The 144,179-nt window shown below is 45.2% G+C and overlaps 1 long non-coding RNA gene across 2 annotated transcripts; it reads right to left on the bottom strand.

Annotated features, from left to right (window-relative positions):
* Nucleotides 1-39,421: 39,421 nt before the first annotated feature.
* On the bottom strand, nucleotides 39,422-124,546 carry LOC129332809 (uncharacterized). Of its 2 annotated transcripts, XR_008597339.1 has the most exons (5): nucleotides 124,434-124,546; nucleotides 107,379-107,488; nucleotides 52,898-53,106; nucleotides 40,652-40,789; nucleotides 39,422-39,516 (listed from the first exon to the last, which is right to left on the bottom strand). It is a non-coding gene; the product is annotated as an uncharacterized LOC129332809 (long non-coding RNA). The 2 variants fall into 2 exon arrangements; XR_008597340.1 differs by lacking the exon at nucleotides 52,898-53,106.
* Nucleotides 124,547-144,179: the final 19,633 nt, after the last annotated feature.

Here is a 144,179-nt window from a genome sequence, read left to right as displayed (position 1 = left end):
CTTTGGGGGGCCATGTTATGGCCCCCCAAAGCAGGTCCCCCCATCCTCCCATAAAGGAGCATCTTCTTCATTATTTCCTATGGGGAAAAAATGAAGAAGCAGGCTTCCTTTGCCAGGGGTGGCATTTTGCATGCAAAATGCCCCCTTACCCTCAGGGGCCCTTCTCCCACCCCTCCTCCCACCCCCCACCAAGGCTCAGCCTGCTCCCACTTGGGGGGGCCATTTCATGGCCTCCCCAAGTAGGTGCTCTAATCTCTACCACTGACAGCTGGGGGAGGCTTGTGTTGCCAGGGGTGGCATTTTGCATGCAAAATGCCCCCCAACCCTCTGGGGCCCTTCTCCCACCCCTCCTCCCACCCCCCACCAAGGCTCAGCCTGCTCCCACTTGGGGGGGCCATTTCATGGCCTCCCCAAGTAGGTCCTCTCAGCCCCTAAAGTCCACCCCTTACAGCCCCACACAAACCCAATTCCCCCCCAGCTGCCGCACACAGACCCAAATCCCCACATTAGCCCCTCACAGACCCAAATCCACCCCCACCTGCCCCACACCCATAACCCCAGGAACAGGCTGGCAAAGGCCAGCCCTCTCCCTTTGTTCCCTATGCTGGGAACTTCTAAACTCTCTTTCCCTGGGCAATTCTGCACAGCCCAGGGGTGCCACAATGGTGGGCACACTTCTGAGTGCCAGCTGGTCCCTGTGAAAGAACACCTGAACCACAGACACCCTCCCTCAAATTCCCCCACCACCTACAGAGATAGCTGGCCAGCCAGCCCCATTGTTCCCTATGATGGGAACCAACTGCACAACAAAGAATAAAACAAGAACAACACAAAATAAAGTTTTTAAAAAATTATTTTCTCCCTTCCAAAGTACAAGTAGGCAAAGCATTATGACACATTACACCAGCAGTCCCCCACACAGAAAAATAACACAACTCACTTAACATCAGAGAATCACAAAGCACGATTCCTGTCAAAAACACTTTATTTCTTGAACAGCTTTAGGTTACACAGCAGGGGGGAACACCAAAGGGCTTGGCAGCAGTATCTTACACAAAAATAACACAACTCACTTAACATCAGAGAATCACAAAAGCACAATTCCTGTCAAAAACACTTTATTTCTTGAACAGCTTTAGGCTACACAGCAGGGGGGGGACACCAAAGGGCATGGAAGCAGTATCTTACACAAAAATAACACAACTCACTTCACATTAAAGAATCACCCCAAAAAATTGCTGTCAAAAGCACTTTATTTCTGTAACTGCTTTAGGTTACACAGTAGGAAGGCACCACAGAGCAGGAAAGCAGTGTACTACACAAAAATAACACAACTCACTTCACATCAGAGAATCACACAAACACAATTGCTGTCAAAAATGGTGAAGTGGGTTGTATTATTTTTTGTAGTACATTGCTATCATGCCCTTTTGTGCCCTCCTACTGTGTAACCTAAAGCTGTTCAAGAAATAAAGTGTTTTTGCCAGGAATTGTGTTTTTGTGATTCTCTGATGTTAAGTGAGTTGTGTTATTTTTGTGTAAGATACTGCTTCCATGCCCTTTGGTGTTCCCCCCCTGCTGTGTAGCCTAAAGCTGTTCAAGAAATAAAGTGTTTTTGCCAGGAATTGTGTTTTTGTGATTCTCTGATGTTAAGTGAGTTGTGTTATTTTTGTGTAAGATACTGCTTCCATGCCCTTTGGTGTTCCCCCCCTGCTGTGTAGCCTAAAGCTGTTCAAGAAATAAAGTGTTTTTGACAGGAATTGTGCTTTTGTGATTCTCTGATGTTAAGTGAGTTGTGTTATTTTTGTGTAAGATACTGCTGCCATGCCCTTTGGTGTTCCCCCCCCCTGCTGTGTAGCCTAAAGCTGTTCAAGAAATAAAGTGTTTTTGACAGGAATCGTGCTTTGTGATTCTCTGATGTTAAGTGAGTTGTGTTATTTTTCTGTGTGGGGGACTGCTGGTGTTATGTGTCATAATGCTTTGCCTACTTGTACTTTGGAAGGGAGAAAATAATTTTTAAAAAACTTTATTTTGTGTTGTTCTTGTTTTATTCTTTGTTGTGCAGTTGGTTCCCATCATAGGGAACAATGGGGCTGGCTGGCCAGCCATCTCTGTAGGTGGTGGGGGAATTTGAGGGAGGGTGTCTGTGGTTCAGGTGCTCTTTCACAGGGACCAGCTGGCACTCAGAAGTGTGCCCACCATTGTGGCACCCCTGGGCTGTGCAGAATTGCCCAGGGAAAGAGAGTTTAGAAGTTCTCAGCATAGGGAACAAAGGGAGAGGGCTGGCCTTTGCCAGCCTGTTCCTGGGGTTATGGGTGTGGGGCAGGTGGGGGTGGATTTGGGTCTGTGAGGGGCTAATGTGGGGATTTGGGTCTGTGTGTGGCAGCTGGGGGGAATTGGGTTTGTGTGGAGCTGTAAGGGGTGGAATTTAGGGGCTGAGAGGACCTACTTGGGGAGGCCATGAAATGGCCCCCCCAAGTGGGAGCAGGCTGAGCCTTGGTGGGGGGTGGGAGGAGGGGTGGGAGAAGGGCCCCAGAGGGTTGGGGGGCATTTTGCATGCAAAATGCCACCCCTGGCAACACAAGCCTCCCCCAGCTGTCAGTGGTAGAGATTAGAGCACCTACTTGGGGAGGCCATGAAATGGCCCCCCCAAGTGGGAGCAGGCTGAGCCTTGGTGGGGGGTGGGAGGAGGGGTGGGAGAAGGGCCCCTGAGGGTAAGGGGGCATTTTGCATGCAAAATGCCACCCCTGGCAAAGGAAGCCTGCTTCTTCATTTTTTTCCCATAGGAAATAATGAAGAAGATGCTCCTTTATGGGAGGATGGGGGGACCTGCTTTGGGGGGCCATAACATGGCCCCCCAAAGTCCAATCTGTCTGAAACTTGGGTGGTTGTTAGAGAAGGGTTAGAGGAAGGTCCCCACCAATTTTGGGCTTATTCGGTGGGAAGATGCCTCCCCCAGACGTCCGGGAAGACGGAGGCATTTTCCCATTGAAAAGCCGAATGAAAGACGAAAGAATCCCGAAACGTTTCGGCTTTTTTCTTTCGGCTACCCGAAACGTTTCGGGATTCCCCGAAACGTTTCGGCATTCCCTGAAAGAAGCCGAAACACTTTTGTTTCGGCATTCTTTCGGCATTCTGAATGCCGAAACGCACATCCCTGATCCCCACAACAAAACACCCTGTGAGGTGGGTGGGGCTGAGAGAGCTCCAGAGAGCCATGACTAGCCCTAGGTCACCCAGCTGGCTTCAAGTGGAGGAGTGGGGAATCCAACCCGGCTCTCCAGATTAGAGTCCCGTGCTCTTAACCACTACATCAAACTACCACATACACTAACATAAAATAGAAGGCCAGTTCCTTAATTAATTCCATGTGAGTGGAAACAATAAAACAGGAGTCTTCAAAGTCCAGAGCAATGTCTTGTGTTACAATACTGTATTAGAATAGCGATCAGAGCATCCCATTCTTGACTAATGTTTACCAGCAAAGTTGTGTAATTGTCACCCATCCTCCTTTGAAAGTTGCAACCTAAATTAACAACAACTGCACTTATATACTGCTCTTCTAGACAGATTAGTGCCTCGCCCAGAGCGGTGAAAAAGTTAGTATTATCCTCACACTACAGCTGGGGAGCTGGGGCTAAGAGGAGTGGCTAACCCAAGGCCACCTTCTGAGCTCATGGCAGTAGTGGGATTCAAACCAGCAGAGAGCTGATTCGCAACCCAACCACTTAACCACTGTGCTACAGCAGCTCTCTGCTGTATTAACAAACTAACAAAAACAGTTTACATTGATCAAGTATATTTGATGTTATAAATACTACTACTATGGCAATATTCTTCTAAGCTCCACTGCAAAATGAGCAGAAACCCAAGATAATTGTCCAAACACTGCTGAAAGCAGTAGACATTTTTGATGTTCAGTTTCTGCTCTTTAAATGTTTAAGTGCCAGTTCTTGCCACCTGAGGGCGTCCTCAAACATAGCATACGCCAGGTGCAACCAACATGGTACAATCACCTTTGTCACATCATAAAGTAACATGAGAATTAAGTCTTGGTTGCCTGCCTTTCTTTTACATGATAAGAAGGATTAATCCATCTCAATGTCTGCAAACAGCTGTTTTCCTGTTCTGTTCCTGTATTTTCCAGTTCCTCTGCTGTGCTTAAACCATTGCATTGTTATGAACCATGTAATTGTTGTACACAATAAAAACACTAAATTTATTTGTTTGTTTGTTTGTTTGTTTATATTCGATTTACATTATATACATTATAAAAAGACTTTGACATTTCAACATTAAAACCAATAGACAATAATATATAATTTAAAATCTAGAATACAAAGTACCAAAAGCAGCAGCACAGAAACAATTCATATCATCCATCATCCAACTGTTCCTAAAAAAGATATCACAAAAGGGTTGGATGGTGGCTATTTCCTGATAGGGAGGGATGGTCCCCTCTATTCAACCAATGGGGGGACCTGGCCAGCGTCAACCATATGCTTGGTGGAACAGCTCCATCTTACAGGCCCAGCGGAAGGATTGCAAGTCCTGCCGGGACCTGGTCGCATTAGACAGAGCGTTCCACCAGGTTGGAGCCAGAACCGAAAAGGCCCTAGCTCTGGTCGCTGCTAGGTGGGCCTTTCTGGAGCCAGGGGCCACTAATAGCTGTTTTTCACTAGAATGAAGCATCCTCCGGGGCTCATAAGGAGAGAGGCGGTCCCGCAGATACGCTGGTCCCAGTCCACATAGGGGTTTGCCTGTGGGAAAGCAATCTAGACTATAATCCAAGATAGTCTACTCTGGAAATTACCTGAGGAGCCTTATTTATTTATTTATTTATTTATTTATTTATTTATTTATTTATTTATTTAATCGTATTTATATTCCGCCCTCCCCGCAAGCAGGCTCAGGGCGGATAACATTAAAACATTTAAAACATTCCATTAAACATTAAACATAAAACATTAAAAACATTGTATAAAGATTAAAAATAGCAGCACTCTTTTCTTGGTGGCGGCAATATCGTTGAGTACAGAAAGTGCAACAGTGCAATTGAACATGGCAGCAGCTTCAGAACAGTGGTGGGCAGCTCTCATAGGGAGGGGAGTAGATGTTATATCCTCCAGCCAGTGGAGGCCCAGCCTCAGCCATAAGCCTGGCGGAACAATTCTGTCTTACAGGCCTGGCGGAAAGATAGTAGATCCTGCCAGGCCCTGGTCTTGGTAGACAGAGTATTCCACCAGGTAGGAGCCAGGACTGAGGAAGCTCTTGCTCCAGTCAAGGCCAGGCGGGCCTCCTTGGAGCCAGGGACTGATAGCAATTTCTTTTCTCCTGATCGGAGAGTCCTCTGGGGAATATACGGGGAGAGACGGTCCCTCAGGTACGCTGGCCCCAGTCCGCACAGGGCCTTATAGGTCAATACCAAAACCTTGAACCTGATCCGATACTCCACTGGCAACCAATGCAGCTCGCGCAATACTGGTGTAATATGCACCCTATTTGGTGCTTTCATAATGATGTGCACTGCTGCATTTTGCACCAGCTGTAATCTTCAGGTCATGCACAAGGGTAGGCCCGCATAGAGCGAGTTACAGTAATCCATCCTAGAGATGACCGTTGCCTGGATCACTGTAGTTAAGTCACAGGTAGACAGGTAAGGGACAAGTTGTCTGGTCTGCCGCAGGTGGAAAAAAGAAGACCTGACAACGGCTGTGACCTGTGCCTCCATTTTCAGGGAGGCATCTAGGATCACCCCCAGGCTCTTAACCCTTGGAACAGGCACAAACTGTGCCCCATCGAGGGTCGGGAGCCGGAGTCCCGAATCCAGTCCCCCATGGCTCAAGTATAGGACCTCCGTCTTTGTTGGGTTCAGTTTCAGTCGGCTCTGTTTCAACCAATCAGTCACGGCTGCAAATGCATGTTCCAGGACATCTGGGGCTGAGCTGGGCTGGCCATCCATCATCAGATACAGTTGGGTGTCATCTGCATATTGATGGCACCCAAGCCCAAAACTTCGCACCAGCTGGGCAAGGGGGCACATATAGATGTTAAACAGTAAAGGGGAGAGTATTGCCCCCTGTGGGACCCCACACACCAATGGGTGACGGGTGACAATTTCTCCCCAAGCGCCACCCTCTGTCCCCGACTGTGGAGAAAAGAGACAAGCCACTGTAAGGCAGTCCCTCGTATCCCCACATCGGCGAGAGATCTTCATACATGCTCTATTCCAGGGGTGGCCAAACTAGCTTAATGTAAGAGCCACATAGAATAAATGTCAGATGTTTGAGGGCCATAAGACATGATGCATTGAAGTGACTTCAGATGAAGAGGTGGGTTTGGGGGAGTGTCCTGAAAGTGACATCACAGGAAGGGTTTTGGTACAGTATGCTGGAAATGACATCATTGGAAGGGGTGGGGCTTGGGAAGAGCCATCACCTGACCTTTGACTTGGAAGTGACATCACAAAAGTGATGTCACATCCTTGCTAGGCTTCACCCCCAAAGTCCCCAGATATTTTCTGAGTCAGAACTGGCGACCCCAACATTTTTATTGAAAATATGAAAGACATGGAAAGAAAGAAGGAAGTAAGGAAAACGGAGGAAAAGATATGGAAAGAAAGAAGGAAAGGAACAGAGGGAAAGGCATGGAAAGAAAGGAGGAAAGGGAGGGAGGGAAATAAACTAAACTAAAATGTACAGCCACGGCGATACTTGGAGACCTCCAGGAGCTGCACAATATGTCTAGAAGAGCCACATGTGGCTCCCGAGCCACAGTTTGGCCACCACTTCTCTATTCTTTTCATGTCCATAGTGAGTAGAGCTAAGACCTTTTTCTGCATATGGGCTCTATCACTCTCAACTGCAGATGGAGGATTATATGACTGAGTGCCCATCCATACAACCCCCATCTGCACATAGAAAACTACATCAGCCTCTCATACTCGCATATATCAAGTGCACCCATATGGAAAAGAAAGCAAAGCACCTCAGCACACCCAATCTGCAAGTTAATTACACCCCCCCCCCCAAAAACTTCTGGGGATTCATCACCTGATGTCAAAAACAAAGGGTACAAAGAGGAAATCTTAGAACAACAAGAAAAAACATTCAGTCCAGCGAGCAAAATCTGTAGCCAATGTTAGTGTGGTATTACGCCTGGGTCAGGGCTGTACCACTTCTGATGGCACATAGAGAATCATATTTTTGAACACTCCTCCAGATATAACACCCGTTGCTACACATAAAACTGGATGTTAAGGAGAAGAATTTTATCCTAGGCCTTCTCACTGACATGGCAGTTTTCTAAGTGCAGGAGTTATTCTTTTGTACAGAAGAGCATCCATTTTGAAACGGGGCAGGCTTTGCCACCAGCGAAAAGTTGTTCTTGGGGAACCAGCAGACAACATTGCTGGAATCTGGCTTCTATTGAATCTGCAAAAGAGTCAAGAGACGCTCCTTATGAAACCTCTTTCTCCATGATGGAGTAGTCAGGTTGTATCTGGAGTCCTCCTTGGAGAGCAAGTGAATGGCAAGTGAACAGGGAGGAATACACGTGAGTCTGTTCACTTGCCAGGCAAGTGTCATTCGTCACGTGTAGCTTGGCCCTAAGAGGCTGTCATCCCACAACTGGCTGTTCAAATTCGTCGTATTGATTAATCTTCATACATTTGTAAGTGGCTTTCAGTATTGTTTTTTTATTTGAAAAGCAACTTAAAAGTGCTTCAAAATAAAACACCATATTGCTTCAATGGCTGCTTCAGTCCATAATAAGGTTCAAGAAGTTGACGGGGTGAAAGGAAAAAGTTTTTTTTAACACATTATTTTAAATCTTTTCATAATGTCCTCCGCGACAGATCAACTCAAGATCATTTATATCTTTCAGTGGCAATATTAGATATTACAATATAGCGAGAAGAGAAGAATTTCAACTGGTATATCAAATATTGGAAAAATGAACTAATATATGACATACCAGATGGGCACCCAAAAGGGCTCCATTCCCCTGCAAGTCCATGTTCACTCCCTCCTGTCCCAATCTGGCTCTGCTTCGTCTGTCCTGCACTGGCTCCACTACCACCCCAGTCCTGCTTCCCCCGTACTAGCTCTGGCTCTCTTTCTCCTCCTTTCCTCCTCCTGCTGTGTCTGGATCTACTTCCTCCATCTCTTGTTCTTCCTTCAACCACCATTTTGGATTGTGACAGCAATCCAAAATGTTGCTCAAACTTTTTTTAAAAAATGAAATTGTCTGCATGTACAAATTTTTAACATTTCAAAACTCAGATTTTTTTTAAAAAAAATTTCAAACCTGAGGTGCTTCCCCCCTCCCCAAGTTTGCAGAATCCTAAATTGCAGCTGTTGCTGGTCCCATTGTACAGATTTTTGATCAGCAATAGGATCAGTCTAGGGATCCCAGATCCCCAGTAGAAACGGGGTTCTGGACCTAAGTCCTCGAATGTGGCCTCCCTCCAAGCTCCCTGTATTAGACATGGCTTTAAATAAGGAAGTGGTGAAAATATAAGCCCTCTGAAACCCCAAATAACCTTTGGATCACTCCAAATCACACACCCCTGAACTCCAGAGACTGTCCCCTACAAGAGGACATGTGCTGGTGCTGATCCAGTCTCTGGTTCTGGACCTAAGTCCTCGAATGTGGCCTGTCTCTAAGCACCCTGTATTAGACATGGCTTTGAATAAGCAAGTGGTGAAAATATAAGCCCTCTGAAACCCAAAACAATCTTTGGATGACCCCAAATCACACACCTCTGAACTGCAGAGACTGGGGGGCACGTGCGGCGGGGCGGGGGGCCTCGGGGGGAGCGGCGCAGCCCCAAATAACCTTTGGATCACTCCAAATCACACACCCCTGAACTCCAGAGACTGTCCCCTACAAGAGGACATGTGCTGGTGCTGATCCAGTCTCTGGTTCAGGACCTAAGTCCTCGAATGTGGCCTGTCTCTAAGCACCCTGTATTAGACATGGCTTTGAATAAGCAAGTGGTGAAAATATAAGCCCTCTGAAACCCAAAACAATCTTTGGATGACCCCAAATCACACACCTCTGAACTGCAGAGACTGGGGGGCACGTGCGGCGGGGCGGGGGGCCTCGGGGGGGAGCGGCGCAGCCGCGACCCCCGGGGGCCCCCGGCCCGCCGCAGGCGGGGCGGGGGGCCTCGGGGGGAGCGGCGCAGGCGGGGCGGGGGGCCTCGGGGGGAGCGGCGCAGCCGCGACCCCCGGGGGCCCCCGGCCCGCCGCAGGCGGGGCGGGGGGCCTCGGGGGGAGCGGCGCAGCCGCGACCCCCGGGGGCCCCCGGCCCGCCGCAGGCGGGGCGGGGGGCCTCGGGGGGAGCGGCGCAGCCGCGACCCCCGGGGGCCCCCGGCCCGCCGCAGGCGGGGCGGGGGGCCTCGGGGGGAGCGGCGCAGCCGCGACCCCCGGGGGCCCCCGGCCCGCCGCAGGCGGGGCGGGGGGCCTCGGGGGGAGCGGCGCAGCCGCGACCCCCGGGGGCCCCCGGCCCGCCGCAGGCGGGGCGGGGGGCCTCGGGGGGAGCGGCGCAGCCGCGACCCCCGGGGGCCCCCGGCCCGCCGCAGGCGGGGCGGGGGGCCTCGGGGGGAGCGGCGCAGCCGCGACCCCCGGGGGCCCCCGGCCCGCCGCAGGCGGGGCGGGGGGCCTCGGGGGGAGCGGCGCAGCCGCGACCCCCGGGGGCCCCCGGCCCGCCGCAGGCGGGGCGGGGGGCCTCGGGGGGGAGCGGCGCAGCCGCGACCCCCGGGGGCCCCCGGCCCGCCGCAGGCGGGGCGGGGGGCCTCGGGGGGAGCGGCGCAGCCGCGACCCCCGGGGGCCCCCGGCCCGCCGCAGGCGGGGCGGGGGGCCTCGGGGGGAGCGGCGCAGCCGCGACCCCCGGGGGCCCCCGGCCCGCCGCAGGCGGGGCGGGGGGCCTCGGGGGGAGCGGCGCAGCCGCGACCCCCGGGGGCCCCCGGCCCGCCGCAGGCGGGGCGGGGGGCCTCGGGGGGAGCGGCGCAGCCGCGACCCCCGGGGGCCCCCGGCCCGCCGCAGGCGGGGCGGGGGGCCTCGGGGGGAGCGGCGCAGCCGCGACCCCCGGGGGCCCCCGGCCCGCCGCAGGCGGGGCGGGGGGCCTCGGGGGGAGCGGCGCAGCCGCGACCCCCGGGGGCCCCCGGCCCGCCGCAGGCGGGGCGGGGGGCCTCGGGGGGAGCGGCGCAGCCGCGACCCCCGGGGGCCCCCGGCCCGCCGCAGGCGGGGCGGGGGGCCTCGGGGGGAGCGGCGCAGCCGCGACCCCCGGGGGCCCCCGGCCCGCCGCAGGCGGGGCGGGGGGCCTCGGGGGGAGCGGCGCAGCCGCGACCCCCGGGGGCCCCCGGCCCGCCGCAGGCGGGGCGGGGGGCCTCGGGGGGAGCGGCGCAGCCGCGACCCCCGGGGGCCCCCGGCCCGCCGCAGGCGGGGCGGGGGGCCTCGGGGGGAGCGGCGCAGCCGCGACCCCCGGGGGCCCGGCTGTCTTTGTCTTTGTCTTTGTCTTTGTCTTTGTCTTTGTCTTTGTCTTTGTCTTTGTCTTTGTCTTTGTCTTTGTCTTTGTCTTTGTCTTTGTCTTTGTCTTTGTCTTTGTCTTTGTCTTTGTCTTTGTCTTTGTCTTTGTCTTTGTCTTTGTCTTTGTCTTTGTCTTTGTCTTTGTCTTTGTCTTTGTCTTTGTCTTTGTCTTTGTCTTTGTCTTTGTCTTTGTCTTTGTCTTTGTCTTTGTCTTTGTCTTTGTCTTTGTCTTTGTCTTTGTCTTTGTCTTTGTCTTTGTCTTTGTCTTTGTCTTTGTCTTTGTCTTTGTCTTTGTCTTTGTCTTTGTCTTTGTCTTTGTCTTTGTCTTTGTCTTTGTCTTTGTCTTTGTCTTTGTCTTTGTCTTTGTCTTTGTCTTTGTCTTTGTCTTTGTCTTTGTCTTTGTCTTTGTCTTTGTCTTTGTCTTTGTCTTTGTCTTTGTCTTTGTCTTTGTCTTTGTCTTTGTCTTTGTCTTTGTCTTTGTCTTCGTCTTCGTCTTCGTCTTCGTCTTCGTCTTCGTCTTCGTCTTCGTCTTCGTCTTCGTCTTCGTCTTCGTCTTCGTCTTCGTCTTCGTCTTCGTCTTCGTCTTCGTCTTCGTCTTCGTCTTCGTCTTCGTCTTCGTCTTCGTCTTCGTCTTCGTCTTCGTCTTCGTCTTCGTCTTCGTCTTCGTCTTCGTCTTCGTCTTCGTCTTCGTCTTCGTCTTCGTCTTCGTCTTCGTCTTCGTCTTCGTCTTCGTCTTCGTCTTCGTCTTCGTCTTCGTCTTCGTCTTCGTCTTCGTCTTCGTCTTCGTCTTCGTCTTCGTCTTCGTCTTCGTCTTCGTCTTCGTCTTCGTCTTCGTCTTCGTCTTCGTCTTCGTCTTCGTCTTCGTCTTCGTCTTCGTCTTCGTCTTCGTCTTCGTCTTCGTCTTCGTCTTCGTCTTCGTCTTCGTCTTCGTCTTCGTCTTCGTCTTCGTCTTCGTCTTCGTCTTCGTCTTCGTCTTCGTCTTCGTCTTCGTCTTCGTCTTCGTCTTCGTCTTCGTCTTCGTGCCCCTCGCCCCTCGCCCCTCGCCCCTCGCCCCTCGCCCCTCGCCCCTCGCCCCTCGCCCCTCGCCCCTCGCCCCTCGCCCCTCGCCCCTCGCCCCTCGCCCCTCGCCCCTCGCCCCTCGCCCCTCGCCCCTCGCCCCTCGCCCCTCGCCCCTCGCCCCTCGCCCCTCGCCAGTGGGATGGGGAATTTTATTTTTGGCAACCTCTTTTACAAGCAAAACTTTTGTGGTACAATGTTGTAATGTTATAAAATGGTAAAAACTTCATAAAATTGTAAATTTACTAACAATCCATCTCAAATAAGTATATAGATAATTCAAACAGTATTGCTTCTATAATCATATTAGGCATAAATATTAAACATAACTTTTAAACATTAAGTAAAAAGTATTAAATACTCAGTAGAGATGGGTTGAAGGTTTTATCTTAAATCCTGAACAGCTTGAAACCTTCAAGTGAGAACTGAAAACATGTTTCTCTGTTTTAGAGAAACTGTTTTTCAGTACAAAATATATGGGATGTATGTTTTTGTTGCACTCTCCCAACCAGGAGACAGACTGCTCCTAAGACTTTAATGGCTTCTTTCATTAACAAACACTAGTTGTTTTCATTAAGTGAGGTATCAAAATATAAATGTTCATTTAAATGAAACAGAAAAATAGAACAGATGAACACAACAAGAATTAAGTTTCCTAACATTCCTTAATGAAATCTAACTCAGTCAGATTAACGATGAAATGCATTCAAGTTACCGTAGCACATATTACAAGGGTAAGTTTCCTGCCTAGATCTTCATGAGATTTCTTTTGGCCAAAACCCTGATCTGCTATTTGGATTACCATTTTTATATATTATCTTATGCAGATATCTAACATCTTTTCATATGATAACATAGATAAATATCAAAACACTATTTACTATTTCCAATCATGTGACATTCTACCTAGCCAAAAGTATCACTATGCCCAGCTGCAAGATAAGAGATATGGATAGTAAAAATGACAGGAAAAGTTACATGACCAGATCATCCTTGGTCTCTGCTAACAATTAAAGAACATGTATTTGATACTGTTCACTATTTTTAATTGGCTGTCAAAGATAAAGAAGCACCAGTTATACACTATACTAGAAAAAGAACTACAGTGAAGTTCACACAGCATTATTTAGAATGCATATGTTTCACTAAGTATGTGTTCTAAACCATAACCAGCAATCTACTGGTTTGAATTCCACTACTGACGTGAGCTCAGTAGGTGGCCTTGGGTCAGCCACTCCTCTCAGCCCCAGCTCCATTGTGGGGATAAGAATAACACTAACTTGTTCACTGCTCTGGATGAGGCGCTAATATGTGTAAAAGAGTGGTATATAAGCACAGTTATTATTATTATTTATATTTCCATGACACCATCCCTTGACCTGTGAAATTAAGTATTTTGATAAATATGAAAGTGATACAAAATATAAATGCATTGCATAATGTGTGAGTGTACATATACAAACTTTAAAAATTGTATTGGATAATACCGCAGAGCATGATTACTGAGAAAGCTGCTTTCACTGCTTTCAGTGTGGAGAGCTGCTTGTAGATCAAAACAACCTGGCGAGCTGTCTTCATGTAGAGTGCACTTGATTCTCTTGGCTTTCAATTCTGCTTTCGTTCAGCATGGGTAAATCAATGTGTCAGCAGTAAACATTTGTATCACTCCTCTCTGAATGACCTTTTAAATTTTACTGCCTATCGTGTCAAAGCAATTAAAATTAACAATACAGTTACTAAGCTGCTAAGATCAATTAATGGCTCTTAGGCTTTATTTATTGATCTAGTGACATCTGCAAAACCCACTGGTAACAGACTATACATACTTCTCTTCTATCCACAATATATACACAAGGATTGATTACATATTCTTATCTTCTAAATTACATATTTAAATGACATATTCTTATCTCCTAAATTAATTAGTCAAACTCTTACATCAAGGATTGGTGACAAGTTGTGGACAGACTATGCTTGGACAGAATGTACACTGAGAATAAATGACATCAAACAAATTGGAAACTAAATAAATCACTTTTATTTAACAAATAAATTTCTTCTGAAGTCTCTTTAGAAATTAAACAATAGAAACAAACTATGTGGCATTCCTCAAATCCATGTGTAGGATGCTATGGAAGTGGTACTTAGAGGGAAATTAATCTCCGTTGCCTCCTGTCATGAAGAGCAAAAAGAAAACATTAGAAATGAAATGATATCTAGAATAAGAAAACTAGAATATGAACACAAAAAAGGCCACCCAATCTATAAACTTACTTGCATAAAATTAGAGGGAAAAACCTCCTCACATTCTATACAAGCTATTAAAGGCACCCAGGAAAAACCCAAACTAATTCTGTAAAATTAGCCGATGTATTTGCTGAATACTACCAAACCATTTGTACATCAGACAATCCTGACACTAATTATATTTTAATTTTTTTATCATCACAGGAAATTTGGAAAAAAACTCACAAGAACATAAACAATATCTGGACCAGCCAGTCACAACAGAAGATGTTACAGTCACTATCAAATCCTTGAAAAAAATAACAAAGCTTCAGACAGGGATGGATTCCCTGGCAAATTTTTACAAAAAAATACATTCACCTACTTTCAACTCCACTAACTGCCACGTGCAGCTCTGTTATGATAGGAGGTAGCATCCCTCTATCTTGGTCAGAGGCTGAAATAGTAGTTACTCCAAAAAAGGACAACGATATTACAAATACTAAATCTTCTCAACCAATACCCTTACTGAATCAAGACCAAAAGATCTTTACAAGCATATTTGCCAAAACATTGTCTAAATTTAAATAACCAACTACATTCACCTTGACCAGACTGGCTTTATGCCAATAAGGAATCTTTTTGACAATACACGTAACACTTTAACTATAATTAATTTCTGTGTAGCATACAAAACCCCTGCATTACTTCTGACCTTTGATATAGAGAAGGCATTTGATTAAGTGGAAATACCATATCTAAAACTTTTACTTCAAAAAATGGGTTTTGGCGACCAATTCTAAAATGCCATTAATGCTCTTTATCTTTCTCCAAAAGCTACAGTTAGGACTAACAATGTACATTCGATAGATATCCATATAGCAAGGGGAACTAGACAAGGCTGTCCCCTTTCCCCATTTCTGTTTGCCATAACTATAGACAGGGCCGGTGCTATCATTAGACCAACTAGGCAGCCGCCTTAGGCACAGACCTCAAGAGGGGCATAGTTTTATACAGATTACTTTCTTGAAAAAAATGCAACTGAGAAAACCTATTGAGCACCCCCTAAATGGTCCTGTCCACAGACATCAAGCAGCTCAAACGCTCACCGTAACTTTATTTATTTATTTATTTATTTGATGTATACCCTGCCCTCCCCACAGATGGGCTAAGGGTTGCTAACAACATTAAAAAATACATTAAAGTCACAGAAACATAAAATCAATAATATTTTTTTAAAATGATTAAAATAGCCCAGGAGCAGGCTATTTAAACAAATATTGGGAGTCTGTATACAGGCATGGCAGATGGCTGAGGGCAGCTCCGGAAGAAATGGTGGTCTTAGATGGAAGAAGGAGGACACTCGCTGGCACTCAGCCAAAGGCCCAGCAGAACATCTCCGTTTTACAAGCCCTGCAAAACTGTAACAGGTCCCACAGGGCCCAGATCTCCAGCGGGAGAGCATTCCACCAGGCCAGGGCCAGGGCAGAAAAAGCACTCACCTTGGTTGAGGCCAGATGGATGTCCTTTGGGCCAGGGACCACCAGGAGTTGCTTGTCTGCAGAGCACAACACCCTGCAGGGGACATAGTGGAAGAGGTGGTCCCGCAGGTATGGAGGTCCCAGTCCATGAAGGGCTTTAAATACCAAGGTTAACACCTTGAACCAGATCTGGAACTCCACTGGAAGCCAGTGCAGCTGGCACAGCACATGATGAATGTGCGCTTGGATGGGCGTTCCGGTAAGGATGCGTGCCGCTGCATTCTGGATCAGCTGTAACTTCCAGGTCAGGCCCAAGGGCAGTCCAGGATAGAGTGAGTTGCAGTAGTCTAGCCTGGAGGTGACCGTTGCATGGATTACTGTGGCCAGGTCCTGTGGTGAAAGATAGGGCGCCAGTTGCCTGCCCTGTCGAAGATGGAAAAAGGCAGACCTGGCAACAGTCATGACCTGGGCCTCCATTGAAAGTGTAGCATCCAAGGTCACACCCAGACTCCTCACCATCAGGGAAGGTTTCAATTGTACCCCATCAATGGCTGGGAGCCGGTTCCTAGCTCGATTGCCCCATGATCCAGACACAAAACCTCTGTCTTCAGGGGATTCAATTTCAGGCGACTCTGATGTAACCATACCGTCACAGCCTCAAGACCCTTGACCAAGGAATCCAAAGCAAGATCGGACTGGCCATCTCTAATGATTCCAAGTAAATGTGTGCATGTATCTTTAAATGCTTGATGAGATAGGTGAAGAGTGGGGGGGGGTGAAGGAGATGGATGAGTGAGTGATATGTGTCAGGCTATGGCATTCCAGACTTGATAGTCTGTTTCACTCCCTTCTGCAAGAAGACGAGGTCTTTTGATTTCGAAAGGTTTATTGTGAAAGACAGCATTCAAGGCCAGATGTGCATATTCCAGGATTAGAGATCCTGGCCGAGCAAAGCGTTGCTAGGAATGAATCATAGAGTAAAGGTTGTTACATTTCACACTCCCGGAGCCCAGCCTCCCCCCCCCCCCCCGAGTTCATACAGCAAAACTTCTCAGAGGTGCGCTGAGCTGGCCAAGGTCGAAACAGCAGATAAGACAGGATCCTTTCCCATGGAATTGGCTCCTTGCAGGTATTGCCTGGAACAGCAGATAAGACAGGATCCTTTCCCATGGAATCGGCTCCTTGCAGGTGTTGCCTGGAGGGAAAGAAGTCTAAACACTACACAATTAAATATGGCGTTACTTAGGTTAAAACAGTTTCTGACAATATGATTGGTTAAGGACTGAGAGGGTGGGTGGAGTGAATGCAGTTTGAGACTGAGAGTAGAGAGAAAAATTTTAGTCAGAAGAAAGCAGGCTAGCTGTGTGCTGCCTGAATATGTTGAAGTGTTTATGAGAGAAATATAACCTGTGTGGAACCTGAACTGAGCATGTTTGTGAAAGGACACTCAGTCAGGGAAAGAGAGGCCAGCTGTGTGAATGAGAGTAAATGAAGTAACTTTAAGAACCGAGAACTACGATGGTTGTTGTGGGTTTTCCGGGCTGTATTGCAGTGGTCTTGGCATTGTAGTTCCTGACGTTTCGCCAGCAGCTGTGGCTGGCATCTTCAGAGGTGTAGCACCAAAAGACTTTTGGTGCTACACCTCTGAAGATGCCAGCCACAGCTGCTGGTGAAACGTCAGGAACTACAATGCCAAGACCACGGCAATACAGCCCGGAAAACCCACAACAACCATCGTTCTCCGGCCGTGAAAGCCTTCGACAATACATCGAACAACCGAGAACTACGTTTATGAAACCGATACGCTTCTCGACTAAATAAAAGTTTATTTTTGTTTTGCTATATCCCAGTGTAGCTGTCATTGCTATATCCCATTCCTATCTTCAGGGCCACATAGAACCACGAAGGAGCCTGACGCTTAGGAACGTTACCAAAGGGAAAATTTAAATAAAATATCTTGGAATAAAATATTCTTGGTGGCAGCAGACTACCCAGAGAGTTAAGGGATAGATTAAAAGAAAAATCTACCCTAAAGAAAGTAAAGGTCATAACACCATCCATCAGCAGATAGAGCTGAGTGTCATCCGCATACTGGTGACAACCTTGCCCAAAGCTGCGGGCTAACCGGGCAAGGGGGCACATATAGATGTTAAATAGCATTGGAGAAAGAATCGCCCCCTGAGGGATGCCACATGCACAATGGTAAGCAGACATCTGTTCCTCGAGTGCCATCCTCTGTCCTAGACTGTGAAGGAAGGAGTTCAGCCATTGCAGGGCTGTTCCACGAATCCCCACATCGGCAAGGCAGTGGGTCAGAAGATTATGACTGACCATATCAAATGCTGCTGTAAGATCTAAAAGTATCAGCAGTGCCGAACCATTCCGGTCCAGGTGTCGCCGCAGATCATCTGTGAGGGCAACCAGAACCGTCTCTGTACCATGGCCAGGCCTGAAGCTGGACTGGAATGGATCCAGGATAGAGGCATCACCCAGGTATACCTGCAGCTGTTCCGCTACCGCCCTCTCAATTACCTTACCCAGGAACGGAATATTCGAAACTGGGTGATAATTGGCTGGATCAGCAGGATCCAGTGATGGTTTCTTTAATAAGGACTGCACCACTGCCTCTTTCAGTGAGTCTGGAAAAAACCCGGAACTCAGAGAAAGATTAATGATGTCAGCTAATGGTGCCCAAATCCCATCACCACCACTTTTCACCAGCCATGATGGGCACGGGTCCAGTGGGCACGTGGTAGGTTTCACAGCATGCAGGACCCTGCCCACCTCCTCCTGGGAGAGTGGCCTGAATTGATCTAATGTCAACCCTGAGGACGACCAAGGGGCCTCCAGTACACATACTGCATCAACTGTGGTGGACAGATCCTGGCGGAGTGACAAGATATTATCCGCAAAATAGTCTCCAAAAGCCTCACAGCTTATTACTGAATTTACATTTTTATTTGTCCCATGTGTGAGGGACGTTAAAGACCAAATCACTCTGGAAAGTTGTGCTGGGCGAGAACTAGTGGACGCAGTGGAAGCTGCATAGTAGTCTCTGCAGCTTTCAGTGCCATCTCATAGGCCTTCATAAACGTCCTATAAGATGTTCTTGTCATTTCATCATGGAGTCGCCGCCACACTCGCTCTAGCCGTCTCAGCTTCCATTTGATTTGTCGTAGCTCATCAGTATACCAAGGAGCTACTCTAGTTCGGGGGCGGAGAGAGCAATCTCATCAATAGCTTCAGAGAAACGGGCATTCCAGTCCTCTATCAGCTCATCCAATGAGCCACCAGGGGGCATCGGATCCTGCAGAGCGTTCTGCAATTCAATTGGATCCATTTGACTCCACGGGTGAGCATAAATCAGCTCGTTGCTCAAGCAGGAGGGGGTCATGGTGCCCAGACAAGCCCTCAGGATGAGATGGTCTGACCATGGCACTGCTATAGCTTCATCCAGATCCACCTGTATCCTGAACCCAAAGATCAAATCCAGTGTGTGGCCTGCTCGATGTGTGGGCATTGATACAAACTGGGAGAGTCCTAATGCTGCCATGGAGGCTATCATGTCCATGGCCTGTGAGAAGTTAGCATCATCAGCATAGACACTGATGTCCCCTAAGACCAGAAGCCTGGGGTACTCCAAGGCCCAGCCAGCCACCGCCTCTAACAGGCCTGGCACAGCATCTGCTGGTGCGCTGGGCGATCGGTACGCCAGACAGATGGCTATACTCTCCTCGGCATCCCACACCAGGCCCACACAATCAATGCCAGCAATCTTTGGCAAGGGGAGCAGCCTGATGAAGAAAGACTCTCGAATGAGCACCTCTACCCCAACAAGACATTTCCCAATATGTAAAACAAATATGAGAAACCTGTACCATAAATGTGTTGGAATATATGTGTGTTGCAAGGTCTGAGATTCAGTCATTATGGGGTTAATGTGTTTACCTACCATGCTATCGTTTAGATTGACCTGGAAGGGGAACCTGGCTCAAAGCCAATAATCTGCAAGCCCGGAAAACTTGAGAGTGTTTGTAAACTGTTATTGGTCAACAGGTCAGGTGATTTTCTTTCAGGGTCAAGAAGACAGAGGAATAAGAAGATTCTCCATTCAGTTATCCCAGCTCTTTGTTTGTAACCAGTAGTGAGAATGTAGCTCCAGGCATTTGTTATTTTGTAGGCAATCCTGTTAACCTTTTTCCTTTAGAAGTAAATGATTTTAAAAGCTAAACTCGTGTGCTGACTCTCTATTGATTCAAGATCCATTGCACCTCTGAAGAAAAGCTATTTTTTAACCTTTCCCCCCAACAAAGTGGACCAGTTGAAGTAATTATTAAGGTGAAAAAGATGCTAGCGATTCATGTATATTGTTCTTTGAATAACAGCAGTATGGTATGGCTTTGGATAGGCAATATGAGATCATTAACTCTCGAAAAAGGCAAACCTTATGAGTTATATCATCCCGCTTTCAGACAATACTGCCAGTCATTGCTGCATCTCAAAATAGTCTAGGAGACTCAAAGTTATCTCAGAAGTCTCAGTCAACTTGAGAGGAACAATCCTTACTGAAACTACTCCTTTTTAGCTCTCCAGAGAGCCAGCTAAAAAGAAGAAAGCAAACAAACTAACTGCAGACAAAAGTATCTCCTTTTCAAGTACAACATAATTCTCTCTCTCATTGTCTCACAGCAAACATGAGAAGGGGGTGGGAGTAGAAAACACTCTGTTGTGCCAGCCAGGAAAAAGGTGGGGAAATAGCTTCCAATGCTACAAAAAGAAACTTTTCAGCAACTTGAGGAAGCCAAGCAAGAAGTGAGAAGGAAAACAAAAGGGAAAAGGTGAGAAACTGCCTCCAGAGCGAAGGAAAAAACCCACTTCATAGAGCAAACTGTATCCCAGCAACACCAAGAGAAGAGGCAGAGTGGAAAACACTAAAATCTTCACAGCTATTCTGCTGTGTCTAGAAAGAAATGGGCAGAAAGTCAGCTTCATGACTGCAATAAAAGGGAGGAAAGTAGGGAAATTCTGCTGTAGCAATGCACAGAGCATACTTGCTGCAGAGGAACAAGTGCAGGGAAAAATACCTCTGCACTAGAACCTACAACTATATAGCCAAGCTTTTACGGTTTCCTCAAAATCTGAAAATCCTTTAAAGAGTTATGATGACCTCGTCCAATCCTTAAGGCCACTTTTGGTAGGTGCTCAAGAGGGAAAACTGGTCAAGACCAATTTGTCATCTAAACCTTGGTTTGATCAAAGCTGTATTTGTGCTAAAAATGCTTTAATCTATGCCTATAAGTTAACACTGAGAGCTGATGAAAAGACCAGACAGGATGCATATCGTTCTCTTTCATTTTTAAAAAAGAAATATAAATCACTGGTTGCCCGCTGTTAGAAAGAACATACCAGAAAACTGTGGGTCAATATAATTGAAGCAGCTACGATCAAAAACTCAGTGGTGTTCTGGAAACTAGTGTCAAAACGCGCCTCCACAGCCGCCGCCTCCTTGGCTTCCTGTATCCCCCCAGATAAATGGACTTTTTTTACAAAAAATGTATGATGATCTTATTCAACCCCCTCCTGCCCCAACAATAGAAAATCTGGCCAAATGCCCCCCAGTTCATGCCGAAGAGGTAAAAGCTTATATTAGCCAGTTAAAGAATGCAAAAGCCCCTGGGCTTGATGGAATATCTCCAGAATTACTAAAAACAAATAAGGACTGGTGGGCAACTTTCCTAGCCTCCCTATTTACTTATATTGATGAAACCGGCTACATCCCCAATAATTGGGGAATGGCTATAGTAGTCCCCTTCCATAAGAAGGGAAAGAAGGAGGATCCATCCAATTATAGACCAATCAGCTTACTAAGCAGTGTAAGCAAGTTGTCTACAAAACATCTGCTGGAGAAATTTTTAGACTGGCTAGAACAGGAGGATATAATTGCTGATGAGCAAACTGGGTTTAGAGCCGGCAGGTCAACAATAGATCACTGCCTAGTAATGCAACACCTTGTAGAGAAATACGCTACAGGAGACCAAGCATCATTTTACCGGGCATTTGTTGATTTAAAAGCAGCTTTTGACACAGTCTCTAGAAATAGACTTTGGAGGAAACTGCAGGCCTCCTCTACTGATAGGCGACTGCTGTTCCTTTTGGGGGCTATGCACAAGCAAACTGCCCTGAGTAAGGTGCAGCCGAATTGGGCATTTGACTGACCCCATTCAAACTTACAGGCAGGTGTGCCTTCTAGCCCCCTTTCTGTTTATCTTCTACATCAACAATTTGGTAAACCTTTTGAATGACCCTGGATTGCACCCTCCCAAATTAGCAAATAGGCACATTCATGTACTGCTCTATGCAGATGATGCTGTATTACTTTCTAGGACCCCCATAGGGCTGAAACGAGCTCTAAAAAAATTCTCCCAATTCTGTGATACTGAACACCTTCTAAGTAATTACCAAAAAAACTAAGATCCTGGCTTTCGGTAAAAATCCAAAGATCAGATGATGGGAGCTTCAGGGGCATCAGTTAGAACAACTTACCAGCTTCAAATATTTGGGTGTAGTTTTGCAAGCCTCAGGTACCAAAACAACACATAGCAGCTTCATTGCTGATGTGGGAGAAAAAACAGCACACGGTATACTGAAATTCTATCAATCACAAGGGGGGCAGTATGTACTGGCTGCACGCAGATTGTTTAAAGCCAAACCATTAGCCCAATTAGTATACGGATCATTCTTAGGGCTGCCATCCTCCTCTTTCTCTCAACTTGAGAGAGTGCAGTCCAAATTCCTTAGAGCCCTATTACAAGTGCCCAAATGCATGCCTAACTCATGGGTTAGACTGGAAACAGGAATGTTAAGGGTAGAGGCCAGAATCACCATCCTTTCAATTTTCAAAAGGCTGTCAGGACGTCTAAACCCGCAACGTCTGCTCCCTCTGTTATTCCACGACAAATTTCAATCTAATTAGCAAAAGGCGACTCTGAAATCCCTGGGAAAATTGGGTCTTTCCCCTCAAAGTTTGCGAGTCATGGGGTTAGACTGAGCAAAATCACTCATTAAGCAGAGAGTGACAGACATTGAAAGACAAACATTTTCTTAGAGCACCAGGTTTTATTTCTTCAGATACTACTAAATATATTGCCGCTCCTGCAGCCTATTTTTACTTTCTTGAATCCAGTAACTCCAGAAGGGCATTTGCTTTAGCTAGAAGTTCAACTCTACCCTCTGCCGTCCTGGAAGGAAAGTTTAAAGCTGTCCATTACTCTCTTAGGCTTTGCTCCTATCCCCTAAGAGAAATTGACTCAATGGAGCACATCTTCTTCAACTGCCCAAGTCATAGTAAAGTTAGAGCGGAAACCATTAGTCCATTAGTAGAAAGATTCCTTGGAAGTTCAAATAAAATCAAACTTGATTATCTTTTGTCTGATCGGAATTGCCAGACACCACATCAAGTAGCAAGATTCTGTGCCCAGGTCTACAAGCAACATAAATCGCATAAGGCAGCTTAAACTACTAATTTATGATGATCTTATTTTTTTAGTCTTATATTTATTCATCGTTCTTCCCCAGTATCCAGTCTCGACTGTTTTTAAACTGATTTGCAAATGGTTTTATATGTACTGGTCGCAGACTGTAATAATAAACTTGACTTGACTACCTCTGCACTAAGAACAGCAGAAATACCTGAACCTATTTCATGGGGTGAATTATCCTAGCTACCACCAGAAGAAGCTGAGAAATGGAGAAAAGCAGAGGGTGTGGTGTCGGTGTTGAAGAGAATGATAGCACTTTGAAAGAGCTCTGTCTCTCCCATGCCTGAAATTTAAAATTTATGTTGGAAGGGTAAAGTAAAAATATTTACCCTTCCAACGTAAAGATAACACTAAGAGATCCGAAAGGCAGATTCATATTTATTAAAGGCACTATAGAAAACCAAACTTACACATTTGGCTCAATTTATGCCCCAAACCAAGACAGCCTAATGAAATTCTAAAACAAAGTTCATTAGAATACACATGTATCACTTAGTATAATGTGCTCTAAACCATATTTTCATGACAAACCCACAGAAACAGCAGCAACATAATCTAAGAGTATAATGGAGAGCAACACAGAAATAGAAGGATTAAAAGTATCCTGCTTACTAGGTTGGAGGCAAGTTCTGACGACAACAGGGCCAACAACAAAGATTCTCAGGTCAAACTCCATGGTCAAGTAACAGATTCCCAAATCAAAGACTGTGACCCACCAAGGCTCAGGCAGCCAGAACCACAGAGCTCACCAACAGCCAAGACCAGAATACCACAATTGTGACTAGCTAATCCCATGCTAGCTGCGGCCTTATAAAGGGAGTTTCTCCTACAGGTGAGGCTGGGTTCATTAAGCTTCTTGCTCCAAGCTGGCTCATCTCTGCTACTCAGGAGGAGTAGATCAGATCCTCTACTGGCTCTCCTGACATTTCATCAGCAGGGGGAAGGCCGTGGGCTGCCAGGCATGCGCTCCTGTGCTTGGTCCATGCCTCTGCCCTTACCCTCAGCCTTTGCTGCTCCTGGGGTTCTTTGGGAGACAGTAGCAGTTCTGGTGGCAGGCAGGTCCATGCTAAGGCTGCCTGGCTTGATGACACTGTGGTTGCCAACCCTCCTGGAGATCCCCACAAATTACAACTGATCTCCAAATGACAGGTTTTAACATTCTCCAAGACATGTTGGCTTCTTAGGCTGGCCTATGTGGAATTATACCCCACATAGGTACTACCTGACAATTGATGCCAACCCACCTAGAGAACTCCGAGAGTTACAAATTATACCCCACTGAGGACCCTCCATATTATGATTACCGTACCTGGAGATCTCCTTCCATTTCAGCTGAACTCCATATGTCCTATTTTACCTAAATTGGAGACAATGGTGGTATTGGGTATTGGCAACGGAGTGTCTGAAGCACCTCCTTACAGTAGTTGCCAACTTGGGGTTTCAGGGGGCTTATATTTTCCCCACTTCCTTATTCAAAGCCAAGTCTAATACAGAGTGCTTGGAGGGAGGCCACATTCGAGGCCTTAGGTCCAGAACGACAGACTGGATCAGCACCAGCACATGTCCTCTTGTAGGGGACAGTCTCTGGAGTTCAGGGGTGTGTGATTTGGGGTGATCCAAAGATTGTTTTGGGTTTCAGAGAGCTTATATTTTCACCACTTCCTTATTCAAAGCCATGTCTAATACAGGGTGCTTGGAGGGAGGCCACATTCGAGGTCTTACATCCATAACCAGAGACTGGATCAGCACCAGCACATGTCCTCTTGTAGGGGACAGTCTCTGGAGTTCAGGGGTGTGTGATTTGGAGTGATCCAAAGATTGTTTTGTGTTTCAGAGGGCTTATATTTTCACCACTTCCGTATTCAAAGCCATGTCTAATACAGGGTGCTTGGAGGGAGGCCACATTCGAGGCCTTAGGTCCAGAACCAGAGACTGGATCAGCACCAGCACATGCCCTCTTGTTACGTGCAAAATTTTGCACCTTTGTGGTTCGTTCTCCCTTTTCTGACCAACCATAATAAAAATTAAAATAAAATCCAGGAGTCCTTCTTGAATTGAAGCAAAACAGATGGTTTTTATTTACCCAGTGGATGAGCCCTTTTTCTTACACAGAAGTAGACAGTCTCCTTGTGTGTAAAGGTTCAACCCCTTACAATAGAAGCGTAGAGCAATTAATACTTTCAGATAATCATAACAATATTACAATATTCTAATATTTGTTATATTATTGGCTCATAAAGTATCTAGGGTTAGTTCTGATTTGAAGATGCAATTCTGGGTTGGCTTTTCTACTTGGGGGAATTCCAAATCCTGCAACCCCTTATCTTGTCCTCAGTTTAGAAGGACACCCTCTAACCTCTTACCTAGTTTCTTCTGGGCATAATACTTTCAATAGCGCCAATGCGTCTCAATCTAGCAACCTTGATACCCTCTGATAACTGAAGTCTGTTGGTAAGGGATGTTTTTTTTTTCTCTGTGCCCTTTCCCCCAGTTCCTTCTCAGCCTTAAGGAAGATAGGCCACAGGTGGCCAAAACCAGCTTGCTGCATCAAATCAGTTTTCTACAAAAGGCTCTCTGGTACTGATTCCTATTGGAATCTTATAGAATAATATAACATATGCATAATATTTTATAAGTACAGCTCTACAAGCAGTATATTATTAGTTCTCACTTCTTGCAGAGTTTCAGCATACTTCTCTTGGTCTTCTTGTTTCAAGTGTCATATTCTTACAGGTTGCATTACAAGTACTACATTGGCTCCTGAGCGTAGGAAGAAAGTGCAAGGCATATAAGTGATATATAAAAGTAATATATAAAATACTTTTTCTTCAAATCTATATCCATCACTCTTGTAGGGGACAGTCTCTGGAGTTCAGGGGTGTGTGATTTGGGGTGATCCCAAGATTATTTGGGGTTTCAGAGGGCTTATATTTTCACCACTTCCTTATTCAAAGCCATGTCTAATACAGGGTGCTTGGAGGGAGGCCACATTCGAGGACTTAGGTCCAGAACCAGAGACTGGATCAGCACCAGCACATGTCCTCTTGTAGGGGACAGTCTCTGGAGTTCAGGGGTGTGTGATTTGGGGTGATCCAAAGATTGTTTTGTGTTTCAGAGGGCTTATATTTTCACCACTTCCTTATTCAAAGCCATGTCTAATACTGGGTGCTTGGAGACAGGCCACATAGGAGGGCTTAGGTCCAGAACCAGAGACTGGGTCAGCACCAGCACATGTCCTCTTGTAGGGGACAGTCTCTGGAGTTCAGATCTGTGTGATTTGGGGTGATCAAAAGTTTTTTTCTGCTGCAGCTGCCGCCCCTTTCTTCTTATTGAATTGTTCTGGGGGCATCCGATTTTGAAGCTGTTTACTTAAGATCTGGGTTTTGTAGGTCCACTTAGAGTGCTGAGTCTTCTGAATTGGAGGTATATAATATGTGCCCCTGCAAACTTTTTTTTGGAGTTTAGAGCTTTTCAGTTTTCCCACAATATTTTTCTTTGGCTTTGCCGCTTTGCGAATAATGAATAAGGAACAAGGAACTGTGAATAAGGAACTGGGAACTGGGAACCAACTTCAGCTTCATCAGAGTTTCTGGGTATGAAAAAGGAGGCTCTGATTCAGAAGTGCAAAGAGTTAAATTTACCTCATAAGGGGAATAGTGTCGAAGAACTGAGAGTTATACTGATACAAAGCAATGTGGAGCCTAATAGAACGGCAGAGGAGAGAGACCCTGAGGGACTGCACAACCGTAGTCCAGAATATTTAGAGTTTCTGAGGGAAAAGTTGAACGTTGAAACAGAACAAAAACAGTTTGAGAGGGAAAAGTGGAATGAACAAAAGCAGATTGAAAAGGAAAAGTTGAACACTCAAGCAGAACTTAGAACACGAGAAATAGAACAAAAAGAGTTTGAGATGGAAAAGTGGAAAGCTGAAATGGAACGTAGAGTTCAAGAGATGGAAAGACAAACTAGTTTGAAAGCAGAAAGATTACAATTAGAAAGGGAGAGACTTAAGAATGGGGACAAAAAGGAGGGAAACTCTGAACCCAGAGCTGATTTACCTCGAGTTACCCCAAAAGATTTTATGGTGTACGTGTCAGGAGAAGATCCACAAATTTTCCTATCCACTTTTGAAAGTTCTGCTCAGAACTGAGGAATACCAGAGACTCAATAGATGAAGTATTTAGCCAGTTTAATTAGAGGGGAGTTGGCTGAGATCTACAACACATTTCCCTCAGATAAACCTGTTTTTTATGCTGAATACAAAGAGGCAGTATATGACAGATTTAGGCTAGGTGCTGATTACTTCAGAAAGAAGTTTAGAAGTCTAGTGCCTCAGAAAGAGAAGTCATTTAAGTTTTTTAGTGCCAAACTGACAGACTATTTTGATAAGTGGATTTCATCTGCCAAAGCTAACTCTAAAGAGGGAATAAGGGATCTAATGATTTTGGATCAGTTTTTATTTCAACTTCCTTCAGAGACCAGACTTCTGGTTAAAGATAAACTTCTAGAGAATGTCAACCAAGCATCAGAATGAGCAGATAAATTAACACTTAATAGAGGAGGTTGGGATCGCCATGAAAAGAAAGACTATTGTTATAAAGCAGAGTTTAAATCAAGTAAAGGACAAGAGGGAGAAAGGAAAGGAACACATGAGAGTTCTGAGATTATAAAAGTCAGGATAAAAATACAGAAAGAAACCAAGATGGATACTGGAATTATAGAAGATGTTTTGTATGTGATCTGAAAGGGCATTTAGCTTACAAATGTCTAAAGAACCAATCCAGGCCAACAACATTTGAGCATGTATGGAGGGTCACTAGAACTGACTCAGATGATCAGAGTAAAGAACCTAGAGACTCCAAAAGCTCAACAAACACAAATAAAACATCTAGTAAGAACACTGCCTTACCCATAAACACTGAAGAAACAGTTTATTTGTGTGGGGTAAAGATAGATAAGGTTGCACAGGATACTGAACTGAGAGAGGTGGTACAAATAAATGGGTGAGATGTTTTAGCCATTCTAGACACAGGAGCCTCAGTAACATTGGTCAGGGAGGATTTGGTTGATAAGAAAAACCTGATTCCAGATAAGCAAATATCCTTGCAAGGTGTGTGGGGAAATTCTAAAAGAGTGCCACTAGTCCAGCTAGAAATTAACTGGAAAGGAAAGGAAGGATATTTTCCTGTAGCAGTTATTAAAGAACAGAAAATACAAGTAATATTGGGAAGAGATGTAATGGGAGCAAAAGCAAGAATTCAAATAAGCACTGACTCCGATGATTTTCTAAAAGTTGAAGCCAGGGGAGCAAAAGACAAGCCCCTAGGTATCTTAGCAACAGACACAATTGATACATTGCAGGAGGGAAAAAGAGAGAGACAAACTCTTGTCAGTAGTATTACTGCTGAAATGTCCCAAGAAACAAATATGAAACAAATATGAGTAGGGGGTTTCGCCATCAGAGTAATGGGAGATGTAAACTAAGGCGAAGTTTTAGGCGAAGACTGGAAAGGTGTAACTCCCAAGTACCTCAGCCAATGGGGAAAGGGAGAGGGAAATTGCGGACGAGGATAGGATGCTTGAAATCTGTCAATTATCAGTGATGATTTACAGTCTATAAAAATCCTTGTTCAGGAAGCCTCTGGGTTCCTCTTTGGCACCTACAGGCCTGTATAATTCTATTGCTTCAATAAAACGGCTTGTTCCTCTCAGAGCCTCGATCTCTCTCTTCTTGTGGTTTGAAGCGGGAAGGGTCTAGTCATCTGGCCCAGCTGCCTTCAGGCAACAGCTTTCTGGTGCCGATGCCCGGGAAACTCTCTTCCTGGGGACCTCACGGCTCTCCCACTCTGAGGCCATCAGCCACCCTCCCAACTCTTGACCTACAGTGAGACCCATGGACGACTCGCCAGCCGGCACACGACCCCTTGCTTCATGGGCGCCTCAACCGCTCGTCTGTTGAACCGGACCCTGAGGCAGAGAGACTGGCAGACTGAGAGGGACAACTCACTATCCTAGTGCCTGGGGAACTGCTTCTCCCGAGGCCACTGCTGCATCTTTGGTAAATATCTTGTGTGACTGAGTTGTTGTGTGGCCGGTTGAAACTGACACGTGTGTTTCCCTCTAATTATCCCGGGGGTGCCCAGGGCCTCTGCTGTCAGTGCAAACGAAGGGGCAACATGACACCTATACGAGCCCCGTCGGGCGATAACTGTAGGGTCAGGCGAGCTTTGCTCCTGACACGTCGAATTCAGCAGCGTTTCACTGGCAAAACCCCCACCTCACAGCGAGAGTCTCTGTGTGTGTTGATGTGAAGCCGGCATTGAAAGAAAACAGGGGGCCCCGTTCCACAGCTAGATATCAGTAAGAAAAGCTCACTCCCATCTAAGTACTCGGTGACGACCGACAAAAACCTCTTGAGTGAGGGATGAGAAGCTCCAGTTCCAAGATCCCTGGTAGAGAAACCCCTTTAGAGTGTGTCCTTAAGTATTGGGATCTGGTAGCCGACAGGGACATGAGAAAGAAAAAGATGATCAGATACTGTACAGAAATCTGGCCACAATATAAGTTAGATGACTATGATCAGTGGGATGCCAATGGATCTTTCCGTCTTACCCTGATCAACCCATGGTTTGTCTGGATGCTTAATGTAGGGAAATTTGAAGGGGCTAGATATATGGAAATCTTTCCATCAGGTGGTGAGGGATGTTATGCTTTCCTGCCCTGCGCCCCCTCACCACAGACTCGAGGTCAGGCCCTGGCACTAGTCAAGTCCACTCCTCCGGGGCCACCCCCAGTATATCCTGGACTTTCACAGATAGATAGCTCTGGTCCAGATAAAGGGGGACCCCCACCTCCAAATTCGCAGGCAGCAGCATCAAGTACACCTTCAGCTTCAATGTACCCACTACATATGAATCCGCAAGTTGTTGTTCCCCAGGGGGGCCAACCCACCAGTGTCTCTGTGAAACCACCATCCCTGGAGTCCAATGGACTTTGCCAAATTTAAGAAGATGTCTGGAGGCTTCTCCAAGAAACCCCAAAAGGTTATAAACTTTCTCTAGTCACTGTTTCAGATGGCCACTAGACATGACTGCCAAAGGATGGCCCCCTTGTCTCAGGATAGTGGCAGCAGCAGCACTTCTGGTCTCAGAAGCTATCAAGCTCACCTTGGGGGGCACATTGGAAGTAGTGTCCCCACACACTATCCAGACCCTACTAGATGCCAGAGGATCCATCTAGATAACTGCTGGCTGGCTTCTCAAGATTCAAGCCCTTCTGTTTCAAAGCCCTTAGGTTTCTGTGGTTCGTTCAGAGCGATGGAACCCAGCCACTCTGTTGCCTCCAACTGAGGACCCACACGAGGTCTGGCTGTTACATGACTGTTTAGATGTAGTAGACACCCAGACCAAAGCCCGACCAAACCTCCAAGATGAGCCCTTGGTAGATCTGCAGAATGTCTGATTCTCTGATGGTTCCAGTTTTGTCTCTGAGGGAGTTCGTCACACGGGCTGGGCAGTGGTTACTTTAGCTGGGGAAACAGTCAAGGCTGGGGCCCTGCCCCGAAGCTTCTCCGCCCAGTGGGCTGAACTCAGAGCAGGAATCCAAGCCCTTGAGCTCTCTTCAGGACAGTCACTCACTCTGTATAGAGACAGCAAATATCTCTGGAGTATTGCCCATGCCCATGGGAAGTTGTGGCAAGAAAGGGGCCTCCTCACGGCATCTGGGTCCCCAGTGAAGCATGGGCCTGATATCGGGTGTTTGTTGAGTGCCATATATTTGCCCAGTGCCCTAGCTATTATACACTGTCGTGGACACCAGAGGGGAGGTTCAGAAGTTGCCACTGGAAACCGTGCGGCAGATGCCACCACCCGCCAGGTGGCTCTCTTACTCATTCCAGAAGCAGAGGTGTGCCTAGCTAGCATTGAACTTCCAAGCCATCCCAAATACTCCGCTACTGAATCCCAGTATGCCATTGACTTAGCATGCACCTTTGATACTGAGGGATGGGCTATCCTACCGGACATGCAAAGCCAGATCCTGATCCCCAAAGCACTGGTCCACCCTCTGCTCCAGCGCATCCACTCGAAGAACCATTTAGGAGAGGAATCCCTCCTCACTCTGTGGAAGCAATACTTCCACACTGTAGAACCAGTGCATGCATTCTTTGCCTCAGAGGTCTGGTCCTGCACCATTTGCCAAGCCAACAACCCCTCAAACCGACCAGAAGGACCAGGACCCCCAAAGCATCTGCACAACCCTTCAGTGTACCCAGGACAATTTTGGCAAGTGGACTTTGCTGAGTTGCCAAAAACAAAAGGGTACCGATATCTTCTCGTGTTCATTTGTAAATTCTCTGGTTGGCCAGAAGCTTTTGCAACCCAAACAGCCAAAACACGTGAAGTCACCAAGTGGCTGCTCCAAAACCTTGAGCCAAAATGGGGGGTCCCCGAAGGGGATAGATAGTAATCAAGGAGCCCCATTTCACTTCTAAAGTCTTAGCTCAAGTTAGTCAGGCTCTGGGGATCCAGTGAAAATTTCATTCCCCATATCATCTGCAAGCCAATGGTCGAAAGGCTAAATGGCTGTCTGAAGGGACTGCTAGCCAAAATAGTATAGGAAACAGGTCTAAAATGGCCACACGCACTCCCACATGCACTTAGCGTCCTCTGTTCAGCCCCCAGGGGTAAACTCAAGCTGTCTCCTTTTGAAAGGGCTTTTGGGCACCCCTGGCCCCTTGTTATAGGCCAAAGGGGGGAAGTCCACATCGGGAATAGAGTTTTACTAGCGCATGTCCAGTCGTTGTCTCGCACCCTGTCTGTTCTTTGTTCTGCAGCACTGCTTAAGCCTTGATGGGCCCATACGTGACCTTTCCGCTGATGTCTGGGTCGCAGTCAAAATCTGGGACACCAAGCCCCTCCAGGCCTGGTAGACGGCACCCGCTTGAGTCCTGCTAACCACTAACACAGCCGCCAAGGTCGAGGAATTCAAGTCCTGGATCCACCACTTGTGATTCAAAAAGGTCCCTGCACACGAAAAATGGACAGTGCGCCAAGTTGACGGAGATCCTACTGATGGACTCAAACTGTTCTTCCAAAAGGATCCTGATCCCAGCGCCTAAGAACTGCATTTAATGCTGTTGTTTATCTTCTATCTCTGTGTAGAATTGTTCATTGAGATTATTTGTCTACTGTTTATTGCCTGGTTGTGCAACTATGGCCACACTTATGATAGTCCTTGCATGCCTCAGCATCCTCATGCCTTCTTTTTTTAATTGTGATTCCTGTTCCCACTGTTATGGCTTCCGTTGAAATCTCCGAGTATTCCAGACAGTTGCCTCTGTTAATGACCGGTGTTACCAAAAAAACCCAGCTCTTTGTCAGCACACCGGTAAGCAATACATCATAGTGTGACCACAACAGGTTCTAAGGCTGGAATAACCTGTCCCGGTCCCAGGAAGAAATCTCTTTCTAACGTTAGCAAAACAGATTGCTGCCTCCCTAAATGTTTCCAATTGCTGGGTGTGTGAGAAACCCCTTATGAGTGAACAATGGCCATAGGTAGCATCAGAAGTAACCCCTAAATCATTAGCCCTAGCTGGAATCATTCTGCTCCCATGCTGTATCCCTTGCATAACTCGATTGATACAAAGTACTGTCTCAAACATGACTATGGTTGCAACTCCGGCACAGCCACTTCAAAAAGGGAGCTCCATTCCCTTTGCAGCTCTAATGACTATAAATGCATTTCTGCCCAAACAAGTTCAGCTGCTGAACCTCTTAAAAGAGGCAGGAAGGTACACAGAGAGGCCTGATCCAGAAGGAGAGCAAAGGGGGGGGGGAACCTGTAAGCCAGCACCAAAAAGAGAAAATCCATAATTGCCCCCTCCTGTCTCAGGCCCTCACCCTGCCTGCAAACCCTAGCTATATCTCAGACCCCTGCCCTGCTCACAGGTTCAGCTACAACTCAGGCTATATTATATATATGCAAGGGGTTAGATAAAGTAACCATTTGCTTGCTCACTATGACCTTTTTCTTACCTATAGATTATAAAGAAGTTCATACATAGCTGTTTTCTGTCTCATTGAAACAGGAAAGGTGTGTGGGTTTTTGCAAGATAAATATAGCTGTGTTCAGCCATGGAAAATAGGAAGTAAGTAGCAGATACTTGCGCTCAGCTATATAAAATAGGAAGTAAGGTAGCAGACGCACCAAGGGCTATGACTTTTGTGGTTAGACTTGCAGACATGTCTGTGTGCGCTAATGTGTGACAAACTATGTATGGTATAAAACAAATATGAGTAGGGGGTTTTGCCATCAGAGTAATGGGAGGTGTAAACTAAGGCCGATTCCACACTACCTTAGCTCCCACTTTTCTTGTGCAATGATTGCTCCATCTGTTATTGCGCGTTCTTCGCTCGTTTGTCCACATCACCCTTTGAATAGCGCTTCTCCTGCACAATCCGTTGATCACATCCCCTTTCAAAAAGACGGGTAAAAGGGCGGGAAAAACCCGAACGGCCCCACTTTTTTTGTTTTTTTTTAAAAAAGGACAAATTGACGCTATATCGACGTGTAATCATCTTGAATCAACGAAGCCGCGTTCCCTCCGTTGCCTGTCATTGGTTAATTTTCGGACCAGCCTCTGAAATGGTCAGTTATTGGATCCCCGTGGAGGCAGCAAAATTTGAACAGCTTTAAAATTGTACTGATGGTACTGATGAACGCGAGGAACTTCACAGCCTGCTTGCTGGGTGAAATCAGCATGGGATGGGTGATCGGTCACGATGACCTGCAGCAGCATCCCAGGGCAGAGCTTCATTTTGTCTTTGGAAACTTGACAGCTATGCCTAGCTCGGCAGCACAGTCCGTGTCGTCCGTCTCAAGAGCCATGATTGCAGTGTCACGAGGATTACTAAACATTACTGAATTTAATAAACATATTAAACTGTTCCTCTGATATTTGAGGTCTGTCCACTAGATTGAAATGAAAGTAATATGATGAGATGTCGACATTTCGACATGGTACTTTTTAATTTTTTAAAAAAGGGGTGGGAACAAAGGCAGGGCAGGGAATTGCTCCTTAATTTGGAGGTGGGTCAAGAGAGGCTAGGAAATTAACAGAGGGCGGTTATTCGTCACAAGATAACCTGCAACAAAAGTTCGATGGGCTGTGGCGACACCATGCCGATTTAATGACGGCTTCGGAGACGACACGTGTGAACAGATTAAGGAATGGTGCTGTGGAAGCGAAAAACTGCCGCGAGAACGAAGGTAGTGTGAATTTGGCCTATGGCGGAGTTTTAGGCGAAGACCGGAAAGGTGTAACTCCCAAGTACCTCAGCCAATGGGGAAAGGGAGAGGGAAATTGCAGACGAGGATAGGATGCTTGAAATCTGTCAATTATCAGTGATGATTTACAGTCTATAAAAATCCTTGTTCAGGAAGCCTCTGGGTTCCTCTTTGGCACCCACAGGCCTGTGTAATTCTATTGCTTCAATAAAACGGCTTGTTCCTCTCAGAGCCTCGATCTCTCTCTTCGTGTGGTTTGAAGCGGGAAGGGTCTAGTAGTCTGGCCCAGCTGCCTTCGGGCGACAGTCCAAGAACCTTGTATTAGACATTGCTTTGAATAAGGAAGTCGAGAAAATATAAGCCCCCTGCACCCCAAAATAATCTTTGGATCACCCCAAATCACACACCCCTGAACTCCAGAGACTGTCCCCTACAAAAGGACATGTGCTGGTTCTGATCCAGTCTCTGGTTCCAGAGTTGAGGCCTACTATTTCACCTTTCTATCAGAACCTTGTACTTTACATTGCTGTGAATAAGGATCTCAGAAATATAAGAGCCCTCTGCACCCCCAAATAATCTTTGGATCACCACAAATCAAACAGACCTGAGTTCCAGAGACTGTCCCTCACAACAGGACATGTGCTGGTGCTGATCCAATCTCTGTTTCCGGAGTTGAGGCCTCCTATTTGGCCTGCCTCCCAGAACCTTCTATCAGACATTGCTGTGAATAAGGAACTGGGGAAAATAAAAGCCCTCTATGCATCAATACAATCTTTGGATCACCTCAACTCACACAGACCTGAACTTCAGAGACTGCCCTCTGCAAGAGGACATGTGCTGTTTCTGATCCAGTCTCTACTTCTGGAGCTGAGGCCTACTATTTCACCTATCTCCGAGAACCTTGTATAAGACATTGCTGTGAATAAGGAACTGGGAAACATAAGAGCCCTCTGCACCCCCAAATAATCTTTGGATCACCCCAAATCTCACAGCTCTGAACTCCAGAGACTGTCCCCTACAAGAGGACATGTGCTGGTTCTGATCCAGTCTCTGGTTCTGGAGTAAGGCCTCCTATGTGGCCTGCCTGCAAGAACCTTGTATTAGACATTGCTGTGCATAAGGAAGTGGGGAAAATATAAATCCTCTGAACCCCGAAACAATCGCTGTGAATAAGGAAGTGGGGAAGTATAAGCCCTCTGAAACCCAAAACAGCACTGAACTCTAGAGACTGTCCCCTACAAGAGGACATGTGCTGGTTCTGATCCAGTCTCTAGTTCTGGACTTAAGACCTTGTATTAGACATTGTTGTGAATACAGAACTGGGGAAAATATGAGCTCTCTGCACCGCAGAACAATCTTTGGATCACTCCAAATTACACATGTGCTCCAGAGACTGTCCCCTACAAGAGGACATCTGCTGGTTCTGATCCAGTTTCTGGTACTGGAGCTAAGGCATCCTATTTGGCTTGCATCCAAGAACCTTGTATTAGACATTGTTTTGAATAAGGAAGTGGGGAAAATATAAGCCCTCTGCACCCCAAAATAATCTTTGGATCACCCTAACTCTCACACCCCTAAACTCCAGAGACTGTCCCCTACAAAAGGACATGTGCTGGTTTTACAGTATATCTGACTGAGAATAATAGGAAAGGGGGTAAAAATTAACATTCTAGTCCTGGCTCCAAATCTGAGCAGACCCGAGACCAGGGCTGCTTTGAGAGAGAAATTGTTCCCAATACAAGCTTTTTGGAGGCAGCTGAAAAAGGAGGTCACAGCTCCAGAACCACTTCGTGGGGCAGAGGGCTTATATTTCCCCCACTTTCTTATTCAAAGCAGTGTCTAATACAAGGTTCTTGCAGGCAGGCAACATGGGGGCCTTAGGTCCAGAACTAGAGACTGGATCAGCACCAGCACATGTCCTCTTGTAGGGGACAGTCTCTGGAGTTCAGGGGTGTGTGATTTGGGGTGATCCAAAGATTATTTCTGGTTGCAGGGGGCTTATATTTTCACCACTTCCTTATTCAAAGCCATGTCTAATACAGGGTGCTTGGGGGGAGGCCATATTCGAGGACTTAGGTCCAGAACCAGAGACTGGATCAGCACCAGCACATGTCCTCTTGTAGGGGACTGTCTCTGGAGTTCAGGGGTGTGTGATTTGGGGTGATCCAAAGATTATTTGGGGTTTCAGAGGGCTTATATTTTCACCACTTCCTTATTCAAAGCCATGTCTAATACGGGGTGCTTACAGACAGTCCACATTCGAGGACTTAGGTCCAGAACCAGAGACTGGATCAGAACCAGCACATGTCCTCTTGTAGGGGACAGTCTCTGGAGTTCAGGGGTGTGTGATTTGGGGTGATCCAAAGATTGTTTTGGGTTTCAGAGGGCTTATATTTTCACCACTTCCTTATTCAAAGCCATGTCTAATACTGGGTGCTTGGAGACAGGCCACATAGGAGGGCTTAGGTCCAGAACCAGAGACTGGATCAGCACTAGCACATGTCCTCTTGTAGGGGACAGTCTCTGGAGTTCAGGGGTGTGTGATTTGGGGTGATCCAAAGTTTTTTTCTGCTGCAGCTGCCGCCCCTTTCTTCTTATTGAATTGTTCTGGGGGCATCCGATTTTGAAGCTGTTTACTCAAGATCTGGGTTTTGTAGGATGACCCAGTATAGGTCCACTTAGAGCGCCCCTGCAAACTTCATGTTGGGGTTCAGAGCTTTTCAATTTCCCCCCAAGATTTTTCTTTGGCTTTGCGAATAAGGAACTAGGAACTACGAATAAGGAACTGGGAACTGGGAACCACCTTCAGCTTCGTAGATTATTTACATCATAAAGCTGTTTATGTATGTACTTGAAAAAAGTTTGACACCTTGAAAAAAGTTCAAAAACCCCTCTCCCATAATACCATACAATTTAAAATTGATTTTCATATGTTTCCCCCTCTCCCGCACAAAAGATAATATATCCTCGGTTCTGAAACCCTTTTTTAAAAAAAAGAATAACCCCCCAGCAGGCCTATTTCGTGCCTGAAGCAAGACTCCTTCTCCCCACCTCTCCATTCTTTATTACCTGTAGCATGAATCAAGACTGGAGCTAGAACTACCATAGCAGGGGGGGCACAACTGCCCTGCGAATGTTACCCGGAACACAAACTTAAGTTGCGGGACCAACAAGGCCACAAAATCCAGCTCTGTTTTTAAAATATGCTTTTGTCTCTTGCACACACGACTAACGTAATGTTTGGCTCCTCGGGTTCCTTCTCCACCTCCCCCACCCCCCTTCATAACCTTTTATAGAGCCTTGCAAATTAAATTTTATAATTGAAATGGACAAGTTTCTTTAGCACAAATTATAGCCTGTCTCAGAATGCCTGATCTGTTTCACAGCCATTACTGTGACTAAGTGGGCCGTGTGGCAAGAGACTAGGGACTAAGGCTTCATAAATCATCGCCCTCTTGGCCAGTTTTCGGCAGGAAAGAACAAAAGCATAATATAATTTCTGGTTCAAGTAAAGGATTATCCAGAAAGATTTGTGAGTTGTGTGTAGGCCCCCTAACCTTCTGGGAAAGCCGGGAATCTAAGACTCACTTATCTTCCCATGAATAAATAATACACTCGGGCCAATTAAGGGATTCTTTATTGATAACTTGCAGATTTATTTGGGGTGCAGCAGGCAGCCCGCAGATCTCTCTGAGCAAAGTTTTTGTTCAACTGCACAAATCTCCCAGAGGGACATCAACAGTTTCTAAAATGCCCTTTTCTACCTCAAAATTTGCTGATTTGTAAATGTGGCCCTATTTCACAAGCATGGTTAAACCCAATTAACATTTGTCAAAGGATTGTTTAAAGGCCTATGAAAGAAACAGTTAGAGGTCTAATGAATTGGCCGGGGGTGGGGGGAGAGAGCTTAACCATATCAATATAAATTGGACTTTTGTAAGGATGTTACCTTTTAGTGCTCCAAATTATGAGCCAGGAAGGCACAGTGTGGTGTAGTGGTTAGAATACTGATCTAGGTCTGGGGAGACGCATGAAACTCACTCGGTGATCTGGGGTCTGTCACGTTCTCTTAGCCCAACCAACCATACAAGGTTGTTGTGAAAATAAAATGGAGAAGGGGAAACCGCATATCATTGCCCTGAGATCCTTAGAGGAAAGGCAGGATGATAATGTATTAAAAAAATCCATGCAACCAGCTATAAATGGCATTTAGAGCTCTTCACACATTATCAGTGCAATCCTGAGGCCTTCTGCGCTGCCAGCGTCTGCATGCCAGCGGACCTGCTCTTCCACTTCCTAAGGACTTCTGTGGGAAAGCCACACTGGTGGCTGAGCCTGGCAAGCAAGACCACTACTGACAGCGCCCACTCCGCCATTCCCCCGACAACCCCGCCAGCATCACCGAATGGCCATGTCACCCTCATGACAGGCACAGGAGTGGCAAGGAATGGTGCAGCAAATGCATGGGCCATGATCCCCGCTGCCTGTCAACACCTCCATTCCCTCTCCACCAGGGAGCAGGCAGCTGGGGACCATGTGCCCTCACAGTCACAGCACCTACATCAGTGGCTGCCTGGCCGAGTGGCAGGTGGGGCACGTGGTCACCCTTGAAGGGGTGGCCTGTGGTGTGGGGGCTCGTGGGAATCGCTGCAGGGGACGCACCCTTGGGGGAGCCACTTGGGGCAGCTCTGGAGCCTGCCATGGTAGTGGCCTGTAGGCCCAACCCCCTCCCAGTAGATGAGAAGGGGGCCATTCCCACTAGGGAGTGATCTTTGCTCCTTGGCTGGAAGGCTACCTGGCCACATCCACAGGGGCAAACCCACAGTGTCCCCCAAGCCACTCCTGCGGGCAGTGGGATGGGAGGAGGGCTGGTGGAGGACATAAGCCACAGCCACAAACTGCCCAAGCAGCCCCTCAATGTCTGTCTGGTCCTCTCGTGTGACAGCCAGCAGATCCCTGAGCCCTGCTGCCACATATGCATAAAATAGCTCCTTGTGGAGCAGACAAAACAGGAACTCCACCCCCCCCCCCCACACATGCTCTTTTTGCATGGGGAAAAAAGCTTGGGGAAAAGGCAGGAGCTCTCCCTCCCCTGGCCGCAGCTTTCCAAGCTCCTGTGGTCTCTCCTTTTTTAATGCAAGCCATTCCCTTGAGCTGCTGTGTGTCTGCGTGAGCCTGGGTTGGCTCTGTGACCAACTCATGAAGGAAGTAACATTTAGAGTGACCCCAAGTGTGAAAATGTTACATGACTGGACCGCTGACATAGAGTAGTAATTAACATTTGACATTATCCCATATATGACTTGCAGAAAAGTTTTTATTAATCCGTCAAAGGTGGTGGTCTTTGATATCAGTTTGGTGCGTTTTGAAATGTTGGGTTCAGTGGAACAGGAGCTGAAAGAAAATTTCAGAAAATTAAAAAATGCATCAAACTGACATCAAAATCCTCCAGTTTTACCTCGGCCATTTCCACATGCCCTTAAAGGGATGGCCCACTCACCGAACACTGGCAGCTTTCCCCCTTCACACCTTTCTGTTTTCAAAAGGGTTGCAGGCTGTTTGGCTTCCATTTTTTCGGCGCTTTTTCTAGGAATGCCCTTTCCCCACATCCCTGAAAAGGCATCGAAAAAACAGAAGCCAAATGGCTTCAAACCCTTTTGAAAATGGAGAAATGTGGAGTGAAGGGGGAAAGCTGCCAGCATTTGGTGAGTAGGCTGTCACTATTAGGACGTGTAGAAATGGCCCTGGTTGATAGAAACTTCTCTACATTTCAATGCATCTGCAACTTGCAGAGGATCAGGCTGCAAACTTCCTTAAAGTCCCTGATAAATCCAACTGTTAAACATCTCCCCCTTCATCTGCATAGACTTGCCTTGTCTCTGATTTTTCATCACACTTGGGTATGATCAGGGCTTTTTTTCTGGGAAAAGAGGTGGTGGAACTCAGTGGGTTGCCCTCGGAGAAAATAGTCACATGGCTGGTGGCCCCACCTCCTGATCTCCAGACAGAGGGGAGTTTAGATTGCTCTCTGCGCCACTGAGCGGCGCGGAGGGCAATCTAAACTCCCCTCTGTCTGGAGATCAGGGGGCGGGGCCACCAGCCATGTGACCATTTTCAAGAGGTTCCGGAACTCCGTTCCACCACGTTCCTGCTGAAAAAAAAGCCCTGGGTATGATGCTAGAAAGTGACAAGTGTATCATTCATATATGTATTAATGCTGCTATGACTATGCTGATGCCTGGATAAAACAAAGAGTTTTGGAATAATGAAAAACATAATCACCACCAACCAATTTCAGTTAACCATAAGGAGAAAACTCCTATTGGCAATTTCTGCCACAGTCGCTTAGAGGATTTTTCATGGAATGGTTTCCAGGAATACCATTCAGGTGAAAAAGCTGGAAGACATGTGTTTTCTGACTGTCATTTGACCTGTGTTCAGGCATGTAAATCTTCCTTTATTCTCATCCTGTATAATCCTGGGATAAAACTGAAGGCATCAAACGGAAACAACAGCCAAAACTACGTACCACTGACAGTGTGCAGAGCTCAGGCTTCCTTTCCTGGCTTTCATTGTACTTTGTGTGGAGCGAGGAGTGAAATAAAACAGCCGCAAAGGAGTGTGTGAATCTTCAAGTACAACAGAATGATGTGTGCCGGCTAAGAACCTGGGGAAAGATGAAACAGGAGAGAGATTAGCATTGAAGTCCGTTTGGTCTGAGACAACCCAGTCTTTGCACTCTTTCCTCCTGCCAAGCAGTCCATGAGCTGCACAGAGCTGAAATGTTCCTGGTTTCCTCCTTACGCTTGCCTGTAGAGACCAGGATAGCCACAAGGCTATTAGATTACCGAGATTTTTTTTTAATGGCACAGCAATATATGATGTGACAAGAAACAGATCTCCCAAGAAACAAGAGTGAAAAACAGCCTATGCTTTCTTTCCGATTTAAGGAAAAAATAGAGCTTAAAAAAATGTTCCTAATAATTTAATCCAGTCTTCCCCTATCAAGCTCCCCATATCTATCGACTGGAAAATTAAACACATGCAAATGTTTGCTTAGCAGCTTCCTTGGACAGCAATGCATCTTAAGAGAACAAATCATATCCTAAATTGGGGCACATCCATTGTCCTCTGTCTTATTTTCCATCTCAGAGAAGTTCAACATTCTGCTGCCTCAATAGTCCCTCTTTGGCTGATTCCGCACATGTTGGATAATGCACTTCCAATCCTCTTTATAGATCATTTGGAATGGATTTTTTCATGTGCGGAACAAAAAATGCACCTCAAAAGTGCATTGAAAGTGCATTATCCAACATGTGCGGAATCAGCCTTTGTATAATTATGGCTCTTCTGCTATGGCCACGCTTGCGAATACAAATGAGAGCAATAAGTAGTTCTGCGCTCTTGATACCAAACTCTTGTTCAGTCTGCAACCTGCTTTCTGCTCTGCAGGCATCCACACGTCAACTTCCAACCCTGTCCCATCAAACCACTGCCCTGCTGAAACCAAATGGGATTTCAAATCTTGATAGTCACAGCCGATGAGTAGTAACATGTTACGGCATTAGCCTTTTGTATGGGCTTCTCCTGAACCCAGATTATCTTTTCATTCTTTATATCATACCAGGTGACCTGATCCCATTGTCTCATTCCCATTGTTGCAGTTTGTTAGACCCATTCCTTAAACTCTTCTCTTCCAGGACTGTTTGCAAGCATGCAACAGAGACACTCATTGTAAAAACATTGCCTGCTAAAAGTGATGTGTAAATAATAATAATATATCCTGCCATGAATGTCCACCAGAATACTTGAGATCATGCCCAGATCCATTTCAAACCCCCATTCCCTGCTGTGTCTTACACCCTCCTCTGGAGGAACTTGCAAATGAGGGCCAAACTGCACATGACGCCTGACACTAGTTGGACTTGTCAGCTTCCCTCAAGTTTTGATGGGAAATGTAGGCGTCCTGGTCTTGCAGCTTGGCTCTCCGACTGCTGTCCAATGGACTTCTCAACTGTCACTTGTCCAACATTCTGCCAAGCTGCCTACATTTCCCATCAAAACTTGAGGGAAGCTGACAAGTGTCCAACTAGTGTCAGGAGTCACTTGTAGTTTGGCCCTCAGTGGCAGAACACATGCTTGCCTAGGGAAGGTCTGGGCCCAATCCCTGCACCTACATTTTAAAAGAATTGGGGTAGCAGTGCAATGCCACATCTGTGACTGCATCTGAGATTGTTGCTGACAGTGCTGGCATCAGAGCACACCATGCTTGTCTAGCCGTGTTCAGTAAGCCTCTGTATTTGCTCTCACGTGCTTCTCTTCTAACTTAGGGCTAAACTACAAGTGACGAATGACACAGGTTGGACACGTGTCAGCTTCCCTCAAGTTTTGATGGGAAATGTAGGCAGCTTGGCAAAATGTTGGACAAGTGACAGTTTAAAAGTCCATTGGACAGCAGTCGGAGAGCCAAGCTGCAAGACCAGGACGCCTACATTTCCCATCAAAACTTGAAGGAAGCTGACAAGTGTCCAACCTGTGTTATTCATCACTTGTAGCTTGGCCCTTAGACATAAGATGTTAGATAGGTTTGCCTCAAGGCTTCTCTAACTTCCATCTCTCAGATGTACTTTATTTTTCCTAACGCTGTTGGTCCAGTCCAGAGGATCTACCTATCAAATCTTCCTTCAAAGAACTCAGGCCAGATCTTAGCCCAATCAGGGAGGTTGCCTTCCAAACAGCAGTCTGCCCTAAGCAGACTGGGGCATCAGGAAGAGGTATGATTATTATCCAGTATGAGATTATGGTCCGACATTATGGCTGAAGCCTGCGAGGCTAAAAACCCTAAACCAACACAGTTTACTTCCCTTCAGCTGTTTCACTTTATCATCCAAAATTAACTTCCTTACGTCATGGACTGAGCCTCTAGGAACACCACAAATGAAATGAGCTGATGTCTGAAATCTAGGCTGTTCTGAAAGTCCGTTCCATGCAGCCCAGGGTCCTTTATTGGATGACGAGGATTAAGTCATGTGAGTACCCCCTGAAGGGGGTCTGAAGGGGCATAGCCCCTTCTATGACTTGTCACACACCACCATATATGATATATATTTGATTTCACATTTAAATTTTGAGAGTTGATAACTGACGGTATGTAACAGCTAGTATGCAATGATTTTTATTATTTGATTGGATCATTGAAATGCATCTGCATTTGATAATAGTGACATGCAATGGTATTTTATATTTGATAGTGTTTGTTGACTGACATTCAAAGCTACAAGCTATTTCAAAGCTGATGCTTATACTTCAGATGCAGTAACAACAACAACAACAACAACAACAACAACAACAACAACATTCTATTTATATACTGCCCTTCAGGACAACAATGCCCACTCAGAGCGGTTTACAAAGTATGTTATTATTATCCCCGCAACAATAATCACCATGTAAGGTGGGTGGGGCTGAGACAGCTCTTAGAAGCTGGGACGGACCCAAGGTCACCCAGTTGGCTTCAAGTGGAGGAGTGGGGAATCAAACCCGGTTCTCCAGATTAGAATCCTACACTCTTAACCACTACACCAAACCGGTATCCCCCCAAACTATCAAGAGATGCCAGGCTTTGCGTTTGGAGATAAAAATTTCACATTTTAAGAGCAAGTGGCAGAGACTTCACCACTGCGTGGCCTTCTGTACTCTCTGTTACTTTAAATATGTGCTCCTATGTCAGCCCTGGAATTGCTTGTGTTCTGTTGAAGCATTTCTTCAACTCTTTATTGGATTCTTGCTAATGTTATATCTTTGTAAGCTTGTGTTTATTTACCTTATGACATTGTTTATGAAATTGTCCTTGATATTGACTGTACTAATCTCACACTGGCTGCTTCCACACACGTCAGATAATCCACTTTCAATACTCCTTGGTGAACATTTGGAACTGCTTTTCCATGTGTGGAACAAAAAATCCACTTCCAAAGGATTGCTAAAGTGCATTGAAAGTGCAGTATTCAACGTGTGTGGAAATGGCCATGGTGTAATCTGCCTTGAGTCTCAGTGAGAAAGGTGGAACATAAATGACATAAATAAATAAAATTGCAGAATTCAAATATTTATTTCAACTTTTGTGGGGATTTCGGGGCACCATATACAAATCATTTACTACATATACCTGTCCATAGAGCAAGCGCAGCTTTATAGGATGGTGAGGCAGGGTGCTAGAAACAATATAACCAGAACTCTCGTCTCGTTGTTCAATGGGATTTATATCCTAGGCAAAAGGCTTCGCATACCGGCAAATGGCATGAACAGTGTTCATCAGAGAAAAGTTTGTAACTTGGGCTCAACCTTGCCTAGGGCTACCTCCAAGCAATTTTGTTTCAATTCTTTTCAGCATTTATTCCAGAATTTTTTTTTGCTGCAGTACTCCCCCTCTCGGAGTGACTCTGCTTTAAATCTCATTCACAACCCCCCTCAGCGGACTGTGCAATTAGCTTGGTCAAGTGAAGTGCAGCTTACTAATCAATAGGAGTGAAAATGGATGGCCAGCCATGGGTTGGCTGGACCGTAAATTGTTTTGCAAGCGCTCAGTGGTGTCTTTGCCGGGGGAAACTCTATGCCTTTTATTTGATCTGGTTTTGGTCAGTATCTTAAGCCCCATGGCTAAGTGCACTTTATTTTCTTTAAACAGATGTTTTATCTGTCACACATAATGCCTATTGGATTAGGTAATTCCAGGTGATCATGTCAGCTTGTCCGACATAATCCTTTACAGGAAAGGCAACCTAATCAGAATTACTGAGCAATCCAGGAAATGCATTTGTCTTCCTTTCATTGTCATATTTTCGCTGTCATGGAAAATCATTTATCACCATAAACTATGTGCTTGAGTCCTTCTGCTGCATGGTATATCACATTAATTTTATATTGGCTAACTCCTGGTTCTTTCATTCTGAAATTGGGGGTGGGGGGATTCTCTCATAGACAGAAATATGGCTTCGTCAAAAGCCCCTTTCCCTCCCTCCCTCCTTCCCGCTGCAGCGAGCATTCAATCCACGGCCATATGTTCTTCTTGAAATTTACATTCTAGCAGCAATTAATCCACTGCTCTGGGACAGTGATTTCCAAACTTTAAAACGCAGAGCATGATGCCTCTGTGGACCCAACTAGACATCGTAAAGACAGCTTTGCTGGCTGATTCATGGGACTGCCTCATTTACTTTTAAAAAGGTGAGGGTCTTTCTTACACCAAAAAGGGTACATAAGTGTGGACAGCAGAACCCTGTTCCTGCACCATTACTTCCCCAAGACCTACTGATTCGAGGTCTTTTCTCCCTACCTGGCTCACCTCCACTATCAGAGCTAGACTGGGAGGAAAGTTCTTTGGGCCATGGACTGTGGGATCATAAAGCAGGCAAAGCCAGGTTCAACACTCTTCACTCATGCTCCCCTTTTGATGTACTTTATACATGAACTATACTTAATTACGGCAGCAAGAATACATTATGCACAAAAGTGGAAAACTCCAACATTGCCTACAGTGGAGGAATGGGGGATAAAAGTTTTGGAATTTGCGTCAATGGCAAAACTTACTTCATTGATTAGAGAAAGGACATCAGTTAACTCCTTGACTGAATGGAAACCGTTTACAGACTTTTTACATGAAATGGATAACAAGGATTTGATAACATCTGGATTTATGGATTACAAAATATGAACAATAGAAAAAAGAGGGCTCTTATGATCAGGGCTTTTTTTCTGGGAAAAGAGGTGGTGGAACTCAGTGGTGGAAGTCAGAACCACACAATGATGTCACTTTGGGTCAGCTGGAACAAGGGGGGAGTTTTTTAAAGTTTAAATTGCCCTCAGCGAAAATGGTCACATGACTGGTGGCCCCGCCCCCTGATCTCCAGACAGAGGGGAGTTTAGATTGCCCTCCGTGCCGCTGGAGTGGCACAGAGGGTAATCTAAACTCCCCTCTGTCTGGAGATCAGGGGGCGGGGCCACCGGCCATGTGACCATTTTCAAGAGGTGCCGGAACTCCGTTCCACCACGTTCCAGCTGAAAAAAAGCCCTGCTTATGATGAACTTAGAATAAGTGAGACTCTAGAAATGATACATATTTGTTGCGGAGGTGATCGGAACTCAACCTGTAGTATAATTTTAGGGTCTTTAAAAAAAATTATACATAATTTGTTTATGTATTGTTAGTTTGTCTTCTGTTTAGAATGTTGTGTTTTTTTCATATCCTCTATGTTTATTGTTTATAGTTATTGTTATTGTTTATAGTTTATAGTTTAAATAAAGAAAGTTCTACAGAGAAAAACCCTGTCATTCTGAAGTATCCTGTTTTCATAGCAAAATTCTGATTACCAGATAGAATGTGGTTTTATTGGTTGGACTAACAAAATCCTGCTCAGCTGGCAAGTCTACACTAAACATGTTTATTTTAGACTGCAGCTTCCAGAGCATTGCTTGATATTCCTGTACAACCAGAACAAGGCAATATCTGAAGGAAGGGATACTAGCATGAATGAAAACATCCTCGCAACACACAAAATTGATTCAAGAGTAGAATTTTGTGCAATTTGGGGGCCACATTAATTCTCTGGTCTTAAATGTTTGTTAGTTTTAAGAGCATCCTGTAAAAAACCAAACCTTGTAATTCAGATCTGTTTGTAAGAGTAACTGTAATTCTAGGGTGTTTCTCCCCCCCAAAAAGCTACAGAACTAAACTCAAGGGCAGCAAAAGAAGTCAATGGCAAGAAAAAGCCTCCCTCTTGCCCTAGGGAACATGTGAGCACATTTTATCCACCTGCAAGCTCTATGGTCATGTCAAGATTGTTTCTTACATCTGTTGCCTGCTCACAGAAGGCTTGTAATTCATCCATCTCAGCACATCTCTGCAAATTTGGAACAGGTCACCAGTGAAGGATAATGACCCAAACAAGACCGGACAAAGAAGCCACTTTTGAGGTTTCCCAGGAAGTATGCTTTGTTCAGAACACCTTTTCTTAAAAAGAGTTGGGGTGATTTAATTACAGTTTATCCAGCTGCAGTGTCAGAAATTTCCATTTGATTTAGTAAAATGAGAGACAATGACCATCATTCATTCATATGCTGTTAAGAAGCAGGGAGAAACAGGTTGGAGCAGCAGGCGGTACAGAGTGCTGGTGATTTTCCTGGTCACTAAAAAACTGCATGCATGAGAAACAAAGACAGGAAAGGATGAGTGATGTACCAAGAAGAACATCAAGGAGGCAGAACCTTTGCTCTTCCCGTTTTCCAAAAGATTCAAAATATAGAAACTTCTCAGAAAGATTCAGTTAGGGCAGCTGGTATGAAAACAAGCAAGCGTGAATCTTCCAAATGCTTTTCAGACTGAGAGCCAAGCTACAAGTGATGAATGACACTTGAACGGCAAGTGAACATACTCACGTAGTGATCAAGTGGAGCACAAGTGGAGCGCAAGTGAACAGGGAGGAATACACGTGAGTCTGTTCACTTGCCGTTCAAGTGTCATTCGTCACGTGTAGCTTGGCCCTAAGAAGCCAGGCCAGACCTGACCTCCCTTGAGCTGGTAGCTGTAATATTACCTCTGGCAACCTCTAGATGTGAGGCTGCGGCACACAGAGAGCAAGTTGGCAGCTGCTTCCTCTGCTAAATGACCACAAGGACAGAGAGCAATCCGGTTGTCCTAAGAGACACTGTTAGTCTTGCACAAAACCAGGACTCATTCAGGACTACAACTGGCACATTAGGCCACCATTTTTGTTGCAGCATGAAGAATGATTCAGGGTGCCCTTGAAATATTAGAGAAAATAACCACAGTTTTTGAACTGATTGGAAGAGGAAAGTTCCCACACCTACGACTTCCGATTAAGATATAATTTTGAAACAATACATTTTTTTTTGTATTTTAATCTCATTTTAATTTGTTTTCACTGTTATCTCTGTTAATTCTTATACTTTATGTATATCTGATTTGCATTCCCCCCCCCCCCCCCCCGCCGATTGTAACGGCCTTTGGACTAATGCAATAAACTTTCTCAGCATTTAAGAGTTGCTGACAGGCAAGTATTGAGGGGTTTTAAAAGTCTTTTTCTACAACTTGAAGAATATGGAAACACATATGTGCTTCAGGCTTAAAGTGGATTTGGCTTGAAGAGCATGGTTTTCTCCTTTAAATTCCTTGTAATGTAGAGGGGAAGGTTCCAGAAGCCCTCATGGCCTGACTCAGCCAGACTTCATCCCATCAACTTCAGCCATCCCCTAGAGCTCTTGTAGGCCCCAAAAGATTCAGAGCCATTCATCTACCTGGAACTGCCTCTTTCTTATCAGAGAACTGCTCCATGCTGCCTGCTTCTCATTGTCCTTTGTGCCAAGTTATTTGTCCTTACACTAACTGTCCATGGACTCTTAGCCCAGGTGGAGTAGATTGAACCATCTCTACCACTCTGGAAGTTTACATCTCTCTTCAGTAATTGTGTCTTCCTTGTAGATGTGTCTCAGGGCCTGTTGAAGCTAATTCTGAGGAGATTTTTTTTTAATTTCCTGAAGTTTCAATCAAAGGTATGCCACCCATGGTACAACTTTCTCTGAACATTAGACTACCAGTACCTGATGAGATTTGTGAGACTTTGGGCTTTTTTGTTAATGCGTTGTGTAGTTTGTGAACTGGGTGGACGCTGGATCCGACATTATAATGTGGTTCTCGTGTTCTTAATGGCCATCAGCCCTTGGAAGTTGACACATTTTGGCAGAGTACTTCAAAGCAGCCGGACAGAAAATTCCCATGTTGTGGATTGCAAGAATAGATTTTGGTTCATTGACCTGTCAGTCCAGCTCCATTAATGAGCAATAAATTTACAAACATGCTCGCCAGTTCTCCACCGAAGATTTGCTTTTCCATAATTATTTTAACATTGACCCTTTAGGTTAACTTCACCCTGTGCTTTGGCATTACCTCCTTGAGGATAGGGACCATATGCTTACTTGATGGCTGAGTCTCAAGAGGCATTAAGCATATGATGAAATTCAAAACCCATGCTTAGTCTCTGGACATTCATCAGGACTACCATGCATGGCTGGAGATAAGAACCGATGGTGTTTGTCTCAGTTGCTGTACATTCCAGCAACAAAGCTTAAAATCATAGAAAACTTCTTTATACGGAGAAAGAAGATTGGTCTATCTAGCCCAGTATTATCTCCTCTGATTGGTAGTGTCTGTCCAAGGATTCAGACGGAGGCCTTTCCTCACTTTTCTATCTGTTTCCAACTGGGGTCAGTAAGAAGCTCACAGAGAAGTCCATTCAGGGCTTTTTTTCTAGGGGAAACATGGGGGAACGGAGTTCTGGCACCTCTTGAAAATGGTCACATGGCTGGTGGCCCTGCCCCCTGATCTCCAGACAGAGGGGAGTTTAGATTGCCCTCCACACCGCTGAGCGGCACGGAGGGCAATCTAAACTCCCCTCTGTCTGGAGATCAGGGGGCGGGGCCACCAGCCATGTGACCATTTTCTCCGAGGGCAACACACTGAGTTCCACCACTTCTTTTCCCAGAAAAAAAGCCCTGAGTCCATTCACAGGATCCACCAGCAACAGCTCTTAACGGCTGACTGCTCCTAGCATCTGACAAACAGAGGCATTTTGCTTCTGAACCTGAAGGTCTCATTCAGCTCTCAGTGGGAGTTCCATAAGTCAGTTACCAGTTGTATGAAGCAGGTCTGTCTTTAATCTATTCCCAATGCCAGAGCTACCATATGGGCCAGGAGGATGCATCAACGGGAAGAGGAGCTGGATGCCAGTATTTCTGTACAGCAAAAATGGTAATCTCCAACTAATAACATGCACTTTTAAGATTGTACTCAAGTGTAAAAGTGCATGTTTCTTAGGTAGAATTTTAAATATGGACTTTCTATGGGCTTTGTTTTATGGATGTTCAGTATATAGTAGTTTGACTTTTAAGAATGCACGCTGGAAGGTCCCCATTTTCAGTTGAATTTTTCAGCCTTCCACTGTCTTAGTCCTCCGGTTGCACTGAACTGAGGATACTTAAATCCAAAGACTGGAGTCATGAACATAAAAGACAGATCTTCCCACACATCTGAAAAATGCCCCAGGTTTGCAGGAAAAAAAACCTAAATTCTAAAAAAACTATATGTATTAGGAGGTGAAAAAAAATCTGAAAATAATAAAAAGAGTACCTGTAGTTTTAACCAGTTGCCCTCAATAGCTGTTGTTAGGCAATTATAACAGTTTAGCCAGTAGACTTGGTTTTTGTCAGTAAAAGGCAGGCAGAGGGGGCAGGGCTCTTTCCAGGGCTATTTTGGCCTTTGAGGGAGGACTCGTTGGGGCCAGGCCCAGAAACAACACTGGGCAACTTGATATCACATGATTTGAATGACTGACGCAGGCTGGCTGCTTGCTACTGTTCCTCAGCAGCCCCCGTCCCCAGACCCAGATTTAAATCACCACTTATCTGTGGAAGCCCACTGAGTGACCTTGGGCCTATCACACTCTCTCAGTCTAACCTACCTCTGAGGGTTGTTGTGAGGATAATATGGAGGCAAGAAGAATGATGTAAGCTGCTTTGGGTCCTCACTGTGGAGGAAGGCAATGTAAAAATGATGTAAAGTAGTTAATATTGTAAATATAGATGAAGATGTCAGATAAAAGGTAAGCTGTTTAGTGGGCTTGTAGGAGAGAAGAAGGTAGGGCAAGGTAAGCATATGGAGGCTGCCAGGAGGAGGGAAAGAGGAAGTAGTGTGGGAAAGGGGATACATGGGAAAGTGAAGTGCTCCCACAATTCCTTGCAGGTCCCCACCATGCAACTGGGCCCAGCTCAGCTGGCACCACAGAACTGGGTCATAGGGGAGAGGCTGCTGGAGGGAGAAGGGGGAAAGGTGACGATAGGGGGGCAGACAAAGATGGGTGGGAAGCAGAGAAGGAAGCAGGAAAAGGGGGAGAGGATATGGGGACAGGAAAGGGAAAGAGGACATGATGGAGTAGGGGAAAATGAGATGGCCCCTGCAAGTCCTTGCTGGTCCCCATTTGTAGAAATAAGGTTACTGATCTGCCTTACTGGATTATTGTAAGGATTGTTAATGTATGGAAAGCACTTGAGTATTCAAACATTATATAAATGTTTAGGTATGTTGTTATATAAAAGAATTGCACCTGATATTACAAGACACTTTAAAAAAAAAGCTTCAATACAAAATACATCCTTTGGTAAAAAATAAAACACACACACAGATAGCTAATCATGTAGCCAGCTACTTATAGAGATTGCGTTGTGTTGCTCACAGCAATTAACAAAAGTACATGGCTGCAGCTCCCAGTCTAGCTGCTTTTGTGTGATGGGTGCTTACAATTATTTCCTGTTGTACAGAAAGCAGGAAAGAGAATGCACTACAGCCACACTGTACAGGTGCGCTGCTCAATGCCTATTTTTGTGGATGACTCATTCAATGTTTCCTCCCCCCCCCCCGGTTTCCTCTTAGGAAAGCTGCTCAGGAACAGTAGCCTTCAGAATGAATTTTGCATAGCCGTAGTGCATATTATGATTATAGTAGTTCTCAGACAAAAATGTATTGTACTGAGTGAGCAATCGTTCACACGTCCAAATAAATCCATGGTAAGAGACAAGCGGGAGGGAAGGCAGCGTGGTATAGCCCGATCTCATCAGATATTGGAAGCTAAGCAAGTTCTTGGATGGGAGGGGAGGTGAAACTGACAGAGCCTTCAGGAGGCAAAGAGGAAATTAACAAATCCTCTGAGGCACCATCTTTGCTGGCTCTGAAGACGGGAAATTGGCAGAGCCTTCCAATTTGTCTTTTAAAACTCAGCTTCCCAGCTAACATTGCAACTCCCTTCACATACACATCCTTGTGTAATTTGTCTCTTGTAGTTTAGCTCTGAGTAACCACTGTGCCTGTCTCCAGTGAGTCTTCCTCCATCAAGGGACATGACAGGAGAAGGGGAGTGGGACCTTTTCCAGGGCTGTTTGGGCCTCGAAGGACTCCCCACCACCACCACCACGGCTTTGCAGAAACCAAGGTTTGAAGGCTCAACAATATTTGTGGGATTGCTTAGCCCTTTCAAAATGGTTGTCGAGAGCTCAGTAAGCATTCTTTTCTTAAGGCTACAGGTTAATTTTTATTACTTGAGGCATTTTAATCCCTCAAAGTATTTGTTTAAGATTTCAGATTTTTCTGTAATCTGAGAAGCTGTGGCTCAGTGATAGAGGATCTGCTTGGCATGCAAAAGGTCCCAGGTTAAATCCCCAGCATCTCCGATTAAAGGATGAGATTGTAGCTGGATTAAAGGATGAGATGGAAAGCCACTACCTGTCCGAGTAGACAATACTGACTTAGATGAACCAATGGTCTGATTCAGGATAAGCCACTTTTGTGTGTATTTATATATGTTCATGTGTTTATCTGGGACTTCCTTCGGGTTTGTAGAGAAATCCTCCCTATTTGTCCCTGGCTCTGTTTTGTGGATCTATTCATCCACACTCTATGGTCCTGTTCAGAATTAGATGCACATGTTCTTCCTGGTGCACACGGGCACCACACTGCAGACCTCACTGCAAATTCAGTGAGTGTGAATGCAGTGGCTAGTACCACCACCACCAGAAGGCAACACCTGCTAAGTTGTCAAACCTCACAATCAAGTTTGTGCCAGCTAACAGTAGAGTAGATCCTGCCCCTATCCTTCCACTCCACTGAGCAAAATTTATTTAGATATGTATTTATTTATTACAATATTTATACCTCAAATTCCTTTTGGCTGAAGATTGAAACTTTCCTCCAGCCCAAGGAGTCCTTCTCCAACTTCCTTCAATTGGAGGAAGAGCCACTTAAGTTGAAGTTTCTTAGCCTGGAAGAAGGCTTCTTGGAGGATGGTTGGATCCACTGCAGTAAATGCTTCACAGTTATTAAGTCCATGAGCTCAAGCAAAGCATTCCAGTAGAAACAGGCACCTATTAAAAGCAGTATAAAAAAGAGAGATGTAACAGAAGTAAAAGTGTGAATGTCTCCAGCGACTTCCAAGTGACCAGCCTAAATATCGCTAATGTGTATGGTGGCATTCCTCATACGGTTGCCAGGTCCCCTTACCCTGAGGGTGGGAGGTGGGAGACCTGGAACTCATCTTTATCGATGCCTTCCGGGCTGCATGATGATGTCACTTCTAGAAGCGCTGCTGGGGTGGCACAATGGGCCCTGATGTGCTCCTGCACTCTGCAGCAGGTAATTTTGCCTTATTTAGGGCTGAATCAGGTTAGTTTGGGGGCAAAATCATCCCGATGTGGAGTGCAGGAGCACTGCCAGGGCAGTGTGATGGGCCCTGGAGTGCTCCTGCATTTCACAGTGGGGTAATTTTGGCTCCAAATGGGCCTGATTCTGGCCCACTGCAGAATGTGGGAGCATTGCTGGGAGGGCCCTGGTGAGCTTCTGCACTTAACAGAGGGCCAATTTAGGCCCCAAACAGGCCTATTCAGCCCATTTGGGGCCCAAATAGGCCTACTGTGAAGTGTGGGAGTGCACCATGCTGCCTGGGAACACAACCCAGGGGGCGCGTTCCCCTGCCTTTTCCCCCCACCAGCCAGGTAAGCGGGGTGGGGGCTTGAGGGTGGGATCAGGGGATCCCCTGCCCCCGGTGGGGGACTGTCAACCCTAATTCCTCTACATGTTCATTTTAAGGGTGAAGTGGCACCTATAACTATGAAACCAGTGTTCCCAAAAGAGTGGCAAGTCTTTCGTCTAGTCTCAAAATGAATGAATGTAGGTTGAGGAGAGCTTGCTGCTGTAATCTGCCCTCCAGGGACATTCATTCTAACTAGAGATGGGCATGAACCAGAAAAAAATGGACCGTACAGTTCATGGTTCATTGCATTTCATGAACCATGAACTTTCATGAACCTGCCCCAGTTTGCGAACCAGTTCGTTTGGTTCGTGAAATCATCACATCTGGATCAGCAAACCATCACTTCCAGGTCAGCAGAAGGTCACTTCCAGGCCAGCAGAAGGCCTCTTCCAGCTCAGCAGAAGGTCTGCAGAAAGTCCATCCCCTGTTACCTAAGAAACTGATCGGTGCCAGGCTGTCTGCAGTGATGAACCAAAAAACGAACCAAACAAACCAGCCTAAAGTTCGTGGCGGTTTGTCAGAAATGGACTCTGACAATTCGCTGGTTTGTGAACTCCCCCCTTGTTCCAGCTGACCCAAAGTGACGTCATTGTGTAGTCCTGGGAGCGTGTGGTACCAGGGGCACTACCTCCTGCCAAGAGTTGCCCCCTGTGCTGGCAACTCACTGAGTTCCACCACCTCTTTTCCCAGAAAACACCTCTGCCTGGGAGTAAGTGTCATTGGACTCAGTGGGATTTCTTTTGGAGTAAAGATGCATACTCTCAGGCTAGAAGACCAGGAAGTTCAAAAGAAAAACAATAGGCTGGTTTTTTTTTTAAGTCAAGAAAATGATTTAAAGCTAAAGCAAAAAGAGAAAAATGTTTAATATTGTCTTGTCTCTCCAAAAGTCCCTTTTACATTGTAATTGGAGAGGGTAAACACTGAAAATTCACAGGGAGAGAAAGAGGAAGAGAGGAAGTCCATTACAGTGGAAGTGTATGCATGCAACTTTTAAAAGAATAGGAAGCTTTTTTTACTGTACATTAAATTTTAAACTGTCAAAACAGCTCCCCATAATTGTCAACTACGGCAATAGCTTTGTATCAAAGCTGAATCTCAGCATTCTTTTCTCTGCACAATGGAGGAAAACCAGCATTTCTTCCACTTTTGAACTAGACTTGGGACAATCAAAACCTGCACGTTTAAATTGTGAGACCTAATTTGAATGTGTGGGGTTTTTTTGGTTTGGCGGAGGAACTGGTGGATTCGATCCCATTCCCCTGTCAGATTCCACTTGCGCCGGGACTTATTGCATATTCTTATGAGCGCTTCTTCCTTTTTTTGACCACATACATTAACAAAAGGGCGGTTTCCACTTTCAAGTGCATACAGTCATTCATTCTACTAGTAAATTGGATGGTCAACTGCAGGGCCAGATTGAGGGGGGACGGGGGGGTAGTCTGCCCCTGGCACCGCCAGGGAGGGGATGCCGGGAGCAGCTGCCAGCTTCCAGGAGTGCGCCGGCTGCAGTGCAGGAAGCCTTCCAGCCCCCCGTGCTGCCTTTCGCTTGCCCCGCAGGACAGGGAGCAGCCAGCTTGCTGCACACTCCCTGTCCTGCAGGGCAGGCAAAAGGCAGCACGGGGGGCTGTGAGGCCGCCAGCTCCATTCACCTGCCCTGCAGGACAGGGGGCGGCCAGCTGCCCCCTGTCCTGCAGGGAGGCGAATGGCGTGGGCGGCTTCCCATGCTGCCTCTGCTGGCGCATCACACGGGCGGCATGCTTTGCCCTGCATGATGACATCACAGAAGTGAGACAACTTCTGTCGAGTGAGACAACAAAGGGAAGGCCCCCGTGGGAGGGTATTTTTTGCTTAAATTCAGCTGATTGGACAAGAGAGGTCAGACTAGGGTTGCCCTGGGCACCAGCAAACCTAGATCCAGCCCTGGTCAACTGTCAATCTGGAGAGCAGCAAAACAGCGTCACCAATACTGGGGGGCGGGGGCTTAGAATGGATTTGGGATGGAGCAGTGGATCAGTGGCAGAGCGTCTACTTGGCCGGCAGAAGGTCCCATCGCTTTATTAGCATCTCTAAAGAGGATCGGGTAGTGGGTGATGTGAAAGAAGTATAGCTGAGATCCTGAAGGTAAAGGTAAAGGTAAAGATAGTCCTCTGTGTAAGCTCTGAGTCATTAAGGGGGGACATCGCATCACAACGTTTTCTTGGCAGACTTTTTGTTATGAGGTGGTTTGCCATTGCCTTCCCCAGTCATCTACGCTTTACCCCCAAGAAACTGAGTACTCATCTTACCGACCTCAGAAGAATGGAAGGTTGAGTCAACCTTGAGCCAGCTACTTGAACCCGACTTTCGCCAGGATCGAACTCAGGTCGTGAGCAGAGCTTGGGCTGCCGTACTGCAGCTTACCACTCTGCGCCTCGGGGCCACTGAAAATCTGAGTAGACAAGACTGACCTTGATGGACCAATTGTCTCATTCAGTATAAGGCAGCTCCATGTGACTGAGCATACTTAAGGAGGACTGCTAAGGGGAAATCACTTCTGCAAAAAGGATTTCTGTCGCACCAACTATGGGTTAAGAAATATGTGGACAAGGGTAATCTAGTAGGTATTAGTATTCTTGGCCTTCCAAAAAGGTTTTAACAAAGTCCCTCACCAAAGACACCTCAGTAAACTTAGCCATGGGATAAAAGGGCAGATCCTCTCTTGGATTAAAAAACTGGTTAAACAATAGAGAACATAGAGTAGGAATAAATGGACAGTTCTTGCAATGGAGGGAAGTGAGCCATGGGGTCCCAAAAGGATCGCTACTGGGACAGGTGCTATTTAATTTATTTGTAAATGATATGGAATTGGGGGTGAGCAAGTACAGCTATGACGTACTTTTCCTTCAAATCTTATCCCCTCCTTTGATTTCTGTTTTCTGATCTGTTTTTTCTTGGCTTGCTAGTTCAACAAAGAAGCCTCAAGTTACTTAGACAGTCTGGTGGAGCATTCTTTACTGTTGAGACAGTGTACATGATATCTGACGACAAGGATTCTCTGACCTACGGTTCTTTTGGGTACTGGACTATTTGGAGGGCAGGTGTCTGATTCCTAGTACATGAGCAGGAGGTACACAAGTAGGGTTCCCAGGTCCCCTGGTTGGGGTGGGGGATTCCCTGCTCCCAACCCAACCCCCACCTCCTCTTAAGTGGCTGGGGGGGAGGTGCGGGGAATGGGAATGATGTTATTCCTGGTGAGACAACAAAGGGAAGGCCCCCGTGGGAGGGTATTTTTTGCTTAAAATCAGCTGATTGGCACCTTTCATTGCCTCTAAAAGGGGGAAGGAGCTTCAGTCTATTGGTCTGACATTTGGCAGTGCAGATGTTTTAGTGGAGTATTCCAATCCCCCTGAGCTTTGTCCAGTTCAGATAGAAAATTAGGAAGATACAGACCCAAGGAAACAAAGCAGCAATACAAAAAAACCCAAACCATGCAAAATAACCCAATAACAAAAGAGTTCTTTGGGGAATTAATAATAATAATAAATTAATAATAAAAATGAATGAATTAATAATAAAAATGAAAGAAAAGAAATGAACTTCCATGCACAAGTCTAGCTGGACCTCCTTTCCTATGAGGAAAGGAGTCTGGAAGTCTTCAGTTTAGAAAAAAATATTTGAAGGGGACATGATAGATGTTTGTAAACTTCTGCATTATGTATAGAAAGCAGAGAAGTTTTCTCCATCTCCCATGATAATAGAACTCAGAGATATACAAAATGAAGTTCTTTTTTCATTTAACAAATAATGAAATTGTGGAATTCGCTTCCAGTAAACGTAATGATGGCTACTTGCACAGATGTCATTAAAAGGGAATTAGAAAGATAGGTCCATCAATGGCTACTAGACATGGTAATTAAAGGGCAGTAACCCAGAGGCAGTAATCCCCTGAAATTCAGTGCCAGGAGACATCCTCAAAGAGAGACGTGGATCTCTTTGCTTCTGTTTGTTGGTCCTTCAGGGCAGCTGCTTGGCCCCTGTGAAACAAGATGCTAGATGAACCACTAGTCTGGTCCAGCAAGACTCTCCTTATGCTTTTAAACACAGAATGTTGAGGTCATTTTATTATCTGTTGAGAGGGGACAGACGAGGATGGGAAAACTGGTCTGCACAAGTCTTTAAGAACTGAGATCGCCTAATGATCTTTCCCCACTCAGTTTCTTCTGGGCCTAAACTTGTGGAATTCTAATTCTAGACTTTCTTAGATACCAGTAAAGAAATGACACCAGGTACAGAATTTCACCTGGATGCTTATTCTGGCCCTGCTTGTGCTTCAAAGCTATAAGGGGATACGAATTACACACAACATGCAAATTAATCAGCCCCTGCTTTGTGTTGCAATTTTCATTTGGCCAGGGCCATTTCCTCACCCACCCACTGGCTCTTTAATCTGACTGTGGCCATTTCCACACAGCCGGTCATTCCCGCCCTTTGCCTGCTTTTTGTGTGTGTTTTGCTGAGTCACTCCAAAAACTCAGCCTCCACACACACTTCCCCAAAGTGCTTACCTTGCGGTTTGGAAGGGGAGGTCAGGCATTTTTATCATTGCTTCCTTTCAAATGTTTTTTTTTCTCTGCACATGCGTGATTGCATGCTGAGAGCTTCAGGGGAGGGGCTGGGCCATGATTGGATGATTCCTCAGTGTGCTTTGATCATTCACATAGCCAAGAACGCTGAAGAAGAGCTCCATCAGCCCGTAGTGAAAGAAAAGACCAGGGAAAGTGCGGTCCCAGAAAAGGCACCGAAAAAACAGAAACCAAGCAGCCTGCGAGCATTTGGCAAATGGAGAGGTCTACAATCATGGGGGAAAGCCACCAGCAGCATTCTGTGAGTGGGCCATCCCTATAAGAATGTGCAGAAATGGCCCATGTTTGGAATCCTGGTTCTGTCCAGAGAAGATGCTGACAAAGAACAGCAGAAGTTCAGTTTGCCAGATGGTGTTATATTGCTTTGTGACATGAGTGTCTAAGGCAAAATTGTGAAACTGGAAACTGATTAAAAGGTGTCAGAGGAGTGTAAAGAAGAGAGTGTGTGTAGATCAGGCAGGGTATTGGAAAGGAACATCATGAAATGTTGTTGAAACATTGATGGTGTAAGAGAAGGTAGAGGATGATTGACTGTGTGTATATATGTGTGTCTTCACATGTTTAATTGGATTTGGTGTGGGAAGAGGAGGAAGGATATGATGTATTTCCTGTAATGGATTTCTCTTTTCCCCTCCCTTGTTTGTTCTGCATAGCAATTGTTCCCAATGTTTTGCCTCTTAGTGATTTAGAGAATGAAGGAGTGATTGGAATATACAAACAAAGGTGACGACCAGACATTTTCTCTTGCTCATTTCTGGTGTGTGTGTGTTTTCTTTTCAGAAAAGCAGAACCAACTGACAAACGAGTCACAGGAATCTCTGCCTTTGTAGCCATATCAATCAATCCCACTGGCTTAACTCAGAAACAAGACGTGATTTGACTCCCCATTTGAGCTGGCATCAAACTTGGGATACTTCAAGCTAGTGGACTACATTAAATAGAGGATGTTGCAGTAGCCGTTTGAGACCCACCATAAATCTCTCTTCAGATCTTTCAGTTCTCTCTCTCTCTCTCTCTCTCTCTCTCTCTCTCTCTCTCTCACACACACACACACACACACACACACAGAACCTCTGCTATCTGCAAACTGCCAGAAAATATGAAGTAAAGCTGCCATTTATTTTTTCATGCTGAGCTTTGGTCTGAAACATCTGAAGCTCAAAATATCTTTTTTTGAGTTGAGACAGTGACGTTCCTCAGAACCTTATTGGGGTACCTCAATATCCACAACGGCAGGTAAGCTCCCTTGAAAGACTGGGTGTGTAGGGGAAGGAGGCCACAGTGTCAGTTCGGTGTCATCTGTTGTGATGTTCCACAAGGAAAGCTGATTGTAGTTCCCTTCTAAACAGCTATATGTTGGCAGAACGTCATAAGATAGGATCTGACTAGTCAGTTTTCTAGACAGAACCTATAGCAACTTGACATGAACATCTTCCTCAACTAGCCACTAGAGGGGGACAAACCACCACATTGAGTAGAACATATTGCGCAGGCTGTTCTCATGTGCTCCTTAGTACCAATGTAGATGTTGGTCTGAAGCAATTTCTTCTAGCTGTATGGACTTTTCTTTACACAAGAATAAGATCTCACTGATGTTAAACAAATATCAAAAGAAAAAATGGCCAACCTACATAGACGAGGTGCTGTCCTTCTAAGAGGAAAGTGGCTAAGCCCTCCATTGCTACCACCATGGCTACTTCAGCTTCTGGCAATGGCATTTATTCCATGGAAGTGGTGGCGGAAGAAGTGACCGACCCCTGCCTAGCACAAGCAGAACATATCAAACCCACTTCTGAGTCCATCTGAAAAGTGAGCCCATGGACCCAGTTTGGGTACCCAGACTTACAGCGCAAGGCTAACCAGAGACGCATCTTTCTAAGGTTTTAGAAATAATAGACTGAACAAGGTGTACCTCTGTTTAGCATTGCGCAATCAGGATCCTTTCCAAGACATCCAGCAATGAGGACAAGATCCTGATAGCTGTGGAGAATTTTCTTCAGTTTTCTTCTCCCAACTATAATCAATAGGGCTGTATAAAACTAGGGTTGTTAAGTGAAATTCTTTTAATTGCTGGATTTCTCCCTGAAATACAGCAATCTGTTTCTATTCCTCTTTTTAGGAATTTGAGTCAGTTTCAAATTAATTCCCTTTCCGTGAAAAGAAAGATTCAATTAGATCTCAAAGGTACTATGTATTCTAACCACTATGTAACACTGTCTCTGATAGCATAAGGAAGTTCTTTATCACCACCATCTCCAGGTTATATAAAGGACGGGATATTTTCCACCCTCCTTCTTACGGCTGCCTTTCCCCCCAGCAGTTTATATCAGTCTTTTGTCCTCCGTTTTACCCCCACAACAATCCTGTGAGGTTGGTTAGGCTGAGAGTGAGACTGGCCCAAGGTAACCCCGGAAACTTTTGTAGAAGAGGTGGGATGTCAAACCTAGTTTGACATCCTAACCACTACACCACACTGTCTTCATTTTTTATCCTCATAACAGTCCTGTGAGGTAGGGAAGGCTGAAAGGGCTGAAGTTACAAACGGGCCCATAGAACACCATCATGTGGTATATACAGAAACTACACTATCACATGGTTAAAAAACCCTCAAAAATAAACTAATGAGAAATTAAAGTGAATCTCTTGTTTGAAAGAGGAAACGGTAATAAGAGGAACCAATTGCTATATCTAAAACAGAAAATTTCAGAAGAAATCCCACCCCCATAACAACCCTATGTAAAATTCATGACTGATACTCTACTGCTATATTTTCTCATTTAATTTGATACCTGAATCATGTTTACATCATGTACAATTATGCACAGAATCCCCCTGCTCCTAATTATGGTTGTTGTGAGTTAGGGCAGGCGTTCTGATGTCAGATCTCATTCCTAGGGGCATGCATAATGGGGTGGGAAGTGAGCCAAAATTACTCACAGAACTACCTGGTTTGGCTCATTAAAGCAGTTTTCAGAATACTGAGCCAAAACCGGGAAACTAAATTGAAATGAGTTTCTCCCGCTAAAAAGTCTGTGTGTTTCCTTTTGTTTCATTTCGTTTCATACCTTCGGCACTGGGCAGGCTCACCTCGCAAGGCAGCACAGCAGCTCTTTTTTCCTGAACAGTGCCAATCGGATCCCAAGGGGAGAGAGACCTTCTGTCAGGTCTTGCCAGGTATTTTCTCCAAGCACTTCACTGCATAACTCAGGTGTATGAGTTAAAGTTACTTTATTAAAGAAGAATACCAGTATCAAGATGGTCAGACAGGATCATTGGCTGAAGTGACGCAAGGTAGCAAAACAAGGTTAATTAAAAGGTAAACTCCCTGCCCCCAACGGAAAAGAAAGTCCATTAGGATTTTGGCGCGCTGCTTCATGGAGCCAGGAGAGAGGGGAGAAGGGAAAGGATGAGCTCTGCTCAGTCTCTTAGGAGGTTGGTGCAGTCTCAGCTGGAATGTCAAGGCCACATTCACAGGCCAGCCAGGAAATGGTAACCAAAACACCTGCAAGATAAGGAGCTAGCAACCAGTCAGCAAAACAGGTTCCCTCTGCATGTTGTCAGAGGTACCCTACACACTGCAGCAAGAAATTCATGACACATGGCTGATATGCTGGAGGCGTATCTGACACCTTCCATTATTAACTAACTCTATTAGTGAGAAGAGATGAGACCAATGTGCTTGAGTGCATCTCCCCCTTACCAATCAGGACCTCACAAGGGGAGACCCCTCCCCTGCCTATCAGCTCTGAAGATATTTGGAAGGTAGACGTCAATCATGGGCTGTAATTTGAAAGATACTGCCCAGGGAGTAAGCACTATTGAATACATCACACATCTGAATGGGCATGTTTAGGATTGCTCTTCCCCCGCCCACCAACCTGTGAACCATTCCACTACTCTGTCCTTTCAAAAACAGCCCCTCCTGCCCCCACAGCAAAAAGGGAAACTTAAGGGGAAAACATAGGTCTAGTTTTGCAGGGGTGGTGGTGGAATTCAAGCAATCATTCTGCCTGCCTGCTTGCCTGCAGTTCAGCAATGGAGAAGATCGGCAGTGAGCACGCCCCGTTTTGCAGAGGAACGCTGAGCATCAAAAGGAAAGGTTTAGATTCACCCTTCCTTACGGGAACAAGGAAACATGAAACCAACAGGCAACAGTAGAATGCAAAGGTAATAAGTTATTGGCACTATAGAAAAAGAAAAAAGTGAACATGAAGCATGCTTGTTTTTTGCACTTGTTGCAGCACTCTCCTACTTGGGGATGCCCTGCTGCCTCTGGTATACCCTCCGACACTTGGTTTCTAAGGGTCTGTTGTTGTGTGTGTGTTACTGTGCTTGAGGAAAAATTCAGTGGGTCAGTCATTTAGACTAGGAGGAGGACTAATAGTTGCCGCTGGTTTTGGTCAAGTGCAAAAACAGCTGCTCCAGAGCCTCGTTTACCACCCCCCCAAAAAACAACAGTGTGCATTTGTGCATATGAAGCCAAAGCACGCACAACAAACTGAAATGGAACAAAAACCCAAATGGTTCAGTTCCGAGCTGGGACTGATCCAGCAAGAAGAAACTAGTAATGAAATGGGAGTGTTCTGGAATTCACAGAGCCGAAACTGAAACCGAAATTTTCTAGATGCACACCCCTACTGGTTTCTGTACTGTTAAAGGGTGCAGGGAGGCAACGGTAGCCTATAGTTAACTGGAGTGGGTGTATTCTATCATTTTGTTTTTGAAAGATATCAGGCATCTGACCCAAGGAATTCTGGCTATGAGTCTTTCTCCCTGCCCCACAGGGAAAGTGCTAGTATTATAGCACTACCACTGCATCAGGCCAGGATGGATCAGGTGACCTGAGGAGCCAATAGGGTTCCAGCTGTCCTTCTGTAATTGCTGACTCTGGCTTAGCTCCTCAATCAGAGCAACATTTTGCACTGTGCAGGTTAAACTGCTCACAGATTCTGCAAAGCCCTGCTGGTTCTTCTGTGTTATAAGAGATGGAGAAAAGTCTCTCCCTCCTCAGTTTTTCTACACTATGTATGTTTTTATGAAGTCCATCCTTCAGTGGTTGTTGCTGTATGCTAGAGTCTCTGCTGGGCATGCAGAAGACCCCTGGTGCATTCAGTCCCTGGTGTCTCCAGTTAAAAGGACCAGGTAATATATGAAGGAAAATATCTCTACCTAAGACCCTGAGGAGCCACTGCCAGTCTGTGTTTATGTGAGTGGTCAAGCCCCTTACACCAAACATTAACCATTCCCCATAGGGAGAGGGTTCCACTGCCTTGAGATGCTGGTCCTTTTGTACAAGGTTGGAGTGGCCAGAATTATGCACAGAATTTCACATGCTGCCACATCCTAGATTATAATAGATTGTACACCTATGATCATTCAGGCCTGTTGGTACTGGTAATTTTATTTTCAATCCCTTTCCTAAAACCCGCTAACATGGAATTTATTTTTTCCCACTCTTGCTGTGCTTTTGAGTTGACATTTTCATGAGCTATCCATCACAACCCAAAGATTTCTTTTCATAGAGACTCACAGCTAGAGATGGGCATGAACAGCAATACGAACTAAAAAAAAAAGCAAGGAACAGCCCAATCTGCTGTTCACGAACAAGCTGTTCGTAAGGCCCCATTCTAAATGAACAGGTGGTCGTTGCAAACCTTGTTCGTTGCTGTTCGTCAAGCCAGACAATCTGGCACCTGCAATCAATTCCCTTGGCAACCGGAGGCAGGGACTGCCTGAACTCTGTCTGAACTCCTGCTGTTGCCCTGGAAACCCCAATCTAAGCCCAATTTAGCTTGATAGGCAGGTCTTCCTTTCAAGTGTGGAGCTCCAAATTTGTTACAAGGGAGCAAAGAGCAGGGGGGAGGGGGGCTCCCAGCTCTGGTTTTGCAGACAATGAGGTAGAGACAGTTGCTGTTGGCATTTTGAGAGAGAGACAGGGAGAGTGCATTGGAGCTTGAATTTTCATTGTGTGTGGTGGGATAGGATCTACCTCTCCAAGTTCCAGGGCTGCTGCCAGGCTCTGGGCCAAGCTATTATTTATTACTGGTACCTTTCCTGCTGCCTGCTCAGGTAAGGTTTCTGGGAGTGGTGCGGTGGGGATCTACCTCTTCAAGTTCCAGGGCTGCAGCTGGGCTCTGGGCCAAGTTATTATTTATTATTGGTACATTTCCTGCTGCCTGCTCAGGTAGGGTTTCTGGGAGTGGTGTGGGAGGGATCTTGATGTCTGGAGGAGAGCCTGCTGGCCCCCACAAACATCCAAAGGTGGATGGCAACGAACAATTAACACTATGTTCGTTTCTTCTTCTTCTGTTCTTGCCCATGTCTACTCACAGCTACTTCAGATCCCAGATGTGTGTTATGTGGAATTAAACATTCACTCATTTTGGAAAGACCCTTTAGGAGCTCTTCACAATCCACTTGAGTTTACATCATTCTGGATAAGTTGGAGTATCCTGCAAACTTGCAGTGCCATCCTAGGGACACTTTCTTGGGAGTAATCTATTAGGATTCTGGGTAGGTCTGCTTGCAATTGCGCAGTTGGCCACCTTGTTGGTCATGAAGAGCACTGCACTCCCTGAACTGTTGATAAATGGGCCATATTCTGCCCAGCACATCCTCCTACACACTAAATATCACAAACCATATCCACATCGGAGGACTCAGAATAAGGCTATTGCCACATGTCCTTAAAGGAAAAGAAAAACGAAGGGCGGCCCCAAGTCCAAACAGAGAACACCAACAACCCGGGGAACCACAATTCTGGAAAATATTGTTGTGTATTTTTCAAAGTGCAAGGTGCAAAAGTGCTAAGCAAGTTTAACATGCATCATGAATATATTTACAAAATACAAAGTCCATCCAATAGAACATCAAAACCAGCATAATCTCAAAGTCCATCCATTTATGAATTGAATCTTCACCGTCCGGAATATGTATGAAACTTTTAAAGTGCAAATGCTGAATATGAAGAAAAAGCCGGTGGGAGGGGAGACATGTGCAGGTTGTTTGTTCTTTCACGGTCCAAAGTAGAAATGGTTATTTAATAAACGCCGACGGGAGTTTGCAGGCAAATTGTTGTTTACCCGTTTCGTGAGTGGAAAAAACTCACTTCTTCCTGGGCATAAACATATTCAGACCGGAAACATATCCATAGTTGCACAACACACTCCCCCACCGCTTGCAACGGAAGGATTCACGGACTGAATCCTTCCGTTGCAAGCGGTGGGGGAGTGTGTTGTGCAACTATGGATATGTTTCCGGTCTGAATATGTTTATGCCCAGGAAGAAGTGAGTTTTTTCCACTCACGAAACGGGGTAAACAACAATTTGCCTGCAAACTCCCGTCGGCGTTTATTAAATAACCATTTCTACTTTGGACCGTGAAAGAACAAACAACCTGCACATGTCTCCCCTCCCACCGGCTTTTTCTTCATATTCAGCATTTGCACTTTAAAAGTTTCATACATATTCCGGACGGTGAAGATTCAATTCATAAATGGATGGACTTTGAGATTATGCTGGTTTTGATGTTCTATTGGATGGACTTTGTATTTTGTAAATATATTCATGATGCATGTTAAACTTGCTTAGCACTTTTGCACCTTGCACTTTGAAAAATACACAACAATATTTTCCAGAATTGTGGTTCCCCGGGTTGTTGGTGTTCACATGTCCTTAAAGGGACAGCCCACTTACCGAATGCTGGCAGCTTTTCTCCTTCACTCCACATGTCTCTGATTTCAAAACGGTAGCAGGCTGTTTGGATTCCATTTTTTCAGCGCCTTTTGGGGGATGCAGGAAAGTGCAGGAAATTGTGTTCTCAGAAAAGGCGCCATAAAAATGGAAGTCAAGCAGCCTGCTGCCATTTTGAAATCGGAGACGTTTGGAGTGAAAGAGAAAAGCCGCCAGCATTTGGTGAGCAGGCTGCCCCTTTAAGGACATGTGGAAATGGCCTAAAACTCAGTGCCAATATGAACACGTTCTCACTCACTTCAAAATGAGCTGAGTCTTGTGCTTCCAGTCTTCCTGACTGTTGATGTTTGCTATCCACAACAGTTTTGTTCCATTTTATGGGCTACAGGAAACAAAAGGTAGTAACCAGAAGGCAACTGTACACTGTTCTTGGTTGCTGTTGTTCATTCCTGTAACCTCCAGACATATATCTGAGAGGGTTTGATAGATCTCCCATTGTTATCATAGGTTCATCTTGAATATTAATGTCATAATCATTAATGAAAAAGATGGGTAGTCTAAAAGGCATCAAGTACACCAAAACAGGAGAGCAGCCATGCTGGATCAAAACAAAGATTCACTTCCCTGATTCCATGGCCAATCAGGTGTTTTTTCCCCACTAGGATTGTCCAGGTAGCCCGATCTTGTCAGATTGACAAAGCTAAGAGGGGTTGACCCTGGTCAGAATTTGATGGGAGCCGACCAAGGAAGGGTTGCTATGCAGAGGCAGGGAATGGCAAACCACCTCTGAACATCTCTTGCCTTGAAAACTCGAGCTGAGGTCTCCATAAGTTGGCTGCAACTTGATAGCATACATACACACATGCATGGAATCAAAAGATCAATAATAATTCTTATTCAAATAGCGTTGATCACAAAAAGATCACACACAGAAATAATAGCCAAGATTTCGGTTGTCCCTGATACTCCAAATTCAAACACAAAACTAAAAACCTTTGGCAGTATAACATAAAGACAGACATGTACACATGGCAGTAACACAAACTATTCTGGAAAGATTGGGATATTAAATAAAGGAGATGCCATTGACTTTGCTGATTTCCCAAATTGGTTCCATCCTAGCCCACGGTAGAGCTAGCCTACTATAAGCTTCATTAGAAGTCTGTCCCTTGAAAGTTTCTAGACTCTAGCTTGCTTTCCACCCTGCATTATGTGTATTACTGGTGTGCACTAGGAAAGTTTCTGTTTCAGTTTTGGTTCTAGGGGTTCTGGAATAATTCCATTCCTAGTTTGTTCCAGGTTGGCCAATGCTGGCTTGGAACTGATCCATTTGGGTTTTTTCATTTCAGTCCATTGCATGCATGTTGGCCACACATGAGCAAACACACTCTGTTCTTTTCAAGGGGGTGGGGAAATTAAGCATCAACCATTAGTCTCCCTCCTAGTCTAAACCATTGATTCACCAAGTTTTGGCTCAAGCACAATCAGACACATGCATACAACAATGGACCCACAGAAGGCGAGTATGGGCTGGTGGAGCAGCGGGGAGTTCCCAAGCAGGAGAGCACTCCAGCAAGTGCAGTCTAGAAACATTAAAAACAAGCCCGCTTCATGTTCACTTTTTTCTTTTTCTGTAGTGCCAATAACCTACTACCGCTGCATTCTGTTGCTGCCTGTTGGTTTCATGTTTCCTTGTTTCATTTGTTTTCACAATAAGGAGCAAATCCAAATACTTTTGATGTTCAGCATTCTACTGCAAAATGGGGTGTTCTGGCATTAATCACTGCCAATCTCCATCAACCAATTGCAGACAGGCAGAATGATTGGCTGAACCCCCCACTCCCCCAAAACAGACCTATGTTTTCCCCCTAGGTTTTCTTTTTGCTGTGCAGGCAGGCAGGATTGTTTTTGAAATGGTTGTGTAGGTACACAATTGGCATTTGACTCAGAAAAAAGAGAGCCCTGAAAGACTACGGAAACAATCCTAAACAGGTCTACTCAGTTGTAAGTCTCATGTTTCGAATTGCAGCCTGTGATTGAAGTCTCCCTTCCAAACATTTCCAAAGCTGATAGGAGGGGAGGGAAGGGGTCTCTCCTTGCAAGGACTAGATTGGCAGGAAGGCAGAGAATGCCATTTTCTGAGTATCTATAGAGTGTGTGGTGGGGAGATGCACTCACACTGTGCACATTAGTCTCATTCCCTCTCCTCGCCAACGAAGCTAATTAATGACAAAGTCTCTTTTCCCTTGGGATCTGATTGGTGCTATTTAGGAAAAGCTGCTGCCCTGCCAGGTGAGCCTTCTGCCTCTCTGCTGCTAGAAGGTACAAACTGATGTGAAACACATAAACTTCTAGGTGTAAGAGACTTGTTACAATTTAGTTTCCCAGATTTGGTTCAACATTCTGGAAGCTGCTTTAATGAGTCAAACTAGCGACTTCTGTGTGTAATTTTGGATTTTTCCCATTATGCACACCTCTAGTGTGTATTTCTAAAGGCACCGCAAGTCACCTCTGCCTCTCTCCTTATAGGGAAATGGACCTTGTAGTGACTTGCCCTTGTTTCCTATGAGGGATGCTGTGAATTTCACAGCAAACAAGTTCAGCGGGTGAACATACCATGTTCAACAACTCTGATCACTTATGAACTGATCCTCAGATCTCCTCACCTTCTTGCCATCTGTCTCGAGCAGCTGCTGCGCAGCTTTGTAGCTGCGCAGTAGCTGTAATATGTTCCATTTTCATTTCTTTCTGCTTGGGTAACTACTGTTCCTTCTGCACAGGAGGTAAATTGATTTTCTCCTAGAATCATGGATGTTTGGATAAGGTGATTAAATTATGTGTGTGTGTGGGGGGATCTACCTGTCCCCTAAGACTGTAGAAAAATATGCATAAACATAATCAACCTCTGCAATATAAAATTGTTGTGCCAGCCTGTTGCTAGTGACCCATGGGAGTTTTCCAGAAGCAAAGCCCTGGAAAACAATGCTGCTGATGTCATAATGTCATTTCTGAGGGAAAACCAGGATGTGACATCACAACCACTCCAGTACACTCCCAGAAATCTCCATGATAAAGACCATAGAAATCAGAGGAATTTCCTGAGCATCACAATAGCCTGTGATGATACAGCAACACCATTTTTTCCTCCCACCACTACATTGATTAGCAGTGGGCAGTTGAGTGTAGTCTCACAGTCTCCTGGAAGCTGGAAAACCTAAGATTGATTGGTTTTCTTACTGTTTACTGCCAAACTGCAAGGAGTGATGACAAGGCTATAGTGGAGGGGGGAAACTAGGACTCCCATTGGATTGTGTGACAATGTGCATGCATAAAATAAGCTCATTGCACTGAACTATATTGCACTGTTTGACCATTTAAAAAGTTACTCCACAAACAGGATTTTGCTGCTTGTAAACAACCAAACTGCTCAGCAAAAAATGACAAGTAAGCAGAATGTGAGACAAACTCAGGAGTGTTCAAGCATCCCTACCACCTTTCCTTTAGGGACAGAGTGCATGCACAACAATATCATCCTCAGAACACACTAAAGTAAGATTTCAGTACCCAGGAACTAAAGTTAAAAATGAGTTGAAATCTAGAAAAGCCAATCTGAACAGGATAGTTCCTACCAACTTCCTCAGGCAGGTTTCTCTCGGCAGAGCTCCATAACTTTAAAAAGTTCTGCTCCTTGTCCTGGTGAATCTTCCCATCCAGGCAGGCTGTTCCTCCTCACTCGATCTCAGAGCAACAAATGTCCTCCTGCTTCTGGTCTCTGGAGGTTTCCCAGCAAGCCATGTCAATCCAATGTATCACAAGAAAGGGGCATGGAGATTGTTGCCAGGTTGATGTGAGCTGCTATGGTTGTTGCCATAGGAAACATGGTGATGCAACAATAATGTGAGGGGCCTAGCACTACCAATGATGTTTGAAATCTCTCAGTGGTATGCTGATCAAACCAAACACACAAGTTTCTTTCAAGCACAGCTGCCAGCGGTGGGAATTCTATGAGCCTGGCACATGCCCAGTATCAGAGTCTTAAATACAAGTATAATTGAGAGCCAACCACCAACTCCAGCCTTGAACCTGCTAGACTCCACAGATAATAGTTCCCCCTGGATTCTACTACCTTTGAGTCCACAGATTGAAGCCAAGTTCTAGATTTGTTCTGAATTCTCTCTCCAGCAAGCTTGACTATAGCCCTCCGCACAATCAAGCAAGAGATGCAGTTTTCTGAAGTACAAAAGCCCATCTCGTCCATCAGACCATCTATGCTGGAGCAAGAAGTCGTTCATAATAAATAACCAGGTCAGAGTCAGCAAATTTAGAGGACAACATGGAACCCAACTGGCTCCCCCTCTCGTTCAACAATGAAATAGCTGCAATGCCACCCACTGGCCATCAGGTGTGGTGGCACTGCAACTCAGCAAAGAGCAGGTAAGCAGCTTCTCCCCCAGCATGCTACCATGGTGGTGTGCAGAGAACCTGAGTCCTACTAGCAGAATCTTTATGTTGAGATCTCAGGTGCCTTATCAATCCCTCCGAAGAGGATGGACGTATCCCTGTATTGGGCTCCTTTGCAGTTCCACACAGGTCTGGACATGGCAAATACGTCTTTAGGACTGTGGTATGGAGATTCAAAGCGTTAATATTGAAAGCATTAGTCACATATGTGGCATAACGAGCCGAATGGAAGCTTCAGATGTGGGATGACTGGGAGAGGGTCTCTGCCTCTTTGAAAACAGATTGGGGGATGGAATATGACATTTGGGGCAAAGCTGTAAGTTTGTATTCCATCTCTACTTGCTTAATGAGTTTCACTATGAAGAAAAGAGACAGGGAAGAGAAAACAGGGGGAAAAACTATGAAGCCCGAATGGAGACCTTTCATTGGCAGAAAGAAAATTCCCCCTTGAAGTCCACCTCACTTAAAGTTCAAGGAGGCCCAAATTTTCTGGCCTGTCCTGCCAAAATGCTTCAGCCGCTTATTACATTCATATGATACTCCAGGGATAGATCAGGAGGGGGGGAAAGAAAATATGATTTAGTGAAAGCTTGTACCCAAAACACATCATTGGCCTTTGAACTCTAAACATTTAAATATTTCAAACTTACAAGCGGGCCCTGTCACGAGAACGGACCCTGGTCCCTAGCCACTTCCAGAACATCTGTTGAGGCATTTACCAAGTTAATAGATTAGCTATGAAAATCAGGCAGGTGTTTTTCACCAAAGCCAGAAAACATCAAAATCAGATTGCCCTCCAAGTATTTCAGCACAGGCAATTGAGCTGGAATGACTCATAGAATCTAACAGATAATAAAACACACATAACATTTGCTTTAAGGTACAGGTGGGGATATTTTGTACTCTGCTTAGGAGAAGAGGGGGGGGTGAACCCTGTTTGGGAACAAGGTAATTGAATACAGATGGGAGGAGGCAAATGAAAGAATTTTGCAAATATCTCAGTGGAATAGCTAATGGGAATGAGACAGAATAGGAAATTAAAAATTATTCGAAGCAGATGGACCATTCTTTGAGTTTTTTTAAAAAAATTTATTAGGGCTGCAGGGGGAAAAAAGTGTCTGTTTATTTTCCACGGCCATGAAATTAATGACTTGGTGAGTTGTGCTTGTGCAATTTTATGACTGCCGTGTCATTTGTCATAATTTGGGTGCTGTTTGATATGGATTTATGAATGTTTCCTCTCTCTTTCCTCCCTCTTCACCCTACCCCAGTGTGATTTATCAGCATTGGTCAGATGCGAATTAGATGGTCACCTTTAGTATACAAAAGTACAAATGACAGATTAGAAGAGTCCCCTGAGTGGGAGAAGCTGGGGTGAGCAGTCACCTTCTTCAGCTAAATCGTCAACAATTATTCCCTCTTCCCATTTCTCCCTCTCCCCTGCTTTGGAGCTGACAAGGAAAACTTTGGATTAGAGTCAAGCATATGGAAACAGCGAAGAGGTCTGAATCGAACTAAACTCATTATGAACTTCACCTGTGGATTTAAACTTGACTTCTTCTTTCTTCATCCTGTCAGGATGGAGAGATATCATGTAAGACAGTCCTCATAGGCAGAAGAACTTACTCTATGCAAAAAAAGAAAAGTTTTCAACCCACAAATCTAAGGGCCGAATTTGACGTTATCTTGGCAACTGTGTGCTCCCAACCTTGTAGTTGTCAAGATAACGAGAAGTGAGGGGTCCAGCGTACTTATTGGGCAGAATTGTGAGGTGGGAGGGAGGGGCACTTAACCCCATCTGCGCTTGGTGATTCTCCCTCAAAAATGCTTCTTCTCCAAAGCCATTTTTCTTTCAGACACATGACTACCTGTTTCCAAACCAGGTTTGGAGAAAGAAAGAAAGAAAGAAAGAAAGAAAGAAAGAAAGAAAGAAAGAAAGAAAGAAAGAAAGAAAGAAAGAAAGAAAGAAAGAAAGAAAGAAAGAAAGAAAGAAAGAATCCAACAACTTTAGAATGGCACAGAAACTGTTTCCCATGTAGAAGTGGTGGGGTGTGGGGTGACCATTGAATATTACCCTCCTTCCTAACAATTCTGCACAAACATTACAAAGGCATGCGTGTCTAGGAAGAGCAGGGGTCTCTCATCATCTCCCCTTTTGCCCATACATGTGAGAATCCTTAAGCAATTGAGTACCTTCATGCCTAGCCTTTCTGCACAACCCAAAACAAATCGTGTCCTAGAAACATCTGAATTTCTGAACATGGTACCGAAATCATGGGGTTGGATCAATGCCTAGATGGGAGACCAGCTGAGAATGTCAGGTTTGGAGCCCACCAGCTTTCCACCAGTGGAAGCAGATCTGTTCCTGCCTTCCTCTTCATCCAGCAGCATCCCATGACCTCTGTAAAATGGGTGCAGGTTGCTGTAGGAAACCTGTGTTAAACAGCTATACGTGCCAAGGACCGGACCAGTGGCTTTATGCATTCGAAGGTTATATTCTACTGCTGAGCTAAGTGCTATGGATCTTGCTGTTACCAGTCTCCCATGAGTTCCGGTGTTTCTTCACCTCTAAGCATCAACAGTACATAGCCAAGTCTTTGCTTGATCAAATTTACAGAGTGCACCACCACTCATTGCTGAACCAACTCTATGTTGTGCCACCTTGATTTTTTTACTGGTAAGAGGAAGTCCAGCAGGTAGATCAGGCACATGTTAATGGTTTTCAAAAAGCAAACTAGAAACCAAGGGATGTATTGCTGACTAGTATTGCTATCTCTATGCTCATGCCCCCACTCTTTCTCTAAACCTTGCCCTGAACCTCAAAGCTATCTCTTATCCCAGGTCCTTAAGCATGGGTACAGCTAGCACCTCCTCCTAAAAAGTGGTGGTGGAGACTGCCCTCAAGTCTTAGCTGACTCATGGTGACCCCCTCCCCGGTGGGGTTCTCATGGCAAGAGACTAACAGAGGTGGCTTGCCATTGCCTGCCTCTGCAACCCTGGTCTTTGTTGGAGGTCTCCCATCCAATTACTAACCAAAGCCAACCCTGCTTAGCTGCGAAGAGCAGACGAGATTAGGCTCACCTTGGCTACCCAGGTCAGGGCTCTCCTAAGAAATACTCTTTACATTTTGGTTTGATGGATTTTTAAGCACAGTAGAAAATTTTCTGGCGCAGCACCAACTTAAGCAATCACTCGAACCATGTCCAGCGCAATTCTTTTTTTGAGGAAAGAGATTCCCAAGTAACATGGAGATACTACCTCCAACAGATTGTCTGTGGTTGCTGAAAAGAAGTGGTGCCCACATCAAATATGAATAACTTCATTACCTCTCAGGACAGTGGCATCAATTGTATGATACATTCTGCTTAGGGTGCTCTTGTGGAGCTTGGTTACTTGGAGCTGGTGTGCGGGGACAACTCCAGATCTTTCTGTTACTACCTTTGTTTTCTCCCCCTCTGCTTTGCATGGATAGCCATAAACGTTGCTGGCCAGGATAGAGGGAGGTGTTTCATTTAGAAGAAACACATTTGGCTGGCTTTGCCTTTTGTCAAGAAATCTCTTTCCAATGTCAATTAGTGAGTGTTCGCTCCCAAGAAAGGAATTTGCAGTGCTCCGCAGAAAGTTTGCAGAACTTCTGGAGAATTTCTCTTCCAAAACACAAGTCTCACCATGGATTCGAAGAGCCAGCAAATTAACAGTCAGTGCAGCAGAGTGGAGAAAGAGGGAATGGAATCACCTTGCCAGGAAGGGCCAAGATAAGCAGGATGGGGGTTATTTACATATTTTATGCAGAAGGTCCCAGGTTCAATCCTCGGATCAGGCAATAGGTGATGTGAAAGACCTCTGCCCGAAACCTTGGAGAGCAGCTACCAGTCTGAGTAGACAATACTAACCATGATGGACCGATAGACCGTTTCAGCATAAGGCAGCTTTATGTGTCCATGTATCCTTACATCTAAGGAGGTACAAAGATCTGGGATACTAAAGGCTCCTCACCTGTCCACATTTCCTATTATGGGACATTTTGTTCCTAGCTCAAAACACTTCAAATACTTATTTTATTGAACTATGTTTATCATCTCCCTTTCTTATAGAGACTTAAAGCAGATTACACAGTGTAAGTTGATGCAATCAATAGGAGGAGACATCACATAAGCCATGTACTGGGACAAGTCCCCTGACCTGGAGGGCCCAGATTAGCCTAATCTCATCAGATCTTGAAAGCTAAGCAGGGTAGGCCTTGGTTAGAATTTGGATGGGAGAGCACCAAGGAAGTCCAGGGCTGCTATACAGGGGCAGGTAATGGCAAACTACCTCTGTCCCTCTGTTACCTTGAGAACCCTATGGGGTCGCCATTAGTCAGTTGTGACTTGACAGTGCTTTACACATACATGCTAGGATTAGGATTACAAAGATCTGAAACAAGCATAGAATAGTAGACATGAGTCAGAGTGAAGGTACAATGCAGAAAAATGGTATTACGTCAGTAGAAAAGAGCATTGAGACAGCAGGATAATACAGGCAGCAAACATAATATAAAGAATACACAGAGGTATAGCCCATGGTCCCATTCCCTCTATAAGTGACTTCCTGAAGCATTCCACTATTCTATTGCTCTGTTTTCCTTATAGAAATGCTCTCCTGAAACAAGTCTTTTTAGTTCGTTCATTAGTTCGTTAGGTCGCTTTTTCGTTCGTTCGTTCGTTCGTTCGTTCGTTCGTTCATTCGTTCCTTCCTTCCTTCCTTCCTTCCTTCCTTCCTTCCTTCCTTCCTTCCTTCCTTCCTTCCTTCGGCAACTTTTATTCAGCTTACAGGTAGCCTGTCCCTGGGAAAGTCTGGCGGGAAGTTACTCCTTGCCTGACCCACAATCCTCAATCTCTCCACCTACTCCGTCCAACACAGACTTCTCTGGAACAAGGCTCTTACAGCCTTCCCCATCTCCTGGACCCGCCTCCTTGGCGGGTCCGCAGCACTCCCATGTCCTTTGCAGCCCTAAGGAAAGTCCTTCTCCTCCAATAGCAGCAACTATAGCCAGCCAGCCAGCCCCTCCCAATGGCATGAGTCCCTGGCCAAACCCACCCCACAGGCTTTTCCTGCTGCCAAAGGTCTTCCACCTTGCCTGGTTGAGCAGCAACCCCTTCTGGCAACAATGGCTCACAAGCAAAAAAACCCCAACCCAACAACATAAAAAACCATTAAAAATCACCACATGAAAACAAGGAATTAAAATCACAGCATAAAAAACCAGCCAGGGCATAAAAGTGACTTCAGCAGCTTAAAATGATTATTATGAAACAGTCCTCAGGTTAGAAGGAGACCATGAAAACAACCAAAAAAGATGGAACCTCTCAGTTAAAAGCGTGGGGTGGAAAAAAGGAATATTTGATTTTGGGAAAAGAGAACTCCATTTAGATTTTTATATTTTCAACTGTGCAACTATTTTGCAACAGAGAATAAACAAGTGTGAATAAAATTATATGGCACCGATGGTAGCAGTTTGATTGCAGTAAGTATTATGATGATTTATAGTTTGCTTGTCTCCCTGAGCTGCGTTAAAACATATCTTTGCTGTTGTCGCTGAAAATGCAAAAGGACAAGGATTATGAACCATTTACTCTTTAAATTGTTCCAGGGATTTATAGAAATGTAAATAAGATGTTTATGTGATTGTGTTTACTGAGACTTGGAATTTGTACAATATATATCAAAATAATTTTTAAAAATACAAAAGAAGATAAGATTGGGCTGAGAATCTAAAAGAGTATGGTAAGTTCCAGGTATGTCTTGGGTGGGACAGTTTAGAGGGAGGTGCTATCACTTAAAAAGCCTGGTCTCTGGTTGCCACATGTCTCATCTCAGCATGTGGAGGAACAAAGAGCAGGGCTTGGGAACGGGACCTTAACTGGTAAGCTGGATGGCACAATACGGTAGGATGCAGTCCTTCAAGTACCCTGCTCCCAAGCTGGCCTCAAAGGTAACAATCTGCACTTTGAATTGTCCTCCAGCCAGTGCAGATAGTTCAGCACCAGGAGGATATGATCCAAATAGGTATCCAGACACCTACCATCGCCTGTTTGGTGCATGTTAGACCAGTTGACGTTTCCAGACAGTTTCCAAAGATAGCTTCATGTAAAGTGCATTATAGTAATCTAACCCAGATGTGATCAGATCATGGACCACTGTTCTAGATCATACTTTTTGAGGAACAGACATAGCCGGTATATCAGCCAAAGCTGATCAAGAAACTACATGTCAGGAGGAGATCTGAGGCCAAGATCTAGCCACACCACCAAGCCACAAAACAGCTGTTTTGGGAGGGGGGTACAGTCCCCTACAGGACAGGCTGACTCCTCAGTCCTCAAGTTGCTCAGGAATGTCTGGGTAATGGATTTGGGGGAGAAAAGGAGGCTCAGCTCTTTCACTCTCAGGCCCCTTTTGATACTGCAATGAGATCCCCACCTCCCCTCCTTGTAGATGTACAGAGCAAGCACATGGCTGCTAGGGTGGCCAACTCTCGCTTGGGAAATTCCTGGAGATTTGGGGAGGTGGATCCTGGGGAGACGCAAGAGCTCAGCAGAGATATGACACCATACGGCTGACCTGCTGAAGTTGCCATTTCCTCCTGCGGAAATTATCTCTGTAATCGGAAGGTCAATTGAACTCCAGGACCCTTGTGGAAGCAGGCAGCCCTAATGGCTGCCTCATCCCACTGAAGCTCATGCTAGATAAGACAGGTGCTGTTGGTTGATATTAAGACCAAGGGAGGGTTGAAACTGCTCTGGGTGGGGTCGGTCTCCCTTGTAAAGAGCAGGTACACCCCTTGGGGAGCTTTTCTATTGGTGTGTACAAATGCAGGTGCAGACTGCCTCCAAACCAAGCTGCCTTAGAGGAAGTCATATGTCTTTCCAGGGATGCTGTGACTGGTAGATGCTCTCCCTGGTCTCAAGCAGAGGCCTTTTATCTATCACCTACAACCGGAGACTGGATACGCCAAGGACTGAACTGGGGACCTTCCCCTCTGCCACTGTGCCATGGCTCCTCTTGAAACATGCAGTGCCTAGACTGAGCTTTGGCCGTTTCAAGTCAAGGGTTCCTGGCCTTCCTTGAGAGGCATAACTTAGCTACAGTTACCCATGGTCTGATTACATCCAGGCTGGAGTGCTGTGATGCACTCTGTGTGATGTGCCTTTGGTGACTCTTTGGAAGCTAAACCCAGTTCAGAACAAGGCAGTTAGGCTGCTAGCAGTTACAGGGACCAGTTTTAAAAGCTTTTTTCCAGCTACTGGTTCAATTCCAGGCATGGTTCCAAGTAGACATGGGCACGAACAGGAAAAAAAAAAACCAAACATGGTGTTCGTTGTTTATTGTCATCCATGAACAACAAACATTGATGAACATGACCTGTTCACTAACATGTTCATTGTTCCTTATTCATGGGGGCCAGCAGGCTCTCCTCCAGCCATCAAGATCCCTACCACACCACTCCCAGAAACCCTACCTGAGCAGGCAGCAGGAAATGTACCAGTAATAAATAATAGCTTAGCCCCAGAGCCTGGCAGCAGTCCTGGAACTTGCAGAGGTAGATCCCTATCCCACTACACACAAAGAAAATTCAAGCTCCAATGCACTCTCCCTGTCTCTCTCTCAAAATGCCAACAGCAGCTGTCTCTCCCTCACTGTCTGCAAAACCAGAGCTGGGAGCCCCCCTCCCCCCTGCTCTTTGCTTCCTTGTAACAAATTTGGAGCTCCACTCTTGAAAGGAAGACCTGCCTATCAAGCTAAATTGGGCTTAGATTGGGGTTTCCCGGGCAACAGCAGGAGTTCAGACAGAGTTCAGGCAGTCCCTGCCTCCAGTTGTCAAGGGAATTGATTGCAGGTGCCAGATTGTCTGGCTTGACGAACAGCAACGAACAGCAATGAATAAGGCTTGCAATGACCACCTGTTAGTTTAGAATGGGGCCTCGAACAGCTTGTTCACGAACAGCTGATTCGACTGTTCGTGGCTTTTTTTTGTTCGTATTGCTGTTCGTGCCCATCTCTTGTTCCAAGTAGTACTAGTAATACCTGACCCTGTATTGAATTGTGTTGTCGTATTTTTCCTCTGGTTTTGCCCCTTTTTCATCATTTCTTATTCCTGTTTCATTTTTATAATTCCTATTATTGTAAGCCACGTTGCAGACATTTATACGGAGAGGCAAGGTATAAATATTAAAAGGAATTGTCTTTCAGACTGTGTGCAGATACAATCTCTTTTGGGCCGTCATCATGGCGTAGAAATATCTTCACGGCTCAAAACACGTGGACTGATTTCAAGGTCAGAATGGCCTAGTCAAAACTAACTGCAGGAGCAAATGCAACTAGCAAATAGTTTTGTTTGAAACAAACGACGACAAGAGATTGGCAAGCGGGAAGGTACCGTGGAAGAAGTTCCAGGCATTAGGAGCAGCAAGGGCTGATTCATTTAAAGGAGCAGAGGATCTGTGGACCCAAGCAGAGTGACTCCAGTCTAAGCTCATTGAAATCAATGGGCTTAGACTTGGGTAACTCTGCTTAGGATTTCACTGTAAGAGTGGTAGGACCGGCCGAACAAAGATGCGATGAAGTTTCCTGCCTTTTTATTCCTTGAAACCCAAGCAAGGCTCACTTTGCAAATCAAAGCTTTTAAATCTCAGGTGAAGCTGAAAGGTTTTATAGCTGCGTTCAGTGCTTAGATTCTTTGTGATAGTGTTGGGTTTTTTTTAATGGAATTGTTGCTGGGTTTATGGATGGTATGTTTTCTAATTGCATTGTTTGTTTTTGATGCTGCAAGCTGCTGCCTTGAGCCTACCAGGAGGGAAAAAAGGATAAAATAAAGCAACAAATAAAGATGAGACACAAGAAGATCCGTGATCAGATTTTGCCGATGTTTTAAAACTGCAAATGGCAGCTACCTGGACCTCCTCCACCTGATTTGGGTCAGGGCCACACAGGGAAGGGAAGAAAGGTTTAACTCTTCCTCTCCTTTAAGCTTTTACTGCTTGAACCTGCACCCACACAAACCTTGGTTATCAGGCCTGGAAAGCACAAAGATGTGCATCTGTCGCTTGTCTTTTCTCCCTTCGAGGCTGCTAACAGAGTGAGAGTTGCAGGTGTCAGTCCCCTTCCTCAGTACAAACAAATAATAGAAGTAGTGATGATGAACTGGGAGGGGGGTCCCTCTTCTAGGGATGGGAGGACCAGAAGCCCCCAGACTACAAGGCTGGTCGTTTTCCAGTGGATTTGCACCCTATACTTATGTGGGCAGCCCAAGCTCCACTTTTACCACCACTGTGCATTACTGAAGCTGTTGCTCTGCCGGTTCTGTGCGGATGAGGGGAGCGTGACTCTCAAAAGCTTACATCCCAGAAATCTTGTTGGTCTTTAAGCTGCTACTGGACTCAAAACTTGCTGTTCTGTGCTGTGTTCATTTCTGCCGTAATTGCCTGTCCTCCACTGATTTAGAAGCATAGAGGGTGTTTACTCTTTGCGTTCAAGATATAGTAGGAAAACATAATTGTCTTGCAATATGTTATCAACTGTTCAGAAATACGGCTGTAGGACTGGCCGGTTATGTACCGCATGGCGCTTTATGATTCATGTGAGCACCTTTAGACACATGAGCACTAGAGACAAATGCTACCCAGCTCCATCGCACCCAAGATTTAGCTGCTAGAGATTGGGGGGTACAGACTGAACCTTGACACATGGCCACTCTAGCAAATCACATTAGCAGATCTTTAATAAAGCATCTCCAAAGGGCAAACATAGGAACAGTGTTTTAAGATGAACAAGGGGCAGGAAATATGAGATGTATCTGCTAAGGATGGATGGGTAGATAGACTTTTGCCCACCTGTGGCAGCTAAGCCTCTACCCTTGGGCCCAATACCTCACCTTTAAGAAACTGAGGCATGGTAAAATCAAGTGGCTCGAAAATGGCCTCTATAGTGATGCTGGAGGAATTTCTCCATGTCTCAAAGATTTTTACGTAGAGTTCAGGGGAAAATCCTAGAGTGTCATCTGGAAATGATGTCACATCCTCCTCAAACTCCACCTTCCCCACAGTGCTAACAAACTGATGGTAAGAGTGTGCAACTTCCATGATCCAAAAGAATAACAAATACTCATTTATTGCATAAAATATACTCTTGCCACTGTATTTTCCAGGCAGTCATGCTGCATCTTCTGCAGCAGGTGGAATGAACTTCCTTTTACAAGACAGGGCCAATGAAGGCTGGGAGAGGGTCTGAGATAACGTCAAGCTTGCCATTTGTCTGGGTCCAGTGTATAATAGTTGCCAGTTACCCTCTGGAGGCAAGGGATCTTCTGCTCCAAGCTTCTTTTGCTCACTGCTGCTCCAGTGCATGGCAGAAGGAAAAAAAGTAAAAATCTTTGTCAGTGTGACAGTGTTACATCACTTCCAGGGAAAACCCAGAAGTTGTCCTGCCCTTCAGGACAACTTAACACCCACTCAAAGCTGTTTACAAAGTATGCTATTATTATCCCCACCACAGGTGGGTGGGGCTGAGAAAGCTCCAGAGAACTGTGACTAGCCCAAGGTCACCCAGTTGGCTACAAGTGGAGGAGTGGGGAATCAAACCCAGTTCTCCAGATTAGAGTCCAGCCGCTCATAACCACTACACCAAACTGGCTCTCTGATGTCATGCCACTCTATGATTTTACTATAGAGTTTCCAGTGATGTCTAGAGTGGTGTGATGCCACTTCCAGATTTCCCCTGGAAGTGATGTGATACCATTTCACTGATGGCATCCTCCCATGTCTCTGCCCCTCCTTCCAAACCAGGACAACTGCCAGTTGCCAGCTACTCCCTGGAGGTCCTAGTGTGTGAAAGAAATAAAGTACAAAAATGTAACAGGTTGTAACAGTAAAAAATAGGAGCATTGTAAAATATACACCAATACAATGGTCTTTAGCCCATACAAAATAACTGTAGAGCATATTATACGCATGATTATACAATTACAAAAACATACGATGTTAATATATTGTAAAACTAGCAACAAAGCCCATTGTGAGAAAAAATACAACAGGCTCTAGAAAGGGGATGGCAGGCGCCCATTGCCACCTGCTCTGTGCCTGATCCCGGCTTGGTGAAGGGGGGATGGGCATCACCACCTGCTCTGCTGCTGATCCCAGATGGGTGAAGGTGGGGGGCGGGCATCGCCCCTGCTCCACTTCTGATCCCAGCTGGGTGAAGGCACATGGCAGGCATTGCCACCTGCTCTGCTGCTGATCCCAGCTGGGTAAAGGTGGGGGTGGTCATTGCCCCCTGCTCCACTTCTGATCCCAGCTGGGTGAGGGGGGGGCATTGCCACCTGCTCCACGCCTGAAGCTATCTTATACTGAATCAGACCCTTGATCAATCAAGGTCAGTATTGACACACTGGCAGCAGCTCTCCACATCACCTACTACTATGGTTGCCATGTGTCCAGTTTTCCCTGGACAGTCTGTTTTTTTTTCTGGGACTGTCTGGGGGAAAAACAGTTAAATTACTGGACATATTTTTGTGCATGCAGGAGGAGAGGTGGCTGGCTGCGGGCATCCATGAACTAGCGGCAGCGCCAGTAGATCTTTCTGTGCAACTTCTGCTTCCTCCCCCTCCCCACTTCCTCCAGCACCCAAAAACTGGAGGAGTGACCAGCCGGCCCAGCCTCCTGAAGCAGGAAGCAGGGAGATGATTAGGGACACCAGCAGACCCCTAAGATCTATGCAAGGACCAGGATGGCTGGTCAGCAGCAAGTCCAGAAAAACTGAAGGGGTCAGATGTCTCTCAAAGGAAGGACACAAACACCCAAAGGTGCCAAATGGCTAGCTTGTCTATGGGCTGCTGATGAAAGCCCACCAGCAATGCCAGAAGCTCAGGTGGAAAGAATGAGAAGAAGCTGCCACGTCCAAGACTTCCAGAACTGGTAGATGAAGAAGACATCAAGAACTCTGTTTCCATAGTTTTTCTTTGAAACTACTATTCCTAAAGATTAATTCATCCAGGGGATCTAGAAGGATGCCTCTCTCCCTATCCCAAATTACCATTTCTCCTCAAGGCACAGTCTAGAATCTGGAGCTCAGCTGTCTGGTCCTTGAAATCTCAGAATGAGCCAAATAGCTTGGTCCTGCACGGGAAGCCTGCAGTTTGCAAATGTTTATACCACAGGGGTAGAGCCAGATGGCAGTTCGACAGGACTGAGTGCTTGGCATCTACCCAGTGATGGATGAGGGGGTGAGAACAGAAGCCAGCGAGATGAGGAAGAAGAGGAGGGAAGGACAATCCTAATCAAAACCTCCTTGCAAAGTCATCCACTGCGTTTCACGGCATCCTTAGAAATCAATATTGTTCTTTGTTGTCCGAAGTGTAATATGCTTTGTAAAAATGGGAACTCTCTCCAAGTGTGAGATCACAGCCAGTCCAAGGCAACTTTCTGCACGTGGTTCGTGGAGGTCTTTGAGGTGATGGTGCAGAGCCGAGTGGAGATTTATTTATTTATTGGATTTTTTATCCCGCCCTCCCCGCAAGCAGGCTCAAGGCAGGTTACAATCATAAATAAGGTACAATAGGTAAAACCAATAAAATAGCATCTCAGTGCAAACATGGATATCCACATTCCAGATGGGGCACCCTTCCCCCTTTCCCTGCCCACCATACACAAGGGAAGAAAAGGGTGGAGGTGTGGGTTGGTGAACCTCTAAATCCTCAAGCATGGGGAGGCAGATGGACCATATGCTCCCCCCACACTGACGGGAGACCGGCAGGGAGGCTAATTAGATGGATCCAGTGCTGGCCTCAACCATATGCCTGGCAGAACATCTCTGTCTTACAGGCCCGAGTGTCTTCCGACAGAGAGTTCCACCAGGTTGGGGCCAGGACAGAAAATGCCCTGGCCCTGGTCAAGGCCAGCTGAGCCTCCCTGGGGCCAGGGACCACCAGTAGATATTTACTTGCAGATCTAAGAGTTCTCCTAGGTACATATGGGGAGATGCTTCTGGATGTTTCTTTTTAGGTGTATGTACCCCATCTGGAGTGCCAGAGGAGGTTCCATAGCCATTTCTGAGTCACCAGTTGCACATTTTACAGAGAGTCCGATTACTAGCCCAAGCCACACAGCAAATTCATATCTGCGTCAACATCTGGCCCCAAGGATTAAAAGTGCATATCAACACCCAGGAAGACAATATCAGTAAATATTATGGAGTTCTTTAAAACCATTTAATCCATTTGCATCACTGACAATGTCTATCATCCTTTACACCAGAAGTGCTTCAGAACATGTATATTGCATGAATGCATGCAGACTGACACTTGCGTATAAGTTAATTACAGTGCAATTCTAAACAGGGGCAGTTTCCACACATCTTCTCCCCCTCCCGAAAAATGGTGCAAAACTTACGAAACGACGCACCTTCATGGCACGATTTCCCAACATGACTTTGCTTCGTGGCTCGATGATGTCAGAAAACGCGCCACAAAGCAAATTCATGATGGAAAACCGTGCTATGAAGGTGCGCCGTTCCATAAGTTTTGCACCATTTTTGGGGGTGGGGGCATGTTTAAGTGGCCAGAGTTACACCTTTCTAAACCTGTTGACTTCAAGAAAGGCCTAGGTCTATTTAGGATTGCACTGCCAATGTCTCTCAAACAAGGTGACTCCTTAGTCCTTAGGAAGCAGAGTTGTTCCATCAGACATTTGAAATTTCTAAAACAATGTTATGACAACCCAATACTGAAAACCAAGTTGTGTCTTTAGTCCCCCAAGACATCAGTATGGGAGAAATTACTGCATAGAAATCCTTGACCACCCTGCAGTTTAATGAGTGGGGGAATGTTTGGGGGGGGGGGTGAAGAAGATGCCTTCCCTTTCCTGTTCCATGCAGCTTCAAAACTATGACCTTTCATCCCATTCTTCCATCAATATACTCACAGCCATGTACAATGTCATTCTTACAAAGTTATGAGGTGGATTAAGTTGAGAGAGTGGCTAACCCAAGGTGAACTTCATGGCTGTGGATGGCTATGAATCAGGGCCTCCCAGTCCTAATCAAACTCTCTAACCAATACACAACTCTATCTCATGTTACGGGCCTTTCTTCTTTCTGACATCCCCTGTCATGTATCTGTCCTGTAGCAATGGAGAACTGTCTCTATCGGTAGTCCAACCCACCTCTTGGTCACACTTAGAATGACCATAGCATGTTGGACTTCTTTGTGCACTTCATTCCCTGTTGGATCCTATAGATATTTCCAGTTACATGGAAGGGGATACAGATTTGTGTTGCAGGGAGGGAGGGGGGAAAGATTGGCCTGTAGAATGTTGTTCCATGGAAACCAATTTCTCGTTCACAGTTCTGTTCCTCAGCCTTTCCTCCTAGTTGAACCTGGTTGCCATCTTAGATGTGACTGGAAGAAAAATGGGAGGGGGATATCCAAAAGGAAGAGTTCTGGGAAATAACTGATGGCTGAGTGAAGAGTTCACTACCACCTCCACCCCCCTTCTAGTCTCCAATTCTCTCCCAGTGAAATCCCTTCTCCTACATTCATAGAAGGAGGCAACCACAAGACTGAGAACACTGTATTTGACCTGTAACAGGCATGATGACGTCAGAAATCGTGCCAGGAAGACGCTATCACTCCGGCAGTTTAGTGCTATGCCGGGACATGTGGATTCAGCCATAGTCCTGGTTTTCAGCAGAGTTACTAGAATGTCCCCGGTATCTTTTTCCCAGTCAGGGAAAGATGCACTATCATTCATCTGTGATCTATCCTGAGCTCCTGGCCCTCCTCTAGAGAAATAATATCGGCCAAAAGGAGCTGCTTTGGTCTGTGGTTCTTCACTGAGAAGTAAAGCTGGGAATTAACACTTCTATAGGAAAATGTTAGATCCAGCAGAAGGCTGCTCTGTCAACCCTCTAGATAGGTAAAGGAAAGGCAAACCTCATCTAGACATAGACCAGCTAGTTCAAGAACCCTCCCAAACCCTCCTATAGGCTGTTTTGCATGCAACTTATTTCTCTCCAGTAATTTCTGGTCATTTCTCCATATCCCCATCATGACAGGCTAAACACCTTGCCGGATCAATTTTCAGGCTGCACATTTGAAAACCTCAGCTGAATGTGAATATTCCCCCCTCCCCTCTTTTAAAGGGGAAAAGGAAGTTTTCTTCCTGGGTTTGGATGAAAGTGGTCCTAGTCATCATCTCTGGCCAACCTGCTTCTCCTCTGTTGCCATAAATGCATTTGCCAGAAAGACAGGTGTCTAATGGTAGAGGCAATCAGGACACGGTGCAAAGCAATCACACTTTCCTGTTTTCGGCAGAGCCTGCTGTTGACAGCACACGGACACTTTGGAAGAGTGAAATATAATTAGCCAAAGAAAGAAGCAGGTGTCAGAGGCTGAAAGCAGAGCTTGCTCTGGCTACACTGCAGTCCACTGGTCCCCAATAATATCCACACACTTTTGTTCAGAACCATTGACTGTGAGCTTCCACACCACACTGGTAGAGAGTTATACTTCCATGGTCATGCTGACACACAGCATTAACGACCTTAAATGTTCATGTTGTGGATATTGATGAAGACAGCCTCTTTAGTACTGTGGCTGCCAAAGTTTACTGGCCTTCTCTAGGGATAAAGGAGCATTGGATAGGAACAAGGTAGGTAGTACTCCAAGTAGGGCCTTCAGAACATTACCAAAATAGAACCTAGTTAGTCAAAAGGCAGAATCTGGTGGGTGAGGGGTGAAGCCAATCAGGTTATAGTTGGAGCTTCTCAGAAAGTGAAGTTTCCAGGATTTTCAGACTGCTATGCTGGTGACAAAGAGCCCCGTGGTGCAGAGTGGTAAGCTGCAGTACTGCAGTCCAAGCTCTGATCACGACCTGAGTTCGATCTGGGCGGAAGCCGGGTTCAGGTAGCCAGCTCAAGGTTGACTCAGCCTTCCATCCTTCTGAGGTCGGTAAAAGGAGTACCCAGTTTCTGGGGGTAAAGTGCAGATGACTGGGGAAGGCAATGGCAAACCACCCCGTAAAAAGTCTGCCAAGAAAATGTTGTGATGCAACATCCCCCCATGGGTCAGTAATGACTCGGTGCTTGCACAGGGGACTACCTTTACCTTTACCTATGCTGGTTACAATGCTATCATAATGTGATATCACTGGTAAAATATTGAGTACTTGGCAATGCAATATTTAATCTCTCCTCCATGTTCCAGACCTGTTTGTTAGATCTTGCATTTTTATTGTCTAGCAGTACTGTCCAACATCTCCCCAATATACCTGATTTTTAGTAATACAGATGATGGGGAGATGACATTTGTAAGACTGAAGCTTTTTTGAATAGTTCAGGGTGACCAGTTGGTTTATAGAGAGCCTATGGCAGGAGACATTGCTCTGATGATCTTTTTCTAGTGTTGGGGAAGTTCTGGAGCTCCTGTTTTCCTCAGCAAGTACAATGAAGTTGTACAGAACTGCACAATCCTGCCTTCTCTCGGCTGGCACTTGGCATTTTATGTTGGAAATGGTCAGAAACCCTGTAACTTGGTCCCCACTGACTGGCAAAGAGAAGCTGATCTCAACATTAAGGGGGCGGTATTACGCCAATCACAAGGGACACAAGATGTTCTCTTTGGTATCGTCTGATTCCAAGAATCAAGGAGTGTTAGCAGTCAGATTTTCTCTCATGCTATTAAGAAGGCTTATGGATATGGCAATACCATAAGCCCCTCCCTGTATGGCAGGAAATAGAATCCAGATCCCGGCCAGGGGACAGAAAATTACTAGCATGTGAGATGCCAGGTGAGACCAGCTTTCAGCCCCCACACCCTAGAGATGTGCAAAGATCCTAAAACAATAGGGTCTTCTCAGAGTTCCTGAATTAATCACCTTAACACACCCTAGCGACCTTCCCTTATCCACTCTCCCATTTTCAGGTGATGTGGGGCTCTGACAGCCTCACTCACCCATCCATCGAGGGTTGGCAATCATCATCGAGGAAGACTTTATCAAACCTTCCCAGTTTTATTGTCTCACCCCGGAGACAGCTCACCAGCTTATTGACTCACCCCAGAGACAGCCTTTTAGTTCCTTGTTCCACCCCAGAAACCACCATTAAGTTATTGTTTTGGGGCCAGAAGACTTAATCTTGCCCCAGAGTATGTTCCACAGTATAATTAAACTGCCCTTCTGCCATAGTTGTGTGCATGCCCTCGGATTCAGTATACACCCTCCGACTTGCGTTTGAGCTCGTCCTGCATTGACATGCTGGACGCTCAACACAATCTCTCTTTCCAGACACCCTCTTCTGGATGGTAAGTATCACCCAATCACTCAAACTCTATCCAATTTTCCTATCTGCTTTCTAGTTAGCTCTGTGTGTGTTGTGTGCTTTTGTGTGCAATTAACCTTTATTGTTTTCAATAAAAACCCCTTTTGCTTTGTTATTAAAAGAGTCCTCTAGAAGGGACAATCCTCGTATACATAGGTAGAGATCTCACTAAGTTACCCACCTCTTGCTGCCTTTCCTTGCACGCCAATTTCCCCAACTCACAAAAAGACCCTCCTCTTTGGGTAACAGGAGATTCTGTTTTATCATGTTAGTGTCCTGGTTTGATCTACTTGATAATTCCCCATTCCAACCAGAGGTCCCAAGGAACTGGCGGCCCTTGTAGGAACCCCATAGCATCTGACACTGCCCTTGATGTGTGTTTCATTTTGTTTTAAGTTCTAATGAATTATCCAAGCACAAAATGAGCGTACTTAAATTATACAGTGATTCATACTATCGGATTTGTTAATAATTTAGAGAACTTAAAAAAAAAACCCGACAACTAAGTGCCTGGTTCAGCATACCCTAAAGCAAATTGAAGCCTCTGATGCCGATTGTTTTCACAGGTGTTGGCAACATATGAATTAAATGAAGGAAGCGCGTTATGACTCAGTAGACTGAGGTCGTTTCTTTCCTATCCTGTTCGAACAACTGCAAAGAAGGTATAATTTATGTTGGCTGCCAAATAACTGCTTACTAACATTCTATTTCATTGACACCGAAAGAGGACTATTCCAGATGACCACTGTGGTCAGCTTTTGTGGGGCACAGATACAGTGTTTTCGATCTCCATAGAGAGCGACCGTTACTAAAGCCATAAAGGAAAACAGGAATGTGGTTTCAAGGAGCCTTGCAGTCCAAGGAAGATTTCTCCATCTTCGCATTCTTTCTTTTTGCAGAGCAAATGTTTAATATTTCCAAATAGTTCTGTAACTGCACATGGATGCACTGATTTAGAACAGGGAAACAAGTAAATGAACCCTATCTCTCCATATTTCGGATACCTGACATTCTTCAGCAATGTTTGCTTTTCTTATGGTAAAACCCAGCCTTCATAATGGAATGAAAACAGTTTGTTTCATACAGTATCCAATACTGGAACAAGTTGTAGGGACACCAGTTTACCTTGTCCTACATATCTGGGTGAAGAAAGAGAGTGGCTGGCATCTGAAATTTAGCACTTCCGTCCAAATATCTCATACCCACTCCTAACCTTCTGAAAAACTTGAGATACCTTGAACACCAGTGGTTTCCATTCCAGAAGAGAATGTTATCTCTAGGTCTGCAGGACAGTTAGAGAGGAGAGGAAGTGTCAGTCCGGTGCACCATTAACTCAATCACACGTGGAATGTGCAATTCTTATCTACAGCTTCGTTTCTGAATGAAGAACAATGCATAATCAAGTCAATGGAAAGTGCAGCAATGACTTGAATTCTTCATTTTATTGCATAGAGGTTTATGCTTTTTGCATGGGAATCATAAGCTTCAATCAGACAAATTTGTCATGGAATATACAAAAATGATACACAACCCTAATTTTAAAAAAATACTAAAACTACCATTGCCAAAATCATATACCCATTTTCAGGGGAAAGTGTTCCAAACATGAGTTGCTAATGTTTAGAAGTCAGAAAAATCTGTGAAAATAAAGTACGAGAGCCCTGTTCACTAGTTTCAGTGAGCATACATACAATCCATAAGAGCCCCGTGGCGCAGAGTGGTAAGCTGCAGTACTGCAGGCCAAGCTCTGCTCATGACCTGAGTTCGATCCTGGCGGAAGCTGGGTTCAGGTAGCCAGCTCAAGGTTGACTCAGCCTTCCATCCTTCCGAGGTTGGTAAAATGAGGACCCAGTTTCCTGGGGGTAAAGTGTAGATGACTGGGGAAGGCAATGGCAAACCACCCCGTAAAAAATCTGCCAAGAAAAAATGGTTGTGCGATGTTCCCCCACTGGTCAGTAATGACTCGGTGCTTGCACAGGAGACTACCTTTTCCTTTCCCTACATACAATCCATGAACCATGGACACTTGGTTTTTCCCAATATATATGTTGAATAAAAAGTAATCTCAGGCTATGTTCAACACATTTAATGTGTTATGTGTGCTTGAAACTGCACATTTATGCAGGGACTGGCCCTTGGTTTCATTTGTAAATGAATGCACATTAGCTTTCTTCCAAACAGATATATGCATGAAAAGGTAGGATGTACATGCATTCACTGTAAAATGAACATAGGGCATTATGAGAAGGCTTGTCAACCATATTGATTTTGTAAAGTCTTCGAAAGGTACATGCCAATTGCTGGTTTTTAATCTTGATGCTTAAGTGGTCTCCGGTGTTGGCTTACTGGCTTAATTGGTGGTTTTTTCACTGCATGTTTCACAGTGCATCTTAAGTACAGTTACACCCTGCTAAGACTATTCAGGGCAGTGGGCTTAGAACGGTGTACCGCTGTTAGGATTTCTCTGCAAACAGGTTTTTTGGGGATTGAGTGGGAATCATTGTATTATGTTTTAGAAGTTTTCTTGGTGCCATGGATCAAACTGATTTTAAAATTATACATTAAATGAATAAATAGCATTAAAAATGTGTTCCATGATCCTTTTATTAGCAGACCTTTCTGCTTTTAGACCTCTACTAGCCCTGGTTTTGTAAAAGCCCTTTTCTGCCTCTCCCCTGAAATTGTGCTAGTCCAGATAAGCACGGGACTGCTTTATTAAGATACTTCTTATGCTCATCAAAATCTCTTGAAAAGCAAAACGACTACAATCTTCTTTGCCTGTTATGAACAGGACTGACCCAAATGCTGACCTTTGAAAAATACCTGGGAAAGCCTCCCCCGCCCCACATTTAATCCAGTGGTATCATGTGAGTCTTTCTTCCAAAATTATTCATTTATTTTCAAAGTACTTGCTAACATCTTACAGGTGCCTTTGTGACAAGCCTGTTATTGTTGTTTTGGAGTCTTTCAGATGTGTTCACACTGGAAAATGGATGCAGGATCTGAAATATGAAATAATTGTAACCAGCACTCTAGAGCTTATTTTTTATATGTACAAGATTAGTTCCCTACGTTGTGTAATATCGTCATTATAATCAGGGGTCATTTCGTAGAAAAAGAGCTGGAGGAACTCATTAGCATAACTCATTAGCATATGCTCTGCTTCTTGCTATCACCAGAAATGTCATTAGTCTAACTGATTTGCATATACCACGCCCCCTGACATCACCTATTCTGGCTGCTTTGGACCCAATCCTGGCCATTCAAGGCTGAAATTGGGCCCAAAATGGCAAAAAGGGGCTGAAAATGGCCAAAAAGGGGCCCCAAATGGTCAGGATCGGGCTGCTGCTGAGTAGGAGAGTGATCCACCACCCATCAGAGGCCCGATCCAGGCCATTTTGGCCCCAATCCAGGCCAAAACGGGCCCAAAATGGCTGAGGGTCAGGTGGGCAGGGCCACCTGACATGTGACCTCTTTGGGGAACTGCCAGAACTACGTTCCTGTGCGTTCCCCCTCGAAATGAGCCCTGATTATAATACTGATAATTGTATGAATCGTATACAGTTTGTTTCACAACCAAAATGGAAAAACAAAACATTGTTCTTAACTTCTAACCTTTTTTGCTCAGGACAAACTCAGTTCCCAGACTCCCAAGACTGGCCTGTGTCCTGTGAGCTGGCTCAAAGCTCAGAATCCAGACCTGCTTTCTACAGCTGAAAGCTCTTTAGAAGAAAAACGTTCCAAGTTTGTGAGATACGCAATTTTGCAGCTATAAAAACTTTGACTCCAGTTATTACAGCTGCATTTTTTTAAAAAATAAAAAGAAAACTATCTGTTAAATAAATAAAACCTGATCAATGTAATTGGCTATCAATGAAGCAAATTTCCAAGCCATTTGGTGTTAATCATAGTCAAAGCATAGCCAGTAATTGAGTGCAGAGATAGATTTATTACACAAGTGAATATGTTGTTATAAATCTGTTTCAGGATTCAGGTTACAAGGACAGCAGAGTGATAAACTAATCTGCTACATGATATAAAAATGGTCCAACCACTCACATTGCTTCACTTATTGAGTATGGCTGATACCCAACCATGTTAATAAACACACTTTTCCATTATATTATCATTGCTGAAATGCTCTATCTAGCTCAAAACACACTGGGTTTTCAGGTGTTATTCCTTGATGCAATAACAAATTAATGCTAAGCCTCACCTCCCCACTGTTGTATGAGCACCTGCAAAACCCTGGCACCACTCGTTCCCTCCCAAAGGACTTTTGCAAGTATGGCAAGCTCGGCCAGGTGTGGCCAGGAGAGAATCCTCCCTAGTTGTTCTGGCAACGCCAGCAGAATCCACCAATTAAAGGGTTGCTGCAGCTGTCGCCACCTGCCAATGTTACTCCCCCACCCTGCAGATAGCGAGTGCACAGGGCAGAAAGACCCCGTGATTGGGCTCCCCACACCCCAACAGAGGTGCCTGCCTCAAGAGGAGCCCTGCTCCCTCTGGGCTGAAATACACTGAAGGTGCAGACAGGGCACCAGCCCACCCGCTCTCCCAACCCCCATCTCTGACCAGGGCCAGGCAGGCAGCTGAAGCACCACTTGCTTGCAAATATCCCCCCTCCCCCCGCTGTTCTGGGAAACATGACCCCCTCCCAAAAAAGTAAGACCAGAAAGGTAGCGGGACTCAGCAAGGGTCACACCAGCAGCCTCTAGCACTCAGGATCAGTGCCCCAAGTCTCAGAGAGGCAGCTCATTGGACACAAGCGGTGTGTGTGTGTTCTGAAACAAACGACGAGAATGCGCATTGGAAAAAAATGGGAAAGGCTTGAAGGCCGATTGGAAATGATGGGAGGCATAAATGCCCATTGACTTGCAGTGGCTGCATGGAAATACATTACTGCATCGAAAAGATACAAGGAAGATGCACAGTGGACCTCATGAGTCATGCCCCGGTGCTGGGATGACGGCCCTCAGAGTGGAACGATGGCTGCTGGGACCAGAGAAACTGCTCTGAGGGCCATCATCCCATCCCCAGAGCAAGATTCCTGAAGTCCATCCCTGTCTCTGCAAACAGCAAAAGGGTCTGGCCTTGCGGAGGAGGAGCTGCAGCTGCTCGGAGCTCTGATTCCTCGAGGGAACCAGTTGAGAGGCTGCCTGGCTGCCCTCACAGAAGAGGTACGAGAGCGAGCACACAGTCAGCCCAACCCATGGCCGTGTTCTGTCCTCTGCATGACTGGGAAGTGCAGCTGAGGGAGTCTGCCCACAGCCCCGACCTGGGCAGCTAGCATCCCCACCATCCAAACCAGGGTTGCCAGCCTCCAGGTGGTAGCTGGAGATCCCCCGGAATTACAACTGATCTCCAGGCAACAGAAACCAGTTCCCCTGGAGAAAATGGCTGCTCTGTAGGGCAAACGCTATGGCATTATACTCCACTGAGGCCCATCCCCAAACCACACCCTCTCTAGGCTCCCCCCCCCAAATCTCCAGCAATTTCCCAACCTGGGCCTGGCAGCCCTAAGGATCCAAGGCAGCCCTGTTGAGTGCGGCTCCCTAGGCCACTGCCTCTTTGGCAGGCATGGACCATGGTGCCTTGAGGGCAAGAGCTCCCCCCCTGGCCAGCAACCAGCCTCAACCACAGAGCCCCATGTTTGGAAGGATGCATGGGCCCATGTGTGAGGGGAGTGGAGAGAGGGTGTGAATGAGGGAGCCAGGGCATCTGGCTTCACAGCTCCCTCTTACCTGTAAGGGAACTTGAATGGGAGTTGTTAGTCACACATTCTGGACTTAGCTCTCCTCCCCTGTGTGAGTGTGAAGTGTTGGAAATACAATGTCTTATGTACAGAGAAGACAGAAGACACAGAATACCTGCAGGGGGCAGCAAATCTGACAGATAGATAGCAAAATAAGATCCTTCTTTCTACCTCTCTTCTGTCCTTCTTGCATGTCTCCAGATTGGTATTCTTAGGCTACTTCCTGTTTTTTCCCGGAAGTCCCTCTCTCCCTCTTTAGTGAGGTAGTTAGTATCTATTCTATTTCTCTGCTTTCTATCAAAGTTGTAGTTCCTGAACTAACTCTCTTCATTCACTCCTTAATCAGACTCAAGATCATTCGTAAGATATACCAGAGCCTACACAAAGTACTCCCCAAATTTCACAAAGCCCCCTTGTGCATTTGCCCTGCCACTGTGTGAAGTCTCTCCCACCTCGTGCTCTAAGTCCCCTTGGCAGAGGGCTGTTGGGCAGAGCTTTATGCTGCACCCTCAGTTATCTGAGCTAATGGGTGCCCTGGCTGAAGTTTATGTAGGGGAGGGGAGATGTGATTGGGTGCCAGGGAAGGGGCTTGGCCCCCACAGAGGCATTAACAGATTGGTTGTGGTGCCAGTTGACATCATATGCCACTCTGGGATGCTTAGGGGGGGCAGGCAAGGAGGGAAGCTACTTTTCCTGCACAATGGGTGCCTACGGGCTACACCATCATTTTTTGTGATATAACCTTCTGCCACTGCAGGGGGCAAAATGGCTTAGGGAGCCAACTAGCTTGCCCCCCTCACCCCCAGCCCATCCCCTTGCCCACCGACACAAGGATTTATGCCACAGATCCACCCACACCTGGCCATGGTGGCCAGGCACAGATAGGACCCAGTGCAGTGACATCAAAGAGAACTGCCAACACACATCAGGTTTACGTTGGTGTAGCATGCAGATACAGAGTCATGGGGAATACGATGGCATAGCATGCAGATATGAAGTCATGGCTTCCTGGCTTCCTAAGCACTCCCCCCCCCTATAAGATTGCACTGTAAATGTTACCTCTTCAGTCAATTACACCCTGTACAACATTTTGAGGAAAACCTTCTTGGTGACCTTCTTTAAATGAAGTAGACGAGAGAAATGCAGCACTTAAAAAGGCTGTCTGCTTTGAACAAAGAATAAGAGTAGATGGGTCTACTCAACACACCTTTAAAAATGTAGTTTTCTGTGGACAAAAGTATTGGGAATATATATTTAGTTTGGTTTAGTTTAGTAACTTAGCAGAGTAACATAGCAGAGTTATTTAGTCAGAAGCGTTTCAACCCTTAAAAACATGCTGATTAATTAATCTTCAGACAAAATCACAGAAAGATGGAACTTACAGTTTATTGTAGCAGATTTCTTCCATAGCAATATCTTCTAGTAAAAAAGAAAAAGATCCTAATCTAAAGAGTTACATTCCTTATTCTAATACCACGGCCTGAAAAAGTAGGCTGCGAGGTTGTAGTTGTGAGTCTGTGGACAAAAGGGTCCATGAAGCTTCAAGGATTTACATCTTGCACCTTGGAAGGCCACGAGGGAGAGAGAGATTTCCCAAGAGGCACTGAGGCAAGAGAGAAGTAGTCAGTAGGCGTTCCCACCTTAGACAAGAGAGTGGCAGATTGCTAGACTTATACATTACATTCAAAGAGACATGCAGAGCCCCCCAGTGTCCAAAGGCAGGCTGAGAGCGGGACCACAAGTGACAAAAGGCACAGATTGGACACTTGTCAGCTTCCCTCAAGTTTTGATGGGAAATGTAGGCAGCTTGGCGGAATGTTGGACAAGTGACAGTTGAAAAGTCCATTGGACAGCAGTCGGAGAGCGAAGCTGCGAGACCAGGATGCCTACATTTCCCATCAAAACTTGAGGGAAGCTGACCAGTGTCCAATCTGTGCCTTTTGTCACTTGTGGTTCTGCTCTGAGTCACCTATTCCAACAAAAAGTTCATGGGAACTTTCCCCCTACAAGTAAGAAAGCAGCATAGGGCATAGCAGCAAATCACTCCCACGCCTTCTCTATGGCTTCTCTCATCACATTGTGAATTCTTTGTAGTTGCATTAATATAATTTTTTATTTACACTTGGGAGCAATTTTTCTCCCATATCACAATTAGCTTTGCATTCAGAGAGGATTCTAGGGTCAGAGAGATGTCTCTTTGCTCTTCTACCTGGGATAAAGCAATTCCAGGGTAGCATGGCTGTGTACTAACTTACTGGCATTTCAAGTCAGGTTTTGACTTATTATTTTATTGACTTCATTTATACCCCACCTTTCTCCCTAATGGAGACCCAACGCAGCTTGCAATATCATTCTCCACTTGTCAGTGGGAGATTTAAAAGCCAGTGCTGAAATCCGTGAGACTTTAAAGTGTTGCTTTTGATCTGGATTTTATGGTTATGATTTCCCCCTGCCAACTATTTATTGGTATCTTTTGAATAACATCCATTAGATTGTTGTAAGCCTTACAACAATCCTGTAAGGTAGGTCAGTATTATCATCACCATCTTGGTGTGGTGTTGAGACTAGGGGAGCAATTTGCAAGTCATCCTGGGCATGGGTGAGATTGGAACCAGAGGGCTTTCCCATCCATAGCTCAGTCGCTTAGCTGCTATACTGTACCAATTCTAGATCCACTTCTCATCCCTTTTAGGAAACATGGAACACTAGAATATTTGTTTTAATACTTGCAATAAAATTATATTGTGCTTCTGTAAAAGAATGGGCAAGTCATTAAGGGCTGCAAGTTAAAACACTAAGCTTGGGTGATTTAAACTTTGTTCTATTTAATTGTGCAATATGTTTCCCAAAACAAATTGGTCTTTGGGGCTGAATAAAAAGCGGAGATATCCAGACCTATTTTGAAAAGAACAAGTATTATCAGGGAACATAAATTTTAAATCTTGTGTAATTAGATGGTCATTTTTGCATAACTGGAATGCTCGGTAAGAAGGAGTTGTGAGTTTTGGAGCAGCTAAAACATAAGAGTAACTCTCAGAGAAACTGTAAAAGCGGTAGCTGATAAAACATAACAACAGTGAGGGCAAGAGCAGGTAAAACCTGAGAGTAAAAGGTCATGAAATATCAGCCTCTAAAAGCAGTACAAGGGAAAATAGAAATAGATATCACAAGGGGCAGTTTCCTAAAATGGAGGATAAATCTTTTCCTGATATAAAGAATTACAGATTTCGTATCCTTTAGGGAGAGTGTTCCAAATCATCATTGGTCCACCAGACATAGCCCTTATCTTTGGAACTCAAGTGTGATCCCACAAGGATCAGTATTGGGAACTATGCTATTTAATTTGTTCATAAATAAACGCAGTTTTGTGGCTAAGTTTTCAGATGATACCAAATTATTCAGGATCATGAAAACCAAAATGGTTTGCGAAGAGCTACAGGAAGATTTATACAAATGGGGTGTGCGCTGCATAGGAAGTACAATGCTGGTTGGTGTAAGAAGATGCAAAATGGAACAAAAAATCCTTACTTTACAAATATGCTGATAGGGTGTGAAGTGACTGAGACTGTGTTTGAAAAAGTTCTTGGGGTTGTAGTAGAAAGCTCAATGAAAATGTCAACTGAGCATGCAGAAGCAGTAAAAAAAGACAAATTTCATGGTCTGGATTAGACATGGGCACAATCCAAAAAAAATGAACTGGGAGGTTCGAGGTTCGTACCATTTCACGAACCACGAACCACGAACTTTCACAAACTTGCCCCAGTTCCGAACCAGTTTGTGTGGTTTCATGAAAATGTCACTTCTGGGGCAGCAGAAGGTCTGCAGAATAGGGGTATGAGCCTCCAGTTTCCCTCTTTTAAATGCCAGCTGCTTTTCAGCTGATAGGAGGGGAATTCCCATCAGCTGAAAAAAGCTGCCAGCTGTTCTGCTTCCCATGTTTGCAGAAGTTTGCTTACTCTTTGCTGGCTTTAAAAGCCAGGAAAGAGCTAAATGGCTGTTTTTCCTTTCCTCCTTTGGGGTATACACACACACACTCTCCCCCCCCCCCACCAAGGCAAGGAAGTGTAGTGACGTTGTAACATTTTAGCATTGCAACATTGTAACATTACTGCACTTTCCTCCTGGCTTTAAAAGCCAGGAAAGTATTGAATAGCTGTTTTCCCCTCCCTCAAAGGCATGTTTCAGGCTTTGCAATGAGGAAAAAACCCAAGCATTTTGCACAGCCCTTTGACAACAAAGTGGCAGGGAAGCAGAATCGTTTAAGGAGTTCCTCTCCATTTTACTAACCCTCCCCCCCAACACACGCTATGCACCAAACCAAACTAACTCATTACTTCAGTTCCAATGACTTAATTTTTTCATTGGAAGAGAAATATTTGCCCAAAACATGCAATGTGGTTTTCCTTTTTTTTAAGCATTTTTCAATGTGTTGCTATTTAACGAGAAAAGGGCAAGCCTGACCAAGATTAAGTACTTGCTAGGAACTCCTGCTAGAATCCACCCATTGCCTCCTGTCCCATCTTTGCCATCTCTGTTCCACCACTAAGCTAGAGAACAATGACAGGAATAGTTACTCAGCCAGCCTTCCTGCCATGCCACCCTCTCAATTGACCTCATCCTCCATGGTAAAGGGCCCTATTTTCCATACATCAGATACAATATATCAATAAATTCGGGGGGAGGGGGTTGCAAAAGAGAATAGTTCTCCTTGGAGCACCCAGGACTATATTCCACAGCATGCACCAAGAAACAGCCAGTTTTCCCATGGAAGTGCAAACATTTAAATCCTTTTCCCTATATCTTTTTGCCTAACTTATTTTGCCTCTCCCACAAATGTTAAAAGAGTTTCTTGTACACACATGGAACTGCCTTATACTGAAACAGATCATTAGTCCATCAAGGTCCGGATTGTCTACTCAGACTCACAGCAGCTCTCCAGTATCTTAGGCAGAGGTCCCTCCTATCACCTACTTCTTGGCCCTTTTAATGGGAGATGTCAGGGATAGAACCTGTATAAACTTTTGTTGAGGTTTGAGACAGAAGAGCAAGTAAAAGAATGTATGATTAAATGGGCAAAAAATTGTGGACATGACATATTAATGGAGCAATGGGAAAATATGTGAACAAGGGTCCGAAATGTACATTAAGGTCGAGTATTAAGGAGAATTTCTATAAGATGATGTATCGTTGGTATATGACTCCTGAAAAATTGGCTAGAATGTACAAGGATGCCTCAAAGGTACGTTGGAAATGTGCTAAACAAGAAGGGACGTTTTATCGTACGTGGTGGACATGTAAGAAAGCTAAGAGATACAATCATCGATTCAGAAGATTTTGAAGATTAAAATCCAGTTGAAATCAGAGACTTTTTTGTTGGGAATAATGGACAGCCAGTTGGAAAGAAGCTTTGGAACTTTGTTTTTATATTTGATTACCGCGGCAAGAGTACTCTAAGCACAAAAGTGGAAAACTCCAACATTGCCTACAGTGGAGGAATGGGGGAATTTGCGTCAATGGCAAAACTTACTTCATTGATTAGAGAAAGGACATTAGTTAACTCCTTGACTGAATGGAAACCGTTTACAGACTTTTTACATGAAATAGATAATAATGACGTGATGATATTGGGATTTATGGATTAAGAATCATGAACTGTAGAAAAAAGAGGGCTCTTATGTTTAACATAGAATAAATTAGACTTTGAAAATGATACATATTTGTTGCGGAGAAAATAGGAACTCAATTTGTAATTTAGTGTTAGGCTTTTTCTTTTTTTAGCTTTTTAAATTGTATTTTTCTTTTAGTATTACTAGCTATTGTCTTGTTTGTTATTTTATGTTTATCTATATTGTTAGTGTGGGGGTTTTTTTAGAATGTTATTTTTTACCTTTTATGTTTACTGCTTATAGTTTAAATTTAAAAAAAAGAAATTTAAAAAATGTTTCTTGTACACACACAAAGCTGCCTTATACTGAAACAGACCATTGGTCCATCAAGGTCAGGATTGTCTACTCAGACTCATGACAGCTCTCCGGGGTCTTAGGTAGAGGTCTTTCCTATCACCTACTTCTTGGTCCCTTTAACGGGAGATGTCAGGGATAGAACGGGGGCCTTCTGCATACAAAGCAAATGCTCTTCCACTGAGCCACAGCCCTTCCACAAAACTGAAGTGAGAACCTGCTCTTCCAGCTTTCCCTCTGCCTGCACTTCTGTACATCCACCCATACTATTTAATAGACTCTATTTATTCTGCATTATTTTTTTCACTTTTGGCACATCACCTTGTTCTAGTTTGTGGCAGATTGTTAATGATGGATTCATATTAGTTGTGAAGGATCTACCTTCTTCTTGAATTAGGATTCTATTTCCCAAAGATTTGGGAGGATAAACTGGGATGGGAAGTACAATATGGAAAGCTTTGAACTCACTGGAGGAAGCGTCAGATATCAAGGAAATAAAGGATTTGTTGTGATCACTTTTGTTTTTCTCATAAGAACCAGAGATGTGGGTTCTCCTGAGGACTAACTGCATGATTTTATGAATTAAGGTTGCCAGCCAGGCCTGGCATCCAGTGGGAGACTGAGAGGGGCAGAGACAATAGGGGATGGCCATCAGTGATGGTGTGACATGATGGTGTGAAATGATGGTGTGAAATGATGGTGTGACATCACTTCCAGGAAACACTGGAAGTAACATTATTCTTCTCTAGAAATTGCCAAAAACTCTATGCTTTTTCCACAGAGTTTCTGGCAGTTCCTAGATGGGTATGATGTCACTTCTGAGTTTTCCCAGAAGTGGTGTTACACAGTCACTGACAACAATTTTTTAAAAATTCTTTTTCCCACTGGCTGCTGGAGGGCTGGCAGGCAAGGCCCGCTGGGGTGCAAGATCTTCCATCCCAGTAGGCACATGGAAAACCTATTCTGAATTGCAGGCAGGGGGGACTATCCACCACAAATAGCACTCCTGTTAAAACAGTTCATTTTTCACCTCCTTTCATTTCCCACCCCACTGCAGTATGGTTTTCTCCAATAGAAACTGTCCTCCAGAGTCATCCTGGCCTCCCGTGGTAGTCTTCACGGTTTGTTTCAAAATCCACTTTAGTTACCTGAATGAGGTAAATGGCAGCACACAGTGCTGCTGTTGTGCAGAATAATTTCTGCTTTAAGGAATGGCAACCAAGGTGGGCCCTTGTTACCTGGATCCTCCCTGGGGAATGATTTGACCCTGTCTCAGTCACATCCCAGTGGAATCCACAGAACAGTCGATGTCCCCCCAGGTTCCCACATTTCCCGCAGCCCCGCATTTCTTTCTCCTCCAGAAGTCACTCTGGTAAGGCTGTCTGACAACAAAAAAGGCAACTCAAAGAAGAGTCATTGGCCCTTTTCACACTGCTTACCTGCTCCCAGGACATTGTAAAATATCACGCAAAAACTGCGGAAGATAGCGTCTTCTCGCAAAAGTTTTGCGCGACGTCACAAGAAGATGCTATCTTCCGCGGTTTTTGCGCAATATTTCGCAATGTCCTGGGAGCAGGTAAGCAGTGTGAAAAGGGCCATTGTTTAAGCACTTTATATCTGACATGGTTGCCACTAACTAGAAAGCCCAGGGCTGAATTTTTAAAAAAAATACAAACAGAATGATATTAATGGTTGTTGTGGGTTTTCCAGGCTGTATTGCCGTGGTCTTCGCATTGTAGTTCCTGACGTTTCACCAGCAGCTGTGGCTGGCATCTTCAGAGGTGTAGCACCTCTTTCAGTGTCACAGCACAGTGTCACAGAGATCTTTCAGTGTCACAGCTGCTGGCGAAACGTCAGGAACTACAATGCCAAGACCACGGCAATACAGCCCAGAAAACCCACAACAACCATCGTTCTCCGGCTGTGAAAGCCTTCAACAATACATAGAATGATATTAACATTACACTATACCATAACGGAAGATCTTTTAAGTTCTCAGTAGAATGTGAGAAGATTGGAGAATATAGCTTTGTTTTATAAAAAAAAACCCTGTCACTTTGATAGAACTGAGGTTTCAGGAGAGGAGCAAAAGAGAAATAAGGACGGAATGAGTTAGAGTGCTGCAAGAAGCGCCATTTCCTTAGGATCTGTTCCAGCCACTTCTGTAAGTGGGCCTAAATTCAGAGAAATTGGTGGGGTAAGCCTGAAACTCATTAAAACAACATCAAGCAGTCAGTGCAAATAGAATATTTAACAGACATTATCCAGGAACTCCAAATGTAAGTTTCCCTTCATAATATTTATCTGCATGGAATGGGGTGTTTCTTTTTTCTTTCCTGAATGTGGTGACGGTTAGACGGTATATGCTCTGCTCAGCATTTGAGCTGTCATGATAAAAGGGCATAACCGTTGTAAATAATAGTTGTTGGCACATGAAAGGGATGTGACATGGATTGTTCTTTGGGAAGGCCAACTGCCAATTCTTTTGTTCAATTCAAAAGAAAAAAATTATAATTTCTATCTGGTGTTTTTAAGGAGCCCATAGTATGTGCTAGAGACAGGGCTGTGGATACTATGATTCCATGAGACTGCGGATAAATCACAGCATCGAAGAAAGATGGCTATGATTTTAAAACAACTTTCTATCCCTTATGGCTGTGGAGAAAAGTAGACACCTTTTCCCTAAAAAATGTGAAACATAACAGTGCTAGAAAAAAAATTGCTTTTCTTGGGAGAAGCACTTACCCATCTGTCTACAGTATGCCTAGCAAGTCTACCAGAGAACAGAGAGTGTGAGCAACATTTTTTCTTTTTCTTCCTGCAGGGGTGCTGCTGTGTGTCTCACAAGGGTGGGCTGTATAGTTTTTGCCTCTAACCCCACTCCAGTCTGCAAAGCAGGTAAACTGCCTATTGGGGGAGGAAGCTTGCCTGCCAGCCAGCAGGCATAACAAAAGCTACCTGGAGAATGAAATCACTCATACAGACAGGATCCATACTTGTATAAAATCACCAAGCCATCTCAAAGGCAAAGGTGTTGCAATGCTTTGATTGGCAGAAAGGAGAAATCATATACAAAGAAATATCAATCGGGATTATCTGTTTGGAGGGCATAATGTTAAACTGTTCTGGTTGGATAACATCCTTATCATACACATATTTGCTAAATCACTTATTCACCTCGTTGTCCCTCTTTCCACCTGAACCAAATGTTCTCCAGGTTCCATTTTAGCTCATGATTGTGGGGACTGAAACCTTTTAATCTATTTTTCATGCCTGTTTGTCCCTTTTCACAACCATCCTTTCCCCAGTGTTTTTCTTTTTACTGCTGTTTCAGCAACCATATTTACCTCAGTATTTCTCCTCAGATTATTTTTCCAGCCAGTCTTGGATCATGCTTTAGGTGTGTTGATGTCATAATGCTATACAACCAATCAAATTTATGTATGTGCTGATATCATTGCGAACAACTGTTGCAGTGATGACACATGGGCACTCCTAGTCAATCAGGGATCACCATAGACACAGCATCAATAGTGCACGGCAGTGATTTTGCACTATCCGGTTTACTGTCTGCACCGCCAACCACACTCAATGTATTGTCCCCCTCCCCATTTTCCCTTGCAGGGCTGGCCCCACCAAGCAGACAGATTAGGCAGGTGTCACTAGATATCCAAACTCTAATATTTTTATCTCTGTCCTTATACACACACTCTGTACCCAAACCCCACACTAAAGTTCAAACTATCTCTCATTGTTGCTAAATCAGTAGGAGTGAATACCAGTATGTTCTCCTAAGGAATTATGGGGATCATTTGGGGAAGGGAGAGCCACAATCTAGCAAAAAAATTTTTTGATGTGCTGTCATCTTAAGTAATCACTGTGCACCCATAGGGATCACTCTAAGAATCAAATTGTATTTTGCCTATTTCAAAATAATGTCCCTAAATCCCCCTTTCAGTTTTGACAAACACGATCACAAAAGTGGGTCTCTCACTGCAGCTCAGTACCAACATGCTCTGTCTCTTGGCATCTCTCTCTCTCTCTCTCTCTCTCTCTCTCTCTCTCTCTCTCTCTCTCTCTCTCTCTCTCTCTCTCTCTCTGTGTGTGTGTGTGTTTTAAATTTCTATTTAAAGAGGCAAAGGAAGGAAAAACAAAACCAATTACAGAACTTCCCCCGTTAGAATCAATGGCAGGTGGTCTGTATCGTATTGCAGCTCCAGTTGTCTTTTAACATGTCATCATTTTGCCTCGCTTGCTTCTGGGGTAGGCATTTAATGTCAGATGGGCTTGTAGGCACCTGATCCAAATGGCCGTCTGCAATGGATGGGAACAGGTGAGCGTGGAAGAGTCCAGTTTGGGCACCCTGTCACTTCTATGCAGATACACACGGAGAAATCTATGCCGGTGTCTTTACTTATCTTGAGAACGAAGAGATGGAGCCAGGTATTTTGCTGAGTGGATATATGAGCTGGCTGCGTTATCCATCTTTTGAGTCTATCGATATCAAAAGAGGCAGCAGCCCCATGACTTGTTATAAACAAATGTTTCATTGCATTACAAACCATTTCTTTGCTAAAACACCCATGAAATCTGCCTCCTGACACAGTTGCTCCAGCAAGCTAATCTGATTGTGATTGGCTGTGAATGAAATGGAAATGGGAAAATTCCACTAAGCACCGGCGAACATGCCGAACTGATTTCCAGCCAATTTGAAACCCAGGTTGGCTGAAGACCTTCCTCCGATAAACCCAGTAAGTGAAACACTGAAGTGTATCTGAATGTAAAAGCCAAAATCAATTTGATTTTAAATGATTTTCAACTGATTTTAAAAGGCAACGGCGTGGAACTTATGTGGAAGGTTAAAAGGCTTCAATTTGATTCCCCTCAGACAAAGACAAGCTTATTTTCCCCCTTTTATTTGATTTCTCTCTCCCCGCCTTAATCCTTCTCTTGTTTTGCAAGGCCTCTGACATCACTTAGCCAATTTTATTCAAGACCTACTGGACCAGCAACACAAAGTATTTTTTTACATTTGAAACAAAACACTGGCTAAAACACTAACAAGAGTGTGTACGTCTGTGTACAAGCCTACATATCTATGAATTAAAAAGTAAGAAATTCCATGAGATGGGCCTCACCCTTGGTTTCTCCTGCCATAACACTTTAAATCCCCTCTGAATTTAGTATCTTCTTCTTTGAAGGACTCAGAATGGCATCCAAAGTTTCCCTCCTATTTTCTCTTCAGAGCTGTGATACTGGGAGCCTGAGGGCCAAACTACAAGTGACAGAAGGCACAGGTTGGACCCTTGTCAGCTTCCCTCAAGTTTTGATGGGAAATGTAGGCCGCTTGGCGGAATGTTGGACAAGTGACAGTTGAAAAGTCCATTGGACAGCAGTCGGAGAGCCAAGCTGCAAGAGCAGGATGCCTACATTTCCCATCAAAACTTGAGGGAAGCTGACAAGTGCCCAAACTGTGTCATTCGTCACTTGTAGATTGGCCCTCAGAGAATTCCATCCTCAAATCCCCCAGGGAGCTTCAGCCTGACGCGGATTTGAATCTTTATGTCCTCACAACAGCACAGATTCTCTCATCTGTTGGTTGCTACGGTCATAGGCCATCATTCAAGTTACTCTGTACTTGTTCATTGAGGTAGGAGCTAGTTAGGTCAAAAACATTGTGCTTCGCTTATTTGTTTGTCCATCATTCTCCAGAACCAGTAATCATAGCACTCAGAATTTACAACACTCTGTATTGAAAATGCTTCATCCACATACAGTCTCTGTTATGTATGCCTGCCTGCAGTAAATGCCATGGGTATGTTATGTGCAACCTATCAATCCTCTGACCCTATGGAGAGTTCTGAATACCTTTCAATGCCTGTTACTTGGAAGTTCAGTGTGTTATCTCTCCTTTGAAGTTAAATGCTTTCACTTTTGTAGCCAGATGCAGCTGGTCTGAATTGTATCTTCCCTGAGAACAGGGATGATTTCAATCCCAACTTGCTATTGTTGCTTATTGTAGTCTGAACTCTGATACTTTTTGTCTCTGGCGTTCGCGCCAGAATTTCAACAGGCTACTAACCTGGGGCACACATTAACCTATAACTAACCATGCTTTCCCTCAACACATCACTTCTGCCAATTCCACTGTCTGAGCACCTTGAACCTGATAGATCTCTAATAAAAGTTACTTCAACCAAACCACCTTTGTGACTGATGTGGAGAACGTGGGGATTTACTTGCCAAGGACTGACAGTATCTTTCTACACAAGACTTCTTACACGAGTAGGATCATGTGAAAGATCTTATACTTGTTCTCCCATTGTGGATGCACATACACTGCTAGGAAGACAGAGTACACTTGAATGGCTGATTACACACACGTTGGATAATGCACTTTCAATGCACTTTATCAATCGTTTGAGGTGGATTTTGGGTTCCGGACATGAAAAAATCCGTTCCAAATGATCTATAAAGAGGATTGGAAGTGCATTATCCAACATGTGCGGAATCACTCAATATAAGACCACACTAAGTCCTCGTGTAAGATGTCTTGTGTAGAGAGACTCTCAGTTAGCAACTATTTCCAACCATTCTATAAAATACTTAATATCCTCCTCATATTGCAGATTCAGAGGGCAGGAACGTGAGACTAAGCAACAAGGAGAAAGGCCACCAAATGAATTTGTGGAGAGGCAAGATTTGAATTAGGGGCTTCTGTTTCACAGGTCAGTTTCTTGGCCCATATACTAGGGTTGCCCTTTATGGCTGCCGTGGGCACCCTGGCACCTGATAGTACTTCCGAAGGGCTCCCACTGAGCTTTCAGATAGTAGGTGGGGTCACTGTAAGGCAGTGCATGTTACTGGCTGCCCTCAAGCAAATGAAGGGGATTTCCACAACTGCAATAGCAGCTGCAATGAGTGGAGAATCAAGAGGACTGTTAAGTTCCGGGGACTCTGGTTCCATTTCCCCTCAGACTTCCTTTTTATTCCCCAAAGTCTTTTTTTTTCACTGCTCCCCCATTCCTGTAATTCTTTGCAAAGCAAGGAGGGAGGCACTGTGTTTGGCTATGCCTCCTATGGAAGCCATTTTGAGGGTGGAGAGCATCAATACCATCTTTCAAAATTCCAAAGGTACCCAAAGTCTCAAAAAGGTTGAGGTCCCCTGCTGTATACTATACTATACTATACTATACTATACTATACTATACTATACTATACTATACTATACTATACTATACTATACTATACTATACTATACTATACTATACTATACTATACTTTACCGCACCGCACCGCACCCCACCATACCGCACCGCACCGCACCGCACCATACCATACCATACCATACCATACCATACCATACCATACTATACTATACTAGAGGCATTTATCCCGCTCTCTTCTTTCAAAGTAACACAATTAAATGAACAGATTCATTACTAAGATGAACATTAGGCCTATACAGCCAATATGTAGTCCAACCCTCTGAAGCTGGCTTTATCAGGACTCGGAGTAGATTTGGCCATGGACATGCCCTCTCCCTGCAATGAAGAACATAACCCCAAAAGACCCTGAGATTCTGCACTGCTAATCTGGTCTGATCAGCATAGCAGGAGCAGCGCAGCTTACAGGTCATGGGTGGGATAAATCCATGCTGGGACAGGGGGTGGGGAGGTCTTTATTTGGAAGCATTTTGTTGTATGTTTCCTTTAAAATTTAAAGAACAACTTCACAGACACAAGGGCTAAGAAAACAGAGTTGCACTTACCGTAACTGCTGTTCATTGACGTCTTCTGTGCATCACATGCTGGAACTAGGGTTGTCTGGGCCAAAAAGGTGTTGTTGATACGATGCGCCTTCTGAATCTTGCTGACCGTCCTGGCAACCAATGGAATGGGAGGAAATTCATAAAAGAGGTGTCCCTCTCACGTTATCTGGAAGGCATCCCCTATTGAGTTGTGTCCTATTTCTCCCCTGGAGCAAAACCTCAGCACCTTCTGGTTCCCCTCTTTTGCAAAAAGATCTATCTCGGGGCAGCCCCAATCTCTGAACACTGGTTCCAGGTAAACATCTGTCAGAGACTATTTGTGATTCTCTGACTTCAGTCTGCTCAATTTGTCTGCCGTCACATTTACAGTGCCAAGTATGTGCACAGCCTGCAGAGAAACACCTCTTTCTACAGCCCATTCCCATAACATCATGGCCTCCTCACATAAGATTCTGGAGGTGGTGTCTCCTTGCTTGTTTAAATAAAACATGGCCATGCAATTGTCTGTCAGCACTTGAACCTTCTTTTGATGGATGATATCTGAAAAAGCTATAAGGGCATAACGAATTGTACGTAGCTCTAAGACATTAATATGTAATAGACTTTCATGTCTCAACCATTTACAGTGAGTACTGAGAGTACCACAACGAGCCCCCCAACCTGATGTAGGGGCGTCAGCAGAAACAGTCACGTCCACCTGGGTTGACCCAAACTCTACACCTTTCAGCAAATTCCTATAGTCTTTCCACCAGTCTAAAGAACTAATCACTGCTCTCAGAATCGAGTCTCTCTTATTTGGATCCTGGGATTCAAAATTGTGCACAGTCAGAAACCACAGTTGTAGTTTGCGCACATATAACCTAGCTAAGGGGAGGACAGATGTAGTGGCCGCCATCAAGCCCAAAAGGGTTTGGATGCTAAGGGCAGACTGAAACCTGCAGTGGCCAAATGGTTTCTGACAAAGAATACAACTTCCTACCTAAGGAATAAAGTTTTCTGTTCTCCTCGTCAGCAGGGGCAGCATGAGTGCCCTGTCTCTGGAGCATCAGACCTTTCAACTTTCTGGATGTTGGATGAGCTGAGGCTGGTTTTTCACATATGGTACTGATCAGTTCTACCAGACCCTCAATAATAGGGAAAGCCACATTGGAAAGGTTTCCCGAATAGAAGTGCTGTAGGGTTTTATCCTTTGGTTTTGGGTCCACAGCTGGCACCTCTATTTCCAACAACCGTGCCATCCATAACATCTGTTCAGTGTATAGTCGATAATCCTGATTGGGAGAAACTTGGCCGTTCCCCATGACCGCTTCATCTGGCAAGGGATCTGATGCTGGGCTAGGACTCCGTTCTTGGCTCCTCTCCAAAAGTTGGTAGGACGTAGCTGATTCAGGAATCTCACAGGGTGACCTTGACCCTCTGTGTTCCTCAAATGCTTCAAATCCGGACACTATTGAGTGTGTATGATAGGGTTCTCCAAAATCCAGGCCATAATTAGATGGAACGGGACATGACCACGTCATCCTGGAGTGCGAAGAATAAGGTCTTCAGGGTCCGTTTTATGCCTTTGGTTTTCCTGTACTGATAATATTGATTTATTGCTTGTAATCGTATTGTTTTATATTGCTGGGTTTTGCTGTAATAAATTGGATTTGGATTTGGATTTTGGTCTTCGGGGTCGACTGCCAAGAGTAGTCAGGTACAAATCTTTCCTGTAGCTCCCCTTCCTCAGCCAAGGAATGATATGATGGGGACCTCGAATGAAAAGATAGTGTCCGAGGTCTGTCCTTTGGGGCAGACTCTAAATGTTTGGTTTTGTACCTGGCCTTCTTATCCAGAAGCTGTATAAACTCGGAAGATGCTGCAGGTCAATCCGCGCACTTTGGATACAGGCTCTTCGGATCCATAGTCTTCGGATCCAAATTCCTCGGAACCATACTCTTCGGTTCCACCATCCACCATCCTCAGATCCAAGCTCTTTGGATCCAATCTCTTAAACTCTCGTCCCATCAATTCCAAACGACTCGGATCCAATCGCTTCTTCTTCTTGACCACTGCAGATGAAACTGGTTCGGTTCTAGCTGGTGACTTTGACGGTGGAGCGTGGGCCCAAGAGATTTCAGTGAGACTCTGGATCTCAAGTGCTTTGAGCCAATGCCAGTTCCAAGATGGATCCGATGACGATGGGGTTGAGTGAACAGAAGTGTGTCAGATCCGTGTTGGCTCTATAGACGGAGTCGAGGCTTGATCCGAGGTTGGTTGATCTCCGGTGCCCAAAGTAGGCAGGCCAGAGGTCTTTGTATCAGATGCCTTCATTGCCCTCTCCCACAACAGAACCTTGAGCCTTTTGGCCCTCTTTGCTCTGGCTTTGGGGAATGAAATTCTAGCAATGCTCGCAAGTTTGCACATTATGCCCTTCCTCCAAGCACCCTAGACAGACTGAATGACCGTCTGTTTTGGTCATTTTCATTGTGCACCTCTTAAAGAGAGCTTTTTCAGACATGTCACAAAAATCTCACGTCTCCTTTCTACTCCTTTCCTTTTCTACCACGAGTGGAATGTAGCAAGACCTTCCCGGTCAGTGGCAAAGAAGGAACTGGAGAGTCAGGGGTGGCACTCCTAGTGTCGTTTCGGCAGGAAAGGCTGCACATGCACACTGGGGAGGCAAGAGCCCCCTAGTGCACACTGGGGAGGCAAGCACCCCCTAGTGGACTTTAGATTTTTTAAAAACCTACTGATCGGCAGGCCTGCACATGCGCAGTCCCATGTGGGACTGAACAGAAGATAGACAATGAACGTGCATCTTGCTCCTAATCAAATGGTGCTTTTTGTTTTAAGAATCCAAATTCAAATGTCAGACACAATGTGGAATTCTGTGCAAGTGTCATTGTAGGAAAGATATCCAGTTATCTACCCAGGAGGCATTTTAGCCATAAGGTGCAACATGGAAGGAGGTCAGGAGTGTTCCCCCATTACTATCATTCCACAAAAAGTGCAGAAGAGAAATGTTCAGGGAGGCATTCTTGTAACAGAATTAGAACTGGTGCAAGATGGAACAGCCTAGGATAATGCCATCACGTTGCAGCTGCCTCATGGCGACCTCATAAAGTTTTCAAGGCAAGAGACATCCCGAGGTGGTTTGCCATTGTCTGCCTCTTCATAGAGACCCTGGACTTCCTTAGCTGTGTCCCAACCAAGTACTAACCATTGTCAGCCCTGCATTGATCTGACGCGATCAGGCTGGCCTTGGCTAACCAGGTCATGGGAATATGTCTGTAGTCCACTGCAATTGTCATTGTTTGTAGGCAGGGCTTTTTTTCAGCTGGAACGCAGTGGAACGGAGTTCTGGCACCTCCTGAAAATGGTCACATGGCTGGTGGCCCCGCCCCCTGATCTCCAAACAGAGGGGAGTTTAGATTGCCCTCCACGGGGCCACCAGCCATGTGACCATTTTTGCCAAGGGTGATTTAAACTTTAAAAAACTTCCCCTTTGTTCCAGCTGACCCAAAGTGACATCATTGTGTGGTCCTGGGAGCATGCACAGACTTTGCGCATGCAGATGTGGTACCAGGGGCACTACCTCCCACCAAGAGTTGCCCCCTGTGCTGAACCCAACTGAGTTCCACCACCTCTTTTCCCAGAAAAAAGCCCTGTTTATAGGTATCATCTGGTGTTTACTGCATTGTCTTATACCTTGTAGTTCCATATTCTGTGTTGCCTCAGGCAGTTCGCTGTTTTCATTGTCATTGAATGCTTTTTTCATTGTCCCTGTGCTTGCATTGTCATTGAATTTTGTCTCTCTGATCTTACTGCATTCTTCACTGGATGCCTTTTGCTGTATGATTACATTTGTTCCTTTCTTTACTCTAATCAGTCTTGAGTCTCAGTGAGGCAGGCAGGTTATAAATAAAATAAATAAATAAGAATGGCCTTGACTCCATTGTAGATATTCTTTGATTTTTATTCCATGCTTCCTTCAAGGTGTTCAGAGTGGTGTACATGGTTCTTCCCCACATTTTATCCTCCAAGAGAGAGAGAGAGATTGGTTTGAGGACAACCAGTGAGCTCCCTGGCAGAGTGGGAATTTGAACCCAGGTCTCTTCAGTCACAAAGGCTTTTTGCTGGAAACTGACCCACCAACTGAAAGACAGTGCTGTATCTGATGCACAAATTTCATGACAAATAAAGGTGGGCAGCTTTTACACATGCTGGATAATGCACTTTCAATGCACCTTAGTGATTGTTTGCCACATAATTTTTATGAGAGAAAAAAAGCCAAAAGTAAGGGGATATCCGTAGACTAGAAAATGGACTCAGTCCCCTACAATGGGTTATAACAATACCAATACCAATCAATCAACCGCCATAAGTCTGTATTTATGGTTCAACTATGCCAAATGCCAAAATCAATAGGTGCATGTTATGTATTCAACAATCCCTAAACAACATTCAATAGTCTGTACTTTACAAGTTCCAGGATGCGTACATATACATTTCATCAAAGTTCATTTACAAAAACATCATTTGTGGTCATGTCCCAAAGCCGACTCATATATATAACAATTAGTCAAGAACTGTAAACACTGGAAATAAAGTGCAAATAGTGCTGTGCAAAGCAGAATTCAATCCTTGTTTGCGGTGTCTGTCTCCCCAGACGTCCCTGCCCAATGGATAATCGGCCGCTTCCGTTTCACACGTTGTGCGGTCACACGGTGCTTCCTCAGGGGCAAGTTGTTTCATGCACAGGTTACATTCATTTATGCAATCAGTTAGCCATTACAGCTCCATAAATGATTCATCCAATGTGCAACAAGAAATTCCACTTGCAAATTGTCACTAAAATGTATTATCCAATGTACGTGAAAGTAGCCATAGTGGCGATCTGTTTATCCCATCATAGTTTTATAGATAGGAAGGGGGGAGTAACTTTCCTTGCTAGGAACTTCCTCTTAACTAAGGTTTTCCTGGAAAGCAATCTGGTAATCGGCTGTACCACTCAGGGAACTCCTGAGAACATCTAGACTGGCCCACTGAGAAGGTGCCCTTCCATCTCAGTCCTGCCACAATAACAACATGTCATGAAAACTAACGAAAACTCAATAAATATATATATATATAAATTTTATTTTCACACAGGAAATAAATATAAATTATATATATATATATATATATATATATATATATATATAGACTTTGCGAATATATATATATTTATTGAGTTTTCATTAGTTTTCATGATAATTTTCCTTTCGGTTGTATCTTCTTGTGATACTCTCTTCGGTGGTACAATAACAACGTGTAACAAGGTGGAAACCCCTGGAAAATACCTAGTACCAAACTGTGTAGAACCCAAACAGTCTGTGCATAGGAAAGAGATTCAGAGAAATATCCCAGAGAAATGTATTGTACTAAGGAAGCCAAAAAAAGTCTTTATAGAAAGGTTTATTACAGAATAAAGGGGGATATGGTGGGTGGATTCAAAAGAAGTAAGAAAGGGGACAAAATACAAAACCTAAGGAAGAGCACTCTATCACACAGTCTGTCAAATAAAAGCACTAATGTTGGTTTAACTCAGCTAAGTATGCTTTACCTAGATTGTAGCAGGTTCCTCAAAGCATGTACAGAGTTCCTTGTCGTACTAAGGTAGTGAAGGAGTCCTTAACCTCTGGCCAGTGGTTTTGGGGACACCAGATGTTCCAAACTTGAGACCACAGAAGAGTTCAGAGCTCCCAGAAATTTATGTACAATGAAATCTGATCTAAGCCAGCCTCTTGGAGAGATTGATTAGTGGATCTAACCAACCCCCAGCAAAACTCCATTTCTGATGTCAGAGACTATTGCTACCAATCAGAGAATTATTGCAGGATGATCCCACCGTACTAATGGTTCTGAACTTCCATGACAAAAAGGGGATCTGGCTCACACTGGTCGCCCTTTATCAAAAAGGTATCAAGTTGGCCAGGTAGACCCAACGTGGAATGGAGGATAAAGCATTATTCTCATGTAAGCCACAGGGGTCCAGGAACCTAGACGCTCTAGGTGGTGCTCTTGAACCATATTGAATCTTGGGATTCTGTCACACGTATTGTTTGGAGGGACAAGTTACATGTAAAAAAAAAGTATGGATGCAGGAACAGCATTATCTAACAGGTCACTTTCTGATAGGAAATTGACATGCCTGTGAATGAAATAAGAATAATCTCCACTCTCGTCCCTGAAGTTCTATGCATTATTAGTATAAGAAGATTTTAACAGGCAATAGGAAAATGAGGTTAGTGTGCATTCTGGAAATATCAGTTCATTTCCTGTCTTCACTAGCAAAATCATCGGGGTTACTGCTCACTCTAGAATCACTCTTTTCGGGGGTGGTTGAAGCACTGAAGCAAGTAGATCATGAAAAATGAAATTGTACAGCTAACTGAGGAATTAAAAACAAACCAGTTGCTAGATCTGTATGGCATTTACCTGCGTGATCTTAAGGAACTCAAATGTAAAATCATCTCCAAACAATCATTTCCAACATCAGTGAAGTTTGAGGAGAAAGCAGAGTATAAATGAGGAAAACAAGCAAACAGTCGAACAAACTGGCCTCCTGGAGAACTGGAAAACAGCAAATGTAACTTTTTTTTAAATACACTTGGGAGCCAGGAAATTACAGGCCAGTTAGCCTAAAATCTGTTCCAGGTCAATTTGGGGAAACAATGAGTAAAGACAAAATAATTAGGCAAATAGAGGAAATAGAATAATTGGTATAATTTCTGTGAAAGGAACCAACCACTTGGAATTCTTGGACAACGTTAACAAGCATGTGGCTAAGGGTGAGCCAGTAAACACAGAGTATGTATTTGATCTTCTGAAAAGCTTTTGACAAAGTCCCTCACCAAAGCTCCTGCGTCATCTTACAGTCATGGATTAAGAAGATGGGTCATTTTATGGATTAGGAACAGAAAGCGGATCTCTTCTGTGAGAAATGAACCATTGGGTCCTCAAAGCTATTTCATTTGTCCCCAAAGAACCTGGAATAAGGGGGTAAACAGCTACGTTTGTGAATCTTACCAAAGGTTTCAGGATGATGAAAAGCCACAAGGATTGTGACGATCCCTTAGATAACATCTCCCAAATGGTGAGTGGGCAACAGCATGTTCAGATGATGTTTAATGTGAAATGTGGCAGACTGGGGCAAAAGCTCCTACTTTTACATGCACACTGAAGAGGTCTGTACAGTCAGGAAACAGATAGTGGAGCCATAAAGGATAGCTCAATGAAAATGTCATCTCAGTGTACGGCAGTAGTAAAAAAGACAAAGGAATAGGGCTGCCAGGAGCAGGTCAGTTTTAGTGGGAAAGTTGGGGGCGGGCCTTGGGGAGGGGAAACATTATGCTACATGGTGATGTCACTTCCTGAAGAAGACCTAGAAGTGACATCATGATGTTAAGTGACGTTAGGGATCCCATTCCCCCAGTGGGGGCCAGTCACTCATTCTCATTCCAGTTTATGGCGACCCCGTGAATTAACAGCCTCCAGAATGTCCTATCATTGACAGCCTGTGGGCAATGCAAGTACAAAATGACAAACATTTCAATGAAAAGAAAAACCCATAAATGTTCCAATAGTGAATTTTAGATCTCTAGAAGTCTCCACTGGGGTTTTATGCTGACAGAAACTGTTTTATCCAAACTATACCTATTTAGACACAAAACATCTGACATCACGCCATGAAAATGGGATCATGCTGCGATGATGTCATAAATTGCTCCATGAAGACGCCCTCATTCCGTGAGTCTTGCGCGATGGTAAGATGTGTGGAAATGGCCAAGGTAAGCTGTTTGTGTGCAAGAAAATAGTTGTAAACAATCTATTCATTTGCATAGAGTTGTGGAGAGTAGGGCAGGGGCCTCCTCATGGTGTGCACTATCAACCCTCCGAAAAGCTTCAACCCTCTGAAAATTCTGTGCAATCCACACTGGCAGTTGATTAAGAAACAGGAGTAATCACGTGATGGGAATGAATCCTTTCAAACAGGTCATTTCATAGAAAAAGAGCTGGAGGAACTCATTAGCATGCCTCATTAGCATATGCCACACCCCTTGCCATCACTGAAAGTGTGTCATTAGCATAGCTGATTTGCATATGCTACACACCCCTGACATCACAAATCCTGGCTGTTTTGGACCCAATCCTGGCCGTTCAGGGCTGAAATTGGGCCCAAAATGGTAAAAGGGGGCTGAAAATGGCCAAAAAGGGGCCAAAATGGTCAGGATCAGGCTGCTGCTGAGCAGGAGAGTGATCCTCCACCTGTCAGAGGCCTGATCCAGTCCGTTTAGGCCCCAATCCAGGCCGAAATGGGCCCAAAATGGCTGAGAGTTAGGTGGGTGGGGCCTCCTGTCGTGTCCTCTTTGGTGAACTTCCGGAACTGTGTTCCTGTGTGTTCCCCCTCAAATTGAGCCCTGCTTTCAAACCACTTCAATATTCTTAGAAACTATAATCTGTCTACAGTCTAAGTTGATTCATCTTGTCTTTGGTGGAAAGCATGCTCTCCATTAGCTTCCCCAAACTATATATGACAATGGAGAACTGAGCCATTCTCTGAGGAAAAGGGAAGGCACTATGGCTGAGTGGCAGAGCATCTGCTTTGCATGCAGAAGGTGCCGGGTTCAGCCTACGGCATCTCTAGTTAAAAGACTCTGTTGGTAAACAATGTGAAAGTCCTCCACCTGAGAGAGTGGAGTGTTGCTGCCACTCAAACAAGACAAGAGTGACCTTGATGGACCATGGCCTGACTCAGTTGAAGGCAACTTCATGTGTTCAAAATGCCACTAGTAGATGTATAGCAAGCTATTGAGAGTTCTTTTCTTGTGGGGGAGTTCTCTCCCACCTCGTAATCTAAGGCTGCATCCACACAGTGTTGACTATTGTGCTATAACAGTCACTTTTAATTAGATTTTCCTGTGTGGGAAAAGCCAACCTAGTTCCCAGTAAGTGCTATAGCACAACAACAGCACAATATTTGGCAACATATCAATGTAGACTATGGCCGTTTCCACATGGCTTATCTTATTCTGCAAAATAGCGAAATCTCGCATGAAATCTCGTGAGAAGACGCTGTTATCACGTCTTCTCGCACAATAACAGCATCTTCTCATGCGATAACAGCGTCTTCTCACGAGATTTCGTGCGAGATTTCGCTATTTTGCAGAATAAGGTAAGCCGTGTGGAAACGGCCTATTTCAGCTTAGCCCATGCTCAGCTGTGAAAACCCTTTTACTGATGTAAAATTAGAGGAATGCAGCATTACCACATATACAACCTCACTACAAGCCTCCAGAAATGGTAGAATTAGTTGCCAATGTTGCATGCATTATTGGATAAGAAGCTTTTAGGAATAGACTCTCTCTGTGCACAACATCAGCAGGAATAAGTACTCCCCACGAACTAAAACGCGGGATGTGTCACGTCACAATTGGCCGTCTCACATATTCAGTGTAGAATTTCAACACAAACAACAACAGGTAATTCGTCTAGATTATCAAAGCCATCCATTGAGGGAGACTAAGATGTGGTCATTAAGACGTTTCTGTTCAGAAATTGATGGGAAAAATAAGATGTCCCTGGACCAAAAAGGCACCATTCAGTGTGAGAGGAAAGATAGGTGGGAGCCTGGACCAGTGTTATGGAGATAGATGAGGAAAGGGAGAAGGAGAAGAAGACAAACGAGAAGAAACCATCATCTGTGGTGACCTAAGCAAGAGGAGAGGTTACTGCCCTGAAGAACTGAATATTGACCGTCAGGAAGTCCTCATAGAGAGGGACAGAATGACAAAGCTTAGAAGAATGGATGCAAGCAAACACAGTCATACACACAAGATTTGTTTTAGCTGGAAAGGAGGACTAAGCCAGAGTCTCCACGAGTTAGCCTGGGGGTTGAAGGGAGAGAGAAAAGTGGCCTCACAACTGGGGGAGCGTTTCAGGCAAAAGGTCTCACAAAGAGGAAAGGGCAGAGCCATTTCAAGGAGCAGGATAAGGCATTTAAGATCTGGTGTGTTATCAGAAGAAGGAACTTGACTGTGTGTGTGTCAAGATGGATGTAGTAGAATGTGACTCACAATTCTGAAACCAGTGGTGTTCACTTCGGCAGCACATATACAATTCTGAAACAAGTGGATTGTCCCCCGCAGATGTTTGGGAGCATGCCTTGTTTTGAAAAGAGAGGTTGAGTCTTAATGTCAAAGAAATTTCCCTGTAGTTCTATTGCCTTTATTTTATTTTTAGCGAGAGTTTTACATTATGATGCCTTGAGTTTTACTTAAATTAAATGTCAAGTATAATTTGGCATTCCCCGGAATGAATTATGGGCCTGCTCTGACAGAGTATGGGAAAGCTTGCATTTGGTGTGTTCTTAAATTGGTGTCTGCCTTGCAAGTGAGGTGAAGGGGGCTAATTGATTAGGGACCCGACAGGATGTCATCTCGCCTGCTCAGCATAATCCTAGAGCACCTTTAGGGAAGCAGAAATTGGTCTTTAAAACAAGAAGTGGAGGGAAACGGTGGGGGACATCCTTTACAATGAGTGGTTTCAATATTATGGGAGGTGTACTTCTGCACTTGGAACAGACACAACAAAGACATTTGTAAACTGGTCCAAAGGGAACACCAGTCCACACATCTCTACAGCAGCTATCCCCAGTGTGGCACTTTTCAACTAGGGTTGTCAACTCCTGATGAGGAAATTTTTTGAGAGTTAGGGGTGGAGTATGGGGAGGGTGGAGTTTGGGGAAGGGAGGGAGCTCAGCAGAGATGTGACGCCATAGAATCCATCCTCTGGTGCTGCCATTTCTTCAGCTGAACTGATCTTCATAGTCTGGAGATCAGTTGTAATTCTGGGAGAACTCAGGCCTCAAGTGGAGGATGGCAAGGCCTGCTGCCAACATGTACCCTGGTGCCAGTTTGGTTCTTGAGTCTTCGGGATAAAATCCAAAAGGGATTTTGAATGGGAGAAGAAAAACCAGGAGGGAGCTTCAGGCTGCTCTCTAACTGTTGACAGAAGCAAAGTGCTGAGCTCATCCAAGACATTAGCCATCACCCTGCACCCTTCACTTCACCACAGACTTCCTTATGTCTCTCGCAGTAGAAAAGAGCAAGAGTACAGTAGCACCTAGAAGACTAACAAAATTTGTGGTAGGGTATGAGCTTTCATGAGTCTCAGCTCACTTCTTCAGCTGTGACTCACAAAAGCTCACACCCTGCCACAAATTTTGTTAGTCTTCTAGGTGCTGCTGGACTCTTGCTCTTTTCTACTGCTACAGACAGGTTAACACGGCTACTCATCTTATGTTTCTTGGTCTATTCTTTATAAACTTAAATCAAACAGTGTGTCTTCTCCAAAGGAAAGAGATTATCCTACCATGGCAACCATTTTAGATGGCCCCTGCCCCGTGGCAGCCATATTGTCAACTGTCATCGCACCCATGGCAGCCATTTTGTAATGGCACTTGCTATTTTTCTAACCATGATCTGGGAAAATTTGAGGTTGCTCACTGAACAGATCAGAAATAGTCAGGGTTGCCAGAAGGGTTGCCAACCTCCAGATAGTAATAAACAACAACTGTGAAATCCTGACGAAATAAAGACTTAGAAAAATTACAAAAGTATTCTTGCTGTTATTTCCCAATTCCATTTGCCATTCAATACATCATCAATACACACAGTCTTCATATATAGACCTATACATAAAGTGCTAGTGCAAAGTCATGATGGTATCACCTATGAACAATTATTATTTCTGAAGTCCATCAGTATTCTTGGAATTTTCTCAAGAAGTTCATAGGGTCAGAATTCAAGTACAGGTCCAGACATGTGCAGGTTGGATAAGACCATCTAACGGGCCAACCGGTTCATTTGGGGGGTCCTGTTTCCGAGTCTTTTTCAAAGATGGTTATCACACTGACGTAATTCTCAGTATTCAGAAGCTCCCATTTAAACTCCACTCAAAAAAGCGTCGGGCGCTGCTCCTAGAGAAGGCTGCGTTTCCAGGTAGTGCCAGGAGACCTGTTGGGATCACACCTAATCTCCAGATGACAGAGATCAGTTTCCCTGGAGAAAATGGAGGGTCTCGCATTATACCCTGCTGAGGTCCTTTCCCTCCTCAAGCCCCACCCTCCCCAGGCCCCACCCCCAAATATCCAGGAATTTCCCACCCCAGAGTTGGCAACTCAAGTTGCCAGGCCAAGCCTGGCAATTGGTGGGTGGGTTGGGGGACCGGGACAAGGGATCTATTTTGTACAGCAGTTATAAGTAGACTTCTTGGGGAGGGGGGAACAATAACTTGTGAAGGGCCATTTCCAGTTACCTGCCAGGGATGTGCCATGTTTGTTTTCTTCCCTGAGGGCAAGAAAGACTTTATTTGTCCTAAGAGCAAGCTGGTAGTGTTACTAGAAGAAAAAAGTTAGGAGCCTGAAGGAATGGATTGGCACTCATCAAGGCTTTTTTTCAGCTGGAACACAGTGGAACGGAGTTCCGGCACCTCTTGAAAATGGTCACATGGCTGGTGGCCCCGCCCCCTGATCTCCAGACAGAGGGGGCTTTAGATTGCCCTCCGTGCGAAGGGCGATCTAAACTCCTCTCTGTCTGGAGATGAGGGAGCGGGGCCACCAGCCATGTGACCATCTTCTCCGAGGGCAACCCACTGAGTTCCTCCACCTCTTTTCCCAGAAAAAAAGCCCTGGTCTTGGTCAAGAGATCAAAGGAGGAGAAGATTTCATCAACAGAAGTCTTCAGGCCCTGCAAAGGTATGGAGAGAGTGGTGGAAGGGACAATAAAGCAGAATATTTTCCTAATGACCCTCCTCAGAGATTGACGACATGAGCCAGAAGGTGCAGAGCAAGATGGCACTCAGTGCCGCTGAAGCTGAGAAATCAATTCCAGGCCCTTGCTGACGTGACAGAATCACTGACTGATGTACAAAAACTAGGACTTGAAAGGACAAGTAGGGGCACCAGGGAGCTACAAACAAATAACATTGGAAGGAAAAGGAATGTCCCGGGGATTGGTAGTAAAGAGTCCAGTAGCACCTTTAAGACTAATCAACTTTATTGTAGCATAAGCTTTCGAGAGCATTCTTCAGATGCATCTGACAGAGAGATCTGTGGTTCTCAAAACCTTATGCTACAATAAAGTTGGTTAGTCTTAAAGGTGCTACTGGACTCTTTACTATTTTGCAACTACAGACTAACACAGCTAACTCCTCTGGATTGGTGATTGGTGACTCTCTGCTGAAGGATATGGAACATCATGTGTCCAGGCTTTTTTTTTTTTTTTTTTAAGGACTAATAGCATTTTATTCCAGCATAAATTTTCAGGGACCACCACCAACTTCTTCTTTTTTTTTTTATATAATTTTTTTTATTTTTCATAACTACAAAACACTACACAACACTACACAAGACTATCACAAGGAAAGGGGAGAAGGAAGGGACAAAGGGGGGTGGAAAAAGAAAAAAAGAAAAAGGGAAAAAAAAGAAAAAGGGGGGGGGAATAAACTACAAACACTAAACACTACACTTCAATGTTTCCCTTCATACTGTCATAATACAAAAATAGCTCCATAGGATAATGATGGAGTGGTTAATCATACAGAAAATAAACATTTCAAATTCTGATTAAACTTTCCTCCCCCTTCTAGGTCCCGGACGCAGTTCTCTCTGTACAACCGCTGTTGCGGTGCTCTCCTCCTCCTCCCCCCCCTCCGGCTCCTCCTTTTCTTCGTTCTCGGTGCAGCAGAGTTCTGGGTTTTTATTCTCAAAATCCTTTAGTTGATCTTCTGATAATATCTTATAGGCCTGATCTTTATATCTGAACCATATTCCTTCCGGGAATAACCATTTGTACTTTATTCCATGGTCCCTCAGAAGAGCTGCAAACTTTTTATATTTAAAACGCCGTTTCCGGACTAGAAATGGAACGTCCTTCAAAATCTTGACTTTCAAACCCATAAAGTCCAAATCCGCATTGTATGAGTTATATAGGATGGTGTCCCGAATCTTTTTAAATGAAAAGTCAATAATGATCTCACGAGGCAACTGTCACTTTGTTGCATATTTTGAAGAAGCCCGACGGACCTCCAAAATGGCGCTTTTAACCTCTTCTTTAGTCGTCCTCGCGGGTATCGCCAATAGTTCCGAGACCACCTCCCACAGATCCTCTTTTTCCTCCTCTTTCACGTTTTGGAGACGCAAAATTGTCTGCGTTCGTTCCACCTGTAGCCCGATCAGCTGGTTCTCAACCAACTTCAGCTCCTTTTTCGTAGCCTTCACAAGTGACGCACTTTCCAGAGCAGACTTCTCTGCCCCCCCCGCTGCTGCCTTAATGGTTTTCACTTCGCTTTCAATTAAGCCCACCCTTTGATCAGTTTCGTTCAGCTTGTCAACAAAGGGTTTTATGGCTTCCACCACCGCCCTGCGCACCAACTCTTCGAGCGACTCCCCCTTCAAGGTAGCCGAGATTGACTTACCGAGAGCGGGACTTTGCTTCTTTGCTGCCATTTGGGGGGGGGGCACCAACAAAATTCTGGAACTCAGCGAAGGGGAAGAACGAGTCTTCTTCAGATCAACCTCTCCTTCACAAACGCTTGTAGAACAGAAGGGATTCGCTTGTTTACGGGCTTCCGCCTGCTTCTTTTATTTGCCGTTTCTCGTTGCCCGGCGGCACTCGAGGCGCCGCGCACGTCTGCCGGCCTCCATAGGGACAAACGGGCAATTCCCCCCCCCGCATTGATTTCGGGGAGTTCTTCCCGCCGCGTCCCGGACCCTGGCTCCCTCCCTGGGAGTCCTGGGGGCTAATCCTTGCGGATCAGCCGCCCGGTCAGGGTGCCCGGTCGTTTCCTCCCGGACCAGCCGAGAGGAGCGTCCGGCATGGCTGAGAAAATGAAACCGAATCCTCATGTGTCCAGGCTTGACCACATGGTCCAAGAGGTGTATTGCTTGGCAGGGGCAAAGATGAAGGATATCACAGACTGGATGGCCAAGCTAGTCAAACCAACAGAATATTATCAGTTTGTGATAGTCCATGTGGGAACAAACGACACTGGCAAGAACACCATTGAACACATTAGGGCTGACTGTGAAGTCCTGGGGAGGTGGCTGAAAGGAATGGGGACACAGCTGGTATTCTCTTCAATCCTGCAAGTCAGAAGAGGAGGAACACAACAGGAACAGAAGATTATGGAGTGAACCACTGGCTCCGTTCATGGTACCAGCAGGAGCACTTTGGATTCTGGAACCATAGACTACATTTTCTTGTCAATGGCCTGCTTGCATGCACTGGACTTCATCTGTCAAAGACAGGGAAGAATGTCTTTGGAAGGGACTTGGGGAGATTCATCGGGAGGGCTTTAAACTGACATCACAGGGGAATGGAGACAACTGGTATAGGAAGAAGGAGAACAAATAGCAGAGGCCTACCAGGGAAGGCCAGGTCAAAGAGGGGCGATGTAGGAAGGCTTCCGGTGCCAATATACCAATGCCCAAAGCTTGGGCAATAAGAAGTAAGAACCTGATCTACTAATGCAGACGAGAAGATATGACTCTATGATTCTATGAGTACAACATTGCTGCTGTTGCTGTTTTTTATTTTTTTCTCTCTGAGTGGCAGCGGGCAATGGAGGCTTGCCAGCGAGAGGCCTCCAACCATAGATGGAGACCTGGAGAGCCCAGTAATAGCATATAAACTTCCCTGACTAACTTGCCCAGCACTTCTGATCTTTACCTGCAAAGTGCAGAAACAAAAGCATGCTGGGATATGTTCTTGGGTGCGCTCTCAGGCAGACAGGGATATCAGAAATGATTGTGGTACATTTATTGTATATATGCAATGCAACAGTCTGCCCCTCCCCTGATATCTGTGTGATCGAGTTTGGTCCTATTGGGTGGAGCTCTTGTTTCAGTTTCCAGTTTGTATGTTAGCTGGAAGTTGTTAGTTGTTGGAATCGTCTCCTTGCAAATAAACTGCAGTTGTTTTGAGCCAGCTTGTCTCTGCTGAACGGACCTGAGGACGGGTGCCTGAGTAAGTAGTACTCTAACCTAAGAACCCACAGCCAAAGGGGGACACTACGATGACAGGCCCTGCATCAGTGTGCACCACAGGGATCCCACTCCCCCAGTGGGGGCAGGGGATCCCCCGCTTTGACCCTCCACCCCCTGCCTCCACTTACCTGGCTGGCGGGGGAGGAAGGCATGGGAACAGGCCCCTCAGGCATGCTCCCGGGGTGGTGCGACAACGTCACTGACATCATCATGCCACCATGGGAGCACTCCTGAACTTTGCTGCAGGCCGATTTGGGCCCCAAATGGGCTGAATTACAGGTGTGCCCCCTGCACCTGTGCGGTGATGTCATCAGAAGTGATGTCACAGTGCAGCCACGGGGGCCGTGCACAAACAGCGGATGCGAGTCAAGAATAAAAAACGGAAGAAGGTGGTGAAAGCCAGGTCTCCCCCCGCCCACTGCCGCCGGGAGAGTAAAGGAACCAGGAAACCCTAGTACACCATCCTGCATACCCCAGACTTCTCTGTCACGTGCAGGAGTTCTGTGGCAGGCAAGGGAACTGCATTCCCCGAAGGTAAAAAGTTTGAGAAGATCAATCGGTCTCTTTGATTTACACAGAAGACGAGTATTTTCCAAGACCACCAGCTGCATTTATCTCTCAAAAGAGCTGGGGATGACAGAGCTCCAATTTAGCTTATTTGCAGAAGGTGATACATTTTAATCTGTGGTAATATATGAAGAAGGACAAACCCAGACACTGTAAAAGTCATTAGCGCTGCACTTTGGCGAAGCCCTTCTCCACCAAAGCCCTTGGGGTCATTTCTCTTCCTCAGGAAGGGCAAGCCACCTTAGGAGAAGCAAAGGCAACGTTTTGTGGCCGTTTCTCGCAGCCACCCTTTCTGCGTTGTCTGGGTTTCATTTTCTGTTAAGTAGGGAGTTGTGGCAGAGGCTTGGGGAGAGAGAATTGGGGGGGGGGGATCAGTTTGAAGTTCTAATGCAGTCAGGCCGGAATCTGTCACTCACCTTATTACATGCTGATGACTCAGAGACGTCTCAGCCGTAAGCAGCCGGTGATTTATGGACACCAAGTGAACTCCTGCAGCAAAAAAACACAGCCATGAGATCAGAGAAGCAATAGGAACTTTTCTACCCCCACCCTCCCTTTTGGCAGGAGACAGCGCCTGCATTTTTCTCATTCATGCCAAACTGCTTTGCACGGCAATTAGCTGTGTCCTCATTTAGTCTGCAGTCCCAAAGGGTAATGAAAGTCATATATCATCTTCAAGGCCGCTAATTAGCCGGCTCAGTTACAGGTAGGCTGTGTAACTCTGCGAAGGGCTTGCCGGCTTGATATTTATTGCTCTTCCAATAAGCAAGCAAAAGGAGAAGGGGGGAAGGGAGGGGGGCAGAAAAACTTTGCTCTTGAAAGGCTGCCTGCACCCCTTTGCCTCAGATTGTTGACATATCTTCTGCAAATGTGCCGGTCAAAGGGGAAATATCTTCATTCCTCAACTCCATTTTTCATGCTGTAACTGAAACGTCCAGCAAGAGTTGAACGCAAAGGCCTGCAATGTGAGAAAACATGCATGTGGGGAAAGGCGAGAGCATGCTGGCATTTGAGGCCTAGGAAGAGGACACTTTGAAACACAACAAAGAAATGGAAAAGGCATTTTTTTAAAAAAAGAAAGAAATGCCTTCTCTCCTGCTTAGAAGTATGAACAGAAGTGTTGTGGCACCTTCAAGATGACCAACATTTGATTCTAGTTACTGTTGCCAGGCCTCCTGCTATGTTAGAAGGTCTCCTGCTAGCAGACGACTTTGCCTTCTGCTGCTTGGAGCAGTGGGGGAGAATTTTTTTTAAGTAACGTCACTGATGTCACTACATCACTTCCGAGAAAGACCCAGAAGAGTTACGTAGTAGCTCTAGAAATCACTAGAAATTCTGTTTTTTACCATACAGTTTCCATAGAGTTTCCAGTGACTCCTAGAGCTACCCTATTTCATTTCCTTAATGCCCACTCAGAGCGGTTTACAAACTATGTCATTATTACCCCCACAACAAAACACCCTGTGAGGTGGGTGGGGCTGAGAGAGCTCCACTCAAGTGGAGGGGTGGGGAATCAAACCCGGCTCTCCAGATTAGAGTCCCGTGCTCTTAACCACTACACCAAACTGGCTCTCCAGTGGGAACCCAAAGCCACTCACATGATTCTCCAATCCTCCATTTTATCCTCACAACAACCCTGTGGGGTAGGTTAAGCTGAGAAAATGTGAGCTGCCCAAGGACCCCCTGCATGAACATGAAAAAACATGAAAAGAAAGGAAACAACCTCCCCTCTTAAATCACACTTTGATAAACAACAAATTCATTTAATTTTTATAATGCAGGGTAATTCCCCCATTTGTGCTGACGCAGTTTGTCCCGTGATGGCAAACACGTCCAGCGCTGCTGTGGTCATGCAAATCATGGTAGTTGTGTGAACAGGTCCGCTGAGGATGCACTGTCATTGTCTTCATGAGTACCATTTTGCTTCAAATATGGTGAGTGCACACTACATGTACCACGAGTACACTTCCCAGGTGTTCCCATGGGGTCCTGTCTGATGAAATGGGACAGAGGTAAGCAAAATAAAAATTAAAACCGTTATTCATTGTAAAGCATATTCAGTATCATCCATCTATCCATCCACCCAATAAAACAGCATAAACGAGTTTGTTGTTGAAGACCCAGTTGTGTGTAGTGGTTAGAGCACCAGACTTGGATCTGGGAGATCCAGGTTCAAATCCTTGCTCTGGCATCAAAGCTTGCTGGTGGTCCTTGGGCTGCTCACATTTTCTCAGCTTAACCTACCCCATAGGGTTGTTGTGAGGATAAAATGAAGGATTGGAGAATCATGTGAGCGGCTTTGGGTTCCCATTGGAGAGAAATGGTGGAGTATAAATGAAGCAACTAAAGAAATAATACAACAAACAATGAAACCAAAGTGATTTCCAAAATTAGACAAACCATGCACCTATATAATGTCAACAAGAAACAAAGCAGTGAAAAAGACCTAAAATTTCACATGTGGTCCATTTATGGCAAGTCAGTGCCAATTTGGGGCATATGTGATGTGTATTGGTATTAAATGGGAATCAGGGGCGGCGCACCTATTGAGGCTAGGTAGGCGGTGGCCGCAGGCGCGGGTTGCCGGAGGGAGCACTGGAAGAGGCGCGGGGGGCGAGAGCGCGCCCCCCAAAGCAGAAGCCTCCTATTCCTCTCACCCCGCGCTGCCGCCGCCACCAGCACAAGCCCCCAGCCGGGCGCAGCCACCGCGGGCAGGCATCTGCTGCGGCTGAGGCAACCGAGCGGGAGAGCTTGGAGGCCGCCCGCCGCAGCGATTGTGCCGGCAGCAGCGCGTGCGCTCCCGTGATGACATCACGCATGATGTCATCACGCAGGCAGGTGCCCGCGTGCTCGTGCGCGCGGGAGGGCGCTTGGCCGGCCAGCCGCGAGCACGGCAAACCCTAGCGCCGCCCCTGATGGGAATGGTGTAGTGTTGGGAAGGACCAAACTTCCTTCAAGGTACAGAAAGTTATGCGTGTGCAATCCCATTGGGTAATCTGGATGTTGTGAATCTCGTTCTTGTTGATGCAGTTGATGTTTTACTGCTCCTCTCCAGGATGAGTGCCAGATTTGAGCTAAAACACAAACACTGCATGCTTGATTGGCACATCGGGGCATGATACAGTCACTTCAGATAAAGCCCCTTGCCAGTAACCAGCTGTCAATCACTCATGAGCAAAACGTGAGCTTTACAAACAAAAGAGTTTCACCACTGTTGAGACTCGTCAACTGGACATCCATCTGATCTTTTGCAAGAGCTTCCCCCCATCAAATACAAAGGCAGTCATACAACAGAAATAAAAGACAGTCATACAAAATCAACACATTTTAAAAAAACTTGTCCTGTTTAATACACCCCGAAAATAAATTTAACGAACAAGAAAACACATGCAATATAAATAACATTTGACATCTTTGGGAATATGTATGTTTATCCTTAGATTTACTGATAAAGTTAGTTGTTATACCCAGAACAGTGAAGCATTCTTGAAATGTAGTGAATAATAACAAGTACTTCTATACAGTACTTTTAAAATGTTTTGCATATCTTGCTTTGATCCTTACATCAGTGACAAACAAAGAGAAGGGCTCCCATGGACAAAACTACAAAAGAAGGAAAGTCACCGCCCACCGGAGGGTAACAACTAGACATGGGCACAAACAGAAAAAAAAAGAACATGGTGTTCATTGTTCGTTCCCATCCACAAAAAAAACGAACAACGAATATTGACGAACATGACCTGTGCATGAACATGTTCGTTGTTCGTTGTTCATGGGGGCCAGCAGGCTCTCCTCCAGCCATCAAGATCCCTACCAAACCACTCCCAGAAACTCTACCTAAGCAGGCAGCAGGAAAGGTACCAGTAGTAAATAATAGCTTGGCCCAGAGCCTGGCAGCAGCCCTGAAACTTGAAGAAGTAGATCCCTATCCCACCACACACAAAGAAAATTCAAGCTCCAATGCACTCTCCCTTTCTCTCTCTCAAAATGCCAACAACAAATGTCCCTCTTCACTGTCTCCCTCTCCACTGTCTGCAAAACCACAGCTGGGAGCCCCCTCCCCCCTGCTATTTGTTTCCTTGTAACAAATTTGGAGCTCCACACTTGAAAGGAAGACCTGCCTATCAAGCTAAATTGGGCTTAGATTGGGGTTTCCCGGGCAACAGAAGGAGTTCAGACAGAGTTCAGGCAGTCCCTGCCTCCAGTTGCTAAGGGAATTGATTGCAGGTGCCAGACTGCCTGGCTTGACGAACAGCAACAAACGAGGCTTGCAACGACCACCTGTTCGTTTAGAGTTCGTTTAGAATGGGGCCTCACAAACAGCTTGTTCGCGATCAGCTGATTGGGCTGTTCGTGGCTTTTTTAAGTTCGTTTTGCTGTTCGTGCCCATCTCTAGTAACAACTACAAAAATTTAAACACAATTCATAAGTGTCAATCTGAAAACTTTTTAAAGTGCTGGAAGTGCTCTATTATACAGACAATGAATACAATAAATACAATCTTATGTATACAATATGTAACAGTAAAATTTCTAGGAAGAGTTCAAAAAGTAGCTTGACATGGAACACCAATTTTCAATAAACACACCATACATAACGTAATAAATCCAAACAGCTTATTGCAATAAATGCTGGTTCCTATACAAAAGTATCAATTGCTAGGAAATTTTTTGCAAGTAACTTTTCTAGTCCATAAACTTATTGTGATTGTATCTTCTTTCTTTATAGGTCCATATGGGGAAAGACCTGATGTCTGACTTCTTCAGAAGAATCCACTTGTACAAAATCTTCAAAAAGAGACTGTCAAGATAGATTCTCCGTCTACAATCCACACCATTTGGTCATTGAAGTTGTTTGGCAAAAAGATGTTTTGATGGTCTTGATAATATTGAGCCTTTGAGAAAGCGGGTAACACAAAACAGGATTAATAATGATGGCAAACGCCCGTTAGGCTCCATCTATACAAAAATTGTTATTTTTGTATAGGAACCAGTATTTATTGCAATAAGCTGTTTGGATTTATTATATTATGTATGGTGTGTATTATGTATATTATGTATGCTTCTGCCCTAATCTTCCACTCTTCCTCACCAAGATCTGCTTCAAACAACGTTGGGCAAGTCACACAGGAATAGGCTTTGTGCATGGTGGCATGCCCTGGCAGAGATGGAAGAACCAAGGAATTTCTGGGTCTGCCCACGCAGCTGGGACTGGTGGGAGAGGATAGTTCTGCATACATGGAATGACCATTCAGTAGTTGGTTATTCAGTAGATTTCTGCTATTGTGCTTTCACTCTGAGAATTTTTTTAAGGGGGGGGTGTTCAGTCATTTGCATAGTGCATCTTTAACAGTATACATTAAACAGTTAATTTCTATGGTTGTAAATTGTCGGCTGTGTTTGTGTGTTTGCTTCCTTTTAAACGAAACATCGTAACAGCGCAATAAAGGTATCCATTTAAAAAAAAGACGAGCATCACTGTTGCCAGGAGCTCGCAAAGGTTTGCGGGATTCCTGGTCTTGGGCAGGAAAATGTTTTTCTAGGGTTCAGAAAATGAAAAAGAAGGAGTTGAGTGGGCGGTCTCTGGAGCAGCGTTCCTAAGCGTTGTCATGCAGGCAAAAAAAGCACTAAAGTAGCATTACAAAGCGGAATAAACGAGAAATCTGCGTGGTCGAAGAAAGTGCAATGATTACGGAGGATAACGGGCTTTCACAAGTAGATGTGTGAGTATAGTGGAACACTTGCAATACTATGCGCTACAATAAGGACATGTGAAAACGGCCCTGGGAAAAGAGAGACACGCCACTCCGGGACCAGATACTACCAGTAAGCAGAGAGATACAGAACACTGACTTAGCGGAGGATCATATCAGGAGAACTGCTCCTTCAGGTATGATGGCCATGTAGGGCTTTAAAGGTTAAAACTAGCACCTTGAATTTGATCCAGAAACCAACTGGAAGCCAGTGCAGCTGCCACAGAATAGGCTGCATATAGGCAGACCACGACGAATTGATTAAAAGTCTAGCAGCTGTATTCTAGCCAACCTGCAGTTTCCAGAACGTCTTCGAGGACAGCCCTGCGTAGAACAAATGCCATTAGTCTAACCTGGAGGTGACGGTGGCATGGATCACTATGGCCAGGTCCAGCCGAGACAAGTAGGGGGCCAGCTGGTGAGCCCTGTGAAGATGGTAGGATGCCAACCTTGCCACTGTGAACAGTTCCTTTCCTTTTGTGCTTACTTTTTTAATAAGAAAAGTAACTGAAGCCTCAAAGAAAATATGCACTTGTTTTCCATGACAAAATCCATTGGTTCTGCTGCTCTTAATGCTGCCTTGTAAACTGGGAATATTAAGAATAGTATCAGTTGGCATTTTGGTGTGGGGGGGTGCAGTCTCAAACCCTCCCAGCCTAAGGAAACCAGAGTTGCCAGGTCCCCCTGGGAGTGGGGCATCTCCTGGTAGGGGGCGCTGCTTCTCTTCTCTCACACACATGCAAAACATGCTCCCGATGATGTAACTTCCCATTTAAACTGGAAGTGACAGGGTATCAGCAGGGCCAATTCTTTAGGTATCAGTCCAAACAATGTTTTCACTGAGACCGATGAGACCCTATTGCTTCTGGTTTAAACTGGAAGTGATATCATCAAGAGCCTGCAGGCAGCCCCCATGCCATTTTGCTGCATGCTTGGGCCCGCCTCCCCAAAACTCTTCCCCCCACCAGGTGAATGGTGGCAGGAAGCAGCAGGTGAGGGTGGGACATCCCTCACCCCCAAAGGGGAGCTGGCATTCCTAAAAGAAACACCTTTCCCCATCCAGGATTGGTGGAAGTGAGATGATATTTGCTTGATGAGGATAAGAGCAGGGGTTCTCTAGAGCTGCCAGGAACCCTGGGAGCAGAAGCGCCGGGAACCGTGGTTAATGTTGTTCCCCAATTTTCTTATGGCCCTGCCACAAGACCTCCCTGATGCTGTTCAGTAATTCTGGGTGTCTGGTGCTGCCCTCTCTGCTGGACTCAGCCCAGGCCCTCCCCTCCCCAATGCAGCTGAACCCCTTACTCGAGCGGAGACAGCCAGCAGGAGCTCAGCAGGAGCTGCAGAGGAGGAGCAGGATGAAAAGACCGACACATTAAGAGCCTTCCCCGCCTACCCAGGCAGCAACGGGAGCTGGGCAGAGGCCGAGAGAAGGAACACCCCAGCACACAGCAGGGACAGGCACAGCAAGACCTGGCCATTGTCTGGGAGCGGAGGCGAGGGTGAAGGGCGGCGGCCATAATCTCGGCACACTGAGCCCAACTCAGGAGGCAGGCTTTTTCCAGAGGGAAAGGCCAACCAGAGGGGAGTGGCAGGCCAGAGAGCCCATCATGCAGGGAGCAGCAGGGGGAAGGGAGACAGACAATCCAGAGATGGAGGGTGATTGGGCAAGGGAAAGGGGGGAGGGAACCAGGAGGGGGATAAAAGGGTTTCCTCCCTGTGAGGCCAGGGAGGAGAGCTTGGTTGGCATTGCTAGAGAGCAAGAGAGAGGGAAAGAGAGCACGTGCAACCTGGTAGGAGGAGGAAGAGGGTGAAATAACCCCCTCCCCACCACAACTCTTGAGGCCAAGGGAGGAAGCCCAACCCCCCTCCTCCGAGTGGAAGGCAGCACGGAGGAACGACAGGGCAGCGAGGTGGGCACGGCTGGGCTTGACACTGGGTAATGGAAAAGGAAGTGGGAAGTGGTGGCAAGGACGTCAAATGAGCCATCTTAATCTATGTCCAAGCTTTGGAGGGCTCTAGACTCAAATTGGAATGGCTTGGGAGATCAAAATATACCCACTTGTATTTTGGGATCTCCTTTTCCAGACTTTGCACACCACTGCACGATAAAGGTGAGATTTGTTTTTTGGCAAGAGTGCATTGTGCTGTACAACTTGCAACATATTTCTGCAATAACAAAAGCACCTTTTTTAGGAACCCAGATGAATTAACATGAAACAAGTTATTCTACTGCTAGGTATAAGCCTAAATTAACCAAGCAAAGAAAGGGGTCTAGAGGCATCATGGAAAACGGCAGTCATTTTGGTCCTTTTTAAGACATGTTTCTGAATCTGACAATACCCAGCCTCTGAAATGGGCCTCATAAAGCCACACTTCCCAAATCCACTGACCAGCTCAGCACCCAAACTGAACCAGCACCAGAACTATTAGGTGGACAATCCTGCTTTCTGCTATAGAACTTTAAGGCTAAGAAGGGAAACAAATTAACAAAGAAATTCTAATGGTTGCAAACAGTGATCCGAGTATGGGGAGCTGCAACCCAAAATCTGAATTGTGATACAGTTTCGTGGGATTTGCAAATATGCACTTCATATTAGAATTCAAATGCAAAGGGGGAAAAGCATCCCCATGTGTTTTCGGCAGCATTTACACCCAACTCTGTTCTGTAGTCATTATAACTGAGGGACAATCTGGTCTTGAAGAACACCCAGCCCTAACACAGCACTACGCTACAGACATTTCAAGAATTTGTATACAATGGATTTTGGGGGGGTGAACAATAAACCAGAAGATGCTCGGGGAGCTGGAACGGCCCCAGTGGCGATCTGTTTTAAGTAAAGGGAAGGCCATTCAAGAAGATAAATGTGCATTCTTCGGCCCTGCAAATACCTAGCTCTTGAAAAGACAACCTTACATGCAGAATTTCCTCTCCTCTACAGCTGCTCACTGAAGAAGTGGAACAAGCTGTTCAAAGATTTTACTCCCTTGCTTTATTCTCCTCTCCCCTCCTCCGATAATGGGGGAAGGGGGTTGACAATAAGGCTGTGTGAATCTTGTAACAAGAGGCAAACCGGTGTTCCACTGAAGCAGTTTCCCAGACATTTAAAGTCACTGCCTAAAAGGATTTGTTTAATTTAAGCACAACAGTGTGTCAGTTAATTGCCGGCTTTGAAAAGTATTCTTGAGCATAAGTTCATTAAACTGCCATGGGAAACTTGCTACACTCATTCCCTGTGGCAAAACACTGTTGCAATAAGCTTTCACTTCAACATGTTGGATGCTAAGAGCATTCCAAATGGTTCCTGGGAAATTTTCCATTTGGCTGTGTGAAATCTCTCCCTAGAGCCCTTGGGTCTTAAAAACAGGAGATTAAACACCAGCTCAGTTGTAAAATTGACAGAGCTGGTGTCAGTAGATTTGTGTACGTTGGGGGAAGTGGGGATGTGGTTTGTCCCCTTTCAGGTAGCTTTGATTTCAGCAAAGTGATAGGACCAGGGCTTTTTTTTCAGTGGGAATGCAGTGGAACGGAGTTCCGGCACCTCTCATGTCCGGTGCCCCCGCCCTCCTGATCTCCAGGCAGTGGTCCGTTCCCCTGGGGGAAATTTTGTAAGGGGGCCCGTACGTTTCTCCCTCATTTCCCTCTTAAGAGTTCCACCACATCTTTCCCCAGAAAAAAAGCCCTAGATAGGACCATTTCACACATTACACAAAACCTGGGTTTCTTCCCAGATGTTTGATCCTTAGGACGTTGCAGTATACAAGAATACCAAGTGTATGATATTTGTATTTCTTGCCCTATGGATGTTCACTAATTAATCAAGAAAAACACCAATAAAAGCATAATGATACATTAGGAAGGTAAATGTCTTGTGCACGTGAATTTCTTTGGTAAATAGCTAGCTCCTAACTATTTGCAGAAAGAAACCTCAGTAAAATGAAGGCTGAGGAAAAACTGAACAAAATATATACTGATCATCACCCCAGATAAGTTGTTCCATGCTAAAGGAGGAACTGAGCTGGGTTATTGGATCACCTTCCTATCAGAAGTCAGCTGGGATTCCATTTCTAACATATCCCGCAATGGATCGCACTGGTGAAGTTGTCACAGCTGTTTTGCATGCAAAAGTTGGCTACAGATACAAGATCCCTACATTTATACTTGTTTTTAAGTGCGTCTGTGTGTGCGGTCAGAATTTTTATTATCTCTGTTCTGTTAAAGCCTTTGTGGCATATTCCCATACGTAACTATTATCTTTCACTGCTTATAAAGTAAGCAGTTATATAAAGACACTCAAACACAGGCTTTCCCAACAGGTCCATAGCCCTGTCCCCTCAAATTTGGCAATGGAATGGGGGGAGGCTGAAACCCTTTTCCCACTAATGCCATGATCCCATTCTGGACTGGGCACCATACACTGAGGAATGGAGAACATCCTATAACTCATCTCTGGCTGTTACATGGGGTGAGGACCCCAGATCTATTGAGGCCACAGGCCCAGCCTGAGAGCCAAGCTATAAGTGACAAATAACACAAGTTAGACACTTGTCAGTTTCCCTCAGGTTTTGATGGGAAATGTAGGCGTCCTGCTCTTGCAGCTTGGCTCTCCGACTGCTGTCCAATGGGTTTTTCAACTGTCATTTGTCCAACATTCCGCCAAGCTGCTTACATTTCCCATCAAAACTTGAGGGAAGCTGACAAGTATCCAACCTGTGTCAGGCATCACTTGTAGTTTGGCTCTGAGTAATGTATAAATCTGTACAAGTACATGATTGCTGTGTTCAAACGTACTGTTGTATTGATATTGGTCGGCACATACTTAAAAAACTAATGTGTGAAATGTCTTTAGGTTAAGGTGCTAACTAGAGATGAGCACAAAGCAGGAAAATGATGGTTCATCGCGTTTCATGAACCACGAACCGGCATGAAATTGCCTGATTCACGAACCGGTTCATTTGGTTCGTGAATATATCACTTCCAGGGCTGCAGAAGGCCTGTAGAAAGCCCATTCTGCCCCTCTTTGCCTAGGAAACTGATTGATTGGCAGCAGCCTGTCTGCAGTGCCAAATCAAAAAATGAACCAAACAAACTGCTCTAAAAATCATAGCGGTTCACTGTAATTCATCAGAAATGAACTCTGATGAACCGCCAGTTCACAAACCAAAAAACGGCCCAGTTAATGATGAACTTTGGTTCGTATTTCGGTTTGTGCCCATCTCTAATGCTAACCAATGAGTCTTATAAATTAGTGTTAAGAACAGGCATTGTAGAAAGTTGGGCACCAAACAGGATTGCCAACTCTAGATGGAGCCTTGCGTTAGTTTCCCTTGAGAAAATGAATTTCAGAGGGTAGACTCTATGGCATTGTGTCATTGCTGAGTTCTCTCTCCTCCCGAAATTCCAGCCTCCCCAAGATCTGCCCCCAAATTTCCAGGAATTCCCCAACCAGGAGTTGGCAAGTCTAGCATCAAAGCCATAGCAGACATAGGACGGAACATCAGGCTTTAACAGAGGAGATCTGGAGATCAAATCCCTGTGCGATGACATCACTTCCTGGAAGTGTATCATGCAGGCCAGGAGCACATGTGTACTTGACAGGCACAACACAAGTTAGGTACCAGGCCTCCGACCTCCTGCCCGGGCGGGGGGGGCGGGGGGAGACCTGGCAACCCTCGCAGGAACTGTGAGAGGGAGAGAAGCAGAGGAAGTGGAGAGTAATTGAACATACATGAAGCGGCCTTATACTGAATCAGACCATCAGTCCATCAGATCAATATGAGCTACTCAGATTAGCAGCAGCTCTCCAGGGGTTCAGGCGGAGGTCTTTCACATCACCTTCTGCCTGATCCTTAACGAGAGGTACCAGGGATTGAACCTAGGATCTCTTGCATTCCAAACAGATGCTTTTTCCACTGAGCCATAGCCCCTGTCCTAACAGAATACAGGGAAGAGGAGAGGTTACGGGGGAGATCCCCCCCACAACCCCTAAAGGGTCTCCTGCTGGCATTATATCAGTTCTTATTTGTAAGTTTTATATCTCATTCATAAGGACATAAGGCAAGACACAGAGCCTTACACAGGCTGCAAAATCAAAAAGAGTCCAGTAGCACCTTTAAGACTAACCAACTTTATTGTAGCATAAGCTTTCAAGAATCACAGTTCTCTTCGTCAGATAGTTCTCTTTGTCATGAAGAGAACTGTGATTCTCGAAAGCTTATGCTACAATAAAGTTGGTTAGTCTTAAAGGTGCTACTGGACTCTTTTTGATTTTGCTACTACAGACTAACACGGCTAACTCCTCTGGATCTATTACACAGGTTGGACACTTGTCAGCTTCCCTCAAGTGTTGATGGGAAATGTAGGCATCGTGGTTTTACAGCTTGGCTCTCCATTACAGCTGCAAGACCAGGATGCCTACATTTCCCATCAAAACTTGAGGGAAGCTGACAAGTGTCCAACCTGTGTCAGGCGTCACTTGTAGCTTGGCTTCCAGTCCTTCAGATATGTGGATAACACACTGGAGTGTTCTCAGCAATGCCTCCCCTGCAGTGGAAAGGACTTCCAGCTATTAGCATATCAATGGCGGTGCAAGATCAAATTGTTTAGGCAGGCCTTTCAGTAGATAAAATTCTTTTCATATTCTGAACGTGTTTAATCTGTGTTATATATCAGTTTAATTTAATTTATTAGATTTATATTCCGCCCTCCCTACACCAGCAGGCTCAGGGCAGATCACAATTTATACACTAATTTAAAATTACATCAGATAATTCATATAATTAATACAATTGAAAACTACAAATTATAAAACATCCAAAGGTTAAAATACACACACATATGTATACACATATACACAGCGGCACGATAAAATAACTATATATACATACTATATATTTAAATTTATTATTGTGTTCTGGCATATTCTGGCATGTTTAGCCCTCCTTTCATCCTTCTTAACAGAAAGACGGGCTTTAAAAAGTCGTAAACACATATTTAAAGTATGTTAACTAAGGATTCCTAGAAATGTAGAGCTCAAAGATCAAGGGTCATCTAGAGCGGGACCACAAGTGACGCCTGACACAGGTTGGACACTAGTCAGCTTCCCTCAAGTTTTGATGGGAAATGTAGGCATCCTGGTCTTACAGCTTGGCTCTCCGACTGCTGTCCAATGGACTTTTCAACTGTCACTTGTCCAACATTCCGCCAAGCTGCCTACATTTCCCATCAAAACTTGAGGGAAGCTGACAAGTGTCCAACCTGTGTCAGGCGTCACTTGTGGTCCCGCTCCTAGTCCAACTGCCTGCACAATGCAGGAAATTAACAACTACTTCCCCCTCCCCTCCCCATTGACCCTTGCTCTATGCCCAGAGCAAAGCCAAAAAAAACCCCCTCCAAATCCCTGGCCAATCTGGCCTGGAGGAAAATTCCTTCCTGACCCCAAATTGGTGATTAGCATTACCCCAGACATATGCTGGTTGCATATGCAGGTGCTGGTTTTGACCTATAAAGCCCTAAACAGACTGGGACCAGCATACCTAAGGGACCGCCTCTCCCCGTATGTGCCCTGGAGAACACTCCAATCAGCTGGAAAACATCTGCTGGTGGTTCCTGGCCCCAGGGAGGCTCGGTTGGCCTCAACCAGGGCCAGGGCCTTTTTGGTCCTGGCCCCAACCTGGTGGAACTATCTGTCTGAGGACACCCAGGCCTGTCTGGATCTTCTATCATTTCGGTAGGCCTGTAAGACGGAGATGTTCCACCAGGCGCGTGGTTGAGGCCAGCATGAGATCCTCACTGAGCCTCCCACCAGCCTCCCACGAAGTGTGGGGTTATACAGTGTCCACCGGCCAGCTACCCAACATATGGGTACAGCATGGGGCTATTTAGTGCCCATTCATTTGCTGACCCATGTATGGGTTGCAGTACATTATTGGTCCGCTTCCCTCCCCCAGTCCCCCTGTATGTTGATGGGCAGGAATCTGGAATTGACCCCATCTTGGGACAGTTATTCTGTTTGTTGATTTTATGATGAACTGTTGTTTTATGAATTGTTTTAATATTTGTATTATTTTTTTGTAACTGCTGTACCTCTCCTTGAGCCCGCTTGCAGGAAGGGCGAGTTACAAACGTAATAAAGAAGAAGAAGAAGAAGAAGAAGAAGAAGAAGAAGAAGAAGAAGAAGAAGAAGAAAAGGCCACAAAAGTTGAGTACCAGCTCATCCCTTCCTGCCCTCCCTCTCATGGCCTAAATTCATACTGAGTCATAGAATCAGCATCACTGTTGGATGGCCATCTTGCCTCTTCTAAAATACCTCCAAAGAAGGTGAGCCCACCACCTCTGGAGGAATCCTGTTCCATTGAGGAACCACTCTGTCAGGAAGCTCTTCCTAATGTTTAGCCAAAAACTCTTGATTTAATTTTAGCCTGTTAGTTCTGATCTGACCTTCTCAGGCAACAGAAAACAGCTCCACTCCATCCTCTATGTCACAGCCCTTCAAATACTTGAAGACAGCTATCATATCCCCCATCAGTCACCTGAGGCAATTAAGACTGATGGTTTTGGTCAGTTGCAAACAGTTACAAAGCAAGTGAACTTGCCACCTTTCTGCAGTTTCCTGCCTGTGTGGTGGAAGCATCCAGTCATAACACTTCGCTGAGGTAAAATATTGAAAGAGAGAAGGTGGTTGATGAAGTAGGGCTTAGTGCTAAAGAACACGTGATGTCAAAAGCAGCAGTGGGTAAAATCTAATATTAGTTGTGGCTAACTCTCTCCTCCCATTTACCTGTTTGAAAATGGACCGTCTCATATCCCAGGGGTCCCCAACCCCCGGGCCATGGACTGATACCGGTCCGTGGCCTGTTAGCAACCGGGCCTCACAGGAGGTGAGTGGCGGGCAGGGTGAGGCAGGGTTTTCTGCAGTGACAGCAACCAAAACAAGATTATGGACTGGACATAAGCAACACACTTCGGGTGTCACTGTCTCCTATCACCCCCAGATGGGACCGTCTAGTTACAGGAAAACAAGCTCTGGGCTCCCACTGATTCTGCATTGTGGTGAGTTGTATAATTATTTCATTATATATTATAATGTAATAATAGAAATAAAGCGCACAATTGTATCATCCCAAAACCACCACCCCCTGGCCCGTGGAAAAATTATCTTCCACAAAACTGGTCCCTGGTGCCAAAAAGGTTGGGGTCCGCTGTGTTATCCTATTGGGATTTAAAGTTACTCTGATCCCAATACTGGTCCCTACTGGTCTCCCATAAACACTTTTTGCAGCTAACAAGACCCCCAGTGTCAGTTTAGCTTGGCCCATACTTGTCCTATCTTGTTGGGGTTACGCAGAGGAGTTGTGGAAGGTGTATATTATTCAGCTCTCATTCACAGACACTGGCTAAGATGCTGGGTGCAAAAAAATGGCATATTGTAACAACAAGAAGAAGAAGACGACACCAAGGAGTGCAATGGTACATTGCATATCTATCAGGAGGACATATTGAAAAGAAAGACAGAGAGTAAAACTCTTCATGGAAAGGTGGCATTCCTTTGCTGATTTTTAGAAGTTTAAGCACAGTTACTGACATTATAATTGATCTTCTGTTTTATTGCATCATTTTCTAAAGTGGTATAGTGGTTAGAGTATTGGACGAGGATCCGGACAGCCAGGGGTCATTTCGTAGAATGGGCCATTTCGGTCCCAATCCAGGGCCACCTGACGTGTGACCTCTTTGGGGAACTGCTGGAACTGTGTTCCTGCACATTCCCCCTCAAAATGAGCGCTGCGGACAGCTGTGAGTTTGAATCCTCACTCTGCCACAGAGCTAGCAGGGTGACCTTGGGCTAGTCACACCCTCTTAAACTAACTGATTTCACAAGGTTGTTGTGATGATAAAATAGTGGAGAGGAGAACTATATACACTACCCTGAGTTTGTGGAAGGAGAGGTGGAACTACAATATACTAAACAATTTGTTTTCATGGAAGTAGAATATTTCTATCCCCCCTTATTTTAAATAATAATAAAAACAATAATAACTTACAAGGCACAGTATGGTTTTCAAACTGATGGAATGCTATACATTAAAACTGCTTGATTTTTATCATTGATTCTTATTAAATATACTACCTCCCCAAAGCTGTTTCTTGTTGCTTCAAGGAAAAAGAGATATAAAGCCATGATTAAGGAGCCTTGCTAAGGCTATGCTGTAGGTCACCACTAGGTGGCGAACTTGCTTCCTTTCCTATAATGAGTTACACCCTGTAGCATGTGATCTGATTATGCTTATTTATTTAATTTTTGAAATATGTTCCCTGGGCGTACAGTGTGCTGGCTTTTGCATATTTTCAGGATGAATTTCATTTGGTTATTTCCTGCCCATATTTCCAAGCTCTCTCCAAGTCCCTTTATGCGTTTTTCTTCCCTCTCACACTCTCTCCTCATTGGGATTTCCAGTTTAGTGTCATCTGCAAAGTTAGTTAATGTGTCGGTTACTCATAGTTACAGATGACACTCGAGAATATTAGAGACGGACGGCAGCAGTTTACTGCTGGCTTACATCTGGTACTATCAATGCAATACACCCGACCACTATTGAGGATAAACTTTAAAGGTGAAAGGTTGAAGTGAAATCTGATTTAGGTAAAACTGGGAGATTCAGCATAGGGGATCTGCAGTTATAGAGCCCATAAGGACCATTTTGGGATCCAGAATAACTAACTACTTCTGTTCAACCAAACAGAAAAATCCAGAGAGCTTTTCTATTGCATGCCATCAAAAGATCCTTATTTTTAGTCCTGTGTAGTATCCGTTTACCACAATTTGCTTTAAACAATGTTGATTTTGTCATCTGCCATGAACATGCAAATAAAATGTGGGACTTGCATTGGATAAACAAAAACCATTTTATTTCTTTCCATCTGCCATCTTGGTGAGAGGGTTGCCAGGTCCCCTTACGCTCCTGGCAGAAAAGTGGGGGGGAAACCAGGCACGTACCCTGGTGGATCACCTTGGGCGTGTGCTTTGTGTACGTGCGCTCCTGGCAGAGGCGATGATGTCGCTTCTGGAAGTGATTTTGCTGTGGCTGGCAGGAGTGCCCTGCTGTGTACTGGCCCGGAAGGTTTTCATAGAATCAAAGAATCATAGAATCATAGAGTTGAAAGGGGCCATACAGACTATCTAGTCCAACCCCCTGCCCAGTGCAGGATCAGCCTAAAGCATCTCTGACAAATATTCGTCCAGCCTCTTCTTGAAAACTGCCAGTGAGGGGGAGCGCACCACCTCCCTTGACAGCTGATTCCACTTTTGAACTACTCTGACCGTGAAAAAGTTCTTCCTAATATCCAGCCGGTACCTTTGTGCATGTAATTGAAGCCCATTGTTTCGGGTCCTACCCTCTGCTGCCAACTGGAACAGCTCCCTGCCCTCCTCCAAATGACAGCCTTTCAAATATTTAAGAGAGCAATCATGTCCCCCCTCAATCTCCTGTTCTCCAAACTAAACATTCCAGAGGCTCTCAGCCTTTCCTTGTAGGGCTCAGTCTCCAGACACCCGATCATCCTCATCACTCTCCTCTGCACCCTCTCGATTTTGTCCACATCCTTTTTTGAAGTGAGGCCTCCAGAACTGCACACAATACTCCAGGTGTGGCCTGACCAAGGCAGTACAGAGAGGGGCTATGACCTCCTGTGATTTCAACGCTATGGCCCTTTTGACTGAATTAGCCTTTTTTGCCACCGCATCACACTGACTGCTCATATTCAGTTTACAGTCCACTCTTACCCCAAGATCCCTTTCACATATACTACTGCCCAGAAGTGTATCCCCCATCCAGTATTTGTGCTTCCTATTTTTGTGGCCCAGATGTAATACTGTACACTTGTCTTTGTTGAATTGCATTCCTATTCACAGCTGCCCACTTCTCCAGAGTATTCAGGTCTTGTTGAATTTTAATTCTATCTTTTTGGGTGTTTGTTACTCCTCCCAATTTGGTATCATCAGCAAATTTAATGAGCAGCCCTTCCACTCCTTCATCCAGATCATTGATAAAAATATTGAAAAGTACTGTTTCCTGGGCCTTCCCCCCCCCACCAGCCAGGTGAGTGGCGGGGGGAGGCTGGGAGCAGGGAATCCTCCAACCCCACCAGGGGATCTGGTAGCCCTACTTGGTGATCTTCAGAACTTAGGGTTGCCAGCTCCAAGTTGGGAAATTCCTGGAGATCTGGAGGGTGAAACCTGGAGAAACCAGGAGAAAGTGGGGTTTAGGGAGGAAAAGGACCTTGGCATGGCATAATTCCATAGAGTCCACCCCCCCCAAAGTAGCCATTTTCTCCAGGTGAACTGATCTCTGTGGCCTGGAGACCAGTTGTAATTCTGGGAGATCTCCAGCCACTACCTGGAGGCTGGCAACCTTATCAGAACTCAATAGTCTATGAGCACACAGGATGTATTTATTTCTAATATGGCATAAATATTAAAAACATAATACATTCATTGAGTGAGTCTTTTCGGCCTCTTCATTGCTGCTTTGGATCAGAGATGACCTGGAAGCTATATGTATTTGGGAGGAACGGTAGATAATAAATAAAATACATTGGTAGCCTTATCCAGATAAGATTTAATTGTGCATTACTACTCTAGCTTTATCAGGAATTCTATATTTAACAACAACAACAGCAACAACAACAACAACAAAATAGTAAAGAGTCCAGCAGCACCTTAAAGACTAAACAACTTTATTGTAACATAAGCTTTTGAGAACCACAGCTCTCTTCATCAGATGCACGGAGGTGAAGAGAGCTGTGGTTCTTGAAAGCTTATGCTACAGTAAAGTTGGTTAGTCTTTAAGGTGCTACTGGACTCTACTATTTTGCAACCACAGACTAACACGACCAACTCCTCTGAAATAATAATAACTACTCTTATATATCGCTGTTCTAGAAAGATCAGTGCTCCACTCAGAGTGCTGAACAAGGTCAGTGTTATTATTATCCCCACAATACAGCTGGGGAGCTGAGGCTGAGAGGAGTGGCTTTCCCGGGGCCACGTGCAGAGTTCAGGGCAGTAGTGGGATTCAAACTAGCAGAGTGCTGATTTGCACCCAACCACTTAACCACTATGCCATAGCAGCTCTCAGTACAATCCTAAGTCGGTCCCTTCTGAATTTTATTGAAGCCTATTCAATAGAGCTTATTCCAAGGAAAGCGTGCTTCAGATTACAATGTTAAATTGGGTCTACCCAGACAGCTGGGTTGTGTGCGGACAATTTTTTTTTTAAAGCCCAAATCCTGCTGAGCAGTTCCTCAGGGTGGGAACGGGGATTGATTGTATGGTCCCCAGTCCCTTTTTCCACACTGAAAAACCAATTGGCAGCTTTTCAGTGTTTTATATGGACAATGTGCCCAGGTATCTGGTTACTGGGTGTGTACTCTATCAAACTGGATGTTGTGTGCTCACACACAAAATGCCCAGGTACTATTTATGTGACGAACAGGTTTGTAGCCTCTAAGTGGCTGTTTCTTTTATGTTTCTCTGTGAAGTGTGAAGCAAAGAAGAGTGCCCATAAACCCTCAGGGCCCCAGAGGAGGCATGCACCCGTGGGCTACAGTTCACCATGGCCTGCTCTCCAGTTTTACGACCATTGAGTTTTACCACCTAGGGTTGCCAGGTGCCTCTATCCTCCTGGTGGGAGGGTTGGGACCCAGCACTTACCTTTTGCTGCCCAGTTTTGAATCCTTGTGCACACACAAAGTGCACACGCACTCCAGCCAAGGCGTGATGATGTCACTTCCAGCGATGATGTCACTTCCGCACACTGAGTGCACAGCAACGTCACTTCTGTAAGTGATGTCGTTGCGTTGGCCACAGGAGCACTCCCGCACTCCGAATGGCTCAGATTAGGCAGGGCAATTGGCGGATGAGGGGACAAATCCCCAGGAGTTTGCTCACCACTGGCGGGCACCTGGAACCCTATTACCACCCCATATTTCTACTCAACACTTTTTAATGATATATATAGTTGTGAACATTCTTGATGCATAAAGTACAAATTCAGCTACAGTTTCTAGTGGAGCTGGTAGCATTTTGTGGGCTGTTACGGTGGAGAGCAGTTCAGATGTTGCTTTCACTCTTATCTGGTATTCTTGCAAATCAATTCAAGCTATAGGGTACCAGTCTCCTGGTGAGGCCCAGAGTTCTCGCAAGAATTATAACTGATCTCCAGACTACAGAGTTCAGTTTTCCAGGAGAAAATGGCAGCTTTAGAGTAACTATTACGGCAACATATCCCTGCCATGTTCCCTGCTCTTCCCAAACTCCACCCTCCACCTCCAAATCTCCCGGAATTTCCCAATACAGAGTTGGCAGCCCTGAATCAGGGACAAACTTGGGTTGCCACCTGCCCATGCTTACTGGAG

The sequence above is a fragment of the Eublepharis macularius genome, chromosome 6 (genome assembly GCF_028583425.1).
Source record: "Eublepharis macularius isolate TG4126 chromosome 6, MPM_Emac_v1.0, whole genome shotgun sequence".
NCBI lineage: Eukaryota > Metazoa > Chordata > Lepidosauria > Squamata > Eublepharidae > Eublepharis > Eublepharis macularius.
Note: the sequence above shows the minus strand (reverse complement) of the source record. Positions and strands in the feature narration are given on the sequence as shown.